The sequence below is a fragment of the Crinia signifera genome, chromosome 9 (assembly GCF_055691185.1).
Source record: "Crinia signifera chromosome 9, ASM5569118v1, whole genome shotgun sequence".
Lineage (NCBI taxonomy): Eukaryota > Metazoa > Chordata > Amphibia > Anura > Myobatrachidae > Crinia > Crinia signifera.
The window spans coordinates 62,587,238-62,731,416 of NC_139225.1; the positions used below are offsets into that span (position 1 = coordinate 62,587,238).

Below are 144,179 nucleotides of genomic sequence, written 5' to 3' on the forward strand. Positions count from 1 at the left end.
GACAGCGCTGTCCCTGCTGTTTAGATAGGGCTTCGCCAGCCTGATGCTGGCGAAGCCAAACCCGGCTTTGTGCGGAATGGTCAGCGATGCTGACCGTTCATACATTCGGCCTGCTATCATTTTGATAGCAGCGCCGATATGGACAGGGGCGCATAGCGCATCTCACCTCCTTCATACATGGGGGAGAAGCGGTATCAGTGCACATAACGTGCGCTGATACCCTTCTCCCCCATATCGACACATCATACATCTGCCCCACTGTTCCACTGATCTCCTGCAGTCCCTCCAACTGCTCCCCTCTCCTCTGTGATCTCTCACACTGTTCACCCTCTCTCCTGCAGCACTCTCACACTGTTCCTTCTCTCCCCTGCGGTCTTTCTATCTCTTGTTCCGCCTCTCCTCTGCAGTCTTTCTATCTCTTGTTCTTCCTCTCCTCTGCGGTCTTTCTATCTCTTGTTCCACCTCTCCTCTGTGGTCTTTCTATCTCTTGCTCTGCCTCTTCTCTGCGGTATTTCTATCCCTTGTTCCACCTTTCCTCTGCAGTCTTTCTATCTCTTGTTCCGCCTCTCCTCTGCGGTCTTTCTATCTCGTTCCGCCTCTCCTCTGCAGTCTTTCTATCCGTTGTTCCGCCTCTCCTCTGCGGTCTTTCTATCTGTTGTTCCGCCTCTCCTCTGCGGTCTTTCTATCTCTTGTTCTTGCTCTGCGGTCTCTCCCACTGCTCCCTTTCTCCAGCACTTTTATTTGTAAGGATGAGGATGGAGTTAATTCTTATTTAAGATTACACATTTTTTTTACACTGGACCATGCACAGATCTCAATGATCTGTGCAGGGTTGTGGCCAATTCGCATATCAGAACCTGGTCGGATTTTTTGTCGATTTTTAGACACATTTTCCCAAATTCGCATCTCATCAAATATGCGAATTATATAATTTTCAATGGGAAAACATCTGGATGCGAGTTCCGGCGCGAATAAAAATCGCACTTTCGGAAAGTGCAATTTTGCGGCAAAAAAACGCATTTTTTTGCCATTTTTCGCATCTCATTAAATATGCGAATTCGGGAAAGTGCGATTTCGGCTGTTTTTGGCGAAAATATCGCAAAAGTCACATTTTCGCATCTCTTTAAATGTCACACTCTGTTTGGGTTCCTTAGGTATATATGATGGTTAACCCATAATTGTGTGTTCCAAAAAGAGGGAGAAAAAATGTGTGGGTTTTGAGGATGACCCACTAAGTATTTTAGGAAATGGTCAAAGTTAAAAAAAAAGTTATGTGGGGTAGCTCACCTTTCTGTAACATGTCCAGAACTTTGGCCGTTAAACATGTGGATGACGTTTCCTTTCAATGAGTTGCAATATGTGATAGTTTGATGCTGTGTTATGGAGTCCACAATCAGGAAGCCGCAAACTAACATTGATTCAGATCATACCAGGCACAATGCTAACTTTTCACTAGTAATGATATGTGGTAGCTGAGAGTATATGTAGTTGATTTACATGTTTTAATTTTGTTATTTTAAGGTGGCAGAACTTCAAGAGTGCCCTGAAGAGGAATCTAAGTGACCGGTGGAGGCACAGCCAGACCATCGGGGGTGGGCCTTATGCATCCCACCTTGAGCTGACCCCCTGGATCTTCTGGCGCAAGACTGCATCTATATATTAGAGATCAGGGGGGTAGCGAACACGGACAATGAGCTCCCGGTGGACGTGTTTGCTGCAGAGCTAGCAGGTAAATGTGCAAAATTCCTTGCACATTGTACAATGATGTGATGGTGACAATGTTTTCTTCATTTCACAGATGAGGAGGAGCCTCCACCATTGCCAGCAGCTTCTGATTCAGGGCTACAGGAACAACAGCGCCCCCCACAGCCCGAGTTGGCCGACAGTACCCAGCTGCTGTGGGACATTCGGCAGCTGGGGTGGAGTCCGCAGAGTGCCTGGAGCACCAAGTGGTGGTGCTGGATAAGACGGCTGCTGCGCTGACCACTCTGGCGCAGCAGACCATTTCATTTAATTCTGGGAGAGATTGCATCACCATCAGGGCACTTGTAGCGGCCCAAGCAGCAAATCCACCATGTCCGTTTCCTTCAAAAGTGTAAAAATAGAGTGTTAAACAGCCATATCAACAGCTCCCAAATTCCATGTTACAGAGTGGTGGGCAGATTTAGGAAGCCTTAACCAGAGATACGTGGTGCCAATCAGGTCCTACCTGCCATGTTACATGCAGAGTTAGAAAAAGACAGTTAGGAGCAGATTGGGTGGTTGATTATCACTCTCTCAGTTAACAATTTGTAAGCTTGTTACTTGTGTCCCATAATGTGTACATGAGCAGGACAGAGTAAAGGCACCTATTTTCAAACCATTGAAAGGAAAAGAGGCTTAGAAACACATCAGTGGTGTTGTTAGACGTGATAGAGGTGTGTAATTTAATGACGTGAAGTGTATGTTTTGGTGCAAGTGTGAGAGTTGACAGATGTCGACTCCTGTAATTTGTGTGTAGTGTTGTCCTAACATGACAGGCAAACTTGCATTAAGGGTGTAGATGTTAATAAGGGACCTAATTCCACAAATTGCAGCATGTGAATTTGGGCTCCCAAACAATCCTACCTTGTGGCAAGTGTTATAAGTGAACCTTCCAATGTGTATCTGGCGTGTGTGGCTTGCAGTTACTCAATTGGTAAATGAAAGTAAATTGAGCGCTGCATTGCTTAGTATTACATGCAGGTGTCAGTACTTTGGGTGTGGTGTTAGTTAGCCGACCGATTGCGGACCTACTCAGCCAGATGGTCTAAGAAAGCTATGGAGCAGTTTTTGCCAGACCGATGGTTTTGGGGAGGAAGCGAACCGAATGTTCGCCACACACAGCGGATACACCTCCGTGCAGTTTAGGTACACATCCCCGTGTACGCCCAGAGATACGCCCATTTTCACCCTGTTTTCTAGCCTCACCCATAAAAACGCAAATTTTTCATTGGTGAGTTCCGTCCGCGAGCGGTGGGCTCTCGCTGCACATGCACGTTGCATACGGTGCAAATGCACAGTGGCTAAAAACCGCAGTCCATCCGCACGTGTATCGGATTGACTCAACCAGAATAACCCTGTGTATCCCACACAAACACTCAACTGTGAAGCAATAGATACATGTTTTGTATAGTGACAAATCACACTTTTCGGTTTCGCAGTGAGATGGTTGAGTTTGGGCTTGACAGATGCCAGGAAAGCCTTACCTGCCTGCCTTATGCCAACTACTGTGTTTCCCCGATAATAAGCCCTACCCTGCTTTTGGAAACTAGACCAAAATAAGCCCTACGTACCCCGAAAATAAGCCCTATCAAAATTCCCATTACCCGAGTCCGTGCACTAAATTCAATGCCCCCAGCTCCAACCCCGCTATTCCCTTCACCGCCGCCCTGCTTGAGGGATGCTGTACAGTACTGTATCAGCCCTTGTACCGTTGAAGACTCCAGCTCCCGGTCCCAGGGAAGTATTGCACATGACATCACCGCGCACATCCACATGGCTTCTGCACATGGCGGGAGCAGAGTAAATCAGCAGCGGCACCGGCAGAAAGCCTGAAATACTGGAAAGTGCTGTAGGTGAGGAGCAGGACTGGGGGCATGATGGATGTAAAAGCAGGACTGGGGGCATGGTGAATGTAAAAGCAGGACTGGAGGCATGGTGGCTGAAAAAGCAGGACTGGGTGCATGGTGGCTAAAAAAGCAGGACTGGGTGCATGGTGGCTAAAAAAGCATGACTGGGGGCATTGTGGCTGTACAATAAGCCCTACCCCGAAAATAAACCCTATAGTGTTTTTTGTTGAAAAAAAAAATAAGACAGTCTTATTATCGGGTCGGGGAAACACGGTATGAAGTTTGGTGGAGGAGTGATAATGGTGTGGGAATGTTTTTCAGGCTTTGGGCTAGACCCCTTTTTCCAGTGAAGGGCAATCTTATTTCTTCAGCATCCCAAGACATTTTGAATAACGCTATGCTTACAACTTTGTGGCAACAGTTTGGGGAAAGCCCTTTTCTATTCCAACATGGCTGTGTTTACACAGCACTCTGAATTATACAATAAGTGATTTACTCACACTCAGAGAGAAATACCTGCCTACCAGAAGTCACAATATGTGCACCTCAGCCAAAGCTGCCATATATGCTGAACTGCCATAACATGTATGCATACAAGATGCGCATACCATAAGCATTCCGAGAAACAGGTGTGTTCCATTACAAGACATTCCACATGATTCCGCTCTGCTTCAGTTCTAACTCCCATTTGCAAAACAAATGTGAATATTTCTGATAAAAATTACATTACAGGCTTTCATTAAAGACAACAATCTCCATGGGCGAAATGTAATAGGGTGTGATTTTTTAGACATGTGCGATTTTTGGTCAAAAACGGCCGAAATCGCACATTTTCCGAAAATCGCACATTTAATAGGTTGAAAATCGCGGTAAAAAATCGCACTTTTTACCGCGAAATCGCACTTTTAGAAGTGCGATTTTTAGTCACATTTCAATTCGCATCCAGATGTTTTCCCATTATAAAGTATACAACTCGCAAATGTAATAGGGTGCGATTTTTGGTAAATGTTACCAAAAATCGCAAAAAAAATAGACCAGGTTCTGACAGGCGAATTTGACAGAACCATGCACAGATCATTGAGATCTGTGCATGGTTCTGTTAATAAAAATGTGTAAAAGTGTTTTTATAAAAAAAAAACGGCGTGGGGTCCCCCCTCCTAAGCATAACCAGCCCCGGGCTCATTGAGCCGGACCTGGTTCCAAAAATACGGGGGGACAAAAAGCATAGGGGTCCCCCGTATTTCTGAAACCAGCCCCGGACTCTTGGACCGGTCCTGGTTCCAAAAATACGGGGGACAAAAAATCTGGGGGTCCCCCGTATTTTGAAACCAGCACCGGGCTCCAACAGCCCGCGGTGTCATGCCACAGCCGGGGGACACTTTTTATACAAGGTCCCCCGGCCAAAACATGAGCACCGTGGCTGGTCAGCCTTGGACGGGGTACCTGGAGGAGTGGGGACCCCCCCAATAAAGGGGTCCCCCCCCCCAGGCTTCACCCGTCCAGGGCTGAAGCCCGGGGCTGTCACCGGCGTCCGTGGCCAGTGGACGCCGGCCTGATAGGGTTAAATCCATCATACATATCATTACATTGCTTTTTACTGGCGAACTACAAGTGCCAGCAGACCTCCCCCGCATGCTGGGACTTGGAGAACCACAAGTCCCAGCATGCGGGGCATTAATGGGCCCGCTGGGACTTGTAGTCCACCTGTAAAAAGAATGTTTATAAAAAACACACACACAGAGAAGTACAAGTTTATTACACACACACACCTCAATTTTACACCAGCATACTTACCATTCCTGGATCCAGCGCTGGTCTGGCTGCTTCACAGCCGGCTCCCCCCGCACTGACAGGCAGCGGGGAGAAGCGGCTGTCTCCGTCGCTTCTAACAGCCTCTGTAGCGCTGTCCGAGTGCTACAGAGGCTGAGAGCGTGATTGGCTGAGCTACAGTATGCGTCTCCATGGAGACGCATAGCTCAGCCAATCAGGACTGAGCTATGCGTCTCCATGGAGACGCATACTGTAGCTCAGCCAATCACGCTCTCAGCCTCTGTAGCACTCGGACAGCGCTACAGAGGCTGTTAGAAGCGACGGAGACAGCCGCTTCTCCCCGCTGCCTGTCAGTGCGGGGGGAGCCGGCTGTGAAGCAGCCAGACCAGCGCTGGATCCAGGAATGGTAAGTATGCTGGTGTAAAATTGAGGTGTGTGTGTGTAATAAACTTGTACTTCTCTGTGTGTGTGTTTTTTATAAACATTCTTTTTACAGGTGGACTACAAGTCCCAGCGGGCCCATTAATGCCCCGCATGCTGGGACTTGTGGTTCTCCAAGTCCCAGCATGCGGGGGAGGTCTGCTGGCACTTGTAGTTCGCCAGTAAAAAGCAATGTAATGATATGTATGATGGATTTAACCCTATCAGGCCGGCGTCCACTGGCCACGGACGCCGGTGACAGCCCCGGGCTTCAGCCCTGGACGGGTGAAGCCTGGGGGGGGGGGGACCCCTTTATTGGGGGGGTCCCCACTCCTCCAGGTACCCCGTCCAAGGCTGACCAGCCACGGTGCTCATGGCCGGGGGACCTTGTATAAAAAGTGTCCCCCGGCTGTGGCATGACACCGCGGGCTGTTGGAGCCCGGTGCTGGTTTCAAAATACGGGGGACCCCCAGATTTTTTGTCCCCCGTATTTTTGGAACCAGGTCCGGCTCAATGAGCCCGGGGCTGGTTATGCTTAGGAGGGGGGACCCCACGCCGTTTTTTTTTTTCCTTTTTTTTTTTTGAACAAAATCGCATTTATGAAAATGCGCACATTTTCATGACTGAAAATGCGCACATTTTCATGACTAAAAATCGCGGCAAATCGCGGCAAATCGCATTTTTTGCCGCTAATTCGCATCTCATTACATATGCGAATTCGCGGCAAAAAATGCGATTTTTAAAGGTGCGATTTGGTGCGATTTTTTTTTAGTCTAAAAATCGCACCCTATTACATTTCGCCCCATATGTTTTATTACACAAACTTTATTTTCAGTACAAGAATGTGAAATATCTGTAGAAATCCTCTAATACAGAAGTAAATAGAGAATGTTGCTGCATACAATATGGTTCAATTTACAGTAGGTACAAAAAAAACCTCATAAAACAAAATACAAATATATGTCACATCCAAGTCTCATTTACACAGTAATTACATCCCAGCACAAATATCACTTTTACACTATAGAGATCTCAGCAACAATATCTCCATTCTAGTCATTAACCCTACAATACTTTATTGGGTCAATAATGCTATTGCATCAGACATAAGTACATTTTTTGGGGTTTTGATATGAGCTACAGATGTTTTCACATACATCTACCCACCTTGTGCTACAAATTGCGTGAGGTCCATGTGACTCTGTAGTGCAACTTGTTCTGTTTAAATTTGTTTTACTGTAAGTGGATGGAACAGCATGCACAAGCATCTTCTGCAGATTAAAATGATATAGGTTCTCAAGACCCAGTTCTTCATTAAAGCCAGCCATCTCTTATCCTAGTGGGTCATGTTTGCTCCATTTTGTTAATAGAGTATGTTTTATGGACAAAAAATGCTACTATAAAAACTGTTGATTGAGAAAGGAGGCTAGAAGTATGTGGACATGTCTGTAGTGGCGAGACTCAATTTTTTCATAACGGGATCATAATGTAAAAGGCTGGGTTTTGATGTCCATGGATATTTATTTTTTTCAATTCGTAAACATGCAAAAAGACAATTACTTTTTTTTTAAATACTGACACTATGAGGTCCTAGCGGCCAACAAAACTTTCAAAACAAGTCAGATGGCTCTTAAATATTTTCCATTCCTTATGTTCAATACCATATGATACATTTTATGATAACATAAATAAATACAATTACATATAATGGCTCTGTTTTTTTGGCATGATACAGATTCATTAATACAGGAGAAAAACATGATTTATAAAAGTTAAGGACAAACAATGGACCTGATTCAGATTAGCAAGACAAGCAAACAAGTGGGCAAAACCATGCTACAGATGTAGCGCTGCTCATTCAGTGCTGGGGCTCGCCAGACCACCCCCACTGGTGAGCCAGCGCTACATCTGACTGGGACGTGTGATCGTCCCACACGCAACCGTGTCCCAGTTTCCTGTCTGCGGGGTATGGGAACCCTGCCTGTCTCCGCTTCAGGGAAACGGGCAGGGTTAAGGGGGGAGTGGGGAATCGCATTGGCGACCACGTTGGGGACCGGTGGCGGGGAGCTCCATTGTAAGGGGACGCATGCTTGTCCCCTTCTGGCAGCTGGCAAATCTATTGCCAGCCCCTGCAAGGAAGAGGGACGCTCCATCTGTAGCTGCTCTGCAGGTGGGCAGATGTAACATGTGCAAATAGATTTATATTTGAGTGTGTTGATTTCACTCTAAAATCTTAATTGCAGTGTAAAAATAAAGCTGCCTACCATCTGTGGGCTACATGCCAAAGCAGACAGTATTTACCCAGCACAGAAACATTATAAATGTATTTGCTCCCCTTCCATGGCAACATGGTGTGTTCCACAAATGTAAACACAAATATACGTGCTTTATTTGCTTTAATGAATCTAGCCCCAAATACACAAACACATGTACAAATCAGTTGAATACAGGTATGGGTCATTAGGTCGACAGTCAAAAATTTCAATACTATTTGATGACAGTTAAAAGGTTGACACATGAAAAAGATGGTCAAAGGGTCAATACAACAAAAATGTGGACATGGGAAAAGGTCGACATGAGTTTTTCTAATTTTTGGGGTGTCTTAGTCGACATGGACACCAAATAAGTGTACCGCATCCACTTGCATGGCTTCAGGTGTGGGGCATCACTGAGCTCGTCCCACTATTACGTAACCACTGGGATGGTAAAGTATGAACGAGTCAGTTTTTTTTTAAAGAATCACGAAAAATCAAGTTGACCTGCGCTTGTGTCGACCTAATGCATGTTGACCATTTCATGTGTCAACTTTTTGTCTGTTGACCTAGACTCTGTCAGCCTAATGAATGCATACTCTCTAACACAAAGTGAATTACTTCATTATTCAAAACACCATTTGTACTGTAAAGACATTATCACAGCTACAATTAAACTGCTCAAAACCAGACAGAAGTGTCCTCTAACCCGTAAACATCAATTTGGTCATTAATACAATGAATAGAAGTGGAAACTGTTGAAATTTCAAGTGTACAATAATTCATATCCAGCAATGTAACCACTTACATATATAAAGACAAAAATCCAATAGAATTGTACTAAGGCTCAGTGTTCTAAAACTATATACTTTAAATATAAATGTTCCACAGTAGGTTCTGAAGCAAGGTTCATTTTAGTGGTTCATCCTAATGGTGTTGCTATTGTTTTTATGTTAAATCAGCAATCTGATGCCACATCATACAAATCCTACTCCTACTCATCTTGGTGTATCTTGTATCATCTACACTAATAACAGCTGAATTCACATAAGCTCAGCTCAAAGTATCTAAAGTTGTGTCCTTTATCCACTGTGGCTCCAGTTGTGGCCAAACAGCTCTTCTCAGACCGCCAAGTCCCAGGAATTCGGCCACGGCATGCTTCATTTTCACTCAATATATGCATCTTATTCACACAAATTCAACAATATGAGGAGATAAACCTTTGTTAAGATGTACTGATCTATTTAGTGCGTGACATTATGTACATCTTTGTGCAGATGCACCTAAATCTGTATACATAGAACAGGTTGAGTATCCCTTATCCAAATATCCGTTATCCAAATTATTCCGAAAACCATACATTCCTGAAAGTGAAAATAAAAACCCTTTATGTGCCATAGAAACATAGAATTTGATGGCAGATAAGAACCATTCGGCTCATCTAGTCGGCTCCTTTTTTTAACCAGATGATGTGGGTAATTGATCTGCATATTAACACAACAAAATGAACATGCTAGTCCACATGATGGAGAAGGCTGGCCAGCTTCTCACAGCTTGTGATGGGCAGCAAAGTGCATGACTGGAGACTAACCTCCAATCACAACAAAGAACACTTCAAACACAAAATTATTTAATGCTCTGGATACTGTTTAGTAAAAGAATCATCTTCTCTTGTTCTAATATCATCTGACTAAGGTATTCAGCACTGTTCTGAACATTCTGCTCATTGCGATGTTGCCAGGTGCTTCTCAATCAGATACCTCTTCACTTTTACTTCATGACCATGTAGGCTCAGTAGTGGTGTGATAAAGATGTGAACAGGATGAATCAGCTTTCAGACACAATGCAGGTCTCACACAGAATGAAGCAGGTTGTCTGTGCCCTGATGCTAATCACACATGGTGATAGAATGATACTGGCTGAAATGTGTGCAAATTAATGTTAAGGCATCTATGCGCCCAAGTCTCTGTAAAGTCTGCACCAGGTGGAGCAGTGTGCAGGAGATGCTGGTAGACAGATGGGCATGTAATGCTTTAAACCCTTGCATGTGATCTATGAGCTGGGGCTGTACCCCAAGTGCGAATCCAACGTCCCTGTAATCCTTCTGTCCGGGTGTGGCATTGTCCAGCTTAAGGGAAAGTAACACAACCAGGGAATCTGGGATTTGAGAGATGGGGAGACCTGGTGAAAAAAAGTAATATTTTGTCAGAGACAGTCAAGATCGTGTCATTGGTCACTATAAAGCTGAATTGCATTAAAACCGTACATAAAATGCTGGCCATGCAGTTACGATCCTAGAAATAAATGATTAAACCTGCTAAAATATTTAGCATTCTTTACAGTGTGAGATACCTGGCATGAGTGAGCAGTCATATAAAATACAACTCTGCTAACGTCAGATATCTATTTTTACAAAAAATGCTTGTTAGCTGCAACAAAATATGACTAGGATGCACAATGAGTCTGTGCTGATTAGTGTGATATATGACAATTGTACATCTGTGGGTACAGGGGATAAAATGAGCCGGAACGGAAAATCTGACAGCGATCCACTCACCGGACTGCTATCAGCCACGGCCCCCTGATAAAGATGGAGCGGGGACCAGTGGCAGATTTATCGCTATGGACAGCTGCCGGGTGCTGGAAGATCTACACTGTGCAGGTTAGATCTGCTAGCAGAGACCACACTGTTGGATCGGGACAGCAGCGCAGCCTTACCTCAGCTGTCCCGATCATACTGTATGTGTACACACTTTATGTAACTCCCATGTTCTGATGTTATGGCCTTATTTGCATACAGACAAAACCCATGAGAATAGGGATATGTTGGTGACTGGGAGCTGCCCCCCACACGCTGCAGCATGTAAAGCCCTGCCCCCTCACAGGCATAATTCTGTGGATTTGCAGGTGTATTTGAAGTAGAGATGTGCAGGCTCTGATTTACTCTGATTTCAAAGCAGGATCTTATTGGCTATCAACTGTGAACAACTGTCATGTGATTTGGGATAGCCAATAAGATCCTGCTTTGAAATCAGAGTAAAACAGAACCTTCACATCTCCCTGCTCTCTGCCCCCTCTTTTACAATCTCTCTGCCCCCTCTTTCTCTCCCTGACTCTCTACTGCCATCATTCTCTATCCCTAGCAACCCCCCCCCCCCCTTTACTCCCTGGCAACCCTGCCCTCTCCCCCCCCCACCCCCTCTAGTGTAACACTAAAAAAAAAAAGAAAAAAAAAAGATTGATTTATTTGTGCCATATCTAAGATTGGCAAGTGACCAATGAATGAAGTTATCTAGGATTTAAGTTTGATTCCATTGTTTTCTCCATTCCCCCTCTCTCCCTCGAACCCCTTTCTCTTGATCCCCCCTGTCTCTCTATTCATGATACCCTCTCTCTTTCATTACATCCATCTATCTATCTTTCTTTCTCTCTCCTCCCCTTTGTGCCCATTCTCTGACACCCGTGGCAGGATGTAATAGCATCAAAGTTCACTGTGTGTGCGGGATGCCACCCAACGCTTCTCCAGGATGGTCTCTCTGGCGTCTACCTGGCACTGGCTCCATGGCTTACCAGGTACACTGCAGCCAGCACAGAATAATGTTGAGCCACACGACAGTAATGCGGGTAATGCTGGCATCCAGCAAGAAAACCCTAGCAATCAGCATGTAGCTAAGCAGAACTTATGTGGCGTAATATTTAATGGGCATTACCGTGTGTGTCAAATTGTGTAATGGGCACTACGGTGTGTGGCATAATGTGTAATGGGCATTACGGTGTGTGGCATAATGTGTAATGGACATTGCAATGTGTAGCATGTTGTGTAATAGGCATCACGGTGTGGGGCATAATGTGTAGTGGGCATTACGGTGTGCATAATCCCCTGTCCCACAAAGCCTTGCCCTAAATTATTGCTGTGCGCCCTGTGGCGCGCACTGTTCATTTTTTGGGTGTTGGGATGTTTTGCAATGTGGAGCATACTTTTAATTAGGGGTGGTATTATGTGGCCCGCATTATTCTGTGTGGGATAGGCCATAAATGTAAAGCTTGCAGGGGGGCGCTGAACACCCTAGCACCCACCCTGGCTGTGACATATGGGGGGGAGAGGCGGGGCAAGTGAGTTCCACCACCTCACCAGGACCAATTTAAGCACTGTGTGGGTGACTGATACTGTTTTCACATCTCAAAATGCAGGTTTGCACCGGGACTTGCATTTTGGGATGTTCACATACCCACAGCGAACCGGAATTATTGACAGTTTGTTCACGTCATAAGTGGGCGCGGCAGGTATTTGGCGCATCATCGGGGGAGGAGGCAGCGCTTAAAGCTGGCACTGCTCCAAGCGCTGCCTCCTCCATAGTCTGAAAGGGAAACGGGTCGCTCGACCCGTTTTACCTGTTCACACCACCAAGCAACAAGGCAATGAACTGGTAAGGACTTTGCTTTTTTACCGATTTGTTTTGCCGTGTTGCTACCTGTTTTTGGGACACTGTAACCCCTTTCACATTGCACTAATTATCGGGTGAAACCGGCTTGTACCTGGTAATTAGCTGCGATGTGAAAGGGGTATTAGTCTCTGAATCTGTACACAAATCGCTATAATGTTACAACTGCAGCTTTTTTCAAGTGCAAGTTTTGTTCTGCTCCGTATACATGCTTAGTCACAGAAAATATACCAGGCTGTGTGAATGTGAGGCCTATAGGATTCCCTTAGCACCAAAAATGTATCCAGTTTAAATTTAAATTCATTAACAGTAGTAATAAGTTCCAGAATGTTACTGCTCTAATGGTGAAGAATCCCCTTCTTAATTTAGTACGGAATTTATTTTCCTCGAGCCTCAGTACATTCCATTTTATTACTTTTCAAGGCTTACTACATACTGTAGGCCTTTAAATGCAGCCCCATGTTAATTAGGCAGCTTCCAAAAGAGTAACAAGAGCATGATCCTTTGCAAACCCTAGGGAAATAATTATCAACATTTTCACAAAACAGTAGATGAATGCACAAATTCACACCAGGCCCCTAGAGCAGGGATGACTGTTCAGTGGCCCCATACTGATCTTTCATGTAAACACAGAATTACTATCTTTGTATTTAAGTCACAGAATAATCATGATAATACAGGTACACCACCGATGTTCTGCAATCTTCCACCCCCTGCTCAGCGCAACTCCCTCCGAAGCCCCTCTCTCAGCCATCAGTGTGACTTCCCCCTCTCACTGATCCTCTAAAGTCTAAACCCTCCTGCAGACTAACTTTTCCTGCACCTGACGTGTCCCAAATTAATAGGGGTGCTGGTAAAACAATAAAGATACCAGAGGAAATGTAAGAGAACATCTCTGGCAGCATCAGGATTTTGGACCAATGGAAGGCAGCCCCTGCCCACACTCCCCCACGATGCTGCCTGCCCCAGTGTCCAGCCTGCTCTGTATCTTGCACATTTTCTGAACACCTACTGCATTGATGAGCTTCCTAAGTGCATGGGTTACAGTATTCGTGCCTCTATGATAGACTGAGTTCAGGAAAGGGACAAGGCAATAGAGCACAGTGACAGGGATCAGGGTAATTGGGTGCAGTGATTATGGGCATGGACATGTGGTTTTTTAGAGTTCTGCACACAATAATTTTTTAATGATGCCCTTAAATTGGTGGGCGGGGTTCCACTGAGTGTGGGTGCTAACACAAACGTTTTAAATACAAAAAGACAAAAGAAAGATGAGTTTGTATTGGATGCACTCCTGACATATGATCAAAAAACAATTTTAGGATGAATTCCTTTATACTTTAAAAAAAGTGGGAGCTCCTTTTATCTTTATTAGTTATATACTGGATAAGGAGACGGCCACATGTAGCGAAAATGAGAGGTTAAAATATACATTGACACACATACATTAATAGTGTTCTTGGAAAGAAAGATTTGTGTTTTGAAAGATTTAAAATTGTAGGCAGAGAGGACTGTGGGTATTGATGCTTAGGTGTATACCGGGGTATATTCCCCACCAGGGTATATCTCCAACCAGACTAATCTGTCTTGACTTTATTCCCACCAGTCTACACTTTAAATATTTGCCTCAATTGGCTTTCAGTCAGTGTGAGTGGCTTTTTTTAAGGGATAAATGGTATTCAGGAGATGCAGTGTCTATTTTTCCTTTATAGATACTAGACAGAATAATTGTATCTTATCTGTATCAATGTATCAATCTCCTTTAGGAGATCAATTGTCCTTATGTTAATATATCTTACCAGTTGCATATCTACCTAGGAGATTGATAAGTGTGTGATTAGACTAATAGTGGGCATATCTGACTTAAAAACTATCAGGATATAGCCCAGATCACCCACTTGAATATACTAGCGTGGTGCAGTAACATTCTAACTGGACAGAGTGTAATATCGAAATCTATCCAGTAGATGGCGCCATTACCCCACATTTCTATCTCTTGAAGATATATAAGAGATAGACTCAGTGTTTCCCATTGATACAGATAAGATACAATTATTCTGTCTAGTATCTATAAAGGAAAAATAGACACTGCATCTCCTGAATACCATTTATCCCTTAAAAAAAGCCACTCACACTGACTGAAAGCCAATTGAGGCAAATATTTAAAGTGTAGACTGGTGGGAATAAAGTCAAGACAGATTAGTCTGGTTGGAGATATACCCTGGTGGGGAATATACCCTGGTATACACCTAAGCATCAATACCCACAGTCCTCTCTGCCTACAATTTTAAATCTTTCAAAACACAAATCTTTCTTTCCAAGAACACTATTAATGTATGTGTGTCAATGTATATTTTAACCTCTCATTTTCGCTACATGTGGCCGTCTCCTTATCCAGTATATAACTAATAAAGATAAAAGGAGCTCCCTCTTTTTTTAAAGTATAAAGGAATTCATCCTAAAATTGTTTTTTAATCATATGTCAGGAGAGCATCCAATACAAACTCTTCTTTCTTTTGTCTTTTTGTATTATGGGCATGGAGCAAGGTGATGGGGCACAGTGACTGTGGGTCAGGGTGATTAGGCACAGTGACTACAGGACAGAAGCTAGGTGATTGGCCACAGTGACTACAGAAAAGGGTCATGTGATGAGATGTAGTGACTATAGGACATTGACTCCAAAGTTGGGTCATGGGGAACAGTGACTACAGGACAGGGTGATGGGCCACAGTGACTACGGGAGAGGGAGCATTCAGATCCTAACTGTCAAGTTACAAGTTGGGTTTAAAAAATTAAAGTTAGGAACTGATTGGCCGATGATAACTCACCAGCCACTTTATCACTTAATCAGGCTTAATAATGATCAGTGACTCTGGGACAGGGTGATGGGACTCAGTGACTACAGGGCAGAGAACAGGGTGTTGGGACACAGTGACTGGGCACAATGCCTACAAAACAGGGGGTAGCGTGATGGGGCACAGTCAGTGGTGTACTGCACTCCACTGTCAGACCCTGCTCCCTATCTGCTGTTCTGACTCCATCGCATCAAAACCATGCTCCTTCATTTGTTAACAGCAAAGTATTGTGAGGATTGCAAATTCTAACCTATCAAACCATAGATTTACTATGGAAATGCAGTATGTGTAAATATGGCCATAAATACAGATCATACTGTACACCTTTGCTGTAGCTGCATATTAGGGCATGCGCGAACATTGGGGCCAAATTCGGCCCGTTACTAACAGGTCTGAATCGGCACCATAGTCTCAGATTGGAAGCACTACCCAACCATCTCACTAATAGTGTGTACACACGGTGCGATATGGCTTCCGATCTTGTGTATATAGTGAACATTGGAAGCCATATCGCATGGTGATTGTATGCTTTTTTAGGGCTTGCGATCCCGATGCGCTGCCGATGCGCGCTCCCGTGTGAGTGAAAGTCGGCGGTCAAATAGAAAGGGCAGGCAAGACTATATAGTGCAAATCTGCACTATATAGTCCAAACTGTGGCACTGCATGCCGTGCGATGCGAGTCCCGATACGATCTGATCCTATCGGGACTCGCATAGCACGGCATATCTACCGTGTGTACACACCATTACTTTGGTATTAGTGCAGCTTTAGGATGGGAATCACCATTTATAGATTGTGTTATGATGCGTTCATTTGACATTTTATTCTATGCTTACATTATATTTTTTCATATAAATATTATTTGTATTCCTTTTCAAGTAAATAAACATAAGATTGAATGTGCAAGTAAATCATGTAAGGTAGACATAAAACCAGACACCCACATAGAACAGATACAGTAAAGCATAACCTGTCTCATATCGCCCTCTTGTGGACAAGAGAATTAAATATATTAAATATATTAACACTTACCTAAAGTGGTGCTGCTCAAGTCAGACACACAATTTTCACATGTCTGTAAATAAATATAAACATTTTAGAGTGTAATTATAATGGCAAATGTGTATACAATATTTAGATAGAAAAAGTATAAAAGAATATTCAAAGGTGGAGTCTTCTGTAATCACGTGTATACATCATATAATCTTTGATGCGCCCTCATACTTGACCTCTATACGTTATGCAACACAAGATGGGGGAGATTCTCTAAAGCAGAAATGTGGTAAAAACCCAGTTATCAGGGTTTTTACCGCATTTCTGTATGCTCTGTCCCCCCCTCTGCAGTGACACGGCTGCGGAGGGAATCGCCAGCAAGAGCTGGCGATTCCCTGCAGAAGCCTATGGGCTTCTTGCCGCAGTGCTGTGTGAGGAAACCGTCACGGATCCCTCCCAGCATGCCCTGCGGCCGGCGCCGGGCTCTGCACATGCGCAGATGGACTCCCGGGTCACAGACCCGGAAGTCCAGTGCCAGCACCGCATCGCAAGGGACAGCTCTTATCGCAAGAGCTGTCCCTTGCGTTAATGATCACACATGTTAGAGCATATGCGATCATTAAGAATGCGGTGGCCGGCGAAGGGGGGAGATAGAGGACTGCGGATGTTAGAACATCCCGCCTGATATCTGGTGCGACTTTGCAGCCATGTTCCATGCAATCTGCTAGCGTTGTGCATCTTTTATCCTGAATATGTGTCTTATGTTTTCAAGCTGACAGCTGCCAGTGAAACTGCATCCCAGGACCCAGCCACCGGCCTCAGCATACCCCAAAAAAGGCCGGCGTGCCACCATTTTCTGGAACGTTGATTGTGTCTGACCGTTCTCATCCCCAAAGGGCCACAGCATGTCAATCATGCTATAGGTCAGGGATCCTTGTCTCAGACAACACAGTACAGATCCTCACATATTTAAAAACATCAGAGATGTACTAAATCCATTGGGCTTGCATACGTCTCTAAATTAGGATTTAGGATTAGTACATTACATTGAAACACATATTTAAGAAAAAGAGGTATGGTGTGGCTAGTCGCAAAGTCTATGGTGCTCCAAATGGGGCAAGTTTGAGAATAGGAGTACATTGTGTGGACACATCTGTATAACGAGAATATATAGCAAAGTCAGAGTGTCTTTACCTGAGATTGAGATGATATGTTTCTACAGGTGCTTGACTGTTCCTGGGTTTTCCTGTTGGATCCACGCAGTGTAATGCAGGAACAGGCCTGGGGTCTTGGCAAGTCATGAGATCCTGATTGAGCTTTGCAGCCAGCATTGGAAAATCCATCCTCTGAGGAGAAGTTCTGTAAATCCAGCTCTGTGCACTCTACAGGTGCATGAGACCAATGCTGCCTTTCTGAAGCACAGGAGTGAGTTTGTGTGCATAGTGGTTCTGTGCCACCTTGGCTGGGCTCGACAGGAGACCCACAGCCCGTGAAGCAGTCACTGCAACCTGAATTTCGAATTAAAGGTTGTGTCTCTGATACACTCCGAGTGTAATGAGGTTTGGCAGGTAGAGGAGTAATGGAACACAGCTCCACAGATGGTGGCAGAGAACATAATGCATTGGATGTGGACCGGGGGTTGGTGGTTACACTCTCTGAAATGACATGAACTTCCTCCACTGGACCTGTTACCAAACATAGATAAGAAATAATGAAATTATATATATATATATATATATATATATATATATATATATATATATATATATATATATCTGAGGTTATAGTCACATGAACAAGTATTAAAGTAATAACTATTAAGGTGACAAATTTCTTGAAAGACTGAAACCCTCACCCACTTTTTTTGTAAAATGGGTACCCTTGATTTCAAGGATGCCAGGTTGGGGGGGAAGGGGGTGACCTTCCTCTAACTATGGGCTCCTATGATTTTTATGTAGCACAATGGGCTTTTTTTATTTCATTTGAATTTTCTTTATTATTTTTTTGTCAATTAGCACAAGGGGCTTTTACTGGTAATGACAATGTTCACCGGACAATCATTTGTATTATTTTTTAAACAAGTGTGCTACCATCTCTCCAGGGGCCTGGGTTGGGGAGTGACAGTTACTTAATGTCACTTACCTCATCTCAATATTTAAAAAGTAACAAAAACATCACTGTCATGGGTTAGGCCCAGCGATCCTCGGGACTCCCCACCAGTGATTATTGCTGGTAGAGGGGGAGCAAGATGTTGGAGTTCTGATATTATCTGGTTCCTTTCACCACTATCACAGACTTTCCTCACACCTCAAACAGAGAATATGCACTATGCAATTATCACTATTTGCTGACAAGGATGTTAAAGGTCTAGATTTAGGTGACATACAAGACTGGCCCTGAGTTTAAGCATACAGGTACATTAGGGAGGGATAGATCAGTCCCTATACTTTGGTGGCTGGCTGCTCTGATGCTGTTCGATATGGATTTGAAAATTATCCTGATGACGATCCGTTGATTTGACCTTTGTATATGCAATAAAGCCTTTTTCATTACCTCTAAGCCTTGGTGAGTGCCCATCACAATTCTCTCTCTCTCTCTTCTCTCTATGTATATATATATATATATATATATATATATATATATATATATATATATATATATATATATATATATATATATATATATATATATACAGTGGTCGAAGTGGGGCGGTATACGGGGGTATGGCATACCCCCACTTTAATCTGAAGATAAAAAAAAAAAGTTTTTTTCCCCCTCAGGATGCTCTCTGATCACTCAGCAGCACATATTGTGCTTTTGTAATACCCCTGTACAACGGGGCAGTCTGGCAGGGGACGTTGATGGACAGGGGGGTGTCCGAAGGTGCGCACTATATTCACTCTTTACTTTTTCATACCCCCACTTCAAAATTTCCATACCCCCACTTCAAAATTTCCACTTCGACCACTGTATATATATATATATATATATATATATATATATATATATATATATATATATATATATAGTGGTAGTGTTTTCAAGTAAATGAAGACTGGAGGCGGCACTCTCAAACAATGGCAAACTTGTATTCAAAAATTGCAAAAAGTCAAAAAATCATGCAAAGAGTCACAGCAAAGGTGGTGTCAGCATTTAGAATGTCGACAGTTTCGAGGCTTGCGCCCCTTCCTCAGGACTGCTGACAGTGCAATATAGCAACACATAACATCAAAACTGAAGTGCAGAGAATTCTCTGCACTTCAGTTTTGATGTTATGTGTTGCTATATTGCACTGTCAGCAGTCCTGAGGAAGGGGCGCAAGCCTCGAAACTGTCGACATTCTAAATGCTGACACCACCTTTGCTGTGACTCTTTGCATGATTTTTTGACTTTTTGCAATTTTTGAATACAAGTTTGCCATTGTTTTGAGAGTGCCGCCTCCAGTCTTCATTTACTTGAAAACACTACCACTATACGTATATTGTGGAAGGCACCTCCCTGCTGCCATTCAATTGTACCAAGTGCCGGTCGTCACCCACCGATGTATATATATATATATATATATATATATATATATATATATATATATATATATATATATATATATATATATATATATATATATATATATATATATATATATATATAATGAGGACTCACTTTAAGCAAAAATTGAATGGTCCCCAGGGACACACTTTGCCGCACCCAATCCCCTGATGGATGGAGGGAGGACTATAAAAGGTGGATTAAGTTCCTGACTGCACTTCCTGCATTTGGATTCAATTCAGTATTAGCGAATGGCAGGGGGGATAAAGTGCTGTGGCAGGGGGCTGCGCTGATAATAATAGTGTGTGTGTGTGTGTGTGACAGTGAGTGTGGCTGGAGAATGGCAGGCTGCTACAGTACTTCTACTAATTTAATCTGCTATGTACTGTACCCACACCCATTCTCTCTAACCCCTGCACTGTCCGCCCCTAACCTGACTTCTGCTTGTGCAGTGCTGTTTATATATATACTGTAGGATCTGTTCTGTGCCTTGATATTTCTCAAGAACTTCATTTAGAAATAATGGTTTGCATGCAGTCAGATTGTGTCTACACTATACACTACACATCTGCAATTTATTGCACACCCCCTCATATTATTGTGTATTTTAGTTCTAGCCAATAGAATTTACACACTGGCCTCCTTACGCCCTTTATTTCTTCAGGAGAGTGATGTTCCCCTGATCTTAATCAAGCCAATATTAATACGGGTGCCAAATAGCAGACAATGGGGGATATTCAGACCTGAACCCTTCTCTAATTGGCACAGACCTGTGATCAGATAAACTCCACCCTGCCAGTTATATCCCATCCTGTGCAAGGCTGCAAATGGCTTGCAAATCCATTTGCAACTCACTCACCATGGAATTATTTCCGCATTCTGTGCATAATCCAGGACATACTCCGCCAGTGCGATTGAAACAATCTGTTTAGGGCTAGAGCTGACGTCACACACCCTCCTTGAAAACACTTAGGCACGTTTGGGTGTTCCCTGACACTTCCAGAAAATGGCCTGTATGCCCCCCCCCCCCCCCCCCAACACTGGCCTCCTGTCAATCAACTTGCCAACAGCTTGTGATTTTATCGTAGGGTGGCCTCATACATGCGCACAATGATTGGTACCCAAGCGCAGTGATCCGTGATCAGCTGGGCTGCAAATTCGCATCTGAGCCATCCAGTCAGAGTAACCCCCATAGAAAAAATAACTTACCTTGCACTTGTCCAGAATTGTCTGAGGTTCCAAAGCAGCAAGGAGGGATTGGTTGTTCTTCACAGGGGCTATGTGTAGATTCCCATTGTTGTGCTAACCGTCCGGGCTGCTGTGCAAAGTCCTGCGATCTTTGGAAAGCTGAAACGAAAACATAAATGTGATTTATTTGGATGAAATCCTCATGCACTGAGTGGTGGAGCACGGAGAACAGGAGGCACCTGTAGACCCTGTATCTTATTCCCTTACTCTGACCAAAAAATATTAACTTGATGAAGTCTAAACAGGAATGTAATAAAAATAATGCAATGAAATGCAGCACTGACTTATGTGCAGCCAATTGAGCCATTGAATTGTTTCTCCGTTAAGGTGAGAAAAGTGTCCCAACAGTGCGCTCAGATGGCAGTACTCACCTAAACCCGGTACTTTAGTTGTGATAAACCACGTGCCGCAGCTAAACCCAGTGTTGTTGTACACAAGAGAAAAATAAATGGGCACCAAAAACATTTCAATTGCCCCATTAGGTGTAGTGATGTAACTAATATGCTCTATCATAAGCAGAAGAATGAAATGTAAACTACAGATGGAGCACTTCTTTTTCATTGCCGGCGTTCGCCAGAACGTCCCTGCTGGCGAAGAGGGACTCCATTAGACTGGGATGCGCGAGTGTCTCACACGCACGCGCGTCCCAGTCAGTTGGCGGCTGGGTGGTGGGACCCTGCCTGTCTCCGCTTCAGGGAGATGGGCAGGGTTAAGGGGACGGCAAACGGGAGCTCCAGCAGAATAGGGCAAACGAGCGTTTAGTGCGCGCGTGCCCCCTTCCGACGGCTGGCGGGGTTTGGCGGCTGGTGATAGAATCTCCAGCCCCTTCAAGCATGAGAGGGGCTTCATCTCCATCTGTCTCTACTAAACTGTAGTTACGACTTGGCTTTCTCCCATACAGGGTCATTCGCTGTCACTCACCTCGCTGACACTGACTTTTGAAGAAAGGTCCACAGCAGATGATCGAGAAGGTCACCAAGGCAACCAAAATGACAGCCACAGCCACCATAATAACAGCCACCAGTATTACAGGATCTTGAGGAGGGGGTGCAGTGCTGGTTGGCTGCATGTTCCCAAGTTTAGGGTAACCTAGAAATATAAATCTATTCAGGATCAAGCTCATCAAAATATTCACATTTCCAATCTATTCCAAATGCTTAGGAAACTTACACTGAGTCTCTGTACGAAGTGTGTAAGGTGAACATGGGAAGCATCCTACCTCTTGAAGCCCTCCGATCCGGATTTTACTATAGAACCTAAAGAAACAACAGAAAAATTAATTAATTTCAGTAATGGAAAAAACAATCTGTATTCAATGTTTTGTGGTAGAAATCAAGGGAGGAGAAGTGTTGTGTCTGTAAATTACATCACATTTTAAAATCAGATGCTCAGACTAATGGCGCCTATGCACGTGGTGATTCAGACCATTTTCTAAGCTATCTGACTAGATCGCTTAGATAATGATCCATATCGATTTGTGTGTAGGGGCCATAGTGATAGTAATGTCACCGGGCAATTAACATCCTGCATGCAGGATAAATCTAGTCAGATTGCCAGTCAGGGCCAGTGTTCTCAATGACACGTCACTCTGCTGTGTGCTTAGTGATCTCGCTGGGCGATCTGGACAATCTACATTGGCCTGTCTAGTCTGCCCCTTTTCAACCATATGGTTATCTCAAACCCTACTTGATCCTTTTTTCTTTGTAAGGATATCCTTACATCAATTCCATGCATGTTTAAATTGCTTTATTGTCTTAGCCTCTACCACCACTAATCTGAGGCTATTCCACTCATCCACTACCCTTTCTGGGAAGTACTTTTTCCTCAGTACATTTCCCCTGAACCTCACTCCCCCTCCAGTTTCAGTGCATGTCCTCTTGTTCTACTACTTCATTTGAAGAATGTTTCCCTCCTGGACCTGGTTTGTTAAATCCCTTAATATATTGGAGAGATTCTATTATGTCCCCTTTTTCCCCTATCTCTCCAAACTATACATTTTTATAAGATTTTTAGCACCCCTTTCACACCGCATCTTGGACCCATGTAATTGTCGACCCAGGTCGAGGTTAGGTGTGAAAGCACCAAAGCTGTTATCCTGGGTAGACTAACCCGGCAATTCGACCTGGGTTACAAGAAGGGTTAAACCTGGATCGACCCAGCATTGCGATGTGAAAGGAGTATTAGACTTTCAGGGTAAGATTTGTGATGTAGGCCATGTAAACCTTTTAGTTGCCCTTCTTTTTACCATATTTAATGTATTTATATATTTCTTGAGATATGGCCTTCAAAACTGGACACAGTACTCTAGATGAGGCCATACCAATGACCTATACAGTGGCAGGTACTTGTGTATTATCACGGCTCCCACGATTTCCATCTTATGGCATCTTATACAATTTAAAATTGTATACAATTGTATATGGCATACAATGGCATACGATGAGATGAGATTTTAAATTGTATAAGCACACTAATGGGAGCTTTCAATGTTAATTGCCCCCCCTATAAGATTTTTAATTGTATAAGCACCCTAATGGGTGCTTACAATGTTAAATGCACCCCCACGCCACCACCACTATGAACGCCAACCCGAAGTGTGACGAGCGCAGCGAGCCCGCGAGGGGCGGCGGTACGCATCCTCTGACCTTTTCATACCCCCACTATCCATGTCGGCTTGGAGTTGATTTTATATAGTGTGGAGCGTCAACTCCACGCCGACATGGATAGTGGGGGTATGAAAAGGTCAGAGGACGCGTACCGCCACCCCTCGCGGGCTCGCTGCGCTCGTCACACTTCGGGTTGGCGTTCATAGTGGGGGTGGCGTGGGGGTGCATTTAACATTGTAAGCACCCATTAGGGTGCTTATACAATTAAAAATCTTATAGGGGGGCCAATTAACATTGAAAGCACCCATTAGTGTGCTTATACAATTTAAAATCTCATCTCATCTCATCGTATGCCATATACAATGGTATACAATTTTAAATTGTATAAGATCGGGTCCCATCGCAGCACATCTCATCTCATTGCATACCATCTTAAGCCTTATGGTGCCCACACATGCACCGATCCCGGCGGTGCGATGCTATGCGATGGGGTGCGCGCTTCCGCGGCACCTCATCGCACAGTACAAAAAGTATGTGCTGCACATACTTTTTGTACTTGCTTTTTATAGCATAGCATCGCATCGCATGCACATCGCATGAACAAGGCATACGATGCGATGCTATGTGTGCTAGTTAAGCCCACAACGCACGCCGGGATCGGTGCGTGTGTGGGCACCTTTATGGTATGCAATGAGATGGGATGAGATGGGAGCCATGATAATACACAAGTACCCAGTGGCATTATTCTTTCTTTCTGCTGCTGATTCCTCTCCCTACGCATCATTGTTTTGTTACATTGCTAAACTGCATTTAAGTCACCTGAAATAGTGACTCCTAGATCCCTCTCTTCCTCAGGAGTTTAGAATATAGAGCTATTAATACTATATTTAGCCTTTGGATTTTTGAGACCCAAGTGCATGATTTTGCATTTTTTTGGGCATTAAACTGTGATGGCCATGCTCTTGGCCATTCCTTTAATTTAGCAACATCATCATTCATTTTATACCCGTCTACCCTGTTGCATACCCTTGCAATGGGCACACTTTCCCTTCAATACCAATGTCACCAGTAAAGACATTAAAAAGCACTTATCCAAGTACGGATGCCCGGAATACTCCACTTGTAACATTGTCCTCCCGTGACTACACTCCATTTACTACAACTCCATTTACTCTGTTTCCTATCCTGCAGCCAAGATTTTACCCATTCAACTATTATATTATTATTATTATTATTATAACAGTACAGTTTCTTATATAGCACAGCAGATTCCGTGGAGTTGTACAATTGTAGACAGTGATAAAACAAACTGAGTAACAGACAGACTTTGAGGTAAGAGGACCCTGCTGCAAGCTTACAATCTATAGTATTGTATAGAATCCAATCACAAGCTTTCGCAGTCTGCGATGTGGGACTGTGTCAAATGCCTTATTAAAGTATAGATAAGCTATATCTATGGCTTGTTTGACATTATCTCCCCTGAGTAAATCCAAGCTGTGTGGGATCCCGAAAATTGCTGGATTTGAGATCATTTAAATCTTTCTTTCCCTACTGATGTAGCTCACTGGTCGGTAGTTGGTTGCGTCTTCCTTGCCTCCCCTTTTGTGCAGTTGTAGCGCGTTCGCTCTTTTGCTGTCCTCTGGAATTGTTCCTGTAGCTAATGACTGGTTGAATAATTCTGTTCATGGTGCTACCAGCAACCCTTTCAGCTCTTTAGTATCCTTGCCATTAAATTGAATATGTTAAGTGGGAAATATTATGGCTAGTCATACAAGTATATGAGTGTTATATAACTGAACAAGGAGTAAGAATGAGTGGCTCAGCAATGTTAATTACGGCTACACATTCGTGTGGAATGGCAATCTATCATACAGTAGTAATAGACACAGCTGTTGCATTAGAGGAGCCAACATGAAAAAACAAGGGTCTATCTAAAGCGGAGACCAGTGACAGGACAATTTGTACTGCTAACTCCTTTTTCTCCGGTTCCTAATACAAAAAGACCATTTCCTAGTGCAAGTCAAGGGTAAAAGGTTAGTTTGTATAGACTGAAGGGTATAAGTATCAAAAGATATTTTTGGAATATCTACATAAAAATACCCGATTTAGTTGTAATATGCACAAAAGTTAAGGATTTATTTAGGCCCTGATTCAGGCTAGCTCAGTAAGCTGCAAACATCACAGCTTACCAGGCGCCTGAGACTCTGGCTGACCAAATCCGCCCCGCCCCCCCAAAACCATGCGAGGGCATGTGTATGTAAAAACATTCCCTTGCATGCCTCCGCTAGCAGGAGAAATCCTTTCATGGTCGCCGACCATCGGATGACCTCTTCTGCCTTATAAAATAAAAGTTAGTAAAAACTGACTTTTATTTATGAGCGCAACAACAAAGACGGGGCGACGGCTGACGTCCTGTGATGTCAACTGCCCAAGTACCCATGGTAACTCTCAGCATTTTCAAATCGCTGGGCGTTCCCATGGTTCAGTGCCGTCACTGCATGTTGCTGTGTAACTCGCTGAAAGGCGTTCTTTGCCAGGGTCTGAACATGCGCAACTACGGGCTTGCACATGGGCAGACCCCCAAACATCAATCACACCCTTAGTGTGCAGTCTATATTGTGAACTGCAGCAGATATCTCTGCAGAAGGTATGCCCAGTTATCTAAAGCAAAGGAGCCCCCATAGGTTTCAATGGGGACTGTTAAAATGTTGAATTTACCAAGCTTCGTATAATGGAGCTAGGCCCGGGTAGCTAAGGCCATCTATAGAATGTGTCAGTCCTTGTAGAACAAAAAATTGTAAAGAGTAAAGGCCCATACACACTAGAAGATTTTCATTTCAAAAGACTTTGCCAAAATCTTTGAAAGATATATCTGTCACCAAAGTAGTGCATACACACTGAGCTATTTTCCCAAAGAGCAAGAGATTTTCAGGAGGTGAAAGACTTTGCTGAAAATCTTTCATATAAAAGGCGATTTACATAATGGGCGGGGTTTGAATTCCAAGGGTGGGAGCAGTGGCCCTTTTCTTCAGTGCATTTCTGTACTGATTCAGAACTGATCGCTGGGCTGCATATATTCGGAGCCCAGAAATCATGCCACCCCACCCAGGGTGAAATCCTTCCCATGTGCACAACTTCATTTGCAGCCGTGCATGTAGGGAGAAACCATTCACCATCAAATGACTTTCCCCCTGCAACAAGTAAGCCAGGACTACTCAGCACTTTGATGGCCGTGGGGGGCGTGGAGGGGGGAGGTGGGCACTGATGGCTGAATGGCTGGGGAACACCTGCATTTTCTGGTGAACTCCCAGAAAATGGTAATGGCATGCTCCAAAATGTCTGTCTGCTGTCAATAAGACCGCAAATGACCAGGGATCAGAGGCGTTTGACAGTGGCGGCGGTAACGCATATATTGCTGACACAGACCAGCAATGCATGTGTTAACCCCATAACATAATGGGTAGTATTCAATGCCACTTGCTGCGGCCGGCGAGGGGGTTAAACAGCGAGGATTGCAAAAAAACAACGATCCTCGCTGTTTAACCCCCTCGCCGGCTGCTCGCCTTATTCAACGTTCTGGGGAAATCCTCGCCATCACAGGACTGCGAGGATTCCCCCAAACAGCGATACCCGTGGCTAATGGAGTGTATTTAGCCGTGAGTCTCGCTGCTTCTGCAGCCGCATACGCCAATTCCCCCTCGCTCAAAAAACGGAGCGAGGGGGAATTGGAGTATGAGGGGCGTGAGTTAAATATTGACAGGGCGAGCAGTGATAGCGAGCAGGAAGCCCTGCTCGCTGTCACCGCTCGCCCACGGCATTGAATACACCCCAATGTACGTTGGTGGGCAATGGTGGCGGTAACGTAGACAGTGCGGGCCATACGTTACCGCCTCATATTTTATTAATAAATATTGGTGGGCAGTGGTCCGTGCCAGCAATATATATTACTGGCTAATCAAAATACATTGGTGGGCAGGGGTACCAGCAATATATATACATGGCTGGCATGTGCCAGCCATGTATATATTACCAGCTAATCAATGTACTGTACATTGGTGGGCAGGGGTCGACCAGTAACATATACATTGCTGGCATGTGCCAGCAATGTATATATTACCAGCTAATAAATATTCATTGGTGGGCAGGGCTGCCAGAAATATATACATTGCTGGCATGTGCCAGCAATGTATATATTACTGGCTGATCAATAGCGCTGCTGCGGGAAGGAGTCTGAGACCAGGCATTCGGGCGGCTTTTTCTCCCTGCTCAGCCGGCAGGGAGCTGCAGCACACAGCTCGATGCTCGAGTATATACCGAGCAGAGGGAGCCGGGGAGGGAGAAGGGGACTAGAGGTGCTGGCGCCTCTGCGGATGGGAGCGGGGTGACAGCGGCGGCTTTTACCTCCCTGCTCCGTGCGGCGCTATACGGAGCAGGGGCAGTGAGTAGCACTTCAGGGGGAGGGAGAAGGGGACGCAGCGGGGCGGTCCGCCGGGATCAAAGTGGCTAGTCTTTCAGCCCGGCGGCCGTGAGGGGCGTACACACTCAGCGATGATGGCTGATAAAATCAGCCATCATCGCTGGCATGCTGGTAAAACCAGCAGACTAGAGATTTTGCTAGCGATGATGCGGGAGCGCGCATCATCGCTAGTCTACCATCTGTGGCTCATACACACTGGGCGATTTTCAGCTGAAAATCGCTCAAAACGGCCAAAATGAGCGATTTTCAGCTGAAAATCGTTAAGTGTGTATGGGCCTTAAGTGAGTTCAAATATAATCCCGAATAGACATTCAAATATCAGATATATTAGATAGACAGATAGATGGATGGATGGATAGATATGAAATAACCTCACCCTGGCAGACAATCACCGCACACTGAGTTTGCAGTTGGCGTGCAGTTAGCTTTCAGCACCCGGTTTATAACTGCGCATTGTTGGCACCTGAGGCAGGGGTGATGTCCACGGTCCTCTTTAAACCTGCCAGGTCTACATGGCACACACTGACTGTCTCTTCCACTGCCACAGTCCTAAGAAAATGCACATAAATAGAATTTTGTTAAAAAATCTGATAAAGGTACAGTACTAAAAATTGTGAAATTGGTGATTTTCACAGGAACTATGAAACCTAAAATGAAGCAACATTATACAGTCTGTAATAGCATTGATAATTACATTAGATATGTAAAAAATCAGATACTGTGACAGAACAGGTGTTACTAAAAAAAAACATAAAAGGGTGTGTAAATACATAGAACACATAGGGGGAAATTTACTAAGATGGGATTTATACTTCACATGGGATGTTGCTATGGGCAATTAATCAGAATCTACTTCTCCTTTATGTAGCACATTCTAGAAGATAATGCTAAAGGTGCTCGCTTTCCCTTCTAAGACAACTTGTATAAATGCTTGTGGTAGAAAAAAATACACAGCATTTTGAGTGATGCACCGTGACTCTCCAAGAAAGTCTCTAGCAACATGCAGTTTCCATTACTTCCAGAAGAAACAGTTTACTGTAGCAATTTTTTCTGCAGTAGATTTTGAAAAAAAGTATTTCAGCGAGGCCGCAACTTGGGGGGCACATGCCCCAGTGTTCAAAGATTAGAATGGCCTGTTATCATTGGTGGAGAGGATCATAGCTCTTCTCCACGATCTGAGCAGCCCAGCAGGAGCACTCAGGTGGCTGCCAGAGAGCAGTCTGGTGCTCAGCTGCATCCGCAGTATGACACAGGCAACTGCAGCAGGATACGGTCATTGGGTCTACAGCAGGGGTGGGGAATACGGATACGGCCCCCGCAGCAAGTTTGTCCGGCCCGCCCGTACACATGCTCACTTACTCTCCCCCCCACGGGCTCTGGAGACCTGAGCCGCTCTGTCCCCACAACCCCCTCGATGCCAGAGGTCTGAGCAGCTCTGCCACCCCCCGGCCCCTGGAGATCAGAGATGCTCTCTTCCCCCGCCTCCACGGACGACAGAGATCTGAGCCGTTCTGTCACCCCCCTATACGGCTGCGCTAGAGATCAGAGACGCTTTGTTCCCCCACCTCCACTGAAGGCAGAGATCAGACTCAGAGTCGCTCTGCCACCCCCGCTGGAGATTTAAGCTGCCCTCTCCCCCGCCAAGCAGACCCGACACCTCCTTCCTCCAGAAGCTGCACCATGAGGAGGAGTGGTGCTTGGCTGGCTTCTCTCTCCCGCCAGATGGACATTGCGCTTTGCAGTAGTTCATCCTGGATCCCAATTCTGTATTCCCCTGCTGCCGGTCTACATTTCACCCTGTGCCTGGGTCCACAGGCCTGGCACCCTCACTGACACCCTGCAGTTCATTATCCCGCATATTGGTAAGTGCCTGGTGAACCCTGCACCAACCTATCCCCCACCCCCATGTGTGACCCCCCTGTACAGTATATGTGAAACCTTATCATCCACCTACCCCATGTGTGTGTGTGACTCCCTTAAACCCTTATCATCTCTGGTGTATGCCCCCCCTGTAACCCCTATCCCAATGTCTTTGACACCTTGACCCCCCTACTACCATAATCCCTGGTGTGTGACCCCCGCAACCCCTGTGTGTGTGTGTGTGTGTGTGTGTGTGTGTGTGTGTGAAACCTTGTCCCCCCACATCTTTCCTCTGTGTGTGACCCCCCCCCCCCCCACCCAGTCTCATCCCCCCTGTACTCCCTATCCCTGTGTGTGTGACACATTCTCACCCCTATCCCCTAATCCACAGTCTGTGGGACCCCCTGTACCCCTATCCCTGTGCTTGACCCCCCTGTAGCCCACTACTCCTGTGCGTGTGTGTATAAAACCCTGTCCCCCCTACATCCTTCCTCTGTGTATGTGTATTTTGACACCCTGTACTTGCCAAACATCCCCCTCCCTTGTATGACATTGTGTACCCTCCTAACCCTGTGTGTGAATATTTTTGTGACTCCTTTTATCCCAACACTGCGCATGTGTCTGTCACCCTGTACAAGGGGGCCCTTCTTAAAATTTTGCTATGGGGCCCAGTGAGTTCTAGTTACGCCTCTGCCCGTGTATAATGCCCACATGTATATGCCGCTGCCCATGTGTATAATGCCAACATGTATATACCCCTGCTCGTGTGTATAATGCCGACATGTATATACCGCTGCCCGTGTGTATAATGCCCACATGTATACGTCGCTGTCATTGTGTATAATGCCCATATGTATATGCCGCTGCCGAAGTGTATAATGCCCACATGTATATACCGCTGCCCATGTGTATAATGCCCACATGTATATGCCGCTGTCCATGTGTATAATGCCCACATGTATATACCGCTGCGCGTGTGTATAATGCCCACATGTATATACCGCTGCCCACATGTATATGTCGCTGTCAGTGTGTATAATGCCCATATGTATAATGCCCACATGTATATACCCCTGCTCGTGTGTATAATGCCCACATGTATATACCGCTGCCCGTGTGTATAATGCCCACATGTATATGTCGCTGTCAGTGTGTATAATGCCCATATGTATATGTCGCTGTCAGTGTGTATAATGCCCATATGTATATGCCGCTGCCAATGTGTATAATGCCCACATGTATATACCGCTGCCCGTGTGTATAATGCCCACATGTATATAACGCTGCCCGTGTGTATAATGCCCACATGTATATAACGCTGCCCGTGTGTATAATGCCTATATGTATATGCCGCTGCCCATGTGTATAATGCCCACATGTATATACCGCTGCCCGTGTGTATAATGCCCACATGTATATACCTCTGCCCGTGTGTATAATGCCCACATGTATATACCGCTGCTCCTGTGTATAATGCCCACATGTATATACCGCTGCCCGTGTGTATAATGCCCACATGTATATACCGCTGCCCGTGTGTATAATGCCCACATGTATATGCCACTGCCCATGTGTATAATGCCCACATGTATATGCCGCTGCTCGTGTGTATAATGCCCACATGTATATACTGCTGCCCGTGTGTATAATGCCCACATGTATATACCGCTGCCCGTGTGTATAATGCCCACATGTATATACCGCTGCTCCTGTGTATAATGCCCACATGTATATACCGCTGCTCCTGTGTATAATGCCCACATGTATATACCGCTGCCCGTGTGTATAATGCCCACATGTATATACCGCTGCCCGTGTGTATAATGCCCACATGTATATGCCACTGCCCATGTGTATAATGCCCACATGTATATACCGCTGCCCGTGTGTATAATGCCCACATGTATATACCGCTGCCCGTGTGTATAATGCCCACATGTATATGCCACTGCCCATGTGTATAATGCCCACATGTATATGCCGCTGCCCACATGTATATACCGCTGCCCATCTATATAATGCCCACATGTATATGCCGCTGCCCATGTGTATAATACCCGCATGAATATATTGATAATTTTTATATGGCCCCCGAAGGATTTTATAAATATCCAAATGGCCCTTGGTAGAAAAAAGGGTCCCCACCCCTGGTCTACAGCAACTAGGTCGACAAGCATTGGGTCAACACCACTAGGTCGACAGGCAGCAAGTCTTAGTCGACATGGGTCAAGGTCGACAGGTCATTAGGTCGACACAAGCATTAGGTAGACATGGGCAAGGTCGACAGTCAATATGTCAACATTTTTTTTTTTTACTGTTTTTTGAGTCGACAGGCGTTATGTCATACCCTACCATCCACTAGGGCGTGGTGGGAGGACAAAATAGTGTGCCAGGCGTAGCGAGGCACCGTGCCCGAAGCATTGCGAGCGAAGCAAGCGATGCATTGCGAGATATGCGAGGGGATGCTGTGCACTTCAAACTGTGTCCATGTCGACAGTGTTGACATTCGGGTAATAAAGTGAAAAACCCGATGTCGACCTTGCCCATGTCGACCTAATGCTTGTGTCGACCTAATGTCCTGTGGACCTACACCCATGTCGACCGTGACCCATGCCGACCTAGTGGTGCAGACCTAATGCTTGTCGATCAAGTTGCTGTAGACCAAACGATCCCAACCCACTGCAGCAATAGGAGAGCTATGGGGCTCTGCAGTTGCACCTGTCCTGAGTAGCAGCAACCCCACCACATTCATCTGTTAAAGAAGAGCAGCAGGGGGGCAAAGAGGCAGAGAAGGATGGGAGAGAGCCAGAGGATGTGCCAGAGTAGCAGCAGGGTGGCAGGAAGGCGCAGGGCCACCTCTGGTGACTGGTACTGAGAGGTCACATACGCAGGGACAGTAAACTTTGCCATAAAGGAGAGTCGAGTCACGTATATGAAGATTGCAATATGTGTATATATGGTGGCTGAGTCAGTATGTATGTGTGTATGTATTTATGGGAGCACAGTGTATGTATGGGAACACAGTGTGTGTTGTGTGTATGTGTGTGGGGGGCACAGTGTGTGTGTGTATGTATAGGGGCACAGTGTGTGTGTATAGGAGCAACAGTATTGGTGTGGATATGTGTATGTATGGGAACATAGGTGCCGGACTCGGTCCCGTCAGTCGGGATCCCGACAGACATTTACCCGACGTCGGGATCCCGACTGTCAAAACTCCAACAGACGGTTGCCGACGGCCACCGGCTATTCTCCCTCGTGGGGGTCCATGACCCCCATAGAGGGAGAATAGAATAGGTGGTGAGCGTAGTGACCAACCGTGCCCGCAGCGTGGCGAGCGCTGCGCAGTGTGCTTTGTTGCGCTCGCCATGCTGTCTGAGTCCGGGCAGTCAGGATCCCGATGTCGGGCTAATGACTGTCGGGATCCGGACTGTCGGTACCCTATACCACACCCTGGGAACATAGGCCCTCATTCCGATTCCTTTGCTCCCCTGCACGTTCACACAGGGGAGCGATGGTTAGCAACTGCGCATACGCATAAACCTTTATGCACATACACAGCCACTTTGTGAGAGCGGGTGCCACAAATTGCTTATTTGTCTGCCTGTTCACACCGAGCAGTGCGGACACGGGGCGTTGGCAAGGTGTACCACCCATGGGAATGCCCAGTGTTTCATGGGTGTCCCCATGAAACGCTGGGCGTTTCCATGCTATTGCGGCTGTGAGTCTTGCTATATTATTCGATGGTCGGCAACCATCAAATGATTTTGCCCCTGAGAAAATCGGTGTGCGAGGCTGGCGGTGTTCAGATGACCCGTAAAGCTGCAGCTTTGCGGGTCAACCAGAATGACCTCCATAGTGTGCATGTGTATGGGGGCACAGTGTGTGTGTGTATGGGGGGGGGGGGGGTCAGTATATGTGTGTATATAGAGGTTTGTAAGGGAACACTGTGTGTGTGTGTGTGTGTGTGTGTGTGTATGGGGGCACGGTATGTGTTTAAACAGTATGTCCAGCAGCCACCATGTGAATCTTCCCCTGTCTGCTGTCAGCGCTTCAGTGAGGGCATCAGGCACTTCTTTGTCTCTGTGTTATATACCATGCTAAGTATGTATATGATTTATGATGCTGTCCCCGAAGACCAAAGGGTATGCAGTACAGAACCAGTGCCTGCCTGTGTGGGGAGTTGTATGGTTACGCAGCAAGAAGAAATACAATGGCATTCCTGTGGGATAAAGCTAGGTAATGCACTGTAACACACTGCATGCCGCTAGTGTCCTGTTATTCAACATCGTGTGACAAATTACTGTTTTGCCCCGGGTGACAAAAATCCTAGTTGGATCCTAATTTAAGACAGAAAACAAATAATATATGTGGTACAGAAGCAGTTCATGTATGAAAATGTCCCGTGTGTCACATAGAGAATCACCCATTCAACATTATTTTGAATACTTTGTTTTATTCAGCTACATGTTACAATATTTATAAATAAAAATAGGAATTTAATACCTACCGGTAATTCCTTTTCACGTAGTCCTTATGGGATACTGGGAATGGTCTTAAGACATTGGGTATTAGAGGGTATCCGCAGGAGACAGGCACATCTATAACTTTGAAGCTGGGTGTACTGGCTCCTCCCCTCTGATTCCCCTCCCAGGAACCAGTTAATGGAAAAACTGTGCCCGAAGGAGAATGTACATATGAGAGGAATACTTTATATGTCACCTATGTAAACATAAGTGTGAATAGTGTGGTGAGATTCATGCCAGCACACCCGCATTCATCAAAAATAACAACTATAATACCACCAACTGGGTGGATTTTCTTTAACAAAGGTCTCTGAACTAGACCTTAGAACCAGAAGACAACAAAGTGAACTTCTGAACTTTAATCAGCAGAAATAAAGCTGCAGCCAGACCCCCGCACAGGGCGGGCGCCCAGTATCCCATAAGGACTACGTGAAAAGGAATTACCGGTAGGTATTAAATTCCTATTTTCACTAACGTCCTTGATGGGATACTGGGAATGGTCTTAAGACATTGGGGATGTCCCAAAGCTTCCAGAAAGGGAGGGTACGTGCGGAGACTGCTGCAGTACTGCCTGCCCAAACTGGGTATCCTCATTGGCCAAGGCATCAAACTTGTAAAATTTTACAAAGGTGTGTTGCCCCGACCATGTAGCAGCTCTACAGAGTTGCAGAGCTGACACACCCCGAGCAGCCGCCCAGGATGCGCCCACCGATCTGGTGGAGTGAGCCTTTAAAACCGGAGGTGTCGGCATGCCTGCCGTCACATAGGCTTGTTGGATTGTAGTCCTAATCCATCTAGCAATGGATTGCTTAGATGCAGGGTGTCCTTTCTTTTGTGCGTCATACAGAATGAATAGACAATCTGTCTTCCTGATTCTTGACGTCCTCTGGACATACACACGCAAGACACGCACCACATCCAGGGATACCGGAATATCCGGTGAACTAGACGCAGACGGGACTACAATTGGCTGATTAAGGTGAAATGAAGAGATCACCTTAGGAAGAAATCGCGGGTTTGTTCTCAACTCCGCTCTGTCTGAGTGAAAAATTAGATAGGGGCTCTTACAGGAAAGGGCACCCAATTCGGACACTCTTCTAGCCGAGGCTAGGGCCAAAAGGACCACCGCCTTCCAGGTGATATACCTCAAATCTATCGACTCCAACGGTTCAAACCAGGAGGATTGAAGAAAATTAAGAACAACGTCCAAACTCCAAGGAGGTGTGGGAGGTACAAAGGGAGGCTGGATGTGAAGCACTCCCTAAAGGAATGTTTGTACTTCCGGGATGGTAGCCAATTTCCTTTGGAAGAATATGGACAGGGCCGAAATCTGGACTTTTAGTGAGCCCAGACGGAGACCCAAATCCAATCCCGCTTGTAAGAAGCACAATAACCTGTTCAGGTTAAACTTCGCCGGGGGAACCTTCTGTTCTTCACACCAACCCACGTACTTTCTCCAGATCTTGTAGTAGTGGGTGTTTGTTACCGGCTTTCTGGCCTGAATCATCGTGGTGATAACTGATGAATGCAGACCCTTCTGAGCTAAGATTTTCCGCTCAGCCTCCACGCCGACAAACGTAGCCGCCCTAAATCTTGGAAGACGCAAGGGCCCTGTGTGAGAAGATCTCTCCTTAGAGGCAGAGGCCAAGGATCCTCGATCAGCAGGCTCTGTAGGTCCGAGAACCAAGCCCTTCTTGGCCAGTTCGGAGCCACAAGAATGGCTTCCACTCCCTGACTTCGAACCCTTTTTAGAACTCTTGTCAGTAGTGGTATGGGTGGAAACAGGTAAACCAAGGGAAACACCCATGGAATTGTCAGGGCGCCTATTGCCACTGCGCAGGGATCCCTGGTCCTTGTGCAATACATGGGGACCTTGTGGTTTAACCGGGATGCCATCAGATCTATCGATGGCTGGCCCCAACGGTCCACAATTGCTGCAAACACCTGTGAATTCAGGCTCCATTCCCCGGGGTGGAGGGCGTGACGGCTCAGAAAGTCCGCCTCCCAATTGTCCACACCCGGGATAAAGATGGCCGACAGAGCCACCACGTACATTTCCGCCCAAGCCAGGATCTTGGAAGCTTCCTTCATGCAAGTCCTGCTTTTCGTGCCTCCCTGGCGATTTATGTAGGCCACAGTTGTGGCACTGTCGGACTGTATCTGGAGCGCCCGACCTTGGAGGAGATCCTGGGCTTGTAACACTGCATAGTATACAGCTCTCAGCTCCAGGATATTGATGTGGAGTCTCGCTTCCCACCGAGTCCACTGCCCTTGAAAGGTTCTGTCCATGGTCACAGCACCCCATCCCTGCAGACTCGCATCTGTCGTGAGTCGCACCCAATCCTGGATGCCAAATCTCCGACCTGCAAGCAGGTTTGACTCCTGAGTCCACCATAGAAGGGACTGCCGGGACTGATGCGACAGAGAAATCCTCTTGTACATCAGGAGATGGGAGCCCGACCATTTTGCCAACAGATCCAGTTGGAACACCCTGGTGTGAAAGCGTCCGAACTGAATGGCCTCGAAGGTGGCCACCATCCTGCCCAACAGCTGGATGCATTGGTGAACCGACACCTGAGGCTTTGCCAAAATCACCATCACCAGGGATTGTATGGCTTCCATCTTCTCCCGAGGAAGGAAAATCCTTTTCAACTCTGTGTCCAGGAACATTCCTAGAAAGAGGATACGACGCGACGGCATCAGGGAGGACTTGGGGATATTTAGGATCCACCCATGCTCGGACAAAACCTGCCTGGTTTTTGCTATATCCTGCAGCAGGACCTGTTCCGACCTTGCTTTGATCAGCAAGTCGTCCAGGTAGGGGATAATGTTGACACCCGACCTCCTGAGCAGTACCATCATTTCTGCCATCACCTTCGTGAACACACGCGGCGCTGATGACAGGCCGAATGGCAGCGCTCTGAATTGAAAGTGCAGATCTTTCAGCGCAAACCGCAGGAAAGCCTGATGTGGACCCCAAATTGGTATGTGGAGGTAGGCGTCCTTCACATCCAGCGATGCTAAGAACTCTCCCTCCTCCAGGGTTGCTATTACTGCCCGGAGGGACTCCATCTTGAATTTGTAAACCCTTAAAAAAGGGTTTAGAGACTTTAAATTTAAAATGGGGCGTACCGAGCCGTCCGGCTTCGGCACGAGGAACAGATTGGAGTAGTAACCCCTTCCTTGTTCCTCCAATGGGACAGGTGTGATGACCTGTGACGTTAGCAGGCGTTGTATTGCCTGTTGTAGGTTCACTCGATCTGTCTGTAGGGCCGGCAGACCTGATTTGAAGAACCTGTGAGGGGGAGGTTTTTCGAATTCCAACCTGTAGCCGTTGGTAATAAGATCTCTCACCCAGGAATCCAGGAGAGAGACTGACCACACGTGGCTAAAAGCTGACAGGCGACCCCCCACCTCGCAAGTGACTCCAGGGTCTGAACCCGAGTCATGCCGCAGGCTTAGAGGCGGTGGCATTAGCGGCACGATCCTGAGATCCTGTGCTGGCGGGTTTTCTGAACCTACCGCGGCCCCCTCTGGCCCTCTGCCTGGGCCTGGAAGGCCGAAAGGACTGAGAAGCCTGAAAGGACTGGGACGTATGGCCCTGAAAGGGACGCGGTACTTGTGAGTTATCTGGGCGCCCGATTTTTTGATTGTATGCCTTAAGTTAAGGCATACAATCAGATGCGATGCGATGCGATATCGCATCGCATCGCATGCGACCATCGGATGCGATGACCCGATTTTTCCATAGGAATCAATGTTAAAATGATTCCTATGGAAAAAGGGGTCCTTTTCATACCCCTACTATCCAAGTGGGCATGGAGTTGGATATAAACCTGTGGCGAGCGTAGCGAGCCACCGAGCCCGAAGCGTGGCGAGCGTAGCGAGCCCCGCGAGGGGACGGTATTCTGTGTCCCCTCGCGGGGCTCGCTACGCTCGCCTCGCTACGCTCGCCACAGGTTTATATCCAACTCCATGCCCACTTGGATAGTAGGGGTATGAAAAGAACCCCTTTTTCCCAGTGAATTCCATGTTAAAATGGACTCAGTCCATTTTAACATTGATTCCTATGGAAAAATCGGGTCATCGCATCGCATCGCATCGCATCCGATGGTCGCATGCGATGCGATGCGATGTGCCCGATCCGACCCGATTTCGAAATCGGGCGCCCAGATAACTCACAAGTACCAGGGACGCTTAGCGTGAGTGGAAGCCGTCGGCAGAAAAGTCGACTTGCCGGCTGTAGCCTTGGATATAAGGTCGTCAAGTTCGCTACCAAATAACTTTTCTCCCTTAAAAGGCAAACTTTCCACACTACGTTTGGACTCTGGATCAGCTACCCATTGTCTTAACCAGAGGGCCCTGCGGCCCGAAACCGCCATTGCGGAAGAGCGAGCATTTATAGCTCCAAGCTCCTTTTGGGTGTCACATAGGATCTTTGCAGTATCCTGGATATGGCGAAGTCTCTCTCCGACCTGCGCCATTGACATATCGGCCAGCATGCCTTCCTGGATTTGAGAAGCCCATGTATAAATGGACTTAGCCATCCAACAACTGGCGAGGACAGGTCTCTGAGACGCCCCACTCGCCGTGTACATGGACTTAAGGGTAGTATCCAGTTTTTTGTCTGTACTATCCTTTAGTGTTGCTGCCCCTGGAACGGGGAGAACCACCTTATTGGACAGTCTGGACACTGATGCATCCACAACCGGAGGCTCTTCCCACACCGCTCTAGTGGCGGGATCAAAGGGAAAGTTGGACTTAAACCTTTTAGAAAGTTGGAAACGCTTTTCAGGTTGTTTCCATGCCTCCTTAAACGTCTCATCAAGGTCAACTTGTTCAGGATAAACAATTTGCTGTTTCCTTTGGGACCCAAAGAAAGGGTCACCTTCCTGCATGTCTGCTAAGGGAAGGTCTAACACTTCTCTTATTGCTGTAATAAGAGGTTCTGGGCCTCTAAGAGATGACTGTGAATCAGGGATCAGAGCCCCGTCGTCCACATTATCATCTGTGTCGTCACCCGCCTGTAGATCATCATCTGAATCAGGCAACATGGCGGTCGCAGCACGCTTCCGTGACTGGCCCGTGGTGGTGCTTATATTATCCACCCGTGCGGCTAGAACTGTTAAGTCCTGCTGCACCTGTTTGGTCTGCACTGTATTTGCAGCCAATTGTGTTGACACTGCCTGCAGCATGGTTTTAATGCCTGCCGCCCACTCAGGCTCTTGTGAGTCTGATTGAGGAGTACCACTGATCTGTGGTGAAACCCCTGCCCCACTCGTTTGAGTGGACATACATTCCTCACAGGTAATCTGTGAGGTGGACTTAGGCACAAACTTGCTGCTGCAAATGAGACAGGTTAACTTCCTCACCATGTTGGAGGAATAAGTAACCTTGCTTCCACAAACACACCACAATCACAATGAAATAAAGATATACTGTATATAATCAATGTGCAGTGTCTAGTAGCTATGTGTGAGCTCTATCACTGGAAGTGTGTAGCTTAACAAAGCACGTGGGGGAGCGCTCAGATTACACTGAGGAGACCAGCACACCCTGTACAACCTGAACTCCTATTTAGGAGTTGGTAACACGCATAAACACAGTACAGTGTGATCAATTAAGCGATTTTAGCGCTAAATACACTTGCTGTTTTCTGCAGATTTCCTCTGTCCAACACCTCACCGCTGAGGAGTGATCTGGAGGCAGTAATGGCGCCCAGGGAGAAGCAGGAAGTAGTGTATGCGCGCTCAGAGCTCTGGCCTCGCTCCGCTGAAGCCCCACCCCCTGTGATGGCGCAGGGGCTTCACTGATCTTTATACTGGCGCTGGCTGTCAGTTTTAATGGCGCCCTTTATACTGTACAGCGTTTAAAGATGGGATCTGCCCTGGTAGCCCAGGGACTGTCACCCGCAGCCAGTCTGTGACGGGGGGTCTGCGCAGCCCCTGTGAAGGGTACCGCGTCTGCCGCCGCCGCCATCTTGCTGCACGATGAGCCGGGGTACCCCACTGTGGGGACCCTGGTTTTTACTCACCACAGACGTCTTCGGACTGTGTCAGGAGTGTGCGGCATGCTGGGGGTGAGTATCACTGCAGCGCAATGCCCGTGAGTACAAACACCCTCTCAGGACAGTGGTCCTGCAGCAGGGACAGCTCGGTACCTTAAGAGGCCTGCAGCTGAACCCTCCTCAACTGACTCCCTCGAAGCAGGGAGACTGTGAAGTCCAACACAGTAACCCCAAAATAATAAAAGAAAATAAACTGAAGACAAACTCTCTGGAGCTCCAGCAGTGTGCATCCTCTCCTGAGGGCACATTTTTCTAAACTGGTTCCTGGGAGGGGAATCAGAGGGGAGGAGCCAGTACACCCAGCTTCAAAGTTATAGATGTGCCTGTCTCCTGCGGATACCCTCTAATACCCAATGTCTTAAGACCATTCCCAGTATCCCATCAAGGACGTTAGTGAAATAGGTACTTATATGTTAGTTGGGCTCCCGCTATAGTTAGTACGCTTATACCCCCACTATCTATGTTGGCGTGGAGTTGATTTTATATAGTGTGGCGAGCGCAGCAAGCCACCGAGCGTAAAACTAAACAAATAGGTTAGTGGGCATAAAATATACTACGTACTCTAATAAACTGCATGTTAAATTGAATGTATTTGCTATTAAAAAAAATGTCCAGTCTAGTTTCAAAGTTAAGCACACATGTAAAACCTTTTCCTAAACAAGCTTTCTTGGAATGTAAAGCTGGCCATACACCTGAAAGACCTGCATACGGCCTGATGGTATGCAGGTACCCTAACCCTAATAAGTGCACATATCATTTTCTTACTACCGTAAAGAAAGCCAGCAGATCATACATGCGGCACATATGATCTGAGGGCCAACCTCTCGACCCATCATGCATCGTACCGATATTCTTCACAATGAACACACAATCCATTGCACGACCCGTCGAGATTGTACATTCAGGCCTGATATTGTTTAGGTGTATGGCCAGATTGAGTTTTTATGCACTATACAAGGGTTACTATTAACATTGCAACAATTCTGAAAAGGAATAAAGAACCAAGGTGCAGTCAGCATGTCGTCGGTCAGTATACTAATATAACCATCCTGACTCCCTTCAAAAGACCGTCACCAGATCACTGGTGCCTAGCACTATATATATATATATCTATAGCGCAAATATATGTAACCAATATCTCTGAATTCTATTATCATGTAGGGTTACTAATACCATTCAGTGAGCCGGGGGAAACAACCTATACAGTATATCCCTGTGTGTATTACATGTCCCCAATTTCATGCTTACCAAAGAAAGTTCTTGGCCTGGTCTGCACTGTTTGCAAGGCACACAGTTTCCATGTTCATCCTCAAATTCACTTTCCTGGCAGTCTGCAAAGTCTGCATGGACCAAGCCTAACTTTAATGACAGTAGAAACAGATTGTAACTCTACACTGAGACTGACAGCTGTTCACTGTTCTAACAACATGTTTAAACCGCAAGGAACAGACAGAACAAACTTCCGTTATACTCAGCCAGTCATACCTTAAAGATGACAAGAATGCAGACAAACTGATAGACAGGGGTCATCATTCTGGGTGATCCAGGATATATGTTCAGCCAGACTGAAAACAAAAAGCATAAAAATATCTTAATAATCTAGTACAGCGGTTCCAAAAACGTTCCTGAATCACGGCACCCTAGAAGGAAGGCTAGCCAATACGTAAACTGTATCTAAGGAACTATTTCTGTTTAGAATATACGCAATCATTTATTTTACATTTTGGGAAAATTAAGTATTTAGAAAAATAAGAGACTAAATAAAGAAGGAAAATCTAAAATGACTCCTAGATTTCAGAAAAACTTACAAGGTACTTTGTAAATGACTACATGTTATCTTCTTTGTGAAGACATTGCTTCAGTAATGATCTGTCTACATGTGGTAGACTAAAATAAATGTGGACACTGAAACTGAAACAGGGATTGTACCTGTAATTAATCCTTAAGCTTTCCATTCTGTGTCTGAATGTTCTAGGCGCTCAACATGGCAAAAGTGGGCAGTGCGAAGCCAAGACAGTGAAATTGTTTCAGGGGATATGTTTTCAGGGATTGTGTGGGAGAAAACAGGCTGCTGCAGGTTCTTCGTCAGATGCCAGATGTCTTTAGAATGTCCTTAGCAGATACTGTGTAATAGTTTGACAGTCTCCCATGATACTGAAGATATTTAAAATGACTATTATTAGCAAAATTGGCCATATGAATTGTTTAGAAGCAGGGAGCTGCACAACAACCAGATTACATGATGAGCATGAAAAAATATTGACTGGTAGGCTTGCCATAATATCCCATTCATTCGGGACACCTCTGCTTTACACAGGCGAAATGTAGACTTGAATTCACAGTAGATAACCCCAGAATATGTAAAATCATAGGTGTTCCACAATACTTAGAAACATAGAATTTGACAGGCAATAAGAAACTCTTGGTGGAACAGTCCCGATTTGAGAGAATATTCACCTCTCGGTGTCTTTGTCCCAACTATCAGTAAGCTAGACGGTCTCTCCGACCTTCTCGTGTTGCTAAGGTAAGTGGATCTGCCGGTCACCATTTCCTAGGTGCCCAGCAATATAAAGGTTTTTAAAATTTTAGATGGGGTTTGTGGTTCTCTCTTTTATATTTGCAGGACCAATGTTGGGAGATCTGGTAAAGGCACAAAACAATGGCCCTTATTCTGATCGGTGCGGCCGGATCCAAATATGCGGCCAGGACCGTGCGTGCGAAACCCCGCCTTCCATACGGATCGCCAACTCCGTCCCTACGCGGTAAGAAGCTGGCCGAACGGACCGCACGTGTATTTTTCATGGAATACGCCTCCTCCATCTCAGGGAACCTCCCCCATCATTCGATGGTCGCAGACCATCGAATGCAGGACCGAGTGGTCCACCAGCTCCCGCAACCTCAGACCACACGGACATTTTTCCGTGCAAAAGCAGGGATCTGGGCGGGCAGCTGACATCCGGCAATGTCATATGTCCGCCCCCTACACATGCGTCACGGCCGCATTACCATACATACGCCCAGCGTTTGCATGGGAACGCCCATGAAACGCGGGGCGTATGCATATGGTAATGAGCCCAAATAGCCCTTCACGCCCCTCTCCACCCCCTGTTCGGAGTGTTCACATTTCATGCGGAATGTGGCCGTGCGTCCCGGTCGCACATGCGCAGAGACGCCTCTGCACATGCGCAGACACAAAACATCGGCGGCACGGACGCACGCGGATATTACCGCACCAACCAGAATAAGGGCCAATGTTATGGACTGGAGATCAACAGAAGCACACAAGGGCCAGAAGTACTAAAATGTGGTCAAAACTCAGAAAACAATGTCTGACCATGTTTTCAATATGTACAAAGCTCCACAAAGTAAAAATTAATAGAAGCTTATGGGATTCCTTCCGAAAATGTGAAAAACTCAGGTCGACCTTTTGACTGTAGACCTAATGCTTGTGTCGACCTTCCGATGCTGTCGACCTTAGCCTTGTGTCAACCTAAGCTCTGTCAACCTTTGGTGGTCAACCTACTCTATGTCGACCTTCATACAATCGACCCTATGACCCATACACACCTCAAAACCAGTACATGGTTTCTCTGTGACGGAGGCAAAGCTTTGCGCCTACCACCACCCATGTCCATACCTCCCATTACAAATGTCCTCCCACACTTGACTTTTATAAGATACAAATATTAACTCTTACCACTTTGTGTCTGGCTGCGGTCCAGATGCACTGATGTCTGATACAAAATGCTGTCCGGGCTCCACAGCTGTGTAGGGAGCAATCCAAAACGTCTAGATTTCCCACATATTACATTTCAGGGGGGGAATAAAACAAATATACTGTAAGCTTTCTGAACAAAAATGAAAAAAAAAAAAAAAAATATATATATATATATATATATATATATATATATATATATATATATATATATATATATGCTACCAACAGGGACTTCTATTTGATTATTTCTTTAAATTAGATTTATTGTAGTATGCTTTTGTAAAAAGCAATGTGAAAAGACTATGGGGTGTATTCAATGCTTTCTGCGAGCAGTGCTGCCTGCTCGCTGTCACAGCTCACAGGGTCAGTATTCAACTGACCCTGTGGCCGCTAAAACAGCGAGGCTAGCGGCTAAATGCAGCGGGCACCCTGCATTAGCCGCGAGCCTCGATGTTTGAGGTAACCCTTGCTGTCATCTGACAGCGAGGATTTCCCTGGCGCGTTGAAAAGGGTGCGCGGCCGTTTAACCCCATCGCTTCAATACACCCCTATATCCGTACAGAATTGTGTTTATTGTAAATCCAAAAATGATCTCTACTTCCTGTTGCGAGCAATATATATATCATATAAACTAAGTATACAGTGTAACTAACTCCATGTGCTCTTTACTATTCCTTGTGCCTGTTACATGCCACCCGCAGGTGTCCCTTTATGCAACGTTGTGTACCTACCAGTTTATGCCACTAACAGTGCTTTCAGATACTGTTCTCACTGTGTCCCCAACATGTCATTCATGGTGTCCTTTTATGCCATTCATTGTGACAGATGCACCAAGCATTCTACCCAGTGTATGAGACACATTATTATACCACTCACACACATTGCAACAATTCCAGTGCCAATCCTTTCCCACACAACACTGCATTTCATATTAGTATTTTTGTGAAATGCTAAGCGGTACACACACGTTGTGATGTACTTTCTATTCAATCCCAATCAAATCAGGATTAAATCGGCATGGCAGCGTGTACACATCCGATTTAGACTATATAGTACAGATCTGTACTTAGTGTTCCCACTAGGCTGGGAAAATGCACCCTGCCCCTGTAGCAGTGCCCCATTAAAAGAGCCTGCTGCCTGTCCCCACCGGTGTGCATAGGGAAGTCCAGCGTCGCTATAGATGGCGATGCCCGGTGCATCCCCGGCAGCTCAGTGTCTTCGGCGGGGCCAGGCCTGCCCCCTTCCATGACAGCGGTGGTCGGCCCGCCCCTTTTTGTGATGTCGCAGCCCAGGTACGGCCCTTTCGTGATGTCGACAGGCCCTGCCCGCCCCTCTTATGCTGCCCCCGCGCAGCAGCGCCCTGCCCGCTACAGTTCCTAGAAGGAACACTATGTACTATATATGTAGCTATGTGTTGTGTCTAGAAATACTCTGAATACAAACTCCAAATAATGTCCACATTCAAATAATAATAAATACAGTAATAAGAGTTCAACATTGCAAATGTTAATAGAGACACTGCTCCAATCAACATAAAAAAGAATAGGTTTAAGGAAGAATGAAAGTGTTAATGCAGCAAGTATCACAAATGGAGACACACACACACACACACACATATATATATATATATATTTTTTTTTTTAGACACACACACATATATAAATAAAAATAATGTGCTGCAGACTATACATGAGATCACTTCCATTCTATTTGGCTATGTTTTAATACAGTGCTCTATTATAATCAGTGTGGATTCAAAATGTACAGTTATTGCAACTGTCATAAATCTATAGAATGCACAGTATTAACTGCTAAATACTAGCACACTCCTATTTTTTTCCACACTCTGAGAAGGCCACATGACAGGCACTGACCTATTATATATCAGCTAGCAGTGCTCTTGCTGTCTGATATGTGTGTCCCATTCAGTGAGGAAGCTACAGTGAAAAATTGTTTAAAGTAGTAAACATTGATGATGCCTGTTGCTGGTAGAAGGTGACCGTTATGTCATCAGTTTAAATTAAGGAAATTAATTATATTAATTAAACATTTTATAAATACTGCTTAGAATCTACATCTAATTGTCACAAGCATTTTAGATACTCTTGACAACATATTACATACCCTTCACTATCTCACAAGTTTGGTAACATTAAGGAATAATCATTTTAAATGACAATGTCACTTATGATGTCGGCAGCTTCTGCAGAATGTCAACATGTTCCAAATGTTGTTATGTAGAATGTCGATATTCTACATTGACCAGTTGGTTATAATTAGGCTGCAACAGTTGAGGGTCAGGGTTACACTAAATATGTGAGGTGAGGGTTAGGCATTAGTGGGAGGATTAAGGGTGAGGGATATACCCACAGCCAGAGTCGACATGATGAATGTCGATATGGCCATTGTCTCCATACCAAGAATGTCGATGCTGCAAATATGAATTACACAGCGCTGTCCAGGCAGCACAGCGCTGTGCTGCCTGTACCTGTGACCTCCTCCTCCCTGCACTGAAAATCCTCTTCCGGGTGCAGGGAGGAGGAGAACCAGTCCCCTGCCGCAGCACAGTGTAAGCCGGGTAATGGAGGGAGGGGGAGAGCTGCCGGGACCCGCTGTCTCACCGCAAAGGACAGCTCTTAACGCAAGAGCTATCCTTTGCCATAATTATCGCATATGTTAGAGCATATGGGATAATTATGTCAGCGGTACCCGGCGATGTGCGGCGGGGCGCGGATGTTAGAGCACACTGTCCACTGTCTGTTTCACGTTGTCTCTGCCTGCATTCAACACCACACCCCGAATAAGAACAGCACCATTGGTTGACTGGCAGGTTGTCTCATCAATCAGAAAGGTGCTGTGTGCACCTGCACTTCTGTTCTATGTTTGCATAGGATATTATTATGGCAATACAATGCCAGTTTAAAAGGGTTTAAGGTGCCCACACACGGTGAGATATGTGCAGTGCATTTTGTACTAGATCGCATCTGTTCAAAATTCATGCATTACGCTAAAACACAGTGTTTTGAACTAGGGGGTGATTTACTTTGGGTTGTAAGCTGAGTACATTAGCAGCTTAACGAGTGGTCAGAAGTCGCCCACTGGCCGTGTGAATTTACGTCCCCCCCTTTCCCGTCTGCACGGCTGCATTTGCATGCAAATGGACGTGTGCTCACACATCCATTCCCATCCGAGTGTACGCAGGGGCGGATTTAGGGAGGAGGGCGCCCCTAGGCACAACAATAATGTTTACTAAGTAGGACAGTTTATAGGGGCAGTATCTGCATGTCCTATCCATTTACACTCTATTTAAGATGGAATATAGTTCAGTACAGTGGATATTTTGCAGTTATTGGTACATTTTGGGCTGACAGTACTATCACAGGCATCTAAGTGCCGCCCCCAAACATGTGCCGCCCCTAGGCCGGTGCCTCACGTGCCTAATGGGAAATTCGGCTCTGAGTGTACGGGTGAACAATGGATGCAGACAGAGCGGGCGGCTGACATCCTGTGACATCAGCCGCCGCCCTGATCTGATCCTGGGATTTCCCAGGATCAGATCACTGTCCCAGTTTGATCCCAGGTCTAAGTGCAGTGTGAAAGGGGACATTCCCGGGTTGTGTCCCAGGATGAGTCCTGGAACACATTCCGGGTTGTGACCCAGCTCTGTCAGTGTGAAAGGGGTATAATATGCCCAGCTCGTGAACAGTAGCATACAGTATGTACCTGCATACATATGCTACTCTAGAATGGTGTTGCCTTGTAAATGACTGCCGCGTTCCAAAAACATCCGATATCGGCCAGCACTCCGCACCCCCGGCTATTACATATTACCCCTGTATGTTTCATAAACTTTACAAGTAGGATCAAAAACTTTGGCTTGGAAACAAGAAAGGAAATGTGTTCTTGTAAGTCAAACATGCCTGTGCAGACATGCCGAACATCTCTCCCTCAGAGATGTTACAATTACACACCTAATTTAAAACACGCAAAGTCAATCTATATATCTATCTATATATATATATATATATATATATATATATACATAGTGTTCCCGCTAGGCTGTTTTAGCGGGGCGCTGCGCCCTGCCCGATTTTTTAAAGGGCAAAATGCGCCCTGCCCGTCTCGCAGCGCCCCGCTAAAACAGCCTCACGGGGAAGCCCAGCGTCGCCGTTGACGGCAGCACAGTGTATTCGGAGGGGCTGGGCCCGCCCCCTTTGATGACTGTGGCGGCCGGGCCCGCCCCCTTTAATGACAATGGCGGCCCAAGCACGCCTCTTTCATTACGGCGGCGGCCCGGGCACGCCCCCTTCCGCCCCCCAGTGCCCTGCCCGGTGTCACTCCTAGAGTGAACACTATATATACATATATACATACATATACATATATACAAACACAGGGGGCCCGGCACTCACTACAACAAACTAACTCATATATATTATAAACATAAAGTGGAAAGGGTACATAATACACCATCAAAGTGTAATTAAAAAAAGAATATCACACTACAAAACAACTAGATTCCTAAACACCCCCCCCCCAAGTAAATAAAATAAATCTAGTATACACTGTTGTCCGATACACTCATTCCTTTTGGCATAGGAATGGTGTATCACTTATACAATGAGCAGTATAGGAAACATGACTCATCCATTGAAATAGGCAGAATGTGTAATAAGATACATATTCCACAGTAAATATCTGTACTTAGAGGGAAAAGTGACTTCATTGTTGATTTTCTGCTCTATACAGATGTTTAAATTGATATGTTTGGGTAACAGAAGGTAACAAGAATAAATGATTACACCTGGGTGGTAACTCCAGTCCCTTCGGAACGGGGCAACTTTGTGCATGTGCAAGTCCTCTTTGCGAACGGTTTCGTCAACTTGCATAATCGCCAATCTTTTCGCAGGGAGCAGGGTAGGTCGGGGGCATGTAGGGGTGGGGGGCAGGTGTCACCCATGGGAACGGCCAGTGTTTTATGGGTGTTCCCATGAAAATGCTGTGCGTTCCCATGGCAATGCGGGCGGGCCAATGTGTGCCGGAGGCGTCAAATGATGTCAGCCACCTGCCCTGTCTTCATCCCAACACGCGCAAATATTTATTTGTGATCCCAGGAGAAATCATTTGATGAGAGTGGTACATAGTAAAAAGTGGACAATGATAATTTTAACACTGAAAATACCTCCACCACAATGTAGACAGTTATAAGGTCTCTGCTGTGTTCTGTAAGCAGATTAGCCTGGCACAGACCCTGTAGTGTACTTTACTGTGCTCATCTGGGGACCAATGCGCTTTATGTTATTGTTCTATGGACACTGTGAATTAGTCGGGTTTTTGTTAATGTGGGAACTACTGTATTGCAATTTTTTGCTCTGTGGGGACAATTGGTTTGATTTTTTTCTTGAGGGGGACTGATGCCTTGGCAATTTTTAAATATTGTTTGGTGTGCCGCAAACTGAAAAGGGTTGAAAAACACTGATTTATGGGATATTGCGGATTGGTATTCAGCGCCATTGGTTAAATGATATCTGAATGTAAAAGAACAGTGCTGTATAGATAGAAAGTCAAAAGGTCAGTGACAAAAGCTTGACATGCAAATATAGTCACAGACTGTTCATTGTATATTATATTATAGTGCCCGCTACCTATATATACAGTCTGTTCATAGTATATTATATTGGCCGCTACCAATATATACAGTCTGTTCATAGTACATTATAGTGCCCGCTACATATATATACAGTCTGTTCATAGTATATATTAGTGCCCGCTACCTATATATACAGTCTGTTCATAGTACATTATAGTGCCCGCTACATATATATACAGTCTGTTCATAGTATATATTAGTGCCCGCTACCTATATAAACAGTCTGATCATAATATATTATAGTGTCCGCTTCCTATATATAGTCTGTTCATAGTATATTATAGTGCCCGCTACCTATATATACAGTCTGTTCATAGTATATTATAGTGCCCGCTACCAATATATAGTCTGTTCATAGTATATTATAGTGTTCCTACCTATATATACAGTCTGTTCATAGTATATTATAGTGCCCGCTACCTATATATACAGTCTGTTCATAGTATACTATAGTGTCCGCTACCTATATATATAGTCTGTTCATAGTATATTATAGTGCCATCTACCTATATATACAGTCTGTTCATAGTATATTATAGTGTTCCTACCTATATATACAGTCTGTTCATAGTATATTATAGTGCCCGCTACCTATATATACAGTCTGTTCATAGTATACTATAGTGTCCGCTACCTATATATATAGTCTGTTCATAGTATATTATAGTGCCATCTACCTATATATACAGTCTGTTCATAGTATATTATAGTGCCCACTACCTATATACACAGTCTGTTCGTAGTATATTATAGTGCCCACTACCTATATACACAGTCTGTTCGTAGTATATTATAGTGCCCGCTACCTATATATACAGTCTGTTCATAGTATATTATAGTGCCCACTACCTATATACACAGTCTGTTCGTAGTATATTATAGTGCCCGCTACATATATATACAGTCTGTTCATAGTATATTATAGTGCCCATATGTAATCTGTGTTTTGTGTATTGTATCTATGTGTATATCGATTAAATTTTTTAGTGTACAGAAGGCGCCCACTGGCTCTCTTTTCTTTGTAAGCACTCTTGTTAGGGCGGCATCCCTATACCAGAGGGCAGCATTCTGTACCACACAGCACAGATGCCCCTAGCGCTCAAGAAAACCCCAATTGCTCTTTATTTCACTTGCTGTCAGTCTCCAGAGTGCCGGCCTGGTCATCATCAGTGACCCATCTGCATGCATATCTTATTGTGGCAAGGACACCTGGAGCAGCTGTGGTGCCCTCACAAAGAAGTAGAATATCGGTGCAATGGTGTGTCACTCTTAAGGCCCATACACAGTGGGCGACTTTGAGCTGAAAGTCGCTCAAAACAGGAGGTTTGAGTGACTTTCAGCTCAAAGCCGCCCATTGTGTATGCCCCGGCGATGAGTGCTTCTGCGCGCTCCCCCAACATCGCCGGGAAAGCCGTTCATCTGCTGGTTATAACAGCAGATGAGCGGCTTTCAGGGCAGCTTTGCATTGTGCTGCGCTATGCAACGCTGTCTCTCCCCCCCCCCCCCCCCCCCTCCGTCGGCCAGGGGGAAAGCCGCTCAGTGTGTATGCACTGAGCGGCTTTCCCCACAGCAATGATTGACATCATCGCTGTCCATACACCCTGGGCATAGTCGCCCAGTGTGTATGGACCTTTTGCCTGGAAATAACCACTGGAAACACGGCCTTAGCGAACAACGTTTCAATTTATATAATACATTTTCATCAGGTCTATAAACAGTCTGTTCAGTTTTATGTTTGATACTATTGTTACTTATGTAAAAATGCTAATATTTCTATAGAACTTAACAAGTTAAGATTATATGAAAAGAGATACTGACCACTAACAAAGGCATATTCATTAGAAGTTTGTTATTACATGTGGAATAAATATTTTACAGTGTGATACCAAAGGAATCATCTGAAAGTTGAACATCTGCTGTTGCTTTGCTGCTTTCAAAAATATCATGAGTGTATGGACAGGATATTGGCTATCTGTCCTAAGCAGTAATATAATTAATTAATTCATTAATTCATTCATTAAATAATTAATTAAGTGTTAATGTATTCAGGTATGCAGAAAATTATCGTGGAACCCCCAATTATGGATAAATGTGCCTTTAGGGCCTATTTATTAAATACATAATAACTGTAAATCCTCCCAAAGAACAGCCATTCTTTGAGAAGTGTAATGCTACCTATACAGTTATGCGATATAATTCGATGTGACATCGAAATGTGATGTCCATCGAATCCCATTGCATCTTCTGGTGCAAAAAGTGAGATGGCACATCGGGTGCTGGAAGAGGGTGGGCAGAGGGCAGCATTGTAGCGTAGTGCTAGCGGGCAGCAGGGGGCAGTGGTGGTGGCAGAATTGTTTAAAACACTGGGCAGCCCTCTGATTGGCTGAGAGAGCTCAGCCAGTCAAAGGGCTGCCCAGTGTTTTAAACAATTCTGCCCCCACCGCTGACCCATGCTGCCCGCTAGAGCGACTTATATTGCTACACTACTCCGCTGCCCTCTGCCTGCCCTCTCCCATGCCACCAGCCACCCCTCTTCCCAAACCCCACGCCGTCGAAAGTGTTCCCTCCGACCCCCACCCGCAGATTACATTCGAGCAATCCCATGTGGTTAAAAACCACGTGATCGCTCCTGCAATTCGATAGTTGTTATGTGCAGCATGTAAGATCTATCAACGTGGCATTCGATGGCGTGCCCTTAGAAATGCATACAATCATTCGATTTATCAGCCAGATGTGGTCGAAATCGAATTATTGCACGTAATATCTCACAAGTGTATGGCCAGCATTACATTAGTATTTGGCCAATAAACATTCAGGATGTCCCAACAAATGCAATGCCCATTGAAAGCAAAATGATAGATGATCGATTACACTTCATAGGGACATGCTCTTAGTAGAGACATTGGGTGAAATTTAATAGCATGAGATATTCAGAAAGTGAGAGATTTGGTAAGAAATCTCCAGTTTTTTTAAAGCAGCAATCATTTACACAGCAAAACCAGTTTGATTTTGCAGTGTAAATGATTGCCGCTTAAAAAAACCTGGAGATTTCTTACCAAATCTCTCACTTTCTGAATATCTCATCCTATTAAATGTCACCCAATTTTATCAGAAAAATTTCTTTTTTTTTTACTGCAAATATAAATACATTTCTTTTTGCAGAGATATGTAAAATAAGAATTTATATTTTACAGGGAAATGTTGCAAAAAAAAAAATGGTACTTGTTTCCTAGCACGGCGCCCGTCGGGGTTGATCGCATGCCTTAAGTTAAGGTACTTAAGGCATGCAATCGACGCGATTTTCTGTCAATTACCAGCTTTAATTGCCGGTAAAGACAAAATCGCGTTGATCGCGTCCATCGCGTGCCATTATAATGGGCCGCAATGCGACCGACGCGATCAACACGATTTTCCCATAGAGAACAATGTTAAATTAGTTTTAAAGTTAAAATCGCGTTGATCGCGTCAGGCGCATGCCGTTGTAATGGCATCCGATGCGATCGACGCGATCAACCCGATTTTACATAGGGAACAATGGGAAAAGGGCCAATATGGCCAATTTCTCATTGTATATGCCCCCTCATGGGTATTAAGAAAGGTTAATACCCCCCCATTGTTAACACCACCCCACTATTGATGCCAACCCGAAGCATGGCGCAGCGAGCCACCGAGCCCGAAGCGTGGCGAGCGGATGCGTATACCTGTGAATGTGCGTCCCCTCGCCACGCTTCGGGCTTGGTGGCTCACCACACTATATTGGCATATGTTCAATGCCGTGGACGAGCCGTGACTGCGAGCAGGACTTTTTGCTCGCAGTCACCGCTCATAGTATTCAACTGACCCCCCCTCATTCCCCCTCGCTCCGTTTTTTGAGCGAGGGAGAATTGGCGTATGTGCCTCCAAAAACTGTGAGACTCGCGGCTAAATACAGCGAGTTTGCTGCACTAGCCGCGGCTCTCGCAGTTTAGGGGAATCCTCGCCGTTCTGTGACGGCGAGGATTCCCCCGGAACGTTGCATAGTGCGAGCGGCGGGCGCGGGGGTTAAACTGCGAGGATCACTGGTTTTCTGTGATCCTCGCAGTTTAACCCCCTCGCCGGCCGCTCGCACCGGCATTGAATAACTGCCATTAAGTCAACTCCACGCCGACGTGGATAGTGGGGTTATGAAAAGGTCGGAGGACGCGTACCGCTGCGCTCGCCACGCTTCGGGTTGGCATCAATAGTGGGGTGGCGTTAACAATGGAGGGCCATTTCAGCCATCAGGGGGGGGGGGGGGGTTTGCTATCAAAATGGGGAGTTTGGGGGCTTTTTACATTGAAATCAATGTAAAATTGGGTCTCAGGGACCATTTTACATTGATTCCAATGTAAAAATCGTGTCGATCGCATCACATGCGATTTGGTTGGGATGCGATGCGATCGACGCGATTTTTGCGGCCCCGATCAATACAATTAAAATCGGTGGCGCCGTGCTAGGAAACAAGTACCAAAAAAATAGATACCTGAATACAATTGACATGTTAAAAACATGCTAACAGGCAAAAATGGAGATGACAAATAATAATAAAAAAGTAAAAATTATGAGAAAAAAAATAATGCCATAATACATAAAAGGTGTTAAAAGACAAAAAATGCACTTACAGTAGAATGATACACTTGCTCTAAATTGACTGTTTATTTTATTACTATTAGTGCTAACATCAAAACATACATTATGAATGACATTACAAGGAAACCTGACAACACGGATTCTCAGGTGCCAATGATTGGCAGAAAATAGTAAAGTGTTCTGGCAACAAGGGACACTACTTGCCTGTGGCCCTCTCCCCCCTTATACCAAAGCATTTCCCCTATGCCCCCCACACATGCCACCCACTACAGTCAGCAGGACATAGCTGGCGAGTTTGCTCATCCGCCCACCACATACAGGATGCCAGGCACATGTCCCAGCAGCAGAGGTCCTATATTAGGGACACACACATAGCACAGTGAGAGGGGTGAATGGGACCCGGGAGCCTCTCAGCGGTCGCTTCCTACAAGCCCTGACTTGTCCCGGAGCACATGTCACAGCAGCAGCAGCAGCAGCTCATCCCCGCCGCCTCCTCATCCTAAATATACCGCAGCCCACTCACTCACCCTCTGCCAGCACACCCTGCCTGGCCCACCGTGCAATGCACAGTACATGGGGTGAGTGACACATACATGTAATAGATAAGAGACCTTTCCCACATAGGTGCAAGTCCGTACACCACTGACACTGAGCAACAGCGGCTACTTACCTGCGTATTACTGATCACCTAACAGTGTCACACACACACACTAACACCACACAATGACACCCCATATTTAAACACACACACAGACACACACACTCACATACACACACACACACACACACACAGAGACAGACTGCTCATTCACAGGTATATACCAACAATCCCATCACCGTTTTTGCCATTCTCATGGACAAGTGGCATACACCCATTACATACATAAGACATGCTCACATTACACGGGACACACTCACATGACCTGGAACACGCACACATGACCCGGGACACACAGGGGCACCCGGGGCACCCTGGCTGTGACTGGCACACAGAGAGTGTATAAGCCCGGGCATGTTCAGTAATGCTATGATGTGTGCATGCTCCAGTGCAGCATTCCCCCGGGACTGTCCTGGGCACAGATGTGAGCACTCACCTGAGAGACTGTCCCTGCAGAATCTGCGCTGGTGCCGGTGGCCTGATTTGCTGAGGAACAAGTTGATGAAATCTCCTGAAATCCTCGCACATTACATACATGGACTGACACAGGCCCCGCCCCTCTTCGGCGGTTGGACCGAGGACCAAAATGGGCGTGATCATGAAAATTAAGGCGTGAACAATCAGTAAACAGTAACACATGGCCCGCCGCAAGCTATACTCCGTGTAGTGTGTGTGTGTGTGTAGTAGTAGTAGTAGTAGAGGTGTGTGCATCAGATGCTGCAGCGGGGTAACTTCTTATTACGGTATTGTACTTTGAGTTGTGTATTTAGTACTGACTTGCATTGTAAAGAAGTGTCCTGATGCAGGAGTTAGCAGCTAACTGCTGTTTTTATTAAATTGTTCTGATATGGTTATTGTGCTACGAGGCTGAAGTTGGCTTCTTATGGGCCAGCTTCTTATTCGAGCTCCAGCTTCTTATTCATTTCTTCTTCGTGATCCAGCTTTTTATTCAGAAAATGTTAATATTGAATCAAATTAAGCAGGATCATTAAATTATTATGGGACTATGTAAAAACCGGACCCGGACTACACTCCGGACCGCCGGACAGGTCATCAAAATCTGCAGTCTGGAGCTTGTAGGGTCCGGTCCGGAGGGTGTCCTGCCGGGGGGTGCCTTGTCCGAGGGTCCCTGTGATAGCTATCACCAGGGACATGGGGAAGGGGTGATTACAGCCTCCCCGTGTGGTCCGGACCGTCCGGCTTTTGCAACATGCCCGGACCATACAGGGAGGCTTTATTCTAACCCTCCTCCTCTACCTGGTGACAGGTGTGACAGGCAGCTCCCCCGGACAGGACACCCCCGGACAGGACACCCCCCGGACCGGAGGCTACAAGCTCCAAAATGCAGAGTTTGTTGTCCGGTCCGGGGGTTTTGTCCTGGTCCGGTTTTCACCCATACCCAATTATTATTGTACAAAAAAAAAAAACACAGCAGTGGATCTAAGTCCTCAGGGACCTCAATTGAATGCACCTACTGTCCCAATGGTAGTTCTGCAATGGTAATTCTGCCTTCCAACAGACTTTACCATAGACACAGGACACATCGGAAAATATACAACCATTCGTATGACCAAATTCAGCTGTGAATTCAGCTCAAAATATGAATTGCATATAAAGACCACCCTTTACCATTTGTGTTTGCAGAAGCATCACATGCAGCGGTCAGATCCATGAGATGCTTCTTTGAGTAAAATTAAAGAACGTGTCAAAAATGTCAAAGAAAATAAACAGAATGGGGTTCCCCCCTCCCTGACATAACCAGTCCAGTGCTCTTTGAGCCGGGTATGGATCATTTGGTCTACAGCAAGTAGGTCAACAAGCATTGGGTCGACACAAGCACAGTCAAAAGGTGGACATGGGGTTTGTCACAGTTTTTTTGACCCAAATGTCAACACAGTCGACATGGACAAAGGTTAAAGTGCACCGCGTCCCCTTAAATGGCTTGATGTGCTCGCCATGCTTTGGGCATGGTGTCTCGCTACGCGCGGCACACTATTTTATTCTCCTATCATGCCCTAGTGGATGGTAGGGCATTAAATACCGCCTGTCGGGACATGTCGGCTCAAAAAAACTGTGAAAAACCCCATGTCGACCTTTTGACTATCGACCTTGCTCATGTCAACCTAATGCTTGTGTCGACATAATGACCTGATGACCTAGACCCATGTCGACCTTTCCTACATGTCGACCGTATGGTGTCGACCATCATGCTGTAGACCTAATGACTGTATGCCTTTGAGCAGAACAGTCTTGTTTCCAAAAATACAGGTAAAAAATTAGCTAGGGTTCTTGTATTTTTAAAACCAGCACCTGGCTCTTGGACTGGTTCAGGTTCTTTAAATACATGGAAACCCTATGTGATATTTTCCCCTGTATTTTGAGAACCGGGACCTGCTCAAAGAGTCCTGGTCTGGTTACAGTATGCTCAGAAAAGGGCCCCTTCACGGCAATATTGAAAAAAACATTTTTTTTTACTTTTTAACATAGAAGTATTGAACAGATCTGATTGACCCATGTGATGCTTCAGAGTTGGCCGTGTAAACTCGGCAGCCAAATAGGAAGGACTTTACTATCTGAAAATACAATTACAGAGAACTCGGCAGCTTTGTATATTTGCTGAATTCTCTGCCCAAAAACACCCCTGATCCAAAACAATGGATATCAGTAAATTTCCCTAATAGTGTCTATATAGACAGTCATTAGGTCCACCCCAAAAAGCCGACAGGGTTAAAAGGTCGACATGGTCAAAAGGTAAAATGAAAAAGGTAGACACGTGAAAAGGTCGACATAAGTTTTTTAAAAAATTGTGTTTATGTCGACCCACAATTAGGGGGATATTCAATCGTGGGGGAGATGCTCGACGGGCCCTATTCAATGCTGTCTTCCCCGACAGCATTGAACAGGGTTTCCTGGCAGAACGAGCCCGACATCTCTAGCTGTCGGGCTCGTTCTGCCGAGAACAGCCGGGAAGTGACGAGCTGCCGGCTGCATCTCGTCACTTCCCGGCCGCAACTCGCGGCCACGCCCCCTTCTCGCCCCGCTGCAGGCGGGACATTGAATCCCGTCTGCATGTTCTCGGTCGAGCTGACCGAGAACGGGACTGGGTCACGGCAGGCGAGCAAGCTCGTCTGCCGTGACCCGAAGATTGAATACCCCCCTTAGTGTAACGCGTAACCCTCACTACGCTCGGCACACTTTTATATTCTCCCTCTATTCTGTCATGGATGGTGACGTTACAGCAAGTCGGTTGAAAAGAAAATATCATGAAAAACTCATGTCAACCTGGTCACATGTATACCTTTTCACTTTCCTTTGCGATGATAGGAGTTCTGTGTTTAGAATCCGATTGGATCCCTCTCAGTGCGCAGCGCAATAGAAGTGGTTACTATTTGGATAACCTCACCTAAAGGTGGTGTTGGTTATCACTTCCAAGCCCAAGGAAACTATCACATTCAGGGATTGGTGCATATGCATTACATAGCCAAACCTCATAGAACTAGTTTGGCCACATGTTTAATCGCTTCTGCCTTCATAAATATTTGCAGCATATTCCCTGAAAACATACATTTTCAGTGGATACCGCAGGGCCTTTTTTAGGGTTGATGAGCCGTGCAATTACGTGGGATGTGAAACGGGCCTGGACTGCTGAGTAGCAGGTAGCCCCTGGGAGAGATGACCATGGGCACCAAATGGAATTAAGTCTGTGGCATGAAACCCGTGACAATGAGCTAGAAGTTTAAAAGTAAGTAGCCATTAATGTGCCAACCCTTTGAGTGCCAACGTTGCTGTGGGAGATGAGCAAAATATCCGCTAAAATTGCCAGGGCCATAGTCCAGTAATAAGAATCACTTTAGTTATTGCCGGCAAATTATCTGAAGTCAAGTAATTGAAGTCTAGTTAAATATTGCTCCGCCCTAAAAAAACGCTGTGAGTGGTGCTGGCATTTTTAGCAGATATTTTGCACATCTCACACAGCAACATTGGCATTCAAAGGGTTAAGGTGTCAAGATCATAACTGTGGAGCTTAATATGGTGTCCTGGACAGTACTGTGTGGATCACAATAAGGTGTCAGGGCATTACTGTGTATATCTTAAGTTGGTACTGGGGGCATTACTGGGGAATATGGTGCCAGGGGCGTCACTTGTCCTTATGACACCCAGTGCAGCCCTCAGCGCATGGTGCAGAAAATAGGTGTGGCTTCATGAAGGGTGCAGTCTTGTGTCCCTAACCTCTGTTTTTCTTCTGGCATTTTGGGGGTTTGGGAGGTGCGGCTGCCACCGCGGAGTGCTGCGGATTGTACATAGTGACAGGAGCCAGTGCAGTAATGCTGAAAAAAAAAGGGGGTGTACTAATTACCCAGGCCCAGCCCTGATGGTGTAGCTCAGTGGGGCCACCGGTACCTGGCAGCAGCTGCTCTTCTCAGACTACTGCAGTGTGCTGGGCTGAAATGTGGCATAGAGGTGCTTACAATGCTATTTTTTTCATTATTTTATTCTAATTGTGTATGGCCACGCCTTTACAATTAGGCCACTCCCCCTGAAATGTACCTGGGCTCGGACACCCCTCCCGCTTGTAGTGGAGCTGGCAGGGTGAAGTGCAGAGCAGCCTTCCTCCATGCTGGCCGTAGATCTGGCTTACTGTGTCTCTGGCGTCTGAATAGAGTACAGTGCTGGGACCTCCGCATGCAGGTCTCTCCCCAATAGCGAAACATTCTTGTTGAATGTTGAATGTTGACAAGGAGTCTTCTGTCACACAGCGCTCATCTTGTACAGTATTTTGACTCTCCCGGTGTAGCGGTTGCAGTTGACACTCTAGCAGCTCTCTGGGTGGCAGTGAGGCTCCAGGTGGACGGTCCAACGTGGAGTCCCGAGAGCAGAGTTGGGGTATAGCCAGTAAGTTTTGAGAGATGAAGGTTATGGGGCCTACATATATAGTGTGCTGAGTAATCCCTCAGATCACCGCTGTCACCGCTTATTACAGTGTGTATGTTATGGCTGCTGAACCAGTTAACATGTGACATCATTATTGTTTCAGATGGATGACATGACAGATGTGAATGTGTTCCTGAAACATCCCACATCCACGTCAGCCCGAAGCATGGCTAGTACAGCATGCCATGCAAGGTGACACACTACGCGTCCTCTGGACCTGTTCATACCCCCACTATCTACGTCAGTGTGGAGTTGAATGTATAAAGTGTGGCGAGTGCAGCGAGCCACCAAGTCCGAAGCGTGGCGTGCGGACGCGGAAAATGAGCCCGAAGCGTGGAGAGCGGATGCACATTTCTTGACGTGCATTCCGCATGCGCTCGCCATGCTTTGGGCTCGTTTTACACATCCCCTCCCGTGGCGCGCTGCGCTAGCCACGCATTGGGCTCAGTGGATCGCAGCGGTGGCTCGCTGCGATCGCCACACTTTATAAAAAAACTCCTCGCCAATGTGTATCATGGGGGTATGAACAGGTTGGGAGGACGCGTACCCTGCCGCACAAATTACTGAGACACACTTGCGTATGAGACGCTTGTGCGTCCCAGGCAGTCTGCCAGCGCAGGAGATCTGGTGGTTACCGGCGCTGTGTGAGAGGTGCTCACTAGTCTTGCCAGGGACGCCGGGGACAGAGCTGAAGCTCGTGCGGACAGTACGGTTACTACGCTGCCTGATGGGGACACTATGCTGACTACACTGGGCTGCCGCAGGGACACTACGCTGACTACGCTGACAATGTAGCATAGTGTGCCGCCGTGAAACTACACACGTACCGATACAAGTGCCTCATCTAAGGTAGCCAGAAACTAGGGGTGCCAAACTGAGATTTTGAATTGGCCCCCCAACCAGCCCCCCAACCAAAAAACGTTCTGACGCCCCTGGTTTGCATAATGACATATGACATAATGTGAATTGGGTCTGATTCATGTCTGTAAGTAAAGCAAAAATGCAAGTTACTGTGCAAAAGTATAATGCAATCAGGGGTTAAAGTGAGGGTGAAAGGGGTGAAACTGAGTTCCACCAACTGTAATGGTAGGGGGAACTGATTTCCACCTCTAACATAGCCCTGAACAATAATTCCAACAGAAACCCCTGTCCCAGTGGCTTCTTCTTCTGGCACGTCGTATGTAATGTCATGCCATCACTGACGCTGAAGTGAAGAAGGGCCACTAAGAAGTGCAGGCTTTGTGTTGCACGCCGCCGCCCGGGCTGCAAGGCACCCGGACGGACGGCGGATGCGGCATTGAGTGACGCGGCTGGGGGCGTTGCCAAGCAGCGTCCCAAGCCTCACTCTAGCGCCGAGCGTCGGGACGTTGCTAGGCAACGTTCCCGAGCTCTCGCGCGGCGGCCGCAGATACGCGCACCTGACGTCAGTCAGGTGGCGCGAAAATCAAATAAATAGCCGGCGTCTGCTGGGCACAGACGCCGGTTATAGCTTTTGGTTTGTTCACTGCCTAAGCTTGCTTCCCGGTCCCCGAGGCTCCCAGGTCCTCGGTCCTAGTGACCTGTCAGCTCCAGCGTCCTGCTCCTGTCAGTGTCCTGTCTGCTGCAGTACCCTACTTTTGCCTGTGTCCCAGCTTCAGTGTGAGCTTGCGTTTCTGCCCACATCTCCCATCATCCGTGGGTCACGTAAGTGCTCCTTTGGAGCTTTGGTCTCTATCTCTCATATCCCGTGGCCCGCCGTGGCCGTGCCCCTCCGTGGGCTTACTTTCATTGTCTAGTTTCTTCCCGTGGCCCGCCGTGGCCGTGCACCTCCGTGGGCTTACGTTTCCTTGTCCTGCTCCTTCTCGTGGCCCGCCGTGGCCGTGCCCCTCCGTGGGCTTACTTTCCCTTGTCCTGTTCCTGCTCGTGGCCCGCCGTGGTCGTACCCCGCAGTGGATACAGTGTTATCCTCACCAGTTGTCATCCCTCTTATTCTACCTCCCATTAGTCGATTATCCAATCCATTAGGCAGGGAGTGTTCCTTGACTTTACAGTGTTTTGAGGAGTCGTGGTGCTTCCTGCTGGGGATTCCTCTACCGGTCCTCCTTGTGTCTGCGACTCGGTCGCATCCCGGTTTGGCCAGGTGCCGGCAGTCAGGGGTCTACTCCCAGCCAGGCCCGTTAGCCAGCGGTCCTCTTGAGTACCCTGTGGCGATCGTTTACCCCTTGTCCATTCCTAAGACCTGGCTGCATCGGGGTCGGAGCGGGCTTAACTCGCTCCTTCGGACGCGGCGGCCACAGGTGAAGCCTAGCTCTGCAGGGGTTTACCATCGGCCTCAGGGGCTCAATAGAGTTAGAGTAGCATCCGCTGTGGCCATCCTAACCGGCGGTCCCGGCTGCGGGCTCACGCCTAAACCACCTGCTCTCACCACCAACATTCACTCCCCAGGTCCCGGTGGACATCATAACATTATAACCGGCCAGAACAAAACAGGCCATTAGTGGTCTTATAACAGTGTTTTTTTTTTTCGTGTGGGTATTTTTTGTTTACTATGAGCACTTCCCAGACCTTCTCGGATCAGCTCCAGGGGCTTACCCAGATGGTGCGGGAGTTGTCGTTAAAAGTTACAGCCCAAGAGCAAAGGACACGGCCCCCAGAGGTTGAGGGTTCAGACCCCAAGATGAACCTTCCAGATCGGTTTTCTGGGGATTGCAAAACCTTTTTTAATTTTCGTGAGAGTTGTAAACTGTACTTTCGGCTCAAACCACGCTCTTTCACTTCCGAGGTCCAGCGCATTGGTCTGGTGATTTCTTTACTGCAAGGTGACCCCCAGACCTGGGCCTTCGGGCTACCATCAGACAGTCCAGCCTTGACCTCGCTGGATAATTTCTTTAGCTCCCTGGGGTTATTGTATGATGATCCTGATCGAGAAGCCTCAGCTGAGACTCATCTCAGAGCCCTTAAGCAAGGGAGGGATCCAGCGGAGGCCTACTGCACTGAGTTCCGCCGATGGGCAAACGATTGCGGCTGGAACGATCCAGCTTTACGCAGCCAATTTCGCTGTGGTCTGGCTGACGAGATTAAGGATTGCCTTATTCAGTACCCAGCACCCAAAACGCTGGATAAATTAATGGAGTTAGCCATTAAAATCGACCGTCGCCTCCGAGAGCGGAGGTCTGAACGGGGCTCTCTCACTCGGGTAGTTCCTTATGTACCCATGACCTCAGAGGAAACTGAGGAGCCTATGCAGCTCGGGGCAGCCCGTATTTCCCAGAGGAAAGGGCTCGCCGACTAAGCTCAGGCCTTTGCCTGTACTGCGGTGGTAAAGGTCATATTCTGAGAAATTGCCCCAACCGGCCAGTAAAAGGCCGGGCCAAGTGAACGGAGAGAGGGTTCACTTCGGCCTTCAGTTATTTTCCTCTCTAGATTCGTTATTAGTACCGGGGTGTTTATCCTTTCAGGGATATAAGTTTTCTGGGTCTATTTTTATTGATAGTGGCGCGGCAGGAAACTTCCTAGACGTAGTCATTGCCCAGAGCTTGGGGATTCCCCAACTTCCGCTCCCGGTTCCCATTTCCCTACGGGGTTTAGATGGTGGAGTACTCTCCAATGGGGCTGTCTCATTTCAAACTCCTCCAGTACTATTATCTATTGGTCTGTTTCACCAGGAGGAGATTACTTTTCTTATAACATCTTGCCCCTCAGTACCCATCGTGTTGGGCTTCCCCTGGTTGAGGAAGCATAATCCCATCATAGACTGGCATCTGGGGGAGATTGCCCATTGGAGTCCTTATTGTCAGGAACAGTGCTTCCATTCTTCACTCTCGGTAAATTCCACCTCTTTAGCAGGGGTTCCTGTTCCTTATCAGGATTTTATTGACGTCTTTTCTAAAGGCAAGGCCGACAGGTTACCCCCACACCGGCCATATGACTGTGCCATCCAATTAATTCCTAATGCTTCATTTCCTAAATGCAGACTTTATGCGTTGTCTGGTCCAGAGACAAAAGCAATGGATGAATACATCCAAGAGAGTCTGGCTAAAGGTTTTATTCGACCCTCGAAATCCCCTCTCAGCGCCGGTTTCTTTTTTGTATCTAAAAAAGATGGGTCTTTGAGGCCTTGCATAGATTTCCGGGCCCTCAACAAAATTACGGTGAAAAACACCTATCCCCTTCCTCTGATCACGGTTCTCTTTGACCAGCTACGGTCTGCTACTATTTTTTCTAAAATCGATTTAAGGGGGGCCTATAACCTGATAAGAATCAAGGAGGGGGACGAATGGAAGACGGCGTTTAGTACTCAGACGGGGCACTACGAGTACCTGGTAATGCCATTCGGTCTTTCCAACGCCCCGGCCATCTTTCAGGATTTTATCAACGACATCCTTCGGGAGTTCCTGGGCAATTTTGTTGTTGTCTATTTAGACGATATTCTAATTTTTTCCCGAGACTTGGAGTCACATAGAGCACAAGTGCGTCAGGTGCTACAGAAACTCAGGGAAAACCAGCTATTCGCTAAATTAGAGAAATGCGAGTTCGAGGTGACCCAAGTATCTTTTCTTGGCTATATTATCTCTTCCCAGGGGTTCCAAATGGATCCCAAGAAATTGCAGGCCATTGTGGATTGGGTCAGGCCCACTAATTTAAAAGCAGTCCAACGGTTTCTTGGGTTCGCCAATTATTATAGACGCTTTATTTATGCCTTTTCGTCCATTGTGGCACCCTTGGTGGCCCTGACTAAAAAAGGGGCGGATCCATCAGTATGGAGTCCTCAGGTGGAGCAGGCCTTTAAAACGTTGAAGCAGGCCTTTCGTTTCCGCTCCAATTCTGAAACATCACAATCCCGAGCTTCCTTTTGTTGTTAAGGTCGACGCCTCGGAGGTAGGGGCCGGGGCGGTTCTCTCTCAGAGAGATCCGAAGTCTTTAATTTTCCACCCCTGTGCCTACATGTCCCGAAAATTTTCCCAGGCAGAGTCCAATTATGACGTTGGCAACAAGGAACTACTTGCCATAAAATGGGCCTTTGACGAGTGGCGACAATGGTTAGAAGGTGCAACTCATCAGATTCTTGTTTTAACAGATCATAAGAATCTTCAGTACATTGAGTCAGCCAAGAGACTGAACGCTCGCCAGGCTCGGTGGGCCCTTTTCTTTATGCAATTTAATTTTATTATTTCGTATAGGCCGGGATCTAAAAACATCAGAGCAGACGCTCTTTCTAGATGTTTTCTGCCTCAACAGGAGAGTCAAGTTGGGGCCCATCGTTCCCACGTCCTGTATTCATGCTGGAGTGAGTCAAACCTTGGAGGGCCTTCTCCGTCAAGCACAAGGACAAGCTCCAGCCCAAACTCCGGAGAACAGGTTGTTCGTTCCTCCGTCACTAAGACGCAGGGTTCTGACAGAATGTCATGACTCCAAAATTGCTGGCCATCCAGGAGTATATAAAACTCTTGCTCTCCTCTCTCGCGTGGTCTGGTGGCCAGGGATGGCCAGGGATAACAAAGACTTTGTATTGTCTTGCCTGGAATGTGCCCGTCATAAGGTTCCACGTGCCCGACCATTAGGAGAATTGTTGCCTCTGTCTGTTCCCAGCAGGCCTTGGTCCCATCTGGCCATGGATTTTATTGTTGGTCTTCCGATCTCGTCCCAGTGTCAGGTCATCTGGGTCGTGATCGATAGATTCTCCAAGATGGCACACTTTGTGGCCTTAAAACAGTTACCTTCGGCCAAGGAACTGTCCACTTTATTTCTTCAGCACATTTTTCGGCTGCATGGATTGCCCAGTGATATTGTGTCCGACCGTGGGCCACAATTCGTGGCACAGTTCTGGAGGCTGTGCTGTGCAGCCCTGAAAGTAAAGATCAGTCTCACCTCTGCATTCCATCCACAGGCCAATGGCCAAAGAGAACGTCTCAATCAGTCCCTCAAACAATATTTAAGGGTCTTTGTTTCCAAGATGCAAAATGATTGGGTCAGTTTTCTGCCGTTAGCTGAATTTGCGTATAATAACGCACATCATTCAGCGTCCAAGGCCTCACCCTTTTTTACGGTCTATGGATTCCACCCGCGGGCCAACTCTTTGGGACCCGATGCCCCCAGTTCCTCATCGTCAGCTGCCTCTCGACTCAGAGTCATCTGGAAAAAGGTCCATTTGGCCCTTAAAGAAGCGTCCCTCAGAGAGAAGGTATTTTCTGATAAATCCAGACGTCCTTGCCGTTTCAAGGTTGGTGACTGGGTGTGGCTATCCACCCGTAATATAAAGCTTCACCAACCATCGGCAAGATTGGGGCCTCGGTTCATTGGCCCGTTCCGGATTGTCAGGAGGGTTAATCCGGTGGCGTTCCGCCTTTCATTACCTAAATCCCTTAGAATTTCCAGTACCTTCCATGCTTCGCTTCTCAAACCAGTGGTCTTCTCGCAAAAGTTTCCTCGCAGACTGAAGAGTGGCTCTGCCCCAGTCATTGTGCAGGGGCAACAGGAGTTCCGGGTTGAGAAGATTCTTGATTCCAGACTCGTGAGAGGGTCTCTGCAGTTTCTCGTACACTGGAGGGGGTTCGGTCCCGAGGAGAGGTCTTGGGTTCCCGATAGGGACTTGCATTCGCCCAATCTGAAGAGGAATTATTTCCGGCAATTTCCTGATAAACCCGGTGGTAAAGGGTTGTTAACCCTTCCTCAAGGGGGGGGGTACTGTTGCACGCCGCCGCCCGGGCTGCAAGGCACCTGGACGGACGGCGGATGCGGCATTGAGTGACGCGGCTGGGGGCGTTGCCAAGCAGCGTCCCAAGCCTCACTCTAGCGCCGAGCGTCGGGACGTTGGTCCTCCCAGGTCCTCGGTCCTAGTGACCTGTCAGCTCCAGCGTCCTGCTCCTGTCAGTGTCCTGTCTGCTGCAGTACCCTACTTTTGCCTGTGTCCCAGCTTCAGTGTGAGCTTGCGTTTCTGCCCACATCTCCCATCATCCGTGGGTCACGTAAGTGCTCCTTTGGAGCTTTGGTCTCTATATCTCATATCCCGTGGCCCGTCGTGGCCGTGCCCCTCCGTGGGCTTACTTTCATTGTCTAGTTTCTTCCCGTGGCCCGCCGTGGCCGTGCCCCTCCGTGGGCTTACGTTTCATTGTCCTGCTCCTTCTCGTGCCCCTCCGTGGGCTTACTTTCCCTTGTCCTGTTCCTGCTCGTGGCCCGCCGTGGTCGTACCCCGCAGTGGATACAGTGTTATCCTCACCAGTTGTCATCCCTCTTATTCTACCTCCCATTAGTCGATTATCCAATCCATTAGGCAGGGAGTGTTCCATGACTTTACAGTGTTTTGAGGAGTCGTGGTGCTTCCTGCTGGGGATTCCTCTACCGGTCCTCCTTGTGTCTGCGACTCGGTCGCATCCCGGTTTGGCCAGGTGCCGGCAGTCAGGGGTCTACTCCCAGCTAGGCCCGTTAGCCAGCGGTCCTCTTGAGTACCCTGTGGCGATCGTTTACCCCTTGTCCATTCCTAAGACCTGGCTGCATCGGGGTCGGAGCGGGCTTAACTCGCTCCTTCGGACGCGGCGGCCACAGGTGAAGCCTAGCTCTGCAGGGGTTTACCATCGGCCTCAGGGGCTCAATAGAGTTAGAGTAGCATCCGCTGTGGCCGTCCTAACCGGCGGTCCCGGCTGCGGGCTCACGCCTAAACCACCTGCTCTCACCACCAACGTTCACTCCCCAGGTCCCGGTGGACATCATAACACTTTGTGCTTGCTGAAACAGGGTGAGAAGGGGCTGGAGGAACTTAGAGGGGAAGCTGCTGGAGGGACACAGGGCATGGAGCTTCTGTTGGACATGGACGGAGAGCTGCTGGAGTGACTGAGACAGATGCATATAAGCAGCACAACTGTGGACATTATGTGTATAAGGGGCACTACGGTGTGATTTAATATGAATCAAGGGCACTACATGCGGCGTAATGTGTATATGGCAGGGGTTCCCAATCTTTTTTTAATCACGGCACCCTAGAGTATAAGAATTTTTTTCGCGGCACCCCTAGGCCAAATTTATTTTAATTAGATTGGATTTATATGCGGTTCTTAGGGTCAGTTATGTGGAAAAGGGCAGGAATTGCTTCTATTTGTACACATTTTATGATTGGCAGCCACCAGCACTGGTTTTGCTTATAAATAATTAACCATTAATAATTTGAGTTGGTCCTGGACTACCAACCCAGGGCACCCCTGTCCCGAAGCACCCCAGGGAGCCACGGCGCACAGTTTGGGAACCACTGGTATATGGGTATGCCACTGTGTGTTGTCATTTTAATTGGAGTTACTATTGTGTGACCACACCCCTTCCACACCCCTTCCCTGCCCTACCTCCCTTTATGGGAGGTAGGGCACGAATTCCCTGGCACTAGTCTAGGCTCTGCCTAATGAGGTGTGTGTGTGTGTGTGTGTGTGTGTGTGTGTGTGTGTGTGTGTGTGTGTGTGTGTGTGTGTGGAGAGGGGAGGGGGGGGTTGGTATTAGGGGAAAGGAGTTCCACCTGAAAATCGCTAGCCTGTAAATCGCTCATAGCATATACATTAAGCAATTTCCTGCCAATTTTCTCAGTGGGTGAATGGCTTTTCATAGGAGGATGCTATGTAAAACCGTTTAGTCTGCTGTTAAATCCAGCAAACAAACAGCGGCCGAAGGCATTGAGGCAGGAGCGCGCATCAGCGCTTACTGCTCATCCGCCATACACACTCGCCAGCTTTTCAGCTGAAAGCAGCTCAAACGACAAAGCAGCTGCTTTCAGCTTAAAATTGCCCAGTGTATATGGGCCTTTAGAAGGCTTTACCTTCTTATTTTGGTGTTTTCGCCCATTTGAAAGAATGTTGCTGAAATTCCTGCTTTGAATCTTTCGCTGCTGTAGGGGCATAGCCAGCAGCTCTGTGAGCTGCTAGCTATGCCCCCAGCCCCTCTGGCTGCAGGAATAAGCACTGCACAGTGTCTATTCACGAGTGATGGGGGGGACTCCCAACTGCCCCCCCTCCCCCCACCACGGGAGACTACCTCCCCGGCCTAGACGCGGGAATGTTCTCGCGAAAAACAGGACAATTGGGAGGTATGTGTCTACTATGGAGACATTGCTATGCAACTCTATGCCATATATCTACAGGCCTTGTTACTCAGGTATATGTAAATTTATATCTTGGTATACAGCATGGTACAGCATGCAAATTTCTGTGCACATGCCCAACATCGTTCGCACCATGCACGCCTTTCTTTTTGTGTCCCATCTGAAGATTAAATCTTGTGGTTTTAGTCCTATATGTAGAGATCATACAGATGGGTCCTGCTTTATATCTTTGCTTGCACTGTGGCATGCTGTGACATCTATGCCATGAAGAAGGGGCCCACCAGAGGGATCAGGCCCTAAAAGTAGCATACTGTGCGACACCGCAAGCAACAACATAAGTGTACACATCTATGTGATACAATATTTTAGATTCTGTACACCATATACTGTATGTAATTGTCACATATGGCCTTATTCGAGTTCACTCTTTCTGACAAAATCCTTCTTAGATGGACAAAACCAAGTGCACTGCAGGGGGGCAGATGTAACTTGTGCAGATCTAGTTAGATTTGGGTGGGGTTTTACTTCAAAGTGAGATCTATATTGCAGTGTTAAAATAAAGCAGCCAGTATTTACCCTGCAAAGAATCACCAAAAAAATCACCAAATCTATTTCTCTCTGCACATGTTACATCTGCCCCCCTGCAGTGCACATGGTTTTGTCCATCTAAGAAGGATTTTGTCAGAAAGAGTGAACTCGAATAAGGCCCATTGTCTGGATAAGTGGTCCCCATAATCTGTCTCAGACCCTCCCCTGTATAGGCTGCTGCTAGACTGCAAGAGAGAAAAGAATAACAGTTGGTACTGAGGGTTGTTAGCTCAATATGAGCAGCTGTTGGTGGAAATAGCCAAGTCCCAGTTACATAAAGTGCACAAAAAACATAATTCTAAATCATTAAAATGACAAGTGAATACTTAATAAGGGGCAACTTAATAATACACAACAAAAAAAGGGTAAAGCAATTAAAACAACACTTGGGACCACTGTGGGAGATGGGTGAAGACATAACCTGCACTGGAACGATGGAATATCTTCCCAATTGATGGAGTCTGGTTGAAAGAATCCACTTGGTGCCATAGGAGGTTTGTGGTCCCAATTCTGGGTCAAATGGGGATTAACAGTTTACCAACTATTATAAAAATAGAGCGCTTAAGTAAAACGTACAATCAAATTTATTATCATATGCATATAAATAAAAAGCAAGCTTATATCAATTAATCTAAGACAATAGATACATTAAAATTTTTATTAGGTCCCAGCAATACCCACTGCTCAATAGGTCATTTTGAAACCAACCATATACAGTCCTTAATTTGCATAAAGCGATATCGTCCTTGTTCCTCAATAAGAACCAAAAGTCCGTGAGTAGAATATCTTGAAATATGAGCGGGACTTTTGTATCCACAATGATGTCACAATTTTTATATATCTCAGATGTCAACTGGCCAGTAGTATTAGATAACCAGGTGGCTTCATATATAGATGGTATATAGTTTTCTTACTCACAGTCTTTTAAATTATGGAAAAAGGGTACTATGGGAAAAGGGTATGCCCTACGCGGCTACGATCTCACTCAGATTTGGATGCAGACCTTAACAAGTCAACTGGACTCCTGTCAACTCCAGCTTAACTCACATATCACTCTCAGGGGTAGATTTATCATATAGTGTATAACGTTCTTTATTGATGCAGTTTCGCTTCACCACTTTATCATGGTGAAGCTGCCCTGCATTTCGGCCGAATGTATCATACCATAAATTTTCGTTATAGGAGTGCGTTATCCCCACCCATATTGGATGTGCGCTCCTCCCCGGCTGTGTGTTCTGCACACGTCCCTGACACTCGATGTGTTACCGGCACATGCGCAGTTTTCCATGTTTGGCGCCGCTTCTCCAAAATGTGCATGTACCGGGTAATATTCACAGGGGATGCTGTATTCCTGGCGCATGCACATTTTTAATTTGAAACCAACAAGCAGCACCAAACGGAGACCAACAAGCGGCACCAAACATCACAAACAGACCTGCAGCGACAGAAAATGATGGCTATATAAACAGAGGAGTGCATGGCCAGTGGGAAGCTTCATAAATAAGGTATGAGCCTGGAGCTCTGTAGCAATTAACGAATACACATTAGCCCTCCACCCCCATACCACCACACGCGAATCACCCGCATCGCGGGTTTCATAGATAAGGGGAAGCGCTAACCCCTGCTTCAACGCATGGGGATAGCGCATATGCCCCTTATCGCCAGGTCATAAATCTACCCCTGAGTGCGAAGCTGTAAGGAGAGTGTTTCCGTGCCAATCGTACTCAGACGCTACCATGTGAAGGGATCACAGATGTCCCTCTGCCTCCTCATCAGACGTATTGTGTATAGTGACACTCGTCAGGAGGGGGGATTAATGCTTGTAGCATTCAGCATACCTGAGGATTGTGGCTGAGTAAAGTTCCAGATGCCAAGTGAGTGTATACCAAGCCCGGGCACTCTTCTCTTGCTGGCGTGGAGAAAGCAATTTGGTGCCAACGGTGGTAATGAGTGAGTCAATTTAATAGCGTGGTACACTAGGTCCAGATGTCCTCCTTAACTCGTTTCTCCACACCTATGGACTGGAGGTTTCATCAGAAGGTAAGTATAGGGGCCTTAGGGAACCATACTTGAAGGGATCCTGAAACGTGTCCCCTTGTGGAGCTCGCTGCGCTCGCCATGCTTAGGCCTGGCGTGGATAGTGGGGGTTTGAAAACGCCTCCTTTATTGTGCATAGGACGCACTTGCGCCAGCAAACCCCCTTTATGCATTAGGCACACGTGCTAATAATTACTGAGACGCAGAAGCGTCTGAGACGCACCTGCGTCTCAGGCAGCTGGAGCGCCTCTCCACCAGCGCCTGCATGATCCCCTCTCCACTGGCGTCCGTCAGCGCAGGGGATCTGGCGGTTACCGACGCTGTGTGAGAGGCACTCACTAGGCTTGGCATGGACTCCAGGGACAGAGCCATGGACGCCGGGGACAGAGCCGGGCTGCCGCCGAGTCACTACCTTAACTATGCTAGGCAGCTGTTGGGCTGCCACAGAGTCACTAAGCTAACTACGCTAGGCAGCCGTTGGACTACACAGACAGCGTAACTTACCCTACACCTGCATATGTATGCTAATTGGGTGCCAGGCTAATACACAAGTACCCTAATTTATAAAAATGTTATTTAATTATTTATATTTACTTGAAGGCATTTAACAAACGCATGACTTTTACTGGTAATTTAACTCTAAAAACTCCCGTTCATGAGCTCAGTTTCCTGTATGTTACTAATATTCATTCCATAAAATTGTAAACATTGTTTGCAGACTAAACCAATTTATATAATAAGTTGATATCCTAGCTAATAAGATGCAGGGATTATTAAGTCTACCTATACTATTAAAAAATGAAGAAAAAAAAAAAAATATATATATATATATATATATATATATATATATACAGTGCTATTTTTGTAGGAAAATAGGTTCAGGAACTGTGGGCGGGGCAGAAAGTGGGCGGTGATGTGGGAGGAGCTACAAAAGGGGCGGGGCGTTACATAAAAAAAAGGAAACCGTGTAATTCCTCCCAACAGTGGCATGTTATACATATGCCGCTCACCGTGATGGCCATTAAACATATGCCACACACCGATATGCCCATTATACATATGCCACACACCGTGATGCCCATTATACATATGCCACACACAGAGATTGCCGTTATACATATGCCACACACAGAGATGCCCATTATGCATATGGCCCACACCGATATGCCCATTATGCATGCCACACACCGAGATGCCCATTAAACATATGCCACACACAGAGATGCACGTTATACATATGGCCCACACAGAGATGCCCATTATGCATATGGCCCACAACGAGATGCCCATTAAACATATGCCACACACAGAGATGCCCATTAAACATATGCCACACACAGAGATGCCCATTAAACATATGCCGCACACAGAGATGCCTGTTATATATATATGGCCCACACAGAGATGCCCATTACACATTTGACACATAAGTGCCACTTACCTACATGCTCAATGCCAGGGGCTTCATGCTCAATGCCAAGGGGCTTCATGCTCGATGCCAAGTGGCTTCATGCTCGATGCCAAGGGGGACAGAACTGTGCAGCGTCCCACTACCGCCGGTAGTGTGCAGAAGGGAGGGAGGGTGGGAGCGGTAGTGTGCAGCAGGGTAGGTGGTGCAGTAGTGTGCATACATATATGACCCCAACAGTGCATTGCCAGAAACACATATGTCCCCATGGTGCCAGATATGGACCCACAGTGCCAGATACACTTATGCCCCCAGCAGTGCACTCACACTGCCCGCATCCCTACTGCTCCCTGCCCTGATCCTGCCCATATGGGGGTCATTTACCCTGCACAGAACCAGCAGGCCAACTCTTCCCTTAGACCCACCCTGGTCACCCCAGTCACCTGCCCAGGTAGAGATGCTAACAGTCCTGTTGCAGATGTGCGCTCACAGTAGGGGTGGGAGTCAGCGCATTTGGGGCAGGCGGGAGTCAGCAAGCGCATCTCGGGTGGGCGGGCGGAAGTAGGCGCATCTCCGGCGGGCGGCTGGGCGGCATCGCGTCACTGTACGCATCGACAATGCAACACGCTGGTGACGTGTTGTCTTTGGACTCGGCGGCAGGGGGGTGGGCGCAGCTAGCTGAACAGTTTGCCGGAACTCCTTTCATCCGGCCGCCGCGGTTACTAGAGGTTCCGGAACGCCGTTCCTGATGAGGTCATTTTTCATCTGACCTTCAGGAACGGCGCTCCGGAGCGTTCCGGCACAAAAATACCCCTGTATATATATATATATATATATATATATATATATATATATTACACAATAGTGGAGTGGCGCCTTTCACACAAATGTAAGATAGTCCTGATATAATATCCAATTTTCAGATCCAAAGAAGCAAGAAGGGAATTCTTCCAATATTCATTTATTATTCTTCAGTGGATAATAGTATAAAAAAATGAGTAGATAACATCCCAACGCGTTTCGTCTCACAGAGACTTCATCAGGGGAATATGTTGTATCAATCTACAAATGTACATGAAAAAGCTTTGTTTCAATAAAAAATAATTATTGAAATAAAATACACATTTAATTATTATAAAAAAGAAAGATGAAAATAAATGAAATGAAAACAAGGAATAGAGAACAAGGTGGTGGACTGGAAGAGAACAGAAGAGTGGGTATAAAAATAGAAGTATAAAATAGGAACGGACTGTAAGAAGTACCTTCTATAGGTGAATTCTACTGCTTAACTGCGTACCTCCTATTAAAGTATATGATAACGATGGTTTTAAGAGATAATCTCCTTGATCCTAGGTATCAAAAAATGTAAATTAGTATTGCATGGGTCTTAATAGGCCTGGTATCTAATTTGTAGCTACATACCTGTTTAATTTAAGGATTTCCCATATATATTGTGGATAATTATTAGTTAGAAATGCCTATAGAGAATCAAACATATTATATATTTAAAATTGAATCAATAAAGGAATCAATTGGCTCATGTGACATTTGAAAGTGAATATTATTGGTTAGTTTAGGAGTTCAAATTGAACCTATACTTATACAGTGGCTGTATAAGGCTGTGCAACATACCTAAGTGTCCATTGAAAAACGGAAATTCTGATGGCCTCCCAGGTTGATCAGAAAATAGTGACCTATAAATAAACGAATATTTTTTTTTTTTTTATATATATATAAGTGTCTGTACCTACATACATACACACATACAAATACACACCCTTATAGGTGTTTACATTGTGATGATAATGGATTATGTGTTTAATTCATACCGGATTGTGATAAAATATCTTCCAGAAGAATAGAAATAGAATATGCCCTAAAATGGAAAATATATATATATTACTATACTGATAATAGAATAGTCATTTAAATAGATTACACTAATCCAAAAAAGAGGTCTAATCACATAGTGACTTGTGTCTTTAAATCTCACCTCCAGAGAGCTTCCTTTTCCTTCTGAAGAGACCAGCAGAATGAAATTTCTACCTGGCTGGATCTCTATTTATAGGAGGTGAATGATGACATCACTTCCTCCTCTATTCAATTGGATACTACATGGTATATTTAATTATCGCTTTTCTCCTAATCCCAAACATCTAAAAGTGCATCTAACTGAAGTATAAGTAAATGGAAGAGTAGATAAAAAGAAAAGAAGAAAAAAAGGAAGAAAACTAAAATAAATAAATAAATAGAAAAATAAAAATAATAAAATATGGAAAAATAAGAATAAAAATAAATAAAATAAATAAAAAAATAAAAATAGAAATAAAAATAAAAATTAATAATAAAAAAATATAAAAATAATAATAAAAATAAATAGAAATAAAAATAAAATTAAAAATAAAATTAAAATCAATAAAATTAAAATAAAAATAGAAAAATAGAAAGATAGAAAAATAGACAAATAGACATATAGAATAAAATTAGGGGGTAGTGCATAGAAAAAATACAAAGTTAATACGGCAATGTCAATAAATGCTGATTACATACATAAATAAAAGCCACCAAATAGTTAATTATATTATAGACGTAAACATAAAATTATATTTGATAAAATTATTGAATAAAATTAATATTATTATTATTAGGCTCCCAGACCTGCTTTAGACTGTTCATCTTCCAGCAATATGAAGCTACAGGTGGGAGAAAAGAGCTATCGTCTACTACAGCAGTACTACCCAGTTGTTAGAATATTCAACTCTATAAGAAGGCTGTCATTTCAATATTTTCATTTAATCCATTAGGTACTTGTGAGTTCAGAGAGAAAATCCAGAATGATTCTCGCCTTGCCAGGGTGAGGTCTCTGTCACCTCCTCTGCTGTCAGTCTTTATATGTTCAAGAGCTATAAAGGTTAAACTGCTTACATCCGAGTTATGTTGCTTCATAAAATGACGCGGAACACTGTGATTTTGGATTTTATTCCTAATGTTCCGTAAATGTTCCTGGATGCGCAATTTTAAATTTCTTTTTGTTTTTCCTACATAAATTAGGTTGCAGCTACATTTCAACATATAAATAATGTAAGTTGAATCGCACGTGATCACCTCGCTACATCGTGAAAGTTCGGGGAAATTAGTATGGAGCCAACTGTAGTGTTTTCTTTCAATATGCTTACAGCATATACATTTATTACAGGGGTATATTCCTGTACGTTTCTCAAAAAATCTGGGTTGTTGAGTGGGAGTGGTAACATTTTTGAGTTTGCTGGGGGCTAGCATGTTCTTCAAGTTGTTAGCTCTTTTGAAGACTACTGGAGGTTTAGCCGGTAATTGAGGCCCAAGAACTGGGTCCTTAAGTAAAAGGTGCCAATGAGCATCTAGGCATTTTCTGATTTTTTGGTGTTCTTGGTTGTATTTTGTTACAAATGGTCTTACATCTGAAAGGGGTAAAGTATTCGTCTTTGATTTCTCGGTCAGTAGGGATTCTCTTTGTAGTTCTGACGCTCTCCGTAAATCTTGTTCAATTTTTTACCTTGCAGTAGCCTTTTTCCAAGAATTTGTCTGCCAATGTGGTAGATTGGTCCCAATAATCTTCCATTGTGCTACAATTTTTTCTTAATCGCACGAACTGTGAATATGGTACAGTAGTTTTCCATCTATTTAAATGGCAGCTTTCCATGGGAATAAAGCTATTAGCATCAGTGGGTTTAAAGAAAGTTCTCGAGGAAATGTTTCTATTTGTTCCTGCTTTGAGGATTAAGTCCAAATAGTCAATTTCTTTTTCGTTTTGCTTGAAAGTAAATTTTAGGTTGAATTGGTTCTGCTGAATTCCTTCGATAAAATTCTCTACACTTGTATCGCTCCCATTCCAAATCAGAATTAAATCATCGATGTAGCGTTTATAGTAGGCAATTTCTGGATGTTTAAAGCTAGTGTCCAAATATAGAAACTCTTTCTCCCAACTCTCCATGTACACATTAGCATACGCCGGGGCAAACTTCGTGCCCATCGCTGTCCCACAGCGTTGCACATAGTAATGACCGTCAAACTCAAAGTAATTGTGGTCCAGTATAAACCGGATCCCCTCTAGTATGAAGATTTGTTCTTCCTTGGAAACTTCAGCATCATTTTTGAGAACTTCACTGATAGCCTTTATTCCTTTCTCGTGCGGGATAGAGGTGTAAAGGGCCTGTACATCGATGGTGACCCATCTGTAAGTAGTTTCCCATTGGAAGTCTTTCAGTTCCCTTAAGAGCTGAGTAGAATCCTTTAGATGAGATCTCTGTATGTTCACATACTTTTGCAGTTTTAAATCTAAATATTGAGATAAGTTAGAGGAAAGAGAACTTACGCCGGCCACAATGGGTCTACCGGGAGGTTCTTCCCTATTTTTGTGAACCTTTGGGAGATGGTAGAATACGGGCACTTTTGGATTGGCGATGTAGATGTACATGAACTCCTCTTTACAGATGACATTGCTGGCGTTAGCTTCTTTGAGTAGATTCAATAGTTGATTGTTGTACAGAGTAGTAGGGTCGCTGTCTAACCTCGTATAAGTATCTTCATCATCGATGAGTTTATGGGCCTCTTTAATATATTTCGATTTATCTTGCACTACTACTGCTCCTCCCTTATCAGCCATTTTAATGACTATTGATTCATCCTTTTTTAGGAGTTTGAGAGCCTGTTGTTCCTGTGAAGTTAAATTAGTATTTTTGTGTTTCTGAATCTTAATTTTTCGGAAACTTCTTTGACCGATTCATAGAAAATGTCTATGTGGCTGCCTCTCGATTCGATGGGATAATACTTAGATGGAGGGGCCACAATGGGTTTCTTTCTTGTAGGGTGTGGATTCACATAAGGATGTTTCAAAAAGTGCCTCTTAAGTGTTAGTACATATTTATTAAGGTCTACAAAGAGATCAAATTTCTCCAGATGTTGGTTCGGAGCGAATTTCAATCCTCTATTCAAAAGTGCTGTTTCTGGCCCAGTAAGTGCCTTCTCGGAAATATTAATGATGTTTGATCCCCTACATCTTTCGGGACTTGACTGGTTCTTTTCTTTTTTGGGGATACTTCTTCCTCCTCGGCATCCTCTTCTCTTATGAATCTTTTCAGGCCTTTTGGAGAATCTATATGGGCACACAAGAAGAGAAAAGAGTTGTATGTTGGGACGCACACCTTTTTTTGTAAGGAAGATTTTTTCAAAATTTTTTTGGAGAATATTTTCTTATTTAAAAATGTCCTTCAAGTTTTTCTTTTATTTGTGTGAAACTGGAGGACATACAAATTCTTAGACACTGTGAAATTATAGAGGTTAAAAATGACATATACTTAACAACATAACCATATAGTGAGACAAAGGAATTTAAAGTGTGAAGAAAAATAGAATTAAAAAGGTAGGTACTGAGCTGGGGCTGTTAATGTAATCTTTTGGTGGTTTTTCACCGTCTGGGATAAATGCTGGTATATTTTATCTTTCTTTAGTGGCTTTTATTGCCTTATATCAGGTATCACTGCTCTATTTTTAATATAGAGCCCAGCTTATTATCACCTCTCGGGTGGCTTGTAGAAATTTCTAGTATTTATTCTGTATGGTAGATTCTACCTTGTGTCTACTTCACATGAATTCACGGTGATTCTGACAGTGTATTCCAAATGGTTGTTGTATGTTTGTATATATCTTATATTGATTCTTGATTTAGATGGAAAGTGGGTTACACTTTTTGTGATAGCCAGGGTAATATGATATTCAGCTAATTGCTTTTATTGCATATATTTCGCTCTGTGTTGTCACCGCAGAGCTTGGCTTTTTTTATATATCTCTCTCCGGAGAATGTTATGCAATTATATAGCCTTTATTTCTCTGCTTTGTTTTTAAGTTTGCATTTGGTTCATATGCCCTCTCCTATCATTGGTGTGCTTATATAATCCTTACAGTATGTATGGTTTCTGCCTTGGCTGGCAATAAATCATACCAGGATTTATATAAGATTTTAGATTTATTCAAGAATCAATTTTAATATGCAGCAAAATTCTGTCAGTATGCTTAAAGTCAGTAATCAAGAACACAACAGTTTTCAAATATTTATATATGTGCATGCAGGTCGTATATGTCAGTTCTGACGGTATTGTGTTGTATTGTCAGAATCAACAATCAAATTAAGGAGGCTTATTACTGTCTTCCTATTGACCTTTATAGAAATTTATTGGTCACCTAATGTCAAGGGTCTTCTCTCTATTACCACATTTGCTGTGTACTTGTGACACGTATTTATCCTGTGTCAGATCTCAATATTATATCTGAAGTGAGTTAAGGTGCGTACCCACGGTAAGATATAGTGCAAAATCTAGCACACTATCTAGCTAGTTTCGAATTGCATGCTAGATAGTGCACTATATCTTACCGTGTGTACGCACTATCCGACGTACGATGCGCGCTCCCGCCGGTCGTCTGGCAGGGAGCTGGTCGGGTGAGCATGCAACTGAATTTTGGCTAGAAAGCATAAGATACAGTGCATATCGTACGGCACACTGTATCGTATGCTTTCTAGCAAACAAGCGCGTCATCAGCGGCACGCCCTGGCCACTTCCTGGACACTGCCCAGACACTCCCCATCAGCCATTCCGCGGCGCACACGCACCCAGAGGAGGCCCGAGGAGCTAGAGACAGGGAAAAAAGCACGACGCACGCACACCCAGAGGAGGCACGAGGAGCTGGAGACAGGCACAAAAAGCAAGTAGATTTTGTCATGGGTGTTTCAGCTGCGGTGTGGGTGCGTGCAAGAAAATGGTGCTCGTTTGGGAGGGGTCGCCTGCATACATCAAGGGGTAGGTGGGGGTGCCTGCATGAAAATGGTGCTCGTTTAGGAGGGGTCGCCTGCATACATCAAGGGGTAGGTGGGGGTGCCTGCAAGAAAATGGTGCTCGTTTGGGAGGGGTCGCCTGCATACATCAAGGGGTAGGTGGGGGTGCCTGCAACATAATGGTGGTGGGTTGGGCGGGGTGTGCGCCTGCATCTATCAAGGGGTATTAAGGTGGGGGTGCCTGCAAGAAAATGGTGCTTGGTTGGGGATGGGAGACCTGGCTGCATGAAGGGGATGGAGGCTGAGGCTGCATTATCACAGGGGATGGAGGGTGAGGCTGCATTATCACAGGGGATGGAGGGTGAGGCTGCATTATCACCGAGGATGGAGGCTGAGGCTGCATTATCACAGGGGATGGAGGGTGAGGCTGCATTATCACAGGGGATGGAGAGCTGCATGAAGAAAGTGCTTTATTACAGTATATGTGATGTCAGTGTTGTGTTGATATTAAATTGTTTTTTTTTTTTTTTTTAAGAAATGGCAACCCCAAACCAGGAATTTTGGACAGGATTTCTGGACATGTATGAGGCGAATGAGTGTCTGTGGCGGGTCAAGGACAAAAATTATGCTAATAAGGAGAAACGCAACAAGGCACTGCAGGAAATGCTGACATACGTCAAAGGCATAAATGCTTCTGCCGACATAAAGTTTGTGAAAAAGAAGATTCAAAATTTCCGTACAGTATACTTAAAAGAACGCAAGAAATATGAGGATTCCAAACGCTCTGGAGCCGGGGTAGAGGAGATTGAAAAACCATCTTTATGGTACTATGATCAGCTCCATTTCCTACAGGATCAAGACCCCCTAAGTCAGTCACAGTGTTCAATGATGGAAGTGTCTCCAGGGCTATTGCCAGAGGAGGAAACAGATAATGGCAACGTGGTGAGTTTATACATAATATTATTTACTGTGTTATTTAGCTTGATGTAATTTGTTATTGACAGTTTAATTTTGTGCACATTCAAGGTCACTCTTTCGGATGCGGAGACAGAGCCACCCAACACCCAACAAACCGAAGCCGAGCAGACTGCTGTGGTGGTTGAAAGCACACCTCCGTCAAGACCCAAGAGGACCCTCACCACAATCAAGTCTAGAGCTTCCTCAAGTTCAGCACCAAACCGTGCCGAGCGGTTTCTCCAAAGTGCAGAGGAGGTTCTGCATAAGTTACCCAATGAATTCAATGCTTTTGGTACACATGTTGCACAGGAATTGGAGGCAATGGTACCAGACCAGCGCATCCATTTCAAGAGGATTGTATATGATCTGATGATACGGGGGCGCAGTGGCGAATTAAGGCGTGATATTAACCTTGCATCATCAGCATCATATACAACGCAGCAAGCCCAACGTCCTCCCCCTAACCAATACCCATCTCGCACATCATACCCACCACCAAGTTTTACTGAACATACAAGCCCACCCTTGTATTGTAGCCCAAGTGCTACCTCATCACAGCCCCAATATCCAACTTCCACTCCTGGCCCGAGTGGAACCCCCTCTGTATGGGTGGGTGCACAGGCCACTCTCCTTTGTGAGCCTGATCTGTACAAGTTGTAAATGTTATAATATATGCAGTCCCTTTGGGTAGTTCCTGATATCTAGAAGTTAATGCACAGCCGTTAGGAAGTAGTGATATGTGGATTGATGGAAAGTTCACTTTGAAGTTTAGTTTGTATGATCCGAAAACAAATCATACCTCATTTTATTTTGTAAAGAAAAAATCTACATTGCCTGGTTGCAATTTTTTGTGGAAAGGACCTCATTTTATTTTGTAAAGAAAAAATCTACATTGCCTGGTTGCAATTTTATGTGGAAAGGGCAATAAATATTGTTTTCTGCAAAACTTTGTTGTTCTCATAAATTAGTGCTTTCCCCAAAGGTATGGATAACTACGTGACAATCTGTGTACACTACCATTCAGCTATCACAGTTGGGTTTTCAATAAAAACAATATACATTTGGGTAACATACAACAAACTTTATAAAATAGTAAGCTAAACTTATTTAATACTTGAAACATAGCATTTGTTCAAAAAATACAACACATGCAAATTTTGTGGACATTGCAGTCAAAGTAATGTATCATAAACAAATATGTACAAATAGCAGGTTCTTTATCAGGCAATTGCTTGAAGCTGCCAGTCCAATGCACCCTCTCCATTGAAGTAGGCCAGGTATTGGTCTCTGACCTGCTTTGCACGCTGTGATGACCCATGTGCCAGTGGGTTTGCATTAAGGGAGGTCCACCCATCGATGTCCTGAGACTGCTGTGCTGGTTCCGGTTCTGACACTACAGGTAATTCGTGTCTTGATTTGCGCCTCAAAAAATTATGCAGGGCACAACTTGCAAGCACTATCCATTGGATTTTGTCAATGCGCATATTGATTGCACTGTGGAAAATCCTGAACTTGTTGCTCATTATGCCGAAGGCATTTTCCACAGTGCGTCGCGCCCTGCAAAGCCTGTAATTAAAAATACGACGCTCCTGATTTAGCACTCTCTGAGGATAGGGCCGCATGATGTGCTCATGGAGTGCGAATGCCTCGTCAGCTAGGAAAACAAAATTTAGTCCATTTTGGCATTCATCACTAGAAGGGAGGTTTAGGCGGTTTGTGGCAAGGTGCTGGTAAAAAAGAGTGTCTTTCAGTGAACCTCCATCTGATGCCCTGCCATTTTTACCAACATCCACATAAACAAATTCATAATTGGCGTCCACTATCGCCAGCAGTACTACACTAAAAAACCCTTTATAGTTATAGTACAAGGAACCAGATTTGGGTGGCTGTGTAATGCGGACATGCTTCCCATCGATGGCCCCTCCGCAGTTTGGAAAGTTCCATCTGGTCTCAAAATCAGCCGCAATACCTTGCCATTCCTCACGGGTAGTAGGAAACTGGAAAAGAAGTTTGAAGAAAAATGAATATCATTTGAAGTTTATATTTACATCACTTTATAGCATATTTCATTGTTGATGCTCACAATTGAGCCTTCCCAAGGAGGACATTTGATTGGCAGTACACACTTCTCCGCATAATTATACTTTGCAAACCATGTATGATATATATTAAGGATGGACAGATGTTGGCAAAGTACAAATGCAACCATGCCTTGCCACAGTCTAAACACTACCTTTCTTTATTGCTGAACTGTGGCAAGGCATGATGTGATTTGTAGTTGCACAACATCTTGAGAGGCAGCGGTTGGCCAGGCCTGTATTAAGCCCTTGTTTGTTGTGTTTTACTGGGGTACAACAAACCAACCTGGGCAGATTTCTCCTGCCCCCCAAAAAAACCACCACACAGTTACGGGCCACCCCACCCCAACTCTCCCCCTCCTCGTCTCCGTAAGCCTTGCTGCTGGGGTGGTCAGCAATCTTAAGCGGTGTCTGGTTTATTACAGATTGTACAACATTAAACAATGTATTCGGTGTGTGCTCATTTCTCTAGGTATATGTCTGCTGCTGCTTTCAGCGCATGCGGGGAGCACACATAGAGAACAAAGGACACTTCAAATGAAGCAATTAAGTGGGAACACAATGGGACCATGTGCATTAGCATATACTTTACAGAGGATGGTGTGAATACATATTTACAACTAATGTGACTTTTAAATTGTCCTTACCTTCAAGTATTGTGGCTTGAGGACAGCATATAGGGCCCTGCAGGTTTCAGGAATTATACGGCCCAAAGCCTGAGGAGAAATCAAGGACCCAAACTTCAGATCCGCTAGGGATCTACCTGTTGCCAGGAAACGCAGAGTGACGATCAGCCTGTCCTCTGCAGGTATTGCCCTCCGCATGGTGGTATCCTGTCTTTGGATATAGGGCCTCACCAGTCCCAGCAGTTCCTGGAATGTACTGTCATCCATCCGCAGGTAGTTACGGTAGTCTACTGGGTTGTTTTCACGAATCTGGACAAGTAGTGGCATATGAGAGAGAGTTTCCCTCTGTAAAAGCCAATGCTTGGTCCAGCAGGATCGCCTTGCCCTATTGGGGCCTTTTCCTCTCTCATCATTAGAGCTCTCCCTTTCTGCTATCACAGCAGCTCCTGCATATGCTGCCAGCATATTGCAATGGAAAGTATCCATTATTGACCTTGGCAAAGGTTGATTAGCACACTAGCTGCAATAACCTGATGAGGAAATACAAACTAGTCACTCTCCACAAATGCAATGATTTTAAAATGGCTGCTGAGCCTTTATACAACCCTGCAAACACCCACTTCTACAGCCTGCCAATGAGGGGTTTGTTATTTTTTCAAATCCCTGCCCATTTTGCAAACACTGTGATCGTCCAGGATCTAGCCAAAAAGCTGTGACGTCAGATCGTATACCATATCGTTTGCAGATCGTACATTATTTTCAGTCCAAATCTGATGGTTTTTAGCCTATAGTGCGTTCCCGTGAAATCGCATACGATATCGGACGAAACAAGAATCGTACCGTGGGTACGCACCTTTACACTTAATGCAAGGACTGAGAAGCTGATGTAATTTGATTTGTAGCTAATTGCTTTTATTACACATAGTTTGCTCTGAATTCTTTGGCACAGAGCCCAGCTTTATCTCTTCTCAGAGAGTATTTTATACAATGTTGCAATAGTGTTATTACACTTGTTCCCACTGCTTGGTATTTGGTATAGCAGTGAATTATATTTGCAGCTTCTGCCTACAGGCAGTCAGATGCACACAAAGTACAGGATGTGGGTTAGTGAGATAGACACAGGAATCGTTTTTATAACTATTCTTACTGTTTAAATAAACAGTGTTAGATACAGCATTAGGGTCAGAAATTTCAATGGCTTGACTTGTACTATATCACTGTGTGTTCTGAGACAACAAATTGGTAGTTCATATATACGGTACATACAGGCAGTCTCTGTCTGTAGTGACAGTATTTTTGTGCTGGATTCAGCAATCAGACATTCAAGTGCCTGGTACTAGTTTTCTGATAGCCTATAGATGAGATCTGTCTGGCGTCTGATGCCAGTACTCTTCTCTCTATTGCCACATCAAGTACATAATTATAACATGATTGAATTCATTTAAAATATAACATTCCCCAGCTCAGCCCGCTCCCTTGGAGAATCTAACCTGGTTTGTAGGTGTTCTTTCCCATGTAGGTTCCTGAAATCCCCTCTTTTTCTTTCTCCTAAAAAAGGACGCCCCTGATACGGAGATGGGGACCTATTGAACCTTTGGCGTCTGGGTTGGTAATTCCTGTTGGGGGAAGAATCATAGCCATTTGAAGACAATTTTCTCCTTCTATACTGGGGAGATTGTGCGTGGCGGTTACTTCTTCTGTTGTAATATTCCGCTCCGTTGTTTCTGTACACTGGTTGTTGCGCTCTGGTGAAGACTTCATTCTCAAACTTTCTAGGCTGTCTGTCTCTGTAACCATCTCTATTGTTATAGTGATTACGTTCCTTTTGATCAAACCTCTGTGGTATGCTTGTGGCCCAGTCATGAATTTTTCCATTTAAATAGTCGTTTTTGTCCCTTAGAAATTTCTTCTGTTTCCTTAGGACTATTTCATCTTCTAGTGTGTCTAATTTGGACTGGAGGTCCTTGACGTCTCTATGAAACTCATCGCTGTTCTCAAATTTCGTTAGGACTCCTTCCAATGTACTTATTTGTCCGTCCAGAGTGGAAAGTTCTTTTTTTCTTTCTTTGACTAAGAGATTGATTAGTTGAGCCCCACACTCATCCAGTACTTTGTTCCAATTTAATGTGAATTCCTGACTTTGGGAAGCAATTGTGGGTGTTTTATTGAGGCGTAAGCCTCTGGGGACTCTTCCCACTTCTAAGTATTTTTCTCGGGTAACTATATCATACCAACACTTTATTTCCTTGGTCATCAACCTTTCAATACTATTCAGAGTGTTATAGTAATCCACTTCCTCACCACCACCTGATTCTGATAATCCCATATCTTCATCGAAAATCATTCTAAACTTTTGAGAGCGGTTTGCTCTGCTTTTAAATAATGGCATCGTAGCTGCGTAATGGAATGACCCTCAAATGCAACACTCAATCCCAATATTCCAACACGCGCTATGCTCAGATATATGACACAAAGTAGAAATGTTAGTAATGACTTGACTTATGGCAGCCTTTCCACTGAATTCCCTGAGGGAAGGGAATAAAACAACCAAGATACTACACAATAGTGGAGTGGCGCCTTTCACACAAATGTAAGATAGTCCTGATATAATATCCAATTTTCAGATCCAAAGAAGCAAGAAGGGAATTCTTCCAATATTCATTTATTATTCTTCAGTGGATAATAGTATAAAAAAAGAGTAGATAACATCCCAACGCGTTTCGTCTCACAGAGACTTCATCAGGGGAATATGTTGTATCAATCTACAAATGTACATGAAAAAGCTTTGTTTCAATAAAAAATAATTATTGAAATAAAATACACATTTAATTATTATAAAAAAGAAAGATGAAAATAAATGAAATGAAAACAAGGAATAGAGAACAAGGTGGTGGACTGGAAGAGAACAGAAGAGTGGGTATAAAAATAGAAGTATAAAATAGGAACGGACTGTAAGAAGTACCTTCTATAGGTGAATTCTACTGCTTAACTGCGTACCTCCTATTAAAGTATATGATAACGATGGTTTTAAGAGATAATCTCCTTGATCCTAGGTATCAAAAAATGTAAATTAGTATTGCATGGGTCTTAATAGGCCTGGTATCTAATTTGTAGCTACATACCTGTTTAATTTAAGGATTTCCCATATATATTGTGGATAATTATTAGTTAGAAATGCCTATAGAGAATCAAACATATTATATATTTAAAATTTAATCAATAAAGGAATCAATTGGCTCATGTGACATTTGAAAGTGAATATTATTGGTTAGTTTAGGAGTTCAAATTGAACCTATACTTATACAGTGGCTGTATAAGGCTGTGCAACATACCTAAGTGTCCATTGAAAAACGGAAATTCTGATGGCCTCCCAGGTTGATCAGAAAATAGTGACCTATAAATAAACAAATATTTTTTTATTTTTTTTTATATATAAGTGTCTGTACCTACATACATACACACATACAAATACACACCCTTATAGGTGTTTACATTGTGATGATAATGGATTATGTGTTTAATTCATACCGGATTGTGATAAAATATCTTCCAGAAGAATAGAAATAGAATATGCCCTAAAATGGAAAATATATATATATTACTATACTGATAATAGAATAGTCATTTAAATAGATTACACTAATCCAAAAAAGAGGTCTAATCACATAGTGACTTGTGTCTTTAAATCTCACCTCCAGAGAGCTTCCTTTTCCTTCTGAAGAGACCAGCAGAATGAAATTTCTACCTGGCTGGATCTCTATTTATAGGAGGTGAATGATGACATCACTTCCTCCTCTATTCAATTGGATACTACATTCAATATTAATACCCAGACTCATAGATGGTTAAAAAAAAACATTTAGAAAATTTTCTAGGTCAATCACACATTGTTCAGTTCTACATTCTCATTTAATCCTTTTGGATAAAGAGTACCCAACACAAAGATCCAAAAGGCTTCTCTTTTGCATAGGAAATTATACCTATCCCCCCTGTATCTGTATCTATCTGTATCCTTAATGTTTTCTATAGCCTGTATCCTAATGCCCTCAAGATTACCTTTAGGGTATTCTTTAACATGTCTTGATACACTATGTGCCAAATTCCCCTTGCTGATGTTTCATCTGCGTTCTAAAAATCGTACATTCAATGACCTTGTCGTTCTCCCAACATATTGGGCACCACAAACACAGGAAATAAGATAGATCACATAGGAACTTTGACACGTTATGCTCCCATTAATGACAAAGTTGGTCCCAAAGGTTGATGAGGAGATTCTTGCAAATGGGGGCATGTCATGCATTTAGGCCTCCTGCATTGAACATTTCCCTTTTTATTCATTCTGACAGATTTAACAAGGTCCCCATTATCCTCTATTTTTCTAAAGTGACTTGGAGCCAAAAAGTTCTTAATATTATTGTTTTTCTTGAACACTATTTTAGGTTCTTCTCCCAATATATCACCAATAACTTTATTGGTTTTCAAGATCCGATAATTCTTTTCAAAAATCTTTCTTCTATCCTTAGATCTGGAGTTATATCTGGAGACAAAAATTGCATTATTGTTTTTGGAATAAGAATTATCATCTAGGGTGACCTTAGGGTTTAGTAGTGGTTCCCTCTCCATATCAGACACCTCCTTCAAAGATTCATAGAGTATCCTTTCAGGGTAGACTTGTTCCAAGAAAGACAGAGTCAAATCGTCAGCTTGTTGTTTGAACTGGTCCAAATTTGAGCAGTTCCTTCTCAATCTCATATATTGACTTTTTGGAATACTATCCAACCAGGGCCGATAATGGCAACTATTGTAGTTTAGGTAATTGTTGCAATCTACTTAATTTTTAAAGGTCTATTGATGATTGAATTGTCACTAATCTGTAGAGCAATTTTGAGATAGGTAATATTGGTGTCACTACAAGTGCTCGTGAATTTCAAACCATACTGATAATTATTTAAATGTGAAAGAAAATCAGTGATGGTGTTATAATCCCCTTCCCAAATAAAAAATAAATTGTCAATGTACCGTCTATAGAGCACCAGGTTTGACGCATATGGGTCCCTCCATATAAACTCCTCCTCAAGCAGGCCCATATAATAATTTGCAAAACTAATTGCAAACCTGATGCCCATGGCGGTACCTAAAATCTGTAAAATAAATCAAAATTAAGGGGGAAATTTACTAATATGAATTCGTATTTTTTGCATTTACTGTGCCAAAAATACAAATATTCATATTCATATTGATGGGACTTTCGTATTTGTATTTAAAAATACGAATGCATACACCATCGTTACAATACGACAGGAATCACCATTCAAAAGAATGGTGACTCCTGATTTACTGAGCAGCCGTATTGAAAATACGGCTGCTAATTGGTGTGAAATGGCCGCGAATATACGGCAGGAAAATACTGTACACTTTATTTTCCTGTCGTACTTGGCTTTAGCCTGCATGGATCAGTCAGATCTGTGCAGGCTTTAGTGATTAAAAAAATATACAATTAAATAAATAAATGAAAAAAATCAGCGTGGGGTCCCCCCCACAGCTGAAACCAGCACCAGGCTGGAAAATCAGGAAACCCGGCAAGTAGGGGTTCCCCGATTTTTTACAACCAGCCCCAGGTTCCAGGTCCGGGGCTGGTTCCCAAAATACGGGGGACAAAATGACTAGGGGTTCCCCGTATTTTAAGAACCAGCCCCAGGCCAAACCAGCCAGCAGGGTAATGTCACAGCCAGGGGACACTTATTATATAAGTTCCCACGGCCAAAACATTAATCCCTACTGACCAGTCAGCCTGGCCAGGGGCCCTGGGGGAGTGGGGACCCCCCCAATGAAGGAGTCCCCCCCTCCAGGACTTACCTGACCAGGCTGAAGCCTGGTGCTGTCCCCGGTGGCCCTGGGCGGTGGCCACAGGGCTGATTGAGTATAAAAAATTGAATAAAAAACTATTGTTTTTAACTGTGGAACTATGAGTCCCAGCAAGCCTCCCCCGCAAGCTGGGACTTGGAGAACCACATGTCCCAGCCTGTGGGACATTAAAGGGCCCGCTGGCACTTGTAGTTCCATAGTAAAAAAATTGTGAAATAAACACACACTGACACACAATAAAAATAAAACTTTAATACATCCAAAGCCCATACATACTGATACTTACCTATCTTGAGCCCGTAGGTAGGTCCCTGGGTCTTGGTCCGGTGCCTTGTCCTGTTCCGGATGCATGTCGGCATTCGGCTCCATGTCGATGTCCATGTCGGCGGCGTCTGTCGGCGTCCATCCGGATCCGAAGAAATCCATGGGGGACCTGTGGAAGGAAATCCAACTCTCCCAGGTCCTCCTGTGAAGATCTGTAGTCTTGATCCGAAGTAGTCCTGGTCTTCTGTCACCTTCTGTGACATGCCGGCGACTCCATCAGCTCCCCGCATCGGACTGTCAGAGGCGCAGAGATGCTTCATCTTCCGCGCCTCGCCATAGAATGATTCAAGGCCAATCAGGAAACGACTTTCTGAGCTCCTGATTGGCCACCTAGCGGCCAATAGAATCATTCAGTGGAGAGGCGCTGAAGATGAAACATCTCTGCGCCTCTGACAGTCCGATGCGGGGAGCTGATGGAGTCGCCGGCATATCACAGAAGGTGACAGAAGACCAGGACTACGTCGGATCAAGACTACAGATCTTCACAGGAGGACCTAGCATGGCACCCATCACATCGCAGACCATAAGGCATACGATGGTATGCGATGCGATGTTACCCGATGGCAGCCGATGTTATACAATTTTAAATTGTATACCATCGCATTGTATGCCATTGTATGCCATATACAATGGTATACAATTTAAAATTGTATAAGCACCCTAATGGGTGTTTTCAATGTTAAATGTGCCGCCTATAAGATAATTAACCGTAATGGGTGCTTAGTATGTTAAAAGCACCCCCAAGGCCACCCCCACTATCAACGCCAACCTGAAGTGTGGCGAGCCCTCGTGGGGCAGCGGTATGCATCCTCCGACCTTTTTCATACCCCCACTATCCACGTCGGTGTGGAGTTGATTTTATATAGTGTGGCGAGCGCGAAGCGTGGCGAGTGCAGCGAGCACCGCGAGGGGACGCGGAATACATGTAAAGTAATACGCGTCTGCTCGCCACGCTTCGGACTCGGTGGCTCACTGCGCTTGCCACACTATATAACATCAACTCCACGCCGACATGGATAGTGGGGGTATGAAAAGGTCGGAGGATGCGTACCGCCGCCCCTCACGGGCTCGCTGTGCTCGCCGCGCTTCGGGTTGGCGTTGATAGTGGGGGAGGTGTGGGGGTGCATTTAACATTGTAAGCACATTAGGGTGCTTATACAATTAAAAATCGTATAGGGGCTTATACAATTTAAAATAGCATCGCATCGGTTATATGGCATGTAATGCGATTCGATGTCGTACGACTTAATATCGTGGGCGTCGTGTTAGGAAATAAGTACCTCCAACTTTATGCAATTCTAATGCCTTTGTTCAATGTACCATGTTTTTGATGTATTTTAAGCAACTTTGAGTCCTATGGGAGAAAAGCGCTATATATATATATATAAATAAAATTATTATTATTATTATTATTATTATTATTATTATTATTATTACAGTATTGGGTAGGAACATACAAAAGGAGCAATGGCCGAAGAGATTGAAAGATGCATTTTTTTAAATCATAATAGTACCCAAATAAAATACACAGCATTATGAGAGAATATATACACATGTGATGATGTATACTGTATATTAATTACTAGCTGACCCGCCCGGCGTTGCCCGGGAAAACCTTGGGTTTTTTTAATTTCCAAAATTGCTGAAAAATGTCATCTTACATTGCCAAAGACCTAAGATTGTAATTTGTTAAAGATTCCACTATAATGTTAGAATGTGTTTGCATTAATACTCAATGATGGCAATGAAATCAGGTGTGGTGTTGTTGTTTGAAACACAACGCTCCTGAGTTTATAACTTGTATGTGTTCATTAATTCCATATCCACTTCTGAGATTTAGCACATATGACATACCCTCCAAAATCTGTCGGTCAGAAATTGATACAAAATCAGAAGGGGACATGGCCACGGTAAAGGGGGAATGACCACACCTCCCATTTCTATACTTTCAATGGTACAGTTTCTAGAGTGTGTAATTACAGGCGCTGAGTGCGTGGAGACCGGGGTGACCGTTACTTAGTGCGCTATAATTAATAAAAAATTCACCGCTCCCAGCACCTGCCGCTCCCCTCACCGATCCTGCCTGCAGCAGTCTCTGAGGTCTGGAGATTTGTAAAGCACATGCATCGGCCATCTCTAACAAACAGTGGGGCAGCCCTTGAGTGTGGGAGCAGTTCCATGGGCCTGGCCACATGACATCATGACGCGAGGCACGCTACCTGGACTGCAATGCACCACTGGGACTGGGTACAATGGGCCAAATTCTTCCCTACACCCGCTGGGCCAATCCACCGATCCAGCCATCGCAATCATCAATGGGTGTATTGATAAGGTTTGGAGTGTAAGAATTTGAAGAATAACACTGAGATAAAGATTTGCCATGTTAAAGTGTACAATTTACTCAATGTATCGTGAAAATAAATATAAGTGTACATAGAAGTACAATCAAGAAATGAAAGTTCTGATTCAAACTGATAATTGTTTGGATGGGGGTGGGTTGCGAAACAAATCTATAGGTGGGGGTAAGGATATTGTGGGCATAATTGGTGTTTGGTACACCTACAGGGGTCCTCAATTGATGAAATTTTCACTACAGTGTCACAATAGGGGAATTCCCAATTGAGGTCCAGGTGGTCTTTTAGGAACCCTTTACAATCCCATAGGTCTCTTCTCCTTGAGCCTACAGTCTCCCTTAGTGATAGTCAATCACTGAGGGAGACCGTAGGCTCTAGAAGAGACCAACGGGATTGTAAAGGGGTCCCTAAAAGACCACCTGAACCCCAATTGGATATCCCCCTATGGTGACACTGTAGTGAAAATTTCTCATCAACTGGGGACCCCCTGTAGGTGTACCAAACACCAATTATGCCCACAATATTCATACCCCCCCTCTACCTATAGATTTGTTTCGCAACCCACCTCTATCCAAACAATTTTCAGTTTGAACCAAATTTATTTTTTAATCCTACTTTAATTTCTTGATTGTACTTCTATGTACACATATTTTTTTCACAATATATTGAGTAAATTGTACACTTTAACTTGAAAAATCTTCATCTCAGTCTTATTCTTCAACTTCGGTACTTGTTTCCTAGCAGGGCGCCCACGATTTTGATCGTGGGCATCGTTAGTAAAAAAAAATCACGTCGGTCGCGTCGCATGCTGACAAAAAATCGCATGCGATGCGACCGACGCGATTACCGCGATTTTACATAGGGAACAATGTTAAATGTCCCAATTGACCCGATTTCACATAGGGAACAATGTTAAATGCCCCCCCCCCCCCCCCAATTGTTAACGCCACTCCACGATCAACGTCAACCCGAAGCGTGGCGAGCGCAGCGAGCCCGCGAGGGGCGGCGGTACGCGTCCTCCGACCTTTTCATACCCCTACTATCCACTAGGGCGTGGAGTGAGACTAGAATAGTGTGGCGAGCGCAGCGAGCCACCGAGCCCGAAGCGTGGCGAGCGGACGCGGACACCTGTGAAGCCCGCAAGGGGATGTGGATACCTGTGAAGGTATCCGCGTCCCCTCGCGGGGCTCGCTGCGCTCGCCACGCTTCGGGCTCGGTGGCTCGCTGCGCTCGCCACACTATTCTATTCTCACTCCGCGCCCTAGTGGATAGTAGGGGTATGAAAAGGTCGGAGGACGCGTTCCGCCGCCCCTCGCGGGCTCGCTGCGCTCGCCACGCTTCGGGTTGACGTTGATCGTGGAGTGGCGTTAACAATTGGGGGGGCATTTAACATTGTTCCCTATGTGAAATCGGGTCAATTGGGACATTTAACATTGTTCCCTATGTAAAATCGCGGTAATCGCGTCGGTCGCATCGCATGTCATTATAATGGCATGCGATGTACATGCGATGCCCGCGATGGGCGCCCTGCTAGGAAACAAGTACCTCAACTTCTTACACTCATAACATTCAAACAAATACATGCAGCGCTCATGCCCATCGACCAAACATTATCTATGAACCAAAAGAGTCTGGGAAACCCTTAAGGCAGAGCAGTGCCTAACATCCAACTGACTAACAGGGTGAGTGCAGTGTACCCACTTTGTATTGATCAACGGGTGCATTGGTAAGGACAAAGATTTCTCTGGGGAGCGCAGTGACAGGCTGGAGGACTGGAGAGACGGCTATGGGGAAAAAAGAAAAAACGGTACATTAGGTACAGTTTTTATTTGCCGTTACAGACTGTTAAATAAACGGCAAATTCTTTTTTTATGTGTTCTGTGTGTTTGTGTTGTACTGTTTTTGTGTGTGTTGTAGTGTATGTATCTGTTCAATGCGTAAGTGTGTGAGGTGTGCTATGTATATACAGTATGTGTATGTGTGTTGTGTCTTTGTGTATCTGTGCAATGTTTGAGTGTGTGTATTGTGTATGTTGTACTGTTTTTTGGGTGTGTATGGTGAATGTGTGTGTGTTGTGTGTATCTACCCTATGTGTAAGTGCGTAAGGTGTGCTATGTATAAATGTGTGTGTGTGTAGTGTGCTGTGTGTATCTGTGCAATGGTTAAGTGTGTGTGTTCTGTGTATTGTACTGTTTTTGGGTGTGTGTTGTAGTGAATGTGGGTGTGTGTTGTACTGTGAGTGGTGTGTTATGTGTGTGTGTGTTGTGTGTATCTGCCGAATGTGTACGTTTGTGAGGTGCGCTACGTATATATGTGTGTAGTGTGCTGTGCATATCCTGGCAATGTTTGTGTGTGTGTTTTGTGTGTTTGTTGTACTGTTTTTGGGTGTGTGTTGTAGTGTATATGGGTTTGTGTTGCACTGCATGTGGTGTGTGTGTTTTGTTTTGTGTATCTGTCCAATGTGTAAGTGTGTGAGGTGCGCTACGTATATATATGTGTCTTGTGTGCGTATGTCAGGGGCAAACGCAGGATTTTCAGATGGGGGTTTCCAGAGGGGCGGAGCAAAGCACGGAGATGAACACTTAGGTGACCCAGTATATGCTGGGTCAGTTAAAGTATTATAGATAGACCAAATTTATATAAATAATAATAATAATAATAAAATATATATATATATATATATGTATACATATATACACACACACACACACACACACATATATATATATATATATACATATATATACATACAGGGGCGTCAACAGCAGTGTAGACCCCTGGGCATAGAAATGTATTGAAGCCCTTACCGATCGTCTAGGGGTGGGGGGTGTTATGAGCAGAAGCTTTGATGTCACGCGGGTGGTAGGGGGTATTATATCAACCGCTCAGCATGTAGGGCCTGCATCAGTAATTTCCACTAATTACCCCTTTACTGCACAGATGGTGGGAGATGAGGTGGGAGAAGGGGGCATTGGGCTGAATTAAGGGGCCCTGATACATAACTTCCGGGGTGGTAGAGGATGTTTAATATGCAGAGGAGGGGTGTATAATGGAGTGGGCTTATTATTCATAATTTTCTGGTGGGAGGACAACTTGCTTGACTGCAGATATCTCCAGTTCCCGGAAATAGATTTCTTAGATTTTAAGTCAGACAGAACCTGAAATATCTGACTGGGAAGAGCAATTAACAGGCTTGGATGGGGACTGTTAAATAAACGGCAAATTCTTTTTTTATGTGTTCTGTGTGTTTGTGTTGTACTGTTTTTGTGTGTGTTGTAGTGTATGTATCTGTTCAATGCGTAAGTGTGTGAGGTGTGCTATGTATATACAGTATGTGTATGTGTGTTGTGTCTTTGTGTATCTGTGCAATGTTTGAGTGTGTGTATTGTGTATGTTGTACTGTTTTTTGGGTGTGTATGGTGAATGTGTGTGTGTTGTGTGTATCTACCCTATGTGTAAGTGCGTAAGGTGTGCTATGTATAAATGTGTGTGTGTGTAGTGTGCTGTGTGTATCTGTGCAATGGTTAAGTGTGTGTGTTCTGTGTATTGTACTGTTTTTGGGTGTGTGTTGTAGTGAATGTGGGTGTGTGTTGTACTGTGAGTGGTGTGTTATGTGTGTGTGTGTTGTGTGTATCTGCCGAATGTGTACGTTTGTGAGGTGCGCTACGTATATATGTGTGTAGTGTGCTGTGCATATCCTGGCAATGTTTGTGTGTGTGTTTTGTGTGTTTGTTGTACTGTTTTTGGGTGTGTGTTGTAGTGTATATGGGTTTGTGTTGCACTGCATGTGGTGTGTGTGTTTTGTTTTGTGTATCTGTCCAATGTGTAAGTGTGTGAGGTGCGCTACGTATATATATGTGTCTTGTGTGCGTATGTCAGGGGCAAACGCAGGATTTTCAGATGGGGGTTTCCAGAGGGGCGGAGCAAAGCACGGAGATGGACACTTAGGTGACCCAGTATATGCTGGGTCAGTTAAAGTATTATAGATAGACCAAATTTATATAAATAATAATAATAATAAAATATATATATATATGTATACATATATACACACACACACACACACACACATATATATATATATATACATATATATACATACAGGGGCGTCAACAGCAGTGTAGACCCCTGGGCATAGAAATGTATTGAAGCCCTTACCGATCGTCTAGGGGTGGGGGGTGTTATGAGCAGAAGCTTTGATGTCACGCGGGTGGTAGGGGGTATTATATCAACCGCTCAGCATGTAGGGCCTGCATCAGTAATTTCCACTAATTACCCCTTTACTGCACAGATGGTGGGAGATGAGGTGGGAGAAGGGGGCATTGGGCTGAATTAAGGGGCCCTGATACATAACTTCCGGGGTGGTAGAGGATGTTTAATATGCAGAGGAGGGGTGTATAATGGAGTGGGCTTATTATTCATAATTTTCTGGTGGGAGGACAACTTGCTTGACTGCAGATATCTCCAGTTCCCGGAAATAGATTTCTTAGATTTTAAGTCAGACAGAACCTGAAATATCTGACTGGGAAGAGCAATTAACAGGCTTGGATGGGGACCACTGCTTTGAAGTCAGATATCTCCGGTTCCCAAGGTCCGATTTTAAAAATTCTTGTACTCATGGAAAGAGGGGACCCTCAGCTTTCAGCCTAGTGCCCTTAGACTCCTCGGGGGGGGGGGGGGGTTCTGGGTACCCGGAAACCCCCCCTGCGTGCGCTACTGTATGTGGTGTATTGTGTGTGTGTGCGTGTACAATGTGTACGTGCATGTGTGTGATGTGTGGTCTATGTATGTCCTCAATTATTCCTAATTGTTGAAATCCTCCACCATAATGTTGGAATGTGTTTGCATTCATATTCATTGGGAGCAATGAATTCAGGTGTGGTGTTGTTCCGTCATCATCTGTTTCCCAGATTTTCAATCTTTTTTTCCAGATCCTGATTCGAGGCAAATTGAATCTTGGTGTTTTTTAAATTTCTGAGTGAAATTTCCCAAAAACGGCTTCGAGTTGCACACCACCAGGTATAGAGGTACCTTGTTGCCAAATTTGAGGGCTCTGAGTGCCACGGTGTGTCCGCAATGCAACGGACACGCACGCACACACGCACGTACACACACTCTTCAACTTATTATATAGAAAACAATGTATAGAAAGAGACCTTTCCCATGATGCAATGATCAGCAGACTCGAATTAGGCACATCTGTCTATTCTGTTGCATTGATACCCTAATTTCAAATATATATATGTTAGGATCTCCTGTGCCACGCTGCCTGGCGAGGCACTACGTGGCACTGGCTGGTAGGAGAAATGATCGGGAATGGAGGGCAACCTCGCCAACCTGACTCCGTTGCTACCAGATGGAGTTGGCGTGTGAGTGCGGGATGCTAAGCTTCACCACTAATAGCCGCGTTCGTGGGAGCCCGTTAGTCAGGCTCCCACCTCGATGCCACCTGGTCTTATGTATGTGACAACTCACACGCCAAGGCCAGTGATGAACAAGGGGAACCTCTAACTGACACCTGCTGGCGAGAGTACCCACGGCGCTCCCGTAAGTGGCCCTAGGAGCCTGGTGTAACAACAGTGTCAGGATGAGACCACCCATGGGTGTAACAATACACAAAAGATGACTCAATAAGCTGAATGTAACAATACACAAGAGATGACTCAATAAGCAGGACTGTAACAATACACAAAGATGACTCAATAAGCAGGAGTGTAACAATACACAAAGATGACTCAATAAGCAGGACTGTAACAATACACAAAGATGACTCAATAAGCAGGACTGTAACTTAGCTGGAGCTGAGCGGCTGCGGGCAAGGCAAGGAACCAGCCGAAGGGGTGGATCACGCTGGAGAGGGACACCCAGGAATACCAACAAAAGCTCCAGGAACCGGGAACACTCAGGACGCTGGGTCTGAACTATAACCGGCGTCTGAGTGCCCCGGCATCAGGGTTTAAATAGCACAGCCTCCATGGGCAGATGAGGCTGCGTTGAGCGCTTCCTCTTCCGCCCGGCGTCCCCCGTCGCCTAGGCAACCGGGGCGGGCGCTGAGGAAGTGGCCGGGCGTGAGACTCCTGGCCGTTCGTGACGTCAGACGGGGGCGTGTGTCGTTGACGCGACCACGTCTCCAGACGCGGCGACGCCCCCTGACGCGGTGCCGTCCTGGTTGCGTCGTCACAGCCGGGACACACCGCGGAGAACCCCCTGCGTCAGCGCCAGAGCTGGCTGCAGAGGTAACAGCAGTCACAGCCGGGACGGAGCGCAGAGAACCCCTTACGTCAGCGCCAGAGCTGACTGCAGGGGTCATAACAGTACCCCCCCCTTGAGGAGGGGTCACCGAACCCTTACCCCCAGGTTTAAACGGAAATTTCCTAAAGAACTCTGCCCTAAGTCTGGGAGCATGAAGAAGTCTGTCCGGGACCCAGGATCTCTCTTCATCCCCAAATCCCTGCCAATGAACAAGAAATTTAAGTTGACCCCGGACAACCTTGGAATCAAGGATCTGTTCTACCAAAAATTCCTTGTGGCCCCTGATAATCACAGGTCTCCTGGACTGTTTCTGGTGAAAGAGAGTGGAAACCGGCTTAAAAAGGGAACAATGGAAGACGTTATTGATCCTCAATGATCGGGGTAATTGTAACTGAAAGGCCACTGGGTTAACCTGTCTGGTAATGAGAAAAGGTCCGATGAATCTGGGGCCCAATTTATGACTTTTCTGACGTAATTTGATAAATCGGGTTGAGAGAAAGACTTTCTGGCCCACCCTGAATGGGCAGGGTTTCCTGTGCCTGTCATAAAACATTTTGGAACGGGCCGAGGAAAGATTCAAGGCAAGACGCACCTTTTTCCAAGAGTCCCTAAGGACAGAAACTGCCGAGGGAGTTGAGTGAGAGGATTTAACAGGAACATCAAAGGAATTGCATTTGGGATGAAAACCGGTGTTACAGAAAAATGGTGAAGTCTTGGTTGACACGTGATAGGAATTATTATAAGAAAATTCCGCTAACGGCACCAAGTCTGCCCAATCGGTCTGACATTTAGCAATGAAGCAACGTAAATATTGTTCCAAGGCCTGATTAACCCTCTCGGTTTGTCCATTCGACTGAGGGTGGTATCCGGAGGACAAGCTGAGCTGGATACCTAAGTTGGAACAAAATGCCCTCCAAAAGCTGGCGACAAACTGGGGTCCCCTGTCCGAGACAATATCTCTGGGGAGACCATGAAGTCTGAAAATATGGGTAATGAAAAGTTGAGCTAATTCTCGAGCCGAGGGAAGTTTGCGCAGAGGTATAAAATGAGCCATTTTACTAAAGCGATCAACAGTAACCCAAATGGTGGAAAAATGGGAAGACAAAGGAAGGTCGACGATAAAATCCATAGAAATGTGGGACCAGGGTCTGTCTGGAATGGATAAGGGTAGAAGCTGGCCCATGGGTGTTACTCTGGGAGATTTCTGTCGAGCGCATACCGGACAGGCTGAGACAAAACGGGTGACGTCCTGTTTCATGGAGGGCCACCAGACTGCTGTGGAGAGACTTTCAAAGGTCTTGGTGATGCCCGGATGGCCAGCCAACTTAGTGGAATGGAAATCCTTGAGGACAAAATCTCGCAGAGCCTTGGGGACAAAGAGTAGGTTCTGAGGAGTCGACCGGGGAGCAGAGGACTGGGAAGCAAGAACACGAGTGGCCAAGTCTTGGGTTAATCCAGCCAAGATAAAAGCTGACGGGATAATGGTCTCTTCTCCCAATTCCGGGTCCTGAGAAGACTGGAAACTCCGGGAAAGCGCATCGGCCTTGACGTTCTTAGGACCGGGTCTGAAGGTGATGTTAAATCGAAAACGGGTAAAGAAGAGAGCCCATCTAGCTTGACGTGGGTTGAGTCGTTTGGCCGACTGGATATATGCTAAATTCTTGTGATCGGTAATAACGGTGATCACGTGTTCTGCTCCCTCTAGCCATTGGCGCCATTCCTCAAAGGCCCATTTTATGGCAAGAAGCTCTCTATTACCTACATCATAATTCTTTTCAGCGGCGGAAAATTTCCGTGAAAAATAGGCACAGGGATGCAGTTTATTATCCAGACTATGAGTCTGGGAGAGCACGGCTCCTGCCCCAACATCGGAGGCGTCAACTTCCACTAAGAACGGCTTCTGGGGGTCAGGATGGTGAAGAATGGGGGCAGAACAAAACGCTTTCTTCAGCCGTTCAAAGGATTCAACGGCCTGTGGGGGCCAGTCTTGTGGGTCTGCTCCCTTGCGAGTGAGTTCCACAATGGGAGCCACGATATCTGAAAATGAACGAATAAATTTACGATAGTAGTTAGAGAAACCCAGGAACCTCTGAACGGCCTTGAGGTTAGTGGGGCGTGCCCATGACAGGATGGCTTGAACCTTCTTAGGCTCCATGGAAAAACCTTTGGGAGTAATGATATAGCCCAGGAAAGAAACTTGGGAAACTTCAAACTCACATTTCTCTAACTTGGCGTAAAGTTGGTTCTCGCGTAACTTTTGGAGGACCATGCAAACATGCTGCCTATGTTCGGTCAAAGTTTTGGAAAAAATCAAGATATCGTCTAGATAGACCACGGCAAAAACTCCTAAAAACGGCCGGAGTACCTCATTAATGAAATCCTGGAAGACGGCAGGAGCATTGGCCAATCCGAAGGGCATCACCAGATATTCGTAGTGGCCAGTATGCGTGTTGAATGCCGTCTTCCACTCGTCCCCGTGCCTGATTCTTATGAGGTTGTATGCTCCTCTCAAATCGATTTTAGAAAAAACAACGGCTTCACGGATCTGGTCGAATAACACAGAAATGAGGGGTAAAGGATAAGAATTCTTAATGGTGATCTGATTCAAGGCCCGATAATCAATACAGGGGCGCAAGGTCCCATCCTTCTTTTCAACAAAGAAGAACCCTGCCCCCACAGGGGACTTGGACGGACGGATGAAGCCTTTCTTTAGGCTTTCTTTAATATAATCTTCCATAGCGTGGGACTCAGGAGCGGAGAGAGCATACAAACGCCCTTTGGGTAATCTGGCATTGGGGACAAGATCAATGGTACAATCAAACGGCCGATGGGGAGGCAGTGTTTCTGCTTCTTTCTTTGAAAACACGTCAAGAAAACTGTGATACGATGAAGGTAAAGAAGACAAAACAGGAGATACCGCCCGAAGAGGAAGAGAGAGACAGCTGTCAGAACATGCTGATCCCCATCGGGTGATCTTGCCCGTAGCCCAATTGACATTAGGATTGTGTTTCCTTAGCCAAGGCAGACCCAAGACAAGAGGTGCAATAGGACAATGAAAAACTAAAAAAGAGATTTCCTCGGAATGTAAGGCTCCTATAGACAACCGGAGGGAAGGAGTACGGGAGGATATGCTGCCATTGGATAGTGGTAGGCCATCTAAACCACACACCGACAGGGACCCCTCAAGGGGGATGGGTTTGAACCCTAAGGATTCAACCAACGTGGCGTCCATAAAATTGCCAGCTGCGCCACAAACCAAAAAGGCAGACACCTCCAGAAACTGTTTCCCAAAGGAGATGGTGGTCTTGATATAAATGGATTCCATGGGGGAAAAACAGGTAAGGCCTAAGTGAACCCCCCCAAGGTTACCTAGGCCCTGTCTTTTCCCGCCTTAAGCGGACAGAGCACAGCACGGTGACCGTAACCACCACAATAAAGACACAATCCCTTAAGTCTTCTCCGACTCTTTTCGGAGGCGGAGAGGCGAGTGGCCCCTAACTGCATGGGTTCCTCCCCTGAGTGGTCGGAAGAATCACCCGGAGGGGATGAGGGAAAGACCCCAGACTCTCTTTCTCTCTGACGCTCCCGAAACCGTCGATTTACCTTGATGGCTAATTGCATCATCTCATCTAAGGATGTGGGAGATGGGTAGTGTACCAGGGCGTCTTTAAGACCATCGGACAAGCCAATTCTAAATTGGCTGCGTAGGGCTGGGTCATTCCACCCAGAATCGATGGCCCACCTCCTAAACTGTGTGCAATATCCCTCTGCCGTACCTTGCCCCTGACGAAGGGCTCGGAGATTGGCCTCAGCTGAGGCAGACCTATCGGGATCATCATATAACAACCCCATGGCTGAAAAAAAAGAACTGACGGAGGAGAGGGCCTCATCTCCTGCAGGGAGCCCGAATGCCCAGGTCTGGGGATCCCCCTGTAGGAGGGAAATAATTATCCCCACTCGCTGAACCTCTGAACCGGAGGACAGAGGACGCAGTTTGAAATACAGTTTACAGGACTCTCTGAAGTTGTAAAAAAGGGAACGATCTCCAGAGAAACGATCAGGGAGATCGAGTCTGGGCTCTGGGCGTCTAGACGCCGACAGGACTCCGTGTACCTGTTCCTCCTGCGTATTGACCCGGAGGGTGAGTTTTTGGAGTTCCTGTGTGAGAGTGTGGATCTGGCCCACCAGAGCATGTCCCGTGGCCTGCTGGGAAGGATCCATGACAGACTATGACCCGCGACTGAGTATAAATATATATTTTATCGGGCCGGTTATAATGTTAGGATCTCCTGTGCCACGCTGCCTGGCGAGGCACTACGTGGCACTGGCTGGTAGGAGAAATGATCGGGAATGGAGGGCAACCTCGCCAACCTGACTCCGTTGCTACCAGATGGAGTTGGCGTGTGAGTGCGGGATGCTAAGCTTCACCACTAATAGCCGCGTTCGTGGGAGCCCGTTAGTCAGGCTCCCACCTCGATGCCACCTGGTCTTATGTATGTGACAACTCACACGCCAAGGCCAGTGATGAACAAGGGGAACCTCTAACTGACACCTGCTGGCGAGAGTACCCACGGCGCTCCCGTAAGTGGCCCTAGGAGCCTGGTGTAACAACAGTGTCAGGATGAGACCACCCACGGGTGTAACAATACACAAAAGATGACTCAATAAGCTGAATGTAACAATACACAAGAGATGACTCAATAAGCAGGACTGTAACAATACACAAAGATGACTCAATAAGCAGGAGTGTAACAATACACAAAGATGACTCAATAAGCAGGACTGTAACAATACACAAAGATGACTCAATAAGCAGGACTGTAACTTAGCTGGAGCTGAGCGGCTGCGGGCAAGGCAAGGAACCAGCCGAAGGGGTGGATCACGCTGGAGAGGGACACCCAGGAATACCAACAAAAGCTCCAGGAACCGGGAACACTCAGGACGCTGGGTCTGAACTATAACCGGCGTCTGAGTGCCCCGGCATCAGGGTTTAAATAGCACAGCCTCCATGGGCAGATGAGGCTGCGTTGAGCGCTTCCTCTTCCGCCCGGCCGCCCGGCGTCCCCCGTCGCCTAGGCAACCGGGGCGGGCGCTGAGGAAGTGGCGTGAGACTCCTGGCCGTTCGTGACGTCAGACGGGGGGCGTGTGTCGTTGACGCGACCACGTCTCCAGACGCGGCGACGCCCCCTGACGCGGCGCCGTCCTGGTTGCGTCGTCACAGCCAGGACACACCGCGGAGAACCCCCTGCGTCAGCGCCAGAGCTGGCTGCAGAGGTAACAGCAGTCACAGCCGGGACGGAGCGCAGAGAACCCCTTACGTCAGCGCCAGAGCTGACTGCAGGGGTCATAACAATATATATATATATGCATACACAGACTTTTATTGTAGGCCAAAAAAAAGATTTCTTGACAACACAATATCTTAAAACTATCCCCCCCCCCACACACACACACACGTTTTGTGACCTTGATGCATTCTAAACCTTCTACTTTCAGATCCCTTATGACATTCAATATGATGGCATGCAACACTATATAACAGATTTTTATTCAGAATATTCATACGGTGATCAAGGAATAGGTTACAAAATGCCCTGGTGGTCCTACCGATGTACCTAAAGCCACAGCCGCAGGTAAAAAGGTAGATCACATAATTGGTATCACATTTGATAAACCCTTTGATGGGTTTGGACATCCCATCAACCACAATCTCAAGTGTCCTATTTGGATGTGATTACAGATAATACAGGTATTGTGGCCACATTTGAAGCAGCCCTGGGTCTTAGTGGGTAGCCACATTATACCCCTTTTACACCAGATCCTTGACCCGGGTTATTGCTGCTCCAGTCTGGGCCAGGCTTGGTGTAAATGAGCTGAAAAAATAACACTGGTCCTGCAACCCAGTAGCCTTGTCCTTTTTGATTGCACTGCATTGCAGCCAGATGGACAAAATCCAGGAAAGCTATGATGTACCGACTACCCAGGCCACACAGCTATCATCACCATTCTTACTGGCTTCAGAAGGCAATCAGACGTCAGCACACCTGACCCTGGCATCACCTCTCCTATTTGGTGATGACGGTGCAGCAGAAAATAATGTGATGGATTCTTCAATGCAATCTGACAGTGTCCAAGCAACAATATTCATTGTGGTGGAAGCAAACAGTCACATGGGCCCTTATTCTGATCGGTGCGGCCGGATCCGAATATGCGGCCAGCACCGTGCGTCCTAAACCCCGCCTTCCATACGGATCGCCAACTCTGTCCGTACGCGGTAAGAAGCTGTCCGAACGGACCGCACGTTTATTTATCATGAATACACCTCCTCCATCTCAGGGAACCTCCCCCATCATTCGATGGTCGCAGACCATCGAATGCAGGACCGAGTGGCCAGGCAGCTCCCGCAACCTCAGACCACACGGGCATTTCTCCGTGCAAAAGCAGGGATCTGGGCGGGCAGCTGACATCCGGCAATGTCATATGTCCGCCCCCTACACGTGCGTCACGGCCGCATTACCATACGTACGCCCAGCGTTTGCATGGGAACGCCCATGAAACGCGGGGTGTAAACATATGGTAATGAGCCCAAACAGCCCTTCACACCCCTCTCCACCCCCTGTTCGTAGTGTACACATTTAATGCGGAATGTGGCCTGGCGTCCCGCTCGCACATGCGCAGAGATGCCTCTGCACATGCGCAGACACAAAACATCGGCGGCACGAACGCACGCGGATATTACCGCACCAACCAGAATAAGGGCCATGGTGCTCTCCAAACAAAGCACTTCATTACATCCTAATTGTAAGTAGACAATTTTTATTTACCCCTATTTCACATAGTGAAATCACTGAAAAACAAACTAGGGCTGGGATGATCTAACATACGTCTGCCATCTTTGCCACCTACCGTGGCATAATCGTGTATGCAATTACATGTGCCACCGGAGAGGCTGTAGCGCCTAACAAAATGCACTATAAAGTCCAATGCTTGGTTTTTTTTCTGCATTTTCTTGTGAGTGCAACCTGTCTGGTAACTGTTGCAGAATGTTGGTAGCATGCAGGTGGGAGAAGGCCACTAGCACATTTATGCAAACAATACTGCTATTTTTATATATCAGCTGTCGTGGAAGTGTCTAATTGTTTTGTATCACCCAATTGCAGAAAACACCATTTCTGCCAAAAAGATAAAGCCTAACTAGTATCAACTGACACCTTGACAAAGCCGGGTTACCGGTGAAACGCATTGGTGGCTCCAAGGGACCACACTAACTCAGTCCTGTTGCTACAAAGACAAAAAGATTTCAACTCAAAAATTGGGCGCCCCTCTCTCGGATCTAATAAGGTGATGATATCAAATATGAGGGGATAATAAAAAGGTATACTTCCCCCTTAAGTAGTACTTCTTTGACAGACTTCACTCCTCATATCTCCTTTTCTCTCACGAGGGGAATTTTTGGTATTTCCATACAATGAGATGAGAGATAAAAAATAGAAATCCAAACATGTGAAGTATGTCTAAAGTCAGAAGGTTTAAGGTAGAAATGGATGATATAACGGTGGCGTACCACAACTCACTATAGGTAAGTTGGAATACTTTTATCAAGGTATCTTTCCTTAAAAGCAAATCGTACCCCTACTCACGATCAGATATGGATTTTCAAACATATAATGGTTTCTTTTCCGTCTCTTTTGGTAATTTCTTAATTTGGGTGTGCAATTAACCCGGTTTAAGTATGCATTTCTTTTTTTTTTTTTGAATATACGTTGTTTTATTGTTTTCAAAATTTGCATTGTGAACATTGAGTACATTAGACATGGTTCCAACATTGTGGACAGAATGGTCAAACAAACATAGTCTTGCCATGGTTTGTGGGCAACATATTTGTAGCTTGGGTGGGATACGCAGTATCTCCCCCTGGTCTTAGCATTGCAAGATTATTATATGGTTCTGACCGAAGCTTGTGTGCCAAACTATCAAAGGATAACTACGTCGTCGGTCAGACCATCAATATTGTCCATGAAATAACATAAAATCTAATTAGTTATTATTGATAAGAGATAAAGAAAGAGGAAGAAAAGAGGGGGGGAAGGGGGGGGTTAGGAAAGAGGGGGGGAGAGGGGGGGGAATTGGTTACATTTATACATAGCTAATTCTCATTCTTTATTTGGGACGTTTAGTATAGTAATACTGTAGTCTGAACAGATAGAATGATCTAAATGATCTGAACTGAGCTGAACTTCAGGAGGAGTCGTGGAGGTCGGTCGGGCGCTTGGTTTTTGTTGCGGCTCATATCCGCGTGGTGGGGGTGATCATATGAATCAAGGGCTTTGGCTCGATTGGGGGATGATTTGGGGGTGCTTAGGGGCAAATGTCCAATTTGTTATCTCTGACATTTGCGTGATTTTTTCCCTGTTTTATGGATCAAGGGTGTTGATATATGGATCCCACTTTTTGTGGAAGTTACGTGCCGAGCCTTGGGATAATGTGAGGGTTTTCTTGTCAAAATAAATTTGTTGGAGTAACATGGAATGAAGTTGGTCCATAGACGGAGAGGTTTTGACAGTCCAGTTCTTTAAAATTAGTTTTTTTGCCACTGTAAATATCATGATAAATAATGGGATTAAAGGGTTTACTGAGGTCCAGGCGGACCATTCATTGAATACAAGACATAAACTGGCGCTAGGTGAGGGTCGTAGGGAGAGGTGGAAGTGGTTGTTAATAAACATGTATACCTTATTCCAGAATCTTCTTATCTTCGGACAGTCCCATAGGCAGTGGTATAGATCAGCTCTCGAACTCCCGCACCTGGAGCAGGCTCCATCAACTGCGGGATCAAAGTGAGCGCGCACGGACGGGGACATATAGGCTCTATGTGTGGTTTTCACATGTACTTCTTGCAAGTAAGCTGAACCCAACAGTTTGAGGGAGGAAGCGAAATTGGACAGAAATATATCAGGCGAAGGCATAGACGGGATGTCTTTTTTCCAGGCATCAGTTAGTGCCTGGGAGTGGGACTTCGCCTACGTGGAAATTAGCAGGTCATAGACATGTTTCAATTTATGTGGAAGTTTGGTCCATTTGTGTATGAGTGATTGTACATGTGGAGATTTAGTATTGATTGGAAGTGTGAGAGAGAGTGATTGTATGTAATGGCGCATCTGGAGAAACATAAAGAATTGTGAGTTTGGTAGGTGAAATGTGGTTTGCAGGGAGGCGAAGGTTAGTATGTGTCCTCCTGGATCGAACACTTGGTTTGCAGTGTTGAGCCCCTTCGTCTTCCACTGGAGGAAGAGTTTGTTGGACAGAGAGGGTGGGAATGATGGGTTGCCCCATATGGTGACATAGGGTGAAGTAGTGTGTTGTCCTCCTAGTTTTTTGTGGAGTTTTACCCATGAATAATAAGTGTCGTGAAACAGAGGGTGTTTTAGAACTGTTGGGGGGATTAAGTTTTTCTTTGTGTGTAGGAGAGCATTTAAAGAGTAGGGATGAAAGATATCTGATTCTAGGCCGTAGTCAGTGTATGTACTCTGGCCTAAGATCCAATCTGTGGCATATCTCGATAAGATAGACAGGGAGTAGAGTGAAAAGTCTGGCATGTTTGTGCCACCATCTGACTTATGCATGGTGAGTTTATTGTAAGCTATTTTAGGTTTTTTCCCCTGCCATATGAATTTGGTGACTGCCTGTCTTAGTCTTTTTTCATCCGAGGGTGAAATAGTATATGGGAGAGTTTGCATAACGTATAAAAGTTTAGGAAAAATAATGGTTTTTATTACTGCAATCCTGCCAAGTAGGGATAGTGGGAGTTCTTGCCAGCCTTCTAATTTTGTGATGAGTTTGGTTACGGTGGGTTTGTAATTTAGATTATATAACTGATCTATGTCTCCTGAGATCTGGACGCCTAAGTACTTAAAATGGGAGGTAGTTATTTTGAAGGGAGTGGAGGCTATTGTATTAGCTAGGAGTGTTTGGGAGAATTGTAATGGTAGCAATTCGGATTTAGTAATATTAATTTTATATCCCGCCACTGCTCCGAATTCATCTATGAGGGTAAGTATTTCTCGTATTGATGACTCCGGTTCAGACACAAATAATAACATGTCGTCAGCAAACAATGAGATTTTCAATTCGGTCTGCCCAATCTGGATACCTCTATAAACTGTGGAGGCTCTTAAGGCCAGCGCCAATGGCTCCAAAGCTATTGCGAATAGTAAGGGCGATAGAGGGCATCCCTGTCTAGTGCCCTTTTCTATTACAAAAGGCATTGAGAGGAAGCCATTACATGAAATTTGTGATTGAGGGTGGTGATATAAGAGACTAATCAATTGAATGAATGTTTTAGGGAAACCGAAGCGTATCAGGGTTTTATGCAGGTGAGGCCACTCGATTAGGTCAAATGCCTTCTCTGCGTCCAACGAGAGGATAGCAGAGAAGGCATCTTTGTTGGAATTTTTGGCTTGGGTGAGGGCGGCTATGACTTTGCGAATGTTAACTGAGGAGTGGCGACCAGCAATGAACCCCGTCTGGTCCGGGTGTATGATTGAAGGGAGCATGGGTTTAAGCCTGTCGGCAATAAGCTTTGCTAGAATTTTATAATCCAGGTTAAGGAGCGATATTGGCCTATATGAGCCAGGGAGGGATAAATCCCGCCCTGGTTTTGGAAGAATTTTAAGAACTGCAGAGTTGAAGTGTGGAGGGGGTGTTGTGGTATCTAGGAGTGCGTTACATACTTGCGTTAGTATTGGGCTAATTTTTGGTGAGAGGAATTTGTAGAAAGCACTACAGTACCCGTCCGGGCCTGGGGCCTTGTTGGGTTTTAGATGTTTAATTGCTGACTCGATCTCCTCTTGTAATATTGGGGTTGATAGAGATTCGGACATTTCAGGAGTGATCTGTGGGTAAATTATGGAGTCCCATAAGGGAGATTGGGTGTGGGAGTCAGTGTGTAAATTTTGCAAGGGAGTATTATCCGTGGTTGTATGTAGCCCATCTAGATGGGGTGATGTTGCGTTTGGTTTTTCTGAATTACTATTTGTTGTGTCTGGCGGAGGGCTTAGGGAGGAGGAGTAAAGTTCTTTGTAGAACTGCTGCATTATCTGGGCGATTTCCTTGTTACTTTTTGTGAGAGAGCCATGTGGGGTTTTTAGAGGTTGTACTACTGCTGGTTTTATTGTTCCCCTCAATAGGCTAGTGAGGAGTTTGCCTGATTTATTTCCGAAGCGGTGGTATTTATAGTTCACCGCAAAAAGATGTCTATCTCCCATTTCGGAGATATATTGTTCGAGTTGTGTTTTGGCCGTGGTGTATTTCTGTTTTTTGCAGGGGGAGGGATCTTGTTTGTAGTCAAGGAAGTGTTCCGATAGCGAATTTTGAAGAAGGAGGTACTTTTTTGTGTAATCCCTATTGGAAGCAGCAGTGAACGAAATTAGTGCCCCTCTTATAACGGATTTCATGGACATCCAGAAGAGGACTGGGTTAGTGGTTTGATGTTCCCTGTTTGTGTTACAGAAATCGTCCCATGTTGCTTCCAAGTAGGACTGGAATTTTTTTGATTTCAGGAAGCGGGAGGGGAATTTCCATAAATGTGAGGCTCCCTGTTCTGTGGGGATATGAAGCGTGATAGTGACCAAGGCATGGTCTGAAATGATTATAGGGTTTATATGGGAGTCTATGATTGAAGGGAACAACGAATGGGAGACTAGGATGAAATCAATGCGGGAAAAGGTTCCATGGGCTGCTGATTGGCAGGAATAATCCTTATCTGTTGGATGGGTGGCTCTCCATGTATCGACTACTCTTAGTGTTTTAATGAGAAGGTTTAGGCCAACTTTTGGCAGGGATGGGGGGGTGTTTTTTTATGTTGGATCTGTCTAGGAGAGGGGAGGAGACCATATTGAAGTCGCCTCCAATGATGAGGTTATCTTCCATGAAGGGGGTTAATACAGAAATGAGTGTGCGGAAGAAGGGTTTAGAGTATGGGGGGGGAGCATATACATTCGCCATGGTATATAATCTGCCCAAATGTTTCAAAACAGCAATTGCATATCTACCATCCACGTCCACCTTCGTCCGTACCAGCTCCAGAGCGAGAGACCTTCGAGCCAATATGACCACACCACGTGCCCTGGAAGTGTAAAAAGAAGATGTTAATACCTGCCATCCCAGCATTTGCAATTTTGGGACTTCAGATGGGACTAGATGAGTCTCTTGTAGAAAAGCGATATTAACTTCACTTTTATTCAGATATATCAACAGTTTCCGTCTTTTCATCGGTGAATTGATCCCACCAACATTCCATGTGCCCATTTTTAGGTCAGAAATCATGGGGTATACCAGTGGTAAAAATGTGTGAGCCACGCTGAGAGCTCTGTATTTCATTTTATATGAGAGCCCAACCAAGCCTCGTTTCGAGACCCCCCGAAGTCCAATATGACATCAGGAGAGGGAGTTTCTTTTAGGTAACACCCAAATACCAGATTCGGGTAGGGGAAGAGGGATGGGGAAAGTGGGGGGGAGGAAAAGAAGGGATAGGTTAGAAAAGAGAAACAAGAATATGAGTCCAGAGGCAAGACTGCCTCTGGTAAGACTTCCTATAAAAACCGTAAATCTGGTTAACATAAACATAGTAATATTTCCGGCATTGTAGCTCAACTTCCTCCGCTAACACCTTTCTTTTTCGGTGACGCTGTCTATGCGTCATGTTATTCAGTCCTCCGTCCTCAAGTGGTTAGGCCGTGGAAGGGTGATAATGGGGGAGGAGGGAGGGGGGCAGATTGTGGGAGGGAAAAGGGAGGGAGGAATATTGGTATGATGTGTGATAGAGTAGTAGATGGGGGGGGGGGAGAGGTTGGAGTAGTATGGTTAATGGTAGATATGATCTTCGAATTCAGTGCCCCGAATTGGGGTTGGGCGTAGTAGGGGTTTTGCCTAATCAATTAGTACTTTTTGGAGCTGTTTGCCCATTACCGTAAACTGTCAACAAGTATAGGTTAAACATATAAACATATAAACTAATTCAAATCAACTTAAATTTGAACAACACCTCCTCAATGTGATTTGTATAAAACATGTGGCTTAATAGGGAGGTCCATAAGTCTGGGCTGTCCGATAAGTTCTCTATAGGTAGCGGTATGCGGCAGCACAGCCGGGATGTCAGCCCTTTCAGTAGTCGACAGTCAATAGTCAGCAGTCAACAGCCAACATGGTGCAGTCTGAGTAAACAGTGTATGAGGCGACATAGGGGTGCAATTTAGAGGCAAGTTGCCTAATAAACCTGGGATTTGGTATTGACATGGTGTGTCAGGTAATCCCGTCATGTGGGAGTGTCAGAGATGTCTTCTCTCCTTGATCTGTGAAGTTCACACAGGTAATCTTCTGCATCTGAGGGGGTCGAAAAATCCTTGAAGGATGTCCCGTCATAAATACGCAGCTTTGCTGGGTAGAGCAGCCCAAATTTCCTTCCGTCTGAAGCCAGGGCTGAGCAAATGGTGGAAAAGGCTTTTCTGGCTTTTGAGAGCTCAGCTGAAAAGTCCTGAAAGATGAAAAGTTTGTGACCTTCCCAAGTCAGATTTTTAACCTTCCGTGAGGCAGCCCATATCTCGGTCTTATGAAGGTAGTTGAGGCATTTAAACAGGGTGACACGTGGACGTGGTCTGTTGGGTGTTGGTGGCGGGCCCACCCTGTGAACCCTCTCTATAACCATGTCCTGACACTGAGCTTCAATGCCTAGGAGCGAGGGGAGAGTGTTGCGGACGAAATGGGCCAATGCAGGACCCTTTACTGACTCAGGCAGTCCCACCAATCTAATGTTACTTCTTCTCGACCTATTTTCCAATTCTTCAACCCTGTTCCAAAGCTGGTAATTATCTTTGGAGAGTTTAATTATATCTCTCTGAGCGTTTGATATGTCGTGAGCTACTGCCCCAATTTGATTTTCTGCTGTAGTCACGCGCTGCGTGAGGTGTTTAAGCTGGGATGTAATATCCTCTACAGCCCTGCTGAGAAGAGGGGCCATTGTAGCATTAATTGCATCGACCACCTCTTTGTATGTGACAGGGGTGTCCAAACCTTGTCTGGTATATCCCCCAGGTGAGGATCCTTCTGCCGCTGGCTTTTTGTGTGCAGGGAGAGGAGATTCTCCCACCTCGTCGGGCGCCATGTTGTCTGCAGCCCGCCTGCGTTCCTGGCGTGGCTGTTGCGGTGTCTGAGCGGGCGCAGGAGTCGGGATGCGCTCCATTGCGGTGTTCCTTGTGGTGGCGGGGGTGTTTGGGGTAAGGTCCGGGGGACCGGAGAGGCTCCAGGAGCCTTGTAACAGCGGCAGTGTCTGCGGCGGCAGCGGAGCTCAGAGACGGAGCTCCCTGTCCATCAAACCCGGAAGCGGAAGTCTCCTTAGTATGCATTTCTTATATGTACTCTTTTATATACATTTTTTATAGTGAATTAATCCGCCTAAGAACTCCCAACAGACAAATAAAAAGCCAGTCCGGATTTACGGGAAATACGGGGACGCCAGCTACACCCGGCTGAAATTTGATGGAAGTGACGTCACAGCCGGGCGGAAGTGCGGCTGCCGTCAGAGATACGGAGGAGTCCGTGTATCTTTCTACTGCCGCTATACAATGTAGGAGGATTAAGATAGCTAGACTGGGAGCTCTGAGGGAGATTTCCAGAGCTCAATATCACAGAGAATAGAGTGTTGATGAAATTTCACGGAGGTCCCGGGACCGGAAGTTCAATACCGGAAGTGAGATGCCGGAAGTTATATAAACGGAACAGAGAGACAGCACTAGCCAGGAACCTGATGAAGAGATCTGAGATATCTCGAAACATGTCGTTGTTGCTGGACTAGTGCATGTGGATTTTATTATTAAGCTTGTGAACAGACTGCAAGGGAAGAAGGTGAGTGAAAAGTGTTAGTCCACACGCAGTTAAGATCCGGATTCTTGCTGTGTGTGTTGATTTCACAGCCGCACTGCCTTCACCCTAAAATCTGTCACAAGTCTTCTATGTTTTTTGTCAATTTTTATTGGATACCATTTTTTACAAAATAAAAATATTACCAAAAGAGACGGAAAAGAAACCATTATATGTTTGAAAATCCATATCTGATCGTGAGTAGGGGTACGATTTGCTTTTAAGGAAAGATACCTTGATAAGAGTATTCCAACTTACCTATAGTGAGTTGTGGTATGCCACCGTTATATCATCCATTTCTACCTTAAACCTTCTGATTTTAGACATACTTCACATGTTTGGATTTCTATTTTTTATCTCTCATCTCTATTATATGGAAATACCAAAAATTCCCCTCGTGAGAGAAAAGGAGATATGAGGAGTGAAGTCTGTCAAAGAAGTACTACTTAAGGGGGAAGTATACCTTTTTATTATCCCCTCATATTTGATATCATCACCTTATTAGATCCGAGAGAGGGGCGCCCAATTTTTTAGTTGAAATCTTTTTGTCTTTGTGGTTCTAACGTTTTTGGATATTAGGGAAATATCCTATAACTCAGAGTAGGCGACTCTCTCCAACCATATAGGCGCCAAGGGATTTTTCATACCAAAACTTCTCAGTCCTGTTGCTATTGCTGTGAAATTTTCCCTTTGGGTTCCGGACCAGCCTTGATACTCCACTCAGCCATTTGACTCTCCTCCATTTGCACATCAGCACTTACCAAGGACGGCTTGCTCCCTGAGGATACAATCGGAGGTCGAGCACAAAGCCAGGAAGTGCCCACCTATTAGGTGCATCAGCCGCATACGTTTTTGGACTCACAAGACCATCTATTATGCTGTCCACATAACGGCTAAACATCTTTGGCGGCCACAATTCTTTTAAGCTGACTCCAGTTTCCTTAATCCACAAAAAAGGCAATATAGGAACGGACCCTGTACATAAAGCACTCCAAATACGGTACCGTATGGACTGACATTACCATTGGTCCCCTTGTCTCAGTATTCATTTAAAAATACATTTTTATTTATTTTTGTTATATTTGTCATAGTCATTATATGTCTTTTTATAAAAATGTCATTATAAATTCTACACACTGCTGGCACCTTCATTTATTGATGCATTTTTATAAATGTTATTTTATTAATATTTAATCAACTTATAGTGCAGTGTACCCTTTCTTTCTATTTCTTTATACAAGGGGTTGACTACCCCTTACACACACTGCAGCTTGACCAAACATCACATATTCCTTGTGCCCCACAACGTGTTGATAATTCATTATTAACACTTTTCCGTAGTATCAACAAGCAGCTATAGCAATGATATCTGTGATAGTGGAACATCTCCACCAATTGGATTTGGATGTCCAAGCAAAAGAGGATGCTCATATGGACAAATATTTGGAAGCTGAGAAGCAGAATCAACAGGCATTTACAGATGGAGCGGCTCTCACTATTGCTTTGCCAGCGCCAGAATCTGGCCGCTGGCGATCGCCGGTGGAGAGGCACCCCATCTGACTGAGACGCGCGTGCGTCTCACATGCACGCACGTCTCAGTTTTCCTGTTGGCAGGGGGACGGGAACCCTGTCCGTCTCCGCTTCAGGGAGACGGACAGGGTTGGGGGGGGTGGCAAGGCGGCGGGGACCCAGGGCGACCCTGGGCGAAGCGTCGGGGACCTGGGGGGAGCCCCGTTGTAAGGCAATGCGCACGCATTACGGCGGCTGGTGGGGGATGGCGGCTGGCGAATCTTCCGCCATCCCCTGCAAGAGCGAGCGGCGCTCCATCTGTATGTCTCAGTTGATGGCTATGCAAGAGAGACAAATGTCCTTTTTAGAACACACATTTTCACGTGTTTTCATGCAGCCAGCACCACTTCCCCAACAGCCCCCTAACTTCCCACCAAACCCATATAACCATTACACTAGAAGGGTCAACTACATTTCTTGGTATGTCTAGTAACACGCAACCAAACCAAGTCACCAGAATACAGAGGGCCCAATTTTAACTATGGCACTAGTGCTCCTAGCTCTACAGTTAACAACCCACAAATCCTAGAGTCCCCAGAATTTTCCATGTACCAGAATTTGACCTAAGGCTGTATTTCAATAAGGTTGCACTTTATTTATTTTTAAAATCTTTTAAAAGGTTGCACTTTATTTCTTTAGAAAATCTTTTAAAAAGTGCACTTTATTTCTTTATATTTATGGCTGTGTGATTCCTTATCGGAGCAGTCATGTGGTTATGTTTTTTATAGGGAGTTTTATTATATCAGTGGTTCTCAAAATCCGTCCTCAGGACCCCACACTAGGGTTGCCACCTCTCCCAGATTTCCAGGATTCTCCCGGATTAGGTGGCAACCCTCCAGGAGGCTTTTCCAGACTCCCGGATTCCGGGATTCTCCCAGAATCCGGATGAGTGAAAAAGCCTCCACTGCCTTCGCGGGCCCGGCATTGCCACTGCCTGAAGCCAGCAGGCCGGGCAGCGGCAGCGCCGTCAATACGCAGGAGGAGGCCGCTCCAGCAGTCCCTTGTGCCAGGTTTGTGACTTTCTGGGCGGCGGTGAGCGGTGATGAACAGCGCCCCGCTGTCCATACATAAGCTGCTGGGCGGCGCCTCTCACCGGCTGGAAGGTGCTGGTACTCTTTTGGAGGAGATCCCTGCAGGCTGTAAAATTGATTTTATACCGGGCATTTCAGATACCGCAAAACTGGAAGGTACACTATTTAGCCATCTTTGTGTGTGTACTATTATGATTTTAAAAAAAAAGCAAAAGTCCAGTGGCACTGACGTTAAAGTCCATTGGTACTGCTGTATAAGTCCATGCTGCCGTTTAGTCCATTGATATTGTTGCATAAGTCCATACTACAGTTAAAGTCCAGTGATATTGCTGCATAAGTCCATACTGCTGTTAAAGTCCAGTGATATTCATTCATAAATCCATACTGCCATTAAAGTCTGTTGATATTGCTGCATAAGTCCATACTGCTGTTAAAGTCCAGTGATATTGCTGCTTAAGTCCATACTGCCGTTAAAGTCCAGTGAAATTGCTGCATAAATCCAGTGGCACTGACAGTATAGTCCATTAATACTGCTGCATAAGTTCATATTGCCGTTAAAGTCCAGTGATATTGCCGCATAAGTCCATACTGCTATTAAAGTTCAGTGATATTGGCGCATAAGTCCATACTGCCGTTAAAGTCAGTTGAATTTGCTGCTTAAGTCCATGCTGCCGTTTTAGTCCAGTGATATTGTTGCATAAGTCCATACTACAGTTAAAGTCCAGTGATATTGCTGCATAAGTCCATACTGTTGTTAAAGTCAAGTGATATTGCTGCATAAATCCATACTGCCATTAAAGTCCATTGATATTGCCACATAAGTCCATACTGCCATTAAAGTTGAGTAATATTTCTGCATAAGTCCATACTGCCATTAAATTCCAGTGATATTGCTGCATAAATCCATACTGCCGTTAAAGACAGTTGATATTGCTGCATAAGTCCATACTGCCGTTAAAGTCCAGTGATATTGCTGCATAAGTCCAGTGGCACTGATGTTAAGTACAGTGGTACAACCAACTGCTGTATAAGTCCAGTGTGGTTTAAGGGTACACTTTCCTGTGCTGCCCACATATAATCATTTTAAAATTAAAGGGTTATTAATCCGTCTAATTTTTCAGGCTTTGCCATGTGTGTGTGTGTGTGTGTGTGGTTTAGGGGTGCACTCTCCTGTGCCGCCCACATATAATAATTTTTAAATCAAAGGGTTAATAATCCATGTAATTTTTTCAGGCTTTGCTGTGTGTGTATGTGTGGTTTAGGGGGACACTCTCCTGTGCCGCATATTATTATAACTCCAGAAAGATAATGGAGAACAAAAATTTGGAGGACAAAAAAGTGAAAGAACAAAAAACACTTTCTCCTAGTCTTGAAGCTGCTGCCACTAGTCATGACATAGAACATGAAATGCCATCAAAGTCATCTGCCAAGGCCGATGCCCAATGTCATTGTAGCGGCCAAAATCCAAAATAGCAAAGTTCAGTAAGTTGAAGAAAAAAAAGAAATGTAGATCATTGGAGGAGAAACGTAAGCTTGCCAATATGCCATTTACGACACGAAGTGGCAAGGAACAGCTAAGGCCCTGGCCTATGTTAATGATTAGTGGTTCAGCTTCACACAAGGATCGAAGCCCCCCTCCTCCTCCCCCTGCTAGAAGTTTTAAGAGAGTTAAGCTGTCATCAAATATACAGAAAATAACTGTGCCTTCTAAAGACATGGTATCACAAATCTAAGGGTGTTGGTGGTTGTGATGCCTGACCTTCTCATCACTGTACGGGAAGAGGAGGCTCCTTCCACCATTTGCAGCATGCCCTCTGCATATGCTGGAGGCATCAACCACAGTCCAGTTTCTGATTTTGAAGGTGTCAATGTTGTACACCAGAAGGAGGATATTGATGTAGCTGGTGCTGAGGAGGAAGTTGACGAGGAGGATGCTACTGATGGTGATGTGGTTTGCTTAAATGAGGCACCAGGCGAAACATATGTGTTCTGTGGGATGCAAAAGGCCATCACCATGCCTGGGCAGAAGACCCAAAAATCCTCCTCTTTGGTTGGGAATTATTTTTATCCAGATCCGGACAACAATTGTATCATCATATGTTGCTTGTGTAAAGCTGCAATAAGCAGGGGTAAGGCCGTTGCTGTTGGGAGTCATTAATCATCCCAGAGGGGAAGTCGGAACACCGCTACATCTTTCACTAAGCAATTGACTGTCCAACAGTTGTCTGCGATGAGGACGAAGTACGACAGCAGTCATCCTATGGAAAAGCAGATAACTGCGGCCATGATGGGCATCAGGTGTCCACCATCAGTGTAATGGGATTTAGACGATTGATGGAGGTATTGTGTCTCCGGTACCAATCCCATCTAGATTCCACTTCACTGGGCAGGCAATACCCAGGATGTACAAAGACATCTGAAAAAAGTGTCCTTAGTTCCCTGAAAAAAGCGGTTGTCCACTTATCATGAACATGTGGACAAGTGGTTGAGGGCAAACTAAGGAATATATGACTGTGACAGCTCACTAGGTAGAACCTTCCCTGCCATCACCTCAAACAAGAGGTTGTGACACGCTGGAACTCCACCCTCTATATGCTGCAGATAATGGAGGAGCAGCAAAAGGCCATTCAAGCCTACACGGCCACCTATGACAAAGGAGCGGGGATGCACCTGACTCAAACGCAGTGGAAGCTGGTTTCCATGTTGTGCAAGGTTCTCCAACTGTTTGAACTTGCCACACATAAAGTCAGTACCGACAGTGTCAGCTTGAGTGAGGTCAATCATCTGATCAGGCTGTTGCAGAAGCAGCTAGAGAAAGTGAAGGAGGAGATAAAGCATTGCAATTCCGCAAAGCATGTATCTCTTGTGGATGAAGCCCTTTATACACTTTGCCAGGATACGAGTGTGGTCAGTCTATATAAGTCAGAGGAATACATTCTGGCCACTGTGTTCGAACCTCAGTTTAAAGTGTATGTTGTGTCTGTTTCATGCAGTCACAAGTCTACAGCAGTGCAAAGGCTTGCTGGTCAGGAGACTGTCATCTGAAAGGTACCGTGACACAGCAACAGCTCCTCTTTCATTTTCTCCCACACCCGTGGCTGCGAGGAAACAGCTCAAATTTCCTACCCGACCTACTGGTGGTGATTCAGGGCAGGAAGGAGCGAGTTTGGACATCTGGTCCAGACTGAAGGACCTGCCAACGATTGCTGACATGTCTACTGTCGCCGAATACGATACTGTCACCATTGAAAAATGTTGGAGGATTACTTTTTTGTGACAGCCTCCAAGTACATGTCAGACAGTCCTTACCTGTACTGGCAGGAAAACAAGGAAGTTTGTACAAACTATCTTAATTTTACCTGACTTGTCCCCCCTCCAGTGTGTACTCCAAAGGGTTTTTTAGTGCAGCCAGGAACCTGGTCAGCTTAGAAACTTGCTTGGGCAAAATGTGGAGAAGATGATGAAAATAAATGATCAATTCTTCAATGAAGACCACCAATTGCCTCCAAAGACTACAGAGAATCCTGTGATTGTGGAATCCAGCGGGAAATTACACACTGAGGGGGTGAGGAATTGGAGGATTAGGACGACATCCTGCCTCTGTAGAGCAGGTTTGCACAGGGAGAGATGAATTGCTTCTTTCTTTGCTGGGGGCCCAACAAACCAATCACTTCAGCCAAAGTCGTATGGCAGACCCTGTCGCTGAAATGATTGGTTTGTTAAAGTGTGCATGTTCTATTTACACAACATAAAGGTAGGTCTTGCACTCTTTTGTGGCATTACATGCCCCAAGCCTAGTCTGTCTGCCATCCTGTCTGCTGCTGCAGTATCAATCCTAGATGGGCCACGTGTTTGTGCCGCCCACTTGTGTCTCCTAACATAGTCATCCAGCTATCTTGGTGCAACCTTTTGGCCTAAAAGCAACATTGTGAGGTGTGAGGTATTCAGGATAGACTGGGAATGAGTGGAAATTAACGTTAATGAGGTCAATAATAGCGTTGGAGAAAAAAAAAATCTGCGATTTTAGTGAAAAAGATCCAAAACACTGCCGGAGATACAGATCCAAAACACATTTCGCGAAACACTAAAAGTGCCGGTGCACATCCCTTCCAAATTTGTGCCTATAGTGGAATAGCAGGACAACTTGGTGTTGAAATGTTATGTTTGCTCTTTTGTGTTTAAGTGGCAATTAAAACAGGCTGGTGTGAACTAAATATGTGTTGTGCATCTGGCACATTGTAATACCACCCCCCCCCCCCCCCCCCCGTGTACCCCCGCAGCCTATCCCTAAACCTCCCCCTGCAATCTAAGGTTCATTTTCCCAAGTACTGCATACATTTTTCTTTTTGACAGTTAAAATCGATATTTATTTGACACTCCAATGGAACATACTAAATGTATTCAATAAGGAAGAAGAACATAAGTACACAAAAATATTTACAGTGCACAGCAAATGCTCCTGACATGGTGATTCAATTGCATTATCCATATTCGTATTTTCTGCATTTACTATGCCGAAATATGGCAATTCCTATTCATGTCACATTCGTATTTACGAATATGAATGCATATGCCATCGAAAGAATACCACTAGGAATCACCATTCATTCGATTGAATGGCTGATTTATTGATGCACCATCGGCCAGTAAGTATGAGCAATATATTTGTGAACTGCTTCGTTCACAGATACAGTACAGTATATTGCGTTGGATCAAAAACACAGCCGATGCAATTATATATAGAGATATATCGGCTCATCACACTGTGTGTACGGGCAAACCACCGACTGCCCCTAACCTCGACCAAGAGCCGCGCCCACTAGTGATGTCAGTTCCGACGGATCAGGCAGTGTGTATGGAGAATGATTTGCAGATATATCTACCAGTGTGTACCCAGCTTTAGATGTCATGAGGTGGCCGCAATATGTCTGTGCCACTGCAAAGCAGAACTCACAATTAGGCTTTGTGCAGTTATCCAGAAAGCCACAAGATGGTGGTGTGAACATGCAGAAAACTGAAACAGAGCACGCACAAGCCCAAAAGGCACTGGTGAAGCTATTCCAATTGCAGGCTGTTCGATGGTCAAAAGTGACTGAAAAAATAGCTGGAAATTAATATTAATGAGGTTAACAATAGAGTAGAAACAAAAGCAGGCCCAAATACATGATTTTAGTGGGTTTTATACATATAAAGGACAAAAATGCAAGTGGAAGTGATTTACCAAAACCAGAACCAAAACATGAAAATGTTTCCAGTTCTAAAACCAAAACCAAGGAGTAAGAGCAGATCTCTACTAAATTTATGGAGCTGTCGGGTGCCTAGTTACTGTATATAGAGTCAGATTAGATTGGGACTATTTTAATTTGAGACATATTCCCTGATGTTTTGTAAGCATTTAGGCATTAGCAAATACACAGAAATGAGTAGATGTATCTCCTATTAAAGTCTATAATAATAATAATAATAATAACAACAACAACAACAACGGATTATACTATACTGGGTGACATATAAATGCTACATCCTGGGGCAGATATCTCATGATAGAATGTAACAGAAGACAATTCATATTATTAGTAAATTATAGATCTTACTGCACAAATTATAGATCTGACTAATAGATCCTCTTGTCATACTCCCCACAAGTGCTCTCATCTCTACATGGATCCTTCATTGCATCTTTGATTTCATTCTGATCGGAAGGAGCGTGAAACATTACAAAATATGGAAATTAAAACCATCTTTTTCAAAACTGTTTGCAACAATTGGCATGGGCAAAATAGCACATTAAAATGCTATAACATATTAGTATAGCATATTAATAAGAACAGAAAAAAATATATGTATTTTGAAAATAAAACAAGTTTTAAATTTTCTTTTTAGGTCACTGTCAATTCATAGGCATGGATTTATTTGCAGTAATTATTGCTCTAAATTATACAAATGTTAATTTGTTTGTCTTTTTGTAGCAAAATCCACTGCTATTCTTGAGTTGGGATTATTTCCAGAAGTTGACAGTGTCTGCTGGTTGGGTTTCAGTGGCATGCATTGGAATTCTTTCTTGATGGAAGTGGTTAAGTCTTTTGGTCTTCATAGGTTTAGTTATCCAACTAGGTTAGTGGTTCTCACCACATAACTGACCATAATTATGACTTAGAAATTTTAATATATTTTACTTAATTTTATATATTTTTCTCTGAATTTTTCAATAAGAAACTTTTGAAAGAGGGGTACAGTGAAAAAAATTCTGATACTCTAGGGCACAGAGATTCAAAAAGTTTGGGAAGTACTGAACAAGGTATTAACCTTTTGAGTGCCAACATATCTGCTAGAGATGTTCAAAATATGCGCTAGAAATGCCAGCATTGCTCACATTTGTTATATAAATTCAAATAAAAAATATTGTGTATAATCGTGGCGAGCGCAGCCAGCCCCGCGAGGGTACGCGGATACCTGTGAAGCCCGCGAAGGGACGCGTTTACCTGTGAAGGTATCTGCGTCCCCTCGCGGGGCTCGCTGCGCTCGCCACGCTTCGGGCTCGGTGGCTCGCTGCGCTCGCCACACTATTCTATTCTCAACTCCACGCCGACGTGGATAGTGGGGGTATCAAAAGGTCGGAGGACGCGTACGTCCGCCCCTCGAGGGCTCGCTGCGCTCGCCACGCTTCGGGTTCACGTTGATCGTGGGGTGGCGTTAACAATTGTGTGGGCCATTTCAGACTTCAGGGGGACTATTTGGGCTCTGTGGCCCATTTAACATTGTTTCCTATGGAAAAATCGTGAGCATTGAGGCATTGAACACTAAAATCGCGTCCATTGAGACTTTTTACATTGATCCCTATGGGAAATCGCGGGCATCGCGTTGGTCGCGTCGCACCTGTTTCTTTAGTGCATGCGATGGCCGCGATGCCCGCGATGGGCGCCGTACTAAGTAAAGAGTACCAAAGTTTATATTTCCTTTATAAAGTAAACATTTCAGGTCATTATGAGGAAAAAAAATGTTTGCTTGGCAATTTCCACACCTATTTTGACAAATTCACTCAAAGGATTATTTTATCTTCTCTTTATTTGCATTTTTCTGGACAGTTGGTTTGGTCAGACATAACTCCCACATGTATCTGGCATAGTTGCCAATGTTGGTTTGTTTCTGAGCCATTATTTAATCTATTTTACATATGCCAATCTTTAGAGTCCCGATGGGATTCAGGGTTTACTTTTGTTTTACATTTTAAGTTATTACAATTGTTGGGTTCAGTTTTTTACCGAGAACCTCATTTGTTGGGAAAGAATGGCAGTCTGTGGCCATCTTGCTGCAGTAATTCTTGAGGTGCTCTCCCCACCAATACACAGGTATGGATGAGTTTACCCTATTCCCTTATTGGTGTCAGCAGTACCACAATGCTGGCTGGGACTTTTTGTGTTATTGGAAGAGGTGTTCAAATACAAAGTGTTTCTTCTGTGGATAGGCTGCCAGTTGGCCGGCATCCTATGCTTGTCGAAATGTGGTTAGGCAAGTAGTGATACTGTTTAGCTGTCTGTTCTTTTTGTCACAATAAAAAATTTCATTAATAATGGATTTGAATAAAAGCCAGCGTTTTTCATTGCCACTATTTGTATCCTTTTTATTTATTAGATAAATGAAGCTCTTGACTTTGAACTACAGATAGATCACAATCTGTCAACAGCCATTAGGGAATTTATTGTTTATAAGAAAAATAAAATCAACAAAAACATTTTTTTTTACTTTTCATAGTATATCTTAGTTATACATTTTTATGATAGTTCTTAATTAGATATATATTTTAATTTAAATAGATAAGTTTATATGTAAGTTGTAACTTCCTATTAACAAATGCGCTTTGCATTATCACTGCCCCATTGGTGCATGCATTTGGCTTGCATGGTGGCTGAAGGCACATCTCAGATAAGCTTTCTCTGAGTTTCCTGGTCCTGGCCTCATTTCTGTAATATTGGGGGCAGTGGTGGCTGGTACCTTTTTGCAGGAGGGGGGCTGCCGCAGGTCACAATGCCGGCACTCCTCCTGCAGCCACCACTGCCACCGCTCCTCCTGGCCTCTTCGCATTCCTGATGCCTGTACTATGATGACAGGCGCCGCACGACAGCCAATAGAGAGATGTCCAGGAGGGATTGAACACCTCCCAATGGGACTGCCTTGGTGATGGGCAGATCGGACTTCCAATAGGAAGTCACTGGCAGTCATAGTGAAGCCAGAGCAGTCTCACAGGCTGCATCTGGCTTCACTACAGTGGCGGATTTTACCTGGGGGGGCTGCAGCCCTGCAGCCCATATGTAAAAACCTCCACTGATTGGGGGTTAGTCAGATCTGATCGCTCTTGTTAATAATTGCGCAAGTGGTGATGTACAAGTGCACATGCGTAAAACACCCACTACCCTTGTGCCAGAAAGTGAGAAATACATACAGGCATAGAGAAATAGGCAGGCACACGATGGTCCAAGGGTGCGGCTTCACACCCATGTGAAGAGAAGTGTGCACTGGGCGTACGATGCCCGGAATGCAGGTAGATATTATATATTTTTTTCAACATAATAAACATCTAGAATGTAAAGTTGAAAACAAAACTCTCCAAAGCAAATTGGTAAGTTTTTAAATATGTGCACAATTTTTTACAGATTGTAATGGCACACGATCTCCAACTGAATTGTGTACACAAGACATAGTTTATGTACATAGCAGTTTTGTGGACTGACAAATGCTTCAATAAAGTTTATTTCAATTGTTATTTATTTATCTTATTTATATCTGCAACATACTAACTGACTAATTAACTAATGTACTGCTACCAAAAATTGAAGAACCACTTTAAAAGAGAACATACAATACCATACAGATATTGGAGCGTTCCTTGGACGGTCAGTCTGTTGGATGACAGAGGAACTTTCAGAGGTCTCCAGCCATACACCAGCATTTCCAGGGACACCTGTATTAATTTACATCTTCTGCTCATTTTGTCTTCTTTGTTTGTGGGCAAAATCATATGGTGAGAGTCCCTTGGTCTTAAATCTCTCTGTCAACTGTTTCAATTGTCTTGTATTAAAATGTATTGCACCATGATGTTCTCCTATCCTATATTTTCCATTTGAGCTACCTATCTCTGATGAGGAAGAAGGAGAAGTCCATTGGTGACAGCAATTTGTCCCTCAATAAACGCATATGTCTACCTTACATGCAGACATATATTTTTGGTACGAGTACATGATTATGTTTTTTCTTTCTTTAAAATTCAAGACTGTTTGCATTGTTACACTATTGCATTTTTTCTCTTCCTTTTTGGGTACTACCAAGAGAAAAATCCTTACATCTAACATCCACGGAACGCTCCAATATCTGTGTGGTAGAGTGCATATATAGAGGCAATATTGGATAATATACCATTAGCGCCATGCCGCATTCTCACGGCATGTTGTGAGGGACTGCACCGTGCACCTTACTGGCCCCTATGTGCCTAACTCCGTTAAGCGGGTCACATACTGTACATGGAGGACGGGTATAAGGTGCACCATCTCGCAATTAGAGTCGTTGGTCGTGAAGACGATATCAAAATAATGGTAAACATATTTGAATAAAATGTATGTTTATGTACATTTTAATTACTGGTCAATTATAACAATAATGTTTATGGAATACATGAATGTTATCAGAAAATAAATCTTTCTTCCTATCAGTACAGCAACAACGAGGAGACCAAGACATACTCCCCTCTCCTCAACCATTGCACTCTGAATGTGCCTCTCCACCTCCATCCCCCTCAAAACCCCTTCCCATTCCATCTCAAACCCTATCTCCATCCCGAACCTCCCCATTCCACATCAAAACCCACCCCCTCCCAAACCCACTCTATAGACCCTTCTCAATCTCCATCTCCACATCAGTCACCCTTCCAAAACCTCTCCCCATTCCACCTCCATCCTTCTTCTCCCAAAACCTCTCCCCATTCCACCTCCATCCTTCTTCTTCAAAACTACTTGCCCCATTGCCACAAATGGAACATGGGAGTGTCTCAAACACATGTGTGTCCCATTCTCTGTGAATGGCGTGCCAATATGAAAAGCAATGTGCGCCGGTGGGTTAAATGAGCGCACCTCCATCTGTATGTTTCCAAATGATCACTAACTTGTGATGTCTTTGCACACATGGTAACAGGTACACACTCGCAGCACTTTGCAATGCTGTGCTCTGCAGGTTGGTTACCTCCTCTTTTGTGTAGTCTACTATTTTTGTGCAAGCGTGCTATGTGTAAGTTTATTTGTATCTGTTTGCAAAAAGTCAGCACAAAGAAAAGTTTTGACATGTAATTGGCAGGAACGAACAATACGTCCCTAGGCCCCACTTCCAAAATGTCATGGGTCAGTGGGGTGGGACCCTGTCAATTCAGGCTTGCCTACTTTTAGGCAGTACCTTTCCTGCTGCTGGCCTGCAGCTCACTGCAGCTTACTACCGCCCTCCAGTGGCCGGTGCCGGCCCTGCCTCTTATGTTCCCCTAAATCATGTACTGTATTACAAAATGTTAGAATTGCCGATGTTGTGCAAATGTTGCATTTTAATCAATTGTAATTGATATGATTTATCAAATTGTATTGGTGTGTCAAACCATTTGTAATTATATGGGCATTACTTTCACTTATTATTTATTAACAGTTTCTTATATAGCGCACACATATTCGCCAGCACTTTACCGAGAATATATGAACATTCACATCAGTGAATGTTCAGTGGAGCTTACAATCTATATTCCCTACACACACACACAGACATTCTAGGGTTAATTTGTTCGGAGCCAATTAGCATACCCGTATATGTTTGGAATGTGGGAGGAAACGGGTACCAGGAGTAAACCCACATAAGTATGGGGAGATTATACAAACTCCACACAGTTAGAGCCATGGTGGGAATTGAACCCATGACCTCAGTGCTGTGAAACAGTAATGACCATTACACAGTCTGTGCTGCCTCAACATTTCTGATAACATCTAATAATTATTATTTAAGGTTTGGCCTTAATTTCCTATCCTAAATTTATTAAAGTGCTTAATTTTAGAAAACACGCTATGTGCACTGATACTGCTTCTCCCCCATAAATGACGGCGCCAGTGTGCGGTAATGGACAGGGGCCCCTGTCCATATCGCCGCTGCTATCTAAATGAAGCAGGCCAGAGGCGTAACTAGTAGATTGTGGGCCCCATAGCAAAATTTTGAACAGGCCCCCCCCCCCCCCCCATTTAACCGATCAGTACCCCACTGTGGTGCAGAGTAAGTTCTTACCTGCTGATGGGGAGGTAGAGGTGCGGGGGTGGTATGGAGGGACTAAAGAAACCCAATGCAGTAGGGAGGGAGATGTAGGGTGGTAGGGAGTTGATAAATAGATAGATAAGGCTGAAGGGGGCAGGGGGAGAGAGAGATGCAGTGGGGTAGGAATAAATAGATGCAGGGCAGTAGGGACGGGAGTATGAAGAGAGATGTAATGTGGTGGGTTTTGTATATATAGACGCAGGATGGTAGGCAGGGGAGAGATGCAGGGTTTTAGGAAGCGGGGACCGCAGCGCAGAAATGATCCTGCCAGAAGCATTTCACAGATAGATCATTTGCTTTCTGTGGGCTTCTTTGATCCCAAGCATGGTACAGGGTATACTTCCCTTATGGTGGCCCTGTGTGCAGGGGAGCTGCGGGCCATACAGGCAGCTGGGGCCCATAGCAGCTGCATCCCCTCCACCTATGGTACTGTAATTACTCACTGGTGCAGGGGTGCAACAATTATGGGGCATTATCTTAAATCCTTGCTGCCTCATGGTGGCCCTGTGTGCCGCCGCCACTATATAACAATATAAACCCCTCACCCTCTAACAGCTTATCTATCACTAAATGCTGCTGCAAATGCTGCTATGAGCCCACCATGTTACTTACTTAAGCGATGGGGAGGGAGGATGAAGCACAGAGGACGGAGTAAGGAGCCGAAGCCACTTCATGTGCAGAGTAGACTCCGGAAGCTAGAGCGGTGCTGACTGTCAGAGATAATCAATGCGCCCAATGCGCGTCTGTCAGCTGTGCACCGTCGCGCACTGTCAGCACCGCTCTAGATATCGGAGTCTACTCTGCACATGAAGTGGCTTCGGCTCCTTACTCCGTCCTCTGTGCTTCATCCTCCCTCCCCTTCGCTTGTGAGTTGTACAGTCTGGTAGCCGCGCATTGCTGGCGCCGCACACTGACAGCACCGCTCTAGCTTACGGAGGCTGCACATCGGCTTTGGCTGCTACCCCCGTCCACCATGAGATAAGTAAAATGCCTGGCTCCTAGCTATAGAGGGTGCAGTGGGTTCTCTTGGGGCCCCCCCAGCCCCCGGGCCCCATAGCAACTGCATCCCCTGCACCCTCTATAGTTACGCCACTGAAGCAGGCCGAATGTATGAACGGTCAGCATCGCTGAACCTTCCGCCCGCTGCTGCTTTTGGCTTCACCAGCAGCAGGCTGGCGAAGCCCTATCTAAACAGCAGGGACAGCTCTTTGATACATCAGCCCCAATAACCCATACTGATAAAGAAGCACCAGTTTATTCCCACTAATCTAGGTCTTACAGTAGAATGCATTTTAAAGACCAGTGCTGCTTCTGTTTTATATTAGCCATTTAAAAAAAAATCTATATTATTTATTTCCAGAAGAGGGCAGCAAAGCTATGCAAATCTATAAGTAAAGAGCTTGTTTCACTCTGCCACCTACTGTAAATTCCATTTCGAGTAAGTAATGGAAATATATACTGTTGGCTCATTTCTCTCTTATTACATAACCTATATCAGTATATTTGAATTTTAGTGCCATTAGCGTACCGCTTACACTCGTGAGGACATGTTTTGCCACAAGGATCTAATTTTCTTTGAGAATACAACATGGATTTTTTTCTCAAGTCTGCAAAAAATAATAAATCAGTGTACCCCACTCTCTCTCTCTCACATACACACACACACACACACACACACACACACACACACACACACAAACATTATTTATGCCTTCTTTGGTTTCAGATAAATAGAATCAAGGTGTACTGTACACCTTGAAAAAGGGGTTGTTGTTAACCCCGAAATGTCGGTTTTCTCCACTAAAGTTTGCCTTTCTACAAAATCCTGTTAAGTGCCGCTGTTTGAGTAATCGCCGCTATCTACACATTTTTACCAGAGGGTCAGGCTGATCTACACCTGTGTGTGTGTGTGTGTGTGTGTGTGTGTGTGTGTGTGTGTGTATATATATATATATATATATATATATATATATATATATATATATATATATATATACAAAGAATCAGGGTGCGCTAAGGTAAATCATACAACTGGTAACGATTCCAAAGTACAAATATTTAATACAAACAATGCCAAACAATGGCTAAAAAGTTAATATCATACAAAGTTACACTATGATATCACAATTAGTTTTACAATCTGAGAGAAGGCATTTTTTAGTGCTTTCCGCACAAGTTTTCAATCAAGACATTAAAACGCCCCTGATGAAGTCACGCTGGTGACGAAACGCGTTGGGCCTTCTCTCAGATTGTAAAACTAATTGTGATATCATAGTGTAACTTTGTATGATATTAACTTTTTAGCCATTGTTTGCCATTGTTTGTATTAAATATTTGTACTTTGGAATCGTTACCAGTTGTATGATTTACCTTAGCGCACCCTGATTCTTTGTATTTCTATCTGTTCTGGGTTCCAGCTAACAGGGGACCTTCAGGGGTGCTGCTTTGGGCTATTAGGGCGCGGTATTAGGTACCTTTTCTTATATATATATATATATATATATATCTCTTAAAGTCATTGTTAGCAGGGTGAAACTCCATGCATTATAGAGAGATCTGGTGCCAGGTCCATAAGGAAAAGAAACAAAAGTACACTTACCCCCATGAAATGGAAGAATTCTGAACTGGCACGATTTTTCCATAGGTGCAGAAAATACTCGACAGCTGTTTCAACTGCTGTCAAGCAGTTTTCATCAGGGATTAGAGCACAATGTGTAGAACCCCACATGTATGTTTATAGTATGTAGACCCACACATGTATGTTTAATAAGAGGAATACATATGTTTATATAGCTTGTTTAATGATTGATAGGAGGTATGGTAAGCTGCGTTTAATATGCAAAGAAGGTGAAATGTCCTTGTGGAAAGAACATTGCGGAGAAATCCGTGCATGTCACAGGGAAACAAGCTGATTAAAGTTTTATGGCTCATGGGAGAGGGGAGCTCAGCACCAGCCACGGGACAGAGGAGTTCGTTCCAAGCGGCTGTTGAGCGGTGACGCAGTGCGGAGAGAAACAGGCTGCTGAACGGGAGTGACAGAGGAAGCGTCCTGTGTTGCCGGCGCTGTGTACTGCGCGATATAACAAGCGGTGCTTACCGGAGATCCCGGAGAGAGCTACGGTGACCCTTACGGGTCGTGGCGTCGGGAGAAAGGTCCGGCAGTCACTTGGACGAGTGCCGCAATATAATCCTGCCCATCCAGGCGTCATAGGGGCGGCGCCATCGCCGACGGAGGAACAGCCCACATAGAGGAGTGGTCTAGCTGTCATTCAGCGACAGGAACAGTGAGACGGGGACTGGTGAGTGTACAGCTTGCCCCTAAGGGAGGTTACAAGGCTTAGGCCCACCCCCCTCCATATACGCCTAGCTAGCAGCAGCATCCAGCAGCCAGATCAGTGTACAGTTAAACTGTCAGGGACTGCAGCTACTGATCCCCGCATTGATATGCTAGTGGAAAGATAGCGCAACATTAACCAGAATAGACAGCGCAGACAGGCTAAACCCGACTTCTCTGTGGGTCTGGGGACGCCTTAATGAAGATAAAATCACATTGACTGCCTTCGTTAATAGCAGTTATTGGCTACTCCTGCAGGTCACCAAAAACCAGAAGAACCAGGCTAAACCCGATCGCTAGTACAGGATCAGGGGACGCCTCTGCATATACACTTAACACCCATTATAACCGGAAGATTTCAGGAGAACAATTCCAATTAAAAACAAGATAGAGAGAGAGACAACAGCCTATAATCCCTATACCAAACAGTTAGCGACTACCTAGTCTGTGCACAGTGAAACTCATATAAACTGTTCTAAATTGTATCAGATACATTAACTGACAGCCTCTGCAGTGATAGAGGTATAGAGTGGCCAATTGCTCTCAAAGTGGCAGCTACAGAAGAATAAACTATATGAACTATTGTAAGGTCCTATTGGATCACCTAGTACTTACCTTTGATGTTGGATATATCCGGGGTGGGATTGTTTGATCTGTAATTGTTGATGTACCCTGTAATGAGATAAAAAAGTAGAAGATTGTTTAGTATTATAATAAATACAGTTAAAGCATTTATTACATAAGCATTCTGTGGTGATATCTACGTCTACGTTATTTGAGACGTTTCATTGCCACAGAAGTAGTGATCACTATTTAGAGATATAAAGGTGTATACACCCTGTTCTATCATTTTGTTTGATACTGTGTTGAAAAAGTTATTGTTATGTGATTTGAATTTGCTGGACCCTCCATCTTCAGTTTCCAGAGGGACTTCGAGATTCCAGTATAATAAAATTTATCTTGATCTTGTTTCACTGAAACGTTGTTATCGTTGATAGAGTATAAAAGAGAAATTGTTAACCTGAGTAAAAGATTACTATATACTTACCTTATCACCCCGACGGGTGTTACAAATGTAGCAAGCACATATAAATACCCCTAAATTGCGCCAAAATTTGCAGATTACATCTGCGGGTCATTGCAGACTCTGGAGCCTGTTGGGGGCTGATTGACAGGCTGGGGCGGGCGGAGTAGTGCAATTGGCGGTTATCCCTGTATCATCATTCGTAAGTGCTAAGCGTATTCACCACAGAAGGCACTGGACGGGGGAGACACAGGGGGTTATTCTGGTTTATTCGGACCTCCAGTGCAAGTGATGTTGTGCGTCTGCACATGTACAGATGCATTTCTGCGCATGTGCGGGCACAGGGTGTGTGCGGCCACAGCGAACAGGGTGTATGCTGAGTGCAGGCGTCCAACACTGCGAGCATGGGGCGGTGGGTAGTCGCGTCCAAGGGAACACCCAGCATTTCATGGAAATCACCCTGTGACGTGGGTGCCGGGGTTGGGCAGCTGACATCACCGCCGACTTCTTCTCGAATGTGCATACAAAGCTAAGGTCACCTGAAAGTAACTATAGATATGCGTGCACCTTGGTCGGCGACCATCGAATGATGTGAGTGTTCCCCATAGCCTGCGAATGGATGTATATGTTAAACATCCATTCACAGCCCTTGTAAACATACGCAGTGTGCGAGGGGGGGCGGGTGTACCGGCATTCTGGGGGACTCGCAAAGCTGCAAATTCACAGCCTAGCGAATCCACCAGAATAACCCCCACAGTGTGCAGGGAGTGAGGTGAAAGGGATGACAGAGTGTGAGTGTCTCATGCTGTGTGAGTGCTCTCCTGGGTTAACACTGACCAGCACCTGTTCTCCTCAAAACAAAGGGGGAATATCAATAAATACATATAACATTGCCGGAGTGGTGGGAGCTGCAGGATACTAAATATGTGTGAGATAGAGAGGGATCTACAAGTCTGTTGCGAAGCTGGAAAGTACATATAAATTACACAGTCTCCAATAAGCCAAAAACATCAATGCACACGGCAGTGCAAACATTACAGTAAACATACTGTAGGTCATACCCATGGCATAACAATAAAGGCAATACATTACAAAAAGAGGACAGTGGCTAGACCACACACAAGATATAAAGGGACACAAATGGAACCTCACTAGGGCCCTTATTCTAATCTGCACGGTACGGCCCGCGTGCGGCCGTACCGCCGATGTTTTTGTTCTGCACATGCGCAGAGGTCATTCTGCGCATGTGCAGCCCCCTTCGCCGCAGACGTCTTTCGTCCGCCGCAAAGGGGGCGTATAGGGGCGTGAGAGGCATCATGCCCTCATTTCCCTATGTGTACGCCCCGCGTTTCATGGGCGTTCCCATGCAAACGCGGGGCGTATGCATGGTAATGAGGGCATGACGCCCTCATTACCATGACATGGGGGCGGAAAGCTGACGTCGCCGGATGTCAGCTTTCAGCCCCCATACAAGCTACCACACGGACGATTGTCCGTGTGGTCTTAGCTTGCGGGAGCTGCCGCGGCGTGCGGGCCTGCCTTCGATGGTCGTCGACCATCGAAGGCAGGGGGCAGCTCCCACCATGGTGGAGGCGTAGCCTCCACCATTTTTGTGCGGATCGCCAGCCGTCCGTGTATGGACGGCCGTGGCGATCCGTCTGGTGGGCGGCCCTTGGTTTGTGCGGTCGGAGCCCCGTGTGCGGCTCTGACCGCACCAACCAGAATAAGGGCCTAGATGTAGTAAAGGTTGAAAATTAAGGTACCTACAGGTGTGTTTGAGAGCTGGGGAATATGTATAAACTCCACAAACTAACTGGCATAATTACACTGCACCAATATGCCAACATTAGATGCACACAATAAGCAAAAACAAATTGCACACACACATATATATATATATATATATATATATATATCAGACAATATCAGACAACGGTAATATAGCTCATATAGGGGATATTGATGAACCTTCAGCAACTGAACTGCAGCAATACTTCAGCACTCGGTGGAGCAGATAAGGCATGGCATTTTCCCACCAATTTTGACAAATTCACTTGGCAATCGAAGGGTTAAAATAAAATATATGCACTTGGAAGTGCAGAAACCAACAGCAGCACATAGTGATACACAATAATAGTACATTCAATATGGCAAGATCAGAGGAATCATCCCATCTTGAAATCTTCGTTTAGACCAGAAGGCACCAGGCTGTTTAGCCTGTAGAGGTAGTTTTCTTAATAGAGGCGCAGTGCTGACTAAGGGGGAGATTCTCTAAACTAAAAATGCGGTACAAACCCCGTTATCGGGGTTTTTACCGCATTTTGGGATGCTGCAAGCATCCCCCGCCGGGTTATCGCGGCAGGGGGGCATCGCCAGAAAAATCTGGCGATGCCCCATAGAAGCCTATGGGCTTCTACCGCAACCCTCCGCTGCCCCGCACCGACCCACCGCCACCCGTACGGACCCCCGCCGCCCCGCATCACCCCCCCCCCTCACCTGTGTCCGGGCAGCACAGAGCTATGCTGCCCGGAACTGTGACCTCCTCCTTCCTGCACTGATCCTCCTCCGGGTGCAGGGAGGAGGAGAGCCGGGACCCGCTGACCAGGGGCTGGCTGGCAACTTTCAGCCTAGGGGGCAAGTCCAGAGCACTGGCCCATAATCTGCAAACGTAACGCTTTTGCGCGCCGAAGGCGCGCCGGAAAATTAGGGGCGTGGCCTATCATAAGGGGACGTGGCCTGTACCATGGTTGTATTTTCTACCTGCAGATTGCACATTTTAGTGAACCTTGTAATACCCATTACACATAAAGCCACATGCCGTAATGCCAATTACACATTATGCTGAACACCATGATGCCAGTTACACATTACGCCCAAAACTGTGATGCTAATTACTCAATACACCGCACACTGTGATGCTAATTACACATTATGCCGCACACCTTGATGCCCATTACACCCCATACTGTGATGGCAATTACCCAATGCTCTCCACACCGTAATGCCCATTACGCCCCATACCATGATGCCCATTACACCGCACAATGTGATGTCCACAGTGCTAGATATGCCCCCACAGTGACAGATATTCCGCCACAGTGCCAAATACACATATGCCCCCACAGTGCCAGATATGCCCCCACAGTGCCAGATATGCCCCCACAGTGCCAAATACACATATTCCCCCACAGTGCCAGATATGCCCCCACAGTGCCAAATACACATATTCCCCCACAGTGCCAGATATGCCCCCACAGTGCCAGACACATATGCCGCCACAGTGCCAGATATTCCGCCACAGTGCCAAATACACATATTCCTCCACAGTGCCAGATATGCCCCCAGAGTGCCAGAGGCACATGTGCCCCCACAGAGTGCCAGAGGCACATATGCCCCCACAGAGTGCCAGAGGCACATATGCCCCCACAGAGTGCCAGAGGCACATATGCCCCCACAGAGTGCCAGAGGCACATATGCCCCCACAGAGTGCCAGAGGCACATATGCCCCCACAGAGTGCCAGAAGCACATATGCCCCCACAGAGTGCCAGAGGCACATATGCCCCCACAGAGTGCCAGAAACACATATGCTGCGGGGAGAGGGGGGATCGCTTACCCACCCACTGGCTGCGGGCCGCGCTGGATCAGCTCCTCCAGCCCTCCTGCACTGGCCGCGGCTTCCAGAACACGGCCGCGGCTACAGGAAAATGGCCGCCGGCCTCCTGCACTGAGGACATCCTCAGTACCCCGAATTTGTTAGAAAATGGGTTGGAATTCTGAACAGATGCGCCCTGGATCTAATGGTGCTGGTGATTGATGAGGCGGGGCACGAATTACAGACCACCCGCAACAAAATCAGCACTTTTGTCAATGAGAACAATGTTGTCCTTAATGATGCCTCTAATTCGCAGTGGCTTGCAAAACTTGAAGCACAATGCAAGGCCTATAAAGAGGATTTAACAAAATTTAAAAGAAATAAACGGAGGACTGTCGACCTCGATTACGAGGAAAATCGTGTATATGGATGGATCTCTGGGACTAAGCAACAACGGCTGGAGTCTAATGACGGGAGAAGACGCCCGTGGCAACCAAGAGGGAATAAAAGTAGAAGTCGCAATGAATCCAACTTGGCAACTAGCGACAGTGATTTTGTAATTTCAGAATCGGATGATCCCTCAAGTACCCAGGATGCCCCTTTAGACCAGGCCGCCGCTCGACCCCGTGGAGCAGGCAGAGGCCGCCCACCCGCCGGGGCAAACAAAATCTCCGCCACCAGGCGAAATCCGGGACGCCGGGTGGACAATCGGAGACTGTAGTGATGAACCTTTCTCAACGTACTCTGACCACTACTGAAATTCAAGTCCTGAATAAGGGCTTGTCTTATGTCCCCACTAACTCCCATGATCCATTCCTGTGGAAATTAGATCACCACAAATTACTTCGAAAAATGAGGCTTAAAGAATTCTTTCAAGCACACCCCCATCAAGCTTGCGATGGTCCACTTGATAAATTTCTGATGAGCAGATCAAAGTCTACCTTTGATCCCCCCCTCTCAAAACCCCTCTATCCGGACTTTTGGCCGCTTGCTAGATGAGTCCGTGAACAAGTTTTCACTTGCACCTGCGAAAATACATAAAAATCTGACGTCTGCTGAAATACAGGCATTGAAATCTCTCAGCAGCTATGAGGATATCGTCATAAGACCCGCCGACAAAGGCGGGGCCATTGTTATCATGGACATTCAGGACTACCGTCAGGAACTTTATGGACAACTTTCTGATACTGAGGTATATTGTAAACTACGCCTTAACCCCACTAAACAATATCAATTGGAACTGAAGCATATTCTATCGGAGGCGGTTAAGAGTGGTAAATTGTCATCTAAATTGTTTAGTGCCATGTTCTCTGAATGGCCCAAGGTCCCGGCCTTATATTCCTTACCTAAGGTGCATAAGAGCCGAGAGCACCCTCCAGGAAGGCCCATCATTGCGGCCTGTGACTCGCTATACCAACCAGGGGCCCAATTGCTGGACTCCCTATTGCAACCACTCTTGCCCCTCAAAGAATCTTTCTTAAAAGATACTACCAGTTTCCTATTGTTGCTTCAAAGGGTTGGTACTGTCCCCCCTGGGACCTTAATGGTGTGTTTGGATGTATGCAGCCTCTACACCTCCATCCCTCATGAGGTAGGGTTGGAGGCTGCATCCAATTTCATTAATCAATACCTTGATCCTCAGTTGTTTGACCACCAATTGTTTATTCAGTTGCTTAGTCTCACCCTTAAGCGCAACTACTTCCTCTTCGACGGAGCATATTATTTGCAACAGCGGGGGTGTGCCATGGGCTCTGCCGTGGCCCCCTCGTTTGCGAATATTTTTATGTTCGTCGAGGAGGAGAGGAGTTTCCTTAATTGTCCTGGTGTTAGCGAGTACCTTCTTCTATATACTCGTTATATAGACGATGTTTTCATTTTGTGGACCGGAGGTGAGGAGAGATTGCAGGATTTGATAAATCATGTCAACTCCATTGTGTCGACAATTCCATATACAGCGACATGGAGTACTTCTACAGCTAACTACCTTGATGTTACTATCAAGGTTGAAAACGGCATGATTAGCACTGATGTGTATTCAAAAGATGTGGAAAAGAACACATTTCTTATGGCATCGAGCCATCATCCTATTGCACTGAAACGCGGCCTGCCTCTGTCGCAAATGATGCGCATTTCGCGTATTATGAGGGACAGAGGGAGCCTTGAAACCAGGTTGGATGAGCTTATTCTTAAATTCATCCAGAGAGGATACGACCCTGGGACTCTGGAGGAGCAAAAACAAAAAGTTCTTGGTCTCCCCAGAACTCAACTTTTCGTTGCAAAGGACAGAAGCACCACATCGGTCCAACCATGGACCAGTATGTTCTCCACTGCTAGCCCTGTAATCAGACATGCAACCAATGCACTCTGGCCTATAGTTAAGACTGACCAGGATTTGCCTGGCCTTCGTTCACTTAGGCCATTAGCAGCATTTAAGAGGGGTGCTAATTTGAAGGATCGGTTAATGCACACCGACATCACTGGTCGAGGTGTTCCAAAACCTCTTAACACCACCTTCAAACCCCCTGGCTGCTATAGCTGTCCATCCTGTGCCACCTGTAACCACATTATCAAATGTAGTACTTTTAAACATCCGCACTCCACCAAACAGTATGACATTAGGCATGTCCTTCATTGTAAATCCACACATGTGGTTTATGTCATTTACTGTCCCTGCAATTTGTATTATGTAGGGCAAACCACCAGGACCTTCAGGGAGAGAATGGGGCTGCATCGGTCGGCAATCAACCTATCCATCATGGGTAGGGAGGTTGATCAACCTGTAGCCCGTCATTTTAAGAACATGGGTCACCCCTTAAGTTCCCTGAAGTACTTCATGATTGACCATGTGCCTGAATCGATGCGTGGTGGCAATAGAGCCAAACGGTTACTTTTACTTGAATCCAGGTGGATCTTCAGGTTGGGTACCATCCATCCTGGTGGTCTCAATGAGAAGATCAACCTGAATAGTTTGATATGAATATTATCTGTCATGTATATGTAATGTTATATTGTATATTCCTCATCCCAATGTATGCCTTGTATTCTCTTTTTATTCATCATTATTTTTCTCTTTTTCTTTCTGTTTTATTCAGGTTCTAGTGATCCATGACTTTTTGAGGTTGGTGTGGACAAGCGGGGACGCACATCGGGATTGGATGCCGGTCACTCCTGTATGGTGAGTGCATAGGACTAATCCGCGATGGTGCTGCTCTGCAAGTGTGCCACACTGCCTCTTGTTATATGGACACCAGCCTGTATTTGTATTTGTACTTTGTTCCCGGCTGGCATGTTTGCGCTGGTGCTACCAAGCCGCTCGTCCTGCTGCCTGGGATGTTGGGCTGACACTTCCTGTCTAATGGAACGCAAGCCGAACGTTGCTTAGCAATGTCCGGGGCGTCCTGAGACGGAAGTGTGTGCTGACGACTTCCGGGAGCAGATGACGCGGCGGGAAGACGCTGCGCAGCGTGTCAGCTATGGGTAAGGTATAAAATGTGTTATTTTCTTGTGGGTTATTTGCTGTAGGAGTGTCTGAAGAAGGGGCTGATACCCCGAAACGTCACCTGTGATGCCCTACATGTATATTTCCTAATACAAGTTTTTCAAAAGCTGTGAATCTCCGAGTGCCGTTTATTATCCCATATCTTGGGATTATTGGACTGTATATATATGTAATGTGTTTCCACAGATATAGACTATAGCCAGGCAGGATACCAGCACTCGTGGGACTTATATAAACAAAATGCAGCAGACACGTCGGTCTGTCAAGCGACGTTTCGGTTTATTGCAACCTTTATCAAGCTTGATAAAGGTTGCAATAAACCAAAACGTCGCTTGACAGACCTCTGTGTCTGCTGCATTTTGTTTATATAAGTCCCATGAGTGCTGGTATCCTGCCCGGCTATTGTCTATACATATATATATATATATATATATATATTAGTGGTGTGTGACGAGGGCAGGGGCTGGTGAGGCGCATGCAAGCCCCCCCCCCCCCACACACACACACACACAAAGACACACTCACACGACTTTTGGAGGTGGACATACTGAGTGGGGGTCTCCTGTACTTTAGGGAGCAGCACTGGATCTTAAGCTTGCCCCAGTTCCCAAAATATAGAGGACGAAATGAGTAGAGGTCCCCCATATATTAAAAACCAGCACCATGCTCCACTAGCAGGGAGTGTAATGCCATAGCCATGGGACACGCTTGATGGCCAAAACATTACCCACCCTAACTAGTCAGCCCAGTCCAGGAGTTCTTGAGGAATTAAGGACCCCAAATAATGGGTTCCCTCTTCTCTAGGGCACCACAGGCTTGGGCTGAAGCCCAGTGCTATCCCCTGATCCCATGGGTGATGGGTGCAGGGATGATTACTGATTTAAAAAGAGATATATTGTTATTTACAGTGGGACTACAGGTTCCAGCAAGCCTGCCCCATATGTGTCTGCCGCAATTGCCTGCGGCATCCCCGGCGTTGTGGCTCCCCTGCTGTGCGGGTCTCCTGGCAGCGGCTCTCCCCCCGGCGTCAGCGTCCCTGCTGCCAGTTGCTTGGTGGTGTGCTAGCTTTCTTCCGGCGGTTGCAGGGGTGAGAGGAGACGCTAGGCAGGTGTGCCATGTCTCAGCTGGGCCATTTAACACCCTACAGGTGATTTGTCAACTAAAATCAACTACTTTCAAGGGATTCAAGCAGGCCAGCCCCGCCAGTGATCCTTCTGCAGCTATTCACCTGCCTGCCTTCAGCTGCATTCTGTGTCCTGGCTGATCCTCTTGTTGTCTGACGGTCGGTTCCACACAGCTCCTGGGATTCCATTCCGTGCCTGGTCCTGGTTCATAGTAAGTGCTCCTTTGGGAGCCCTGGTGTTTTCTTCTATTTATCATTATTGGCAACTTGGTGGACAGTATTGTTATTCCACTGGTCCCCAGTTGCATAGTGTGGCTCTGGCCAGACCTGAGTTCAGCGCAGCTTGGCCTTGTATATCGTTATCCGTGCTTACAGGGTTTCACCTGTTTTCGGTACCTATCGTACCTTTCGTTTGGTTTGCTGTCTCTTTTTCGTGGTGTATATTTTTGTGTGGCGTTATATCTCATGCTTGTGACTAGGTCGCTCCCAGTTTTGCGGCAAGGTCGCGTTTACGTTGTTTAAGTCCCATTTTCTCCGGTGTTGGCTAAGGAGCCGTTAGCCAGTGTATTTCCCAGTCAGATAGTAAGTAAGTAAGTTAGTTTAATTTATATATCGCACTTTGTTTCCACCTTTTGATGGTTCCTATAGGATCACTGGTACTTTTTCCCATCTTAAGACCTGGGGGCAAGGGAGATGGGGCAGACTTAATTCTTTGCTTAAAATGTGGCTATTTTAGGTAAAGCTTAGTATACTTAGGTGAAGTAGCCGCAGGTACCAGCTACCCTATAGGACTGATCAACAGAGGCAGCATCGGACTCGCTCTGGCTGTTCTAAACAGCGTGGGGGTTACACCCAAAACCATAACAATATGCTTCTACTTGGGAGAACCACAGATATCAGCCCCCTATAAAGGAAATATTAAAATAAAAACACACTGTTTTATTAAATATTTTATCAAACATCTTTCTTCATTCTTTTGCTGTGCTGTTTCCAACAGATTTGAAGGCTTTGAGATTTGGCTTTTCTTCATGTTGAATCTGAATTGTCATAAATGGACGCTATTTGTTGAATCTGCGGCCGATTCTGACAATTTAGCATGGTTGGTGGGTGCGGGGTTGATAGCTGGTTTAAAAAGAGTTATATTGTCCTTTACAGTGGGACTACAGGTCCCAGCAAGCCTGCCCCACATGCTTGTACTTGGGAGAACCACAGGTACCAGCATTTGGGGCATTAAAGGTCCACTTGTACCTATAGCCCCCCCTGTAGGTATTAAAATAAAAACACAAACACTGTTGTATAAAATATTTTATTACACTACATCTTCTTTCTTCTGCGGTGTCGTTTCCAACAGCATTGAAGGCTTTGAGATTTGACTTTTTTTCATGCCAAATCTGAATTGTCGGAACTGGACGCTAAGGGGGAAATTTACTAAAGGAAATTTGTAAAAAATAGGTGTATTTGTATCCAGAAATACCCTTATTTTGGACATTTACTATCCCGAAAATACGGCAATTTGTAGTCGTATTGATAGCACATCAATACGACTACGAATTGCCGTATTTTCGGGATAGTAATGTCAAAAATAAGTGTATTTCTGGATACAAATACACCTATTTTTTTTTACAAATTTCCTTTAGTAAATTTCCCCCTAATTGTCGAATCTGACAATTTAGCCTCTTTTTCCGACAAAATGTGGCCGTTACAACACTTTACAGATGGAAGATTGAATATTAACTGTCTGATTACAGTCAGAATGGGTTGAAAATGGATGTGAATCCAACCTTCGTGAACTTCCCAACAGTTGCATTGGGAGTGAATACCCCCGCAATTTAAGAAAAAAAAACCATAAGGCATGTACCACGAGCATAAGAGAGAGAAGATAGAGAAAGGAACACAAGAATTGTCTCAGGAGATTGAATGAAAGAGAGAGAGAGAGAGATGAGGTACACCCGGGTGATCAGAGGAGAGTAAGCAATAAAGGAGATAAACCATGAATGTCCCAGAAGTGTAAAAGAGAGAGAGAGAGAGAGGTAGAGATGAGGCACACCGGGATCATCCCATGAGAGTACACTACTGCAACTTCACCCATTTAAAATGTGCATGTACAGTATGGAGTGGGCACCCATAGGGAGAGCCGAGGAGGCAGAACACAACAGCTTTCCTTATCGGCAGAAGGGGGGTTAATACATTAGGTTGATACGGGTGCCCGCTTCTCCTCGTTATGCAGGAGAAGCGGGAGCCGCTATTTCCCAATCGTTAAGGCCATGGTAATACATCTGTCCACTAAATGAGCCCAGGGGTATATACCAGCATTATACACAGGTACAGCAGTATATACTGCTGGAGATTCACTGAGATTTGATAAGAGATTTTCAGAAAAGGTAGCCAGGTGAGGCACTGCCATAGACTTTTTACATTAGAGTTTTGACTATAAAAAATGATTGCAATAATAAAAATAAGACATTTTTGCTATATTCTTTGTTTGTAACTTTCATATATTTTATCTTTCCAAAACTCTAGCAGCGTATTCATAAGTATGACAGGGAACGGTCTACATTACCCCACCACACGCCGCTGGTTAGACCATGGTTAGGGCTATCACAGTTAAAAAAACACATTATTTCTTCTACATAACATCCTTGTCGACATTCTGAATTTCCACATTATGTTGACACTTTGCACCACACTTCTTGGGGAAATGTAGCGAACCGTTAAAACCAAATAACAAACAGTAAAATTTAATACACCACAGAAATCCAGGGACTACCATGTTTTGGAGGAAGGCTGGGTGGAAAACTTGACAAGGCATGACAACAATCATTGTACAAAGATACAAAGCGCTGGGGCTCCCCAGAATGCCCCCGCTTGCGAGATGGCGCTCCATCTGACTGGGATGTGCGAGTGTCCCACACACATGTGCGCCCCAGTTTACGGGCAGCGGGGGACGCCAACCCTGCCCGTCTCCGCTTCAGGGAGATGAGCAGGGTTAGGGGGGAGCGGGGAGGTGGGATCGAGCGGCGGGGACTGGCAGGCTGGTGGTTAGCGATCTGACCACCAGCGGGGGGCTGGATGGGGAGCACTACCTCTGTAACATTACTGAATGAAGGTCCGATTGCATAATAAAACTAGAGATGTGCGGGCTCGGATTCCTCAGATCCGAGCCAGCACGGACGTCATCAATCCGGGCCCGGATATGAGCAGCGCTCGGCCCTTCCCGCCTTACTCGAATCCGGGCGCACGGGCAAAACGTCATTGCCCGGCGTCGGATTCTCGCGAGATCACGGAACCCTTAAATTCCGCAACCTCGCGCCACCATCTTCACTCCAATCTCGGAGAAGGGTAGGGAAGGTTGTGCTGCTGCTGTGTGTGGTCTCTGCTGGGGCCTGTGCTGCTGTGTACTGTGTCTCTGCTCAGTGATCAAGACATCACCATTGCAAGGATGACTGGTGCTGTGTTCTGTCTCTCCTTTGTGCTGGGGCCTGCCTCTGCTGAGTCTGCTCCTGTATAGTCAGTCACAGTGTGATAGTCCACTGGTGCTGCTAGTGCCACTGCCTGCCCTGCACTGCCTAGTGTCTGCTGCAGTCTGCTCTCTGCTGTTGCCACTGGCTAGTGCCTACCAGTACCTATTGCAGTATATAATTCCAGTGTGCTGTTGCCCCTGGCTATCAGTACCTATCACAGTATATAATTCCAGTTTGCTGTTGCCACTGGCAGTGGCTACCAGTATTTTATTTATTGCAGTATATAATTCTAGTCTGCTGTTGCCACTGGCTACCAGTATTTATCGCAGTATATAATTCCAGTCTGCTGTTGCCGCTGGCTACCAGTATTATTTATCACAGTATATAAATCCAGTCTGCTGTTTCCACTGGCTACCAGTATTTATCGCAGTATATAATTCCAGTCTGCTGTTGCCGCTGGCTACCAGTATTATTTATCACAGTATATAAAAATCCAGTCTGCTGTTTCCACTGGCTACCAGTATTTATCGCAGTATATAATTCCAGTCTGTTGCCACTGGCTACCAGTATTTATTGCAGTATATAATTCCAATCTGCTGTTTCCACTGGCTACCAGTACTATCAGTCCAGGGGTGCCCACATGTGTGCTGTATCCATCCAGGGGTTCCCACATGTGTGCTGTATTTGTCCAGGGGTACCCCCATGTGTCCTGTATCAGTCCTGGGGTGCCCGCATGTGTG

The 144,179-nt window shown here is 45.4% G+C and overlaps 1 protein-coding gene across 1 annotated transcript; it reads right to left on the reverse strand.

Annotated features, from left to right (window-relative positions):
- Nucleotides 1–6,585: 6,585 nt before the first annotated feature.
- Nucleotides 6,586–55,802, reverse strand: EDA2R (ectodysplasin A2 receptor). The gene is made up of 11 exons (XM_083159121.1): nucleotides 55,720–55,802; nucleotides 44,347–44,438; nucleotides 42,135–42,214; nucleotides 41,898–42,008; nucleotides 28,576–28,748; nucleotides 22,287–22,372; nucleotides 22,038–22,205; nucleotides 21,078–21,215; nucleotides 17,517–18,007; nucleotides 16,362–16,404; nucleotides 6,586–10,213 (listed from the first exon to the last, which is right to left on the reverse strand). The coding sequence occupies exons 3-11, from the start codon at nucleotides 42,180–42,182 to the stop codon at nucleotides 9,921–9,923; spliced, it is 1,551 nt and encodes a 516-aa protein (XP_083015247.1). The 5' UTR covers nucleotides 42,183–42,214; nucleotides 44,347–44,438; nucleotides 55,720–55,802; the 3' UTR covers nucleotides 6,586–9,920.
- Nucleotides 55,803–144,179: the final 88,377 nt, after the last annotated feature.

What these genes read in the sequence shown, in the direction of transcription:
- EDA2R (XM_083159121.1), bottom strand. Translation starts at nt 42,182, where the DNA reads ATGATGACCCCTGTCTATCAGTTTGTCTGCATTCTTGTCATCTTTAAG. An exon ending in CAGGCCAAGAACTTTCTTTG is followed by an intron (nt 28,749 to 41,897) that starts GTAAGCATGAAA and finishes GCATTTTCTTAG; the next exon opens with GACTGTGGCAGTGGAAGAGA. An exon ending in ACATATCATCTCAATCTCAG is followed by an intron (nt 16,405 to 17,516) that starts GTAAAGACACTC and finishes ATTTATTTACAG; the next exon opens with ACATGTGAAAATTGTGTGTC.